Source organism: Pecten maximus, chromosome 15, assembly GCF_902652985.1.
Source record: "Pecten maximus chromosome 15, xPecMax1.1, whole genome shotgun sequence".
NCBI lineage: Eukaryota > Metazoa > Mollusca > Bivalvia > Pectinida > Pectinidae > Pecten > Pecten maximus.
Genome location: NC_047029.1, coordinates 26569423 through 26694539, shown reverse-complemented (window position 1 = coordinate 26694539; position 125117 = coordinate 26569423). Strand labels below are relative to the sequence as shown.

The 125117-nt window shown below is 35.9% G+C and overlaps 3 protein-coding genes and 1 long non-coding RNA gene across 9 annotated transcripts; 2 read left to right on the top strand and 2 right to left on the bottom strand.

Annotated features, from left to right (window-relative positions):
* The first annotated feature begins 9977 nt into the window (after window positions 1-9977).
* On the top strand, window positions 9978-31989 carry LOC117343792. Of its 3 annotated transcripts, XR_004536082.1 has the most exons (5): window positions 9978-10181; window positions 12971-13440; window positions 13977-14171; window positions 28868-31703; window positions 31808-31989. XR_004536082.1 is itself a non-coding variant. In XM_033906295.1 (4 exons), the coding sequence occupies exons 2-4, from the start codon at window positions 13009-13011 to the stop codon at window positions 29249-29251; spliced, it is 1011 nt and encodes a 336-aa protein (XP_033762186.1). In that variant the 5' UTR covers window positions 9978-10108; window positions 12971-13008; the 3' UTR covers window positions 29252-31989. The 3 variants fall into 3 exon arrangements, 2 of the variants coding, with proteins under 2 accessions (XP_033762186.1, XP_033762185.1); XM_033906295.1 differs by having other exon boundaries at window positions 9978-10108; window positions 28868-31989; XM_033906294.1 differs by having other exon boundaries at window positions 28868-31989.
* Window positions 31990-32117: 128 nt separating this feature from the next.
* LOC117343793 lies at window positions 32118-39603 on the top strand. Its single transcript, XR_004536083.1, has 2 exons — window positions 32118-33416; window positions 34896-39603. It is a non-coding gene; the product is annotated as an uncharacterized LOC117343793 (long non-coding RNA).
* Window positions 39604-51121: 11518 nt separating this feature from the next.
* LOC117343791 (uracil-DNA glycosylase-like) lies at window positions 51122-83918 on the bottom strand. Of its 4 annotated transcripts, none has more exons than XM_033906291.1 (7): window positions 83812-83918; window positions 80217-80367; window positions 73563-73756; window positions 73043-73090; window positions 71256-71306; window positions 59024-59196; window positions 51122-52705 (listed from the first exon to the last, which is right to left on the bottom strand). In XM_033906291.1, the coding sequence occupies exons 2-7, from the start codon at window positions 80224-80226 to the stop codon at window positions 52420-52422; spliced, it is 762 nt and encodes a 253-aa protein (XP_033762182.1). In that variant the 5' UTR covers window positions 80227-80367; window positions 83812-83918; the 3' UTR covers window positions 51122-52419. The 4 variants fall into 4 exon arrangements, with proteins under 4 accessions (XP_033762182.1, XP_033762183.1, XP_033762181.1 ...); XM_033906292.1 differs by lacking the exon at window positions 83812-83918 and adding an exon at window positions 80536-80748 and having other exon boundaries at window positions 73563-73753; XM_033906290.1 differs by lacking the exon at window positions 83812-83918 and adding an exon at window positions 80536-80745.
* Window positions 83919-101547: 17629 nt separating this feature from the next.
* On the bottom strand, window positions 101548-117025 carry LOC117343164. Its single transcript, XM_033905493.1, has 4 exons — window positions 116420-117025; window positions 115374-115568; window positions 114753-114851; window positions 101548-103868 (listed from the first exon to the last, which is right to left on the bottom strand). Exons 1-4 carry the CDS (start codon window positions 116834-116836, stop codon window positions 103584-103586), a joined length of 996 nt encoding a protein of 331 aa, XP_033761384.1. The 5' UTR covers window positions 116837-117025; the 3' UTR covers window positions 101548-103583.
* Window positions 117026-125117: the final 8092 nt, after the last annotated feature.

Genomic DNA, 125117 nt, shown 5'->3' with positions numbered 1-125117 from the left:
GCCAAAAGGGAAAAAAAGCCCCGTTTTTGGATTGAGCGAGGCTATCATGTCTCAAATACGGACACGATCAGCCTCCGTATTACGGAGATTGAGCTAGAGGCTATCATGTCTCAAATACGGACACGATCAGCCTCCGTATTACGGAGATTGAGCTAGAGGCTATCATGTCTCAAATACGGACACGATCAGCCTCCGTATTACAGAGATTGAGCTAGAGGCTATCATGTCTCAAAAACGGACACGATCAGCCTCCGTATTACGGAGATTGAGCTAGAGGCTATCATGTCTCATATACGGACACGATCAGCCGCGGTATTACAGAGATTGAGCTAGAGGCTATCATGTCTCATATACGGACACGATCAGCCTCCGTATTACAGAAATTGAGCTAGAGGCTATCATGTCTCAAATACGGACACGATCAGTCTCCGTATTACAGAGAATAGCCTAGAGGCTATCATGTCTCAAATACGGACACGATCAGCCTCCGTATTACAGAGATTGAGCTAGAGGCTATCATGTCTCAAATACGGACACTATCAGTCTCCGTATTACAGAGATTGAGCTAGAGGCTAGCATGTCTAAAATACGGACACGATCAGCCTCCGTATTACAGAGATTGTGCTAGAGGCTATCATGTCTCAAATACGGACACGATCAGCCTCCGTATTACAGAGATTGAGCTAGAGGCTATCATGTCTCAAATAAGGACACGATCAGCCTCCGTATTACAGAGATTGAGCTAGAGGCTATCATGTCTCAAATACGGACACGATCATGATCAGCCTCCGTATTACACAGATTGAGCTAGAGGCTATCAAATACGGACATGATCTGTAGCTGAAAAAGACGAAACTGAGAGTTTGTTTTCCTCTTTTCGGGTCGAAAAGCCGAATAGACGATATAAATGAATCCAAAAAGGCGAGAATTCAAGTCGCTAATTTGCGTGCGTTTATTTCGTCTTTTCACTAGTTACGGGGTCGCGGTGGCCGAGTGGTTAAGGTGTCCAGACACTTTAACACTAGCCCTCCACCACTGGGTTGCGAGTTCGAAACCTACGTGGGGCAATTGCCAGGTACTGGAAGCTATATATATAGGTCGACGTTACATAACAGCATTGATATGATAACGTCATATCAAAATGACAATAGAGACTATTATGAAACCATCAGTTGCTGTGACACTTTAGCATTGATGTCATCTTTTTTTTTTAGTTTCATCGGGGTATGAAACAAAATTTGTTTCCAAACTTCTGTAAGAATACCCCGATGAAACTAAAAAATAATTGACATCAACGCTTATGATTAACCTTTAAAAATGATTTTCTAATTTAAAACATGTTTTATGTACAATTTTACTAGTTTTAAATGGGATTCTTTTTCTGAAATCAATACGCAACGCCAATTGTCGTATTGTGACGTCACATTTTTCGCGCCATTCTCGGAATTTCTTTCATTTAAGCATTGATGTCATTTTTTTAGTTTCATCGGGGTATGAAACAAATTTTGTTTGCAAAATGTATGAATCCGCTACTTACGCGGATTCATACAGTTTGCAAACAAAATTTGTTTCATACCCCGATGAAACTAAAAAAAAATGACATAACGCTTATAATTAATTTTTGAAAATGATTTTCTAATTTAAAACATGAAAATTATATATATATGTTTTATATCCACAAGACGGTATTGAATAGTTGAAAACATACGCTTTTCACTCGTTTTCACAGATTTTTGAAAGTCCAATAACACATCGCAAATCTTCTGATTATAGATGGGTTGAACTGCATAGTTATCTTGGGCAGTAGTGTATATATGATACATATGAGCGTGAGTGTGTTCCCCAGAAACAAGCAATTTTAGCATGTTTTGTCAAAAACATGTCAACGGCGATGAAGTCCCGCAGTTAGATATGATATCTTTGTACAGTACATGACATGAACTGATTAAGTCCGTAAAATCCACAAGAGTACATGTTGTGAGTGGTTTTATTTGTTTTTCTGCTATCTTGTGGGGTTTTTTTTGTATCTAGACGACGTTTTACATAAGCTTACGTGCGCCGGGTATGATTATATTATATTTTATCTTTTTCATAGTCGTATACTAGTGAATCAAATACCTGTTGGGAACTGTAGTACATTTGTAATCCCGAAATGGGTCATGATCTGTACACATTTATACCCGTGGAGAACTGTAATAACCCAACAATCGGTCATTGGTAGTATATGTTGAGCCTTTATGGCCCATCCTGTTGCAAAAACGTAGTGCACGCACGCACATCTCAACTAAACATAAAAACAACCTCCGGTGATGGACGGACACAAAATACAGAACTAACATAGAAAGGTGACATTGTTTAATTCCGGATACACACTTGAGATACATATATATGTGTGTGATAAACACACATTGGCCATATATATAACACATCATAAAGTGTAGAGTATGCAATGATACCTGTAAAAACTAAAGAATGATTACCTGCAACAAAATATAGCGGGTATTTGTTACGTATGTGACCCCTAGCTGATCATATGCTATCCTCGGTAGATAAAAGGGTTCAAAATGTAAATTCGATCAGCATGATAATTCTCTCACAAAAGTCAAACGAATAGAATGGAGATTTCCTGAAACACTCCCGGTGTCTACACGTGCTTAAATGAACAATAGTTCAACCCAGGTTTCAAAATTAATTAGTTTATCACAGCAGGTTCTTCCCTATGAGACATACATCAACACAGTAGTAAGAACCGGTACACATACAGCTTTAACTTTAACAATGTTTCAAAATAAATTAACTTAAATACTGCGAAACTAATCCAAATATATATAAAAAAAAAAAGAGATTTAGGTTCCAAGTCCAAATTCAAATTCAAATTCAAATTGGTTTATTTCTCTTTTCATAACATAATGCATAGAGAAAACATATTTACAATATTATATACAATCATTATTCGTGTAGTGTTCGTTTGCAGATATACAGCACTTTCATAATATACATAACTTGTTTTAAGGAGGACAAATAATATTATTGATTATTCTTATAAATGTACACAATTTTTTAAGTGTTTTTATATTAGTAGCATTCATAAGCTCATTAAATTTAATTACATTAAGTCCAGTCCAGATGTGAATAGTGCTCGAACGAAGAGGTCAGTAGGTCGTCCAATCATGAAGCTACCGGAACACTCTATTGGCGCCAAAGTCTAACGGGTGCTTTTGACAGCGTCACGTCTCCCCATCACCTGACAAAACACGTTGACCACGTATACGCTGCGCTACTTAATATTTTTTCCAGAGAAAACAGTAATGGTTTTGCGTCAGTTCTATTAAAATCATTCAACGCCATAGTACATGTAGGTTACTTTCCGAAAGTTTGGTCGGAAGGAGTAATCTTTTGCACAAAAAGGTGATAAAAATGATGTTAATAATTATGGAAGCATTATATTATTATGTTATTAAGTCATATTATAAAGTTGTTAACTTTCATTTTGAATAACGTCTGCTTAAATAATGTAAAAGTGAAGGTGTTGTGTCTGATGCTCAGTTTTGCTTTAAGCTGGGAAGCGGTACCCGAAACGCAATTTTTGTTCTTAGTTGTTTGATAATTAAATCTTTAACAACAAACGACTTACTGTGTATTTGTCGAGTATAGAGAGCGTTTGATAGTAAATCGCATGATAAGTTATTGCTTACCCGATGACAATCTGGTGAAAGGGGGCGTTTGTTTAATATCATTTCGTCTATAAATGAAAATGTCAAGTCTTGTGTAAGGCTGCATGGTAAATTGTCCCCAAAGTTCGACTTACAGGTCGGTTTATTACAAGGGGAATCTTTGTCGCCGATTTTGTTCTCTCTATTTGTCAATGATATGGAATCAGAATTATTTGAATTTGATTACCAAAGTTAAGTCATATTCATCTACTACATCTGTACTTAATCAAGGATGCAGATGATATGTTGTTTTATGAAGATATTGTTGACCTCTAATATATATTTGACTTTATAAAGAGGTATTCGGGACGTTGGAATATGACTGTAGATGTAGATAAACGAAAATGGTGATTTTTAGGAAAAACAAGCGACTCTTTTCAAATAAACAGACAATCTAATAAAAATCTAGACGGTCATTCTCACTCTGTTACATGATCATCTAACAACATCCCATACGGGGTCACGTTCTGATGACCTTTTGGATTAGCCAATCAAATAATCTTGGAAGTAATTTATATATGTCCTAATTACACTATGTAGCATGACTGAGTACATAGCTAGCATAATCTGTCAATATGTTTCAAGTCCTTTCGTCTCACAAATAATATAGCTACATGCTTTACCGAAATGGTTTGCTTTGGATGCGCGCTTCGACGAAATTGTTTGCTTCAATGACTTCGACCAATTGACAGTGAAATACACACATTTCAAAGGTCATCAGAACGTGACCATTTATGGGATGTTGATACAACGCGGTAAGAATGACATTCTATATTCTAATTAAAATGATAAACAGAAGAAATATGATAGAGAGTTAAAGAGGTGGTAGATCAGTTTTGTAATATAGGCTTGGTTTTTAATTATAAAGGTAAATTTACAACGGCACAGAGTAACATTGCTGCGCAATGCAGAAAGGCTTATCATCTCCTTAATCGTAAGGTAAAGGCATTCATATTGAATGAAAATTATCATTTGATACTTACATATTATGCAATTTGAATTATGGTTGTGTGGTCTGGGGCTTCAACAATGATCCACAGATTGAAAAGCTACATTTGTTGTTTTTGAAATATGTAATTGGTGTGAAAAAAAAAGCTGTTTATAGTTCTATGGTTTATTTTGAACTTGGTCGTTTTCCATATTTTTTAAACCGCAGGGTTTATATTATTAAATACTGGTTAAAATATGTATAATGCGGGCTTGATTTAACTTAGTAGAACTTAGTGCAAAAAAGCCGAATTTTAAGGAAAATTGGATTTTTCATTTGAAACATGATTGAAGTTCAATGGTTTTGAAGATGTATGGTTGGCACCGCATGTGTTCAATGAAAACTATTTTTGTAGCTATATAAATAATTAAAACGTGATTTTTTTTTGTACAAGAATTGAGAGTAATTTAGAAAATTCTTCAAAGTGTATTATGTATAAACATATTGTTGACAATTTGTTATACAGGTCTATCTGAGCAAGCCACTGGCATTGAAAATAAAACAAATATTAGCTAACTATAGGCTGAATCGACATTCGGTGAATGTTGAAACTGGTAGGAACCATATTATCCCTAGGTCTGAAAGGCTATGTACTCTTTGTGAAAGTAATGAAATTGAGGATGAATCTCATTTTATATTGTCGTGTCCAACTTATTCAGAATTAAGATGGAATATATCAATCCATACTATTACCATCAACCATCGGTTTACAAAATTACGGAACTGTTCTCTGGCAATAATGTTGAAAATTTGAGGAATTTTGGAAGATACGTGTATTTATTTCATGCTATGGCTAGGAGAAATTTACTTTTAAATATTTAAGATATTGTTCATATATGTCATCTTCATAACGTTATATAGTTTTTGTCTTGTTGTTTAGAAATGCATGATGCATGTGAAAAGCTAAAGTAGCTCAAGATTTAATACGAACAGTTTCTTTGGTATCTTTGATCAAGAGAACATGTTTTCCCCTACTTTCAAAAGTGATGTTTTTGTATGTTACTCAATACTTATTCAAATACGATTGCTTTGTTTCACGATACATCATAATGACATGACGCATTGAGCCCAAGTTCAAGTTCTTTATTACTTTAAACCAAATCGATTTATCTGTAAACAAATTTCATATTCAACAAATACTCACATTCCTCTCACATTTTCACATACTCACACTGATCCTCACACACAGAAAACTGGCCGTTCCAGTTAAAATAGTGTAGAGAAATATCTCTCACTCTTTAATAATTAAATTTACACAAGAGGCCTGAAATAAATATTTGAGCCATGGAAATAACAGCAGTATATAATGTATTTACAAACACATTGTAGTTTATATATTCACGTTATGTATAGAATAATACGGAAGCCAATTGGTGCCAAATGTTATATGCAAAAAAAAAAAAAAAATTATTCGCAAAAGTATTGCGTTTATTCGCAAAAAGTATTGCGTTTATTCGCAAACGTATTGCGTTTATTCGCAAAAGTATTGCGTTTAAACGCAATAAATTAATTTTTTTACATATAACATTTGGCACCAATGGACTTCCGTACAATAATGATTATACATCGATTGAAAAAAAAACCTGAGTGATTTTGATAATAGAAAATTAATATCTAAAAGTACGTCTCACAATATAACAGGCGATCTCGTTTCTGATTACTTACGGAAATGAATTTTGCCATGTTGACCTGCTTGGTCTAGTAAAATGCTATTTCTTATGAACTTACTTCTCAACTCTATATAGCATTGCACTTTCTAATGTAATACGGTATATTATTATAACCTCCAACCTCTACTTTTAACTTATGTGATGACATTCTTATCTTACTTATTTTCTGTTTTTTTTTTTTTTTTTTTTTCTAAAACCAATATTTGATATTTCTTAATTTACGAATACTGCTCATAGATAGTCTTCCTAATTCATTATAAATCATACAGCCCGGTGGGCTCTTTTTGACTCCTAATATTTTTTTTACAAAATTTTTAATGTATTTTCCCTATATCGGGCGCTTTATGCATTTCCCATACTTTGCAACCATATTTGAAATTACTGGCAACATATGTATCGAAGAGGTGAATCTGTGTTTCAACAGTGAAATATGTTTTCTACATACATTTGCTACCTAAAAGAGTGCCTTTTTACCTTTTCGGCTATTTTTCTTGAATTTTTCTGAATTTTCTGTTGAAATTTAGCAAGACACCCAAGTAATTAAAATTTTCAACTTTTTCTAGTTCATGGTCATTACAAAACCATTCATCGCTTGTCCTTAATCTTTTGGAACTATGCAAATAACCAATGACATTTAAAATTTCTCCTTCCGTAAAATCACTGTCTAATTCTTGAAACAAAGAATCAGCAATATTACCATTCAGGTAGTAATTAAAAAAAAAAAAAAAAAAAAATCAGCTACCATTTTATTTTATTGTAATTCGTTGGACGATAATCCATGTACATAATTGAAGAACGCTTGTTTGTCTAAAGAACAATTTGATTTGCAGGTTTTATTCCTTTTCTGGAACTGTTTGTAAATCATTTTTGGATTACTCCTTCTCATGAAGTTAGTCATATTGTTTTGAGTTTTGAATTGTCTTGCATCTATTTTTTATATGTTCGTTTTTTTTTACATTAATTTTTTTTTCTATTTTCCTTGGTTTTTACCGAGTTGAAAATTCCAGTTTATATTCATTATGAAATTTTTACATATTTCGTTAAACCATTATTTATCTTCCATTTTAACATTATTTACTGATAGCAAACATGAGTTAGAAGTATGACCCTGGCTGTTAATTGGACGTTAAACAAAAACAAACCAAACAAACCAAAAGTTAGAAGTACAGGAAAATAAAGGTAACAACAAATCATCTAAAGTATTTGTAAATTTATCAATTCCTTTCTGTGTTAATTCACAATACATACAAATATTCAATAATTCTTCTCTGTAACATTCAAATATATTCAAAACATTTTGCGTAATCACTTCATTCCACTTTACAATTTGACATATTGTATTATGTTCTAAACTGTTGTTCTTTGCCTCAGAGCTGACCTTCTGAGCTTGAAAAGAAATACAACTGGTGAATGATCAGAAAAATCATTAACAACTCCACTCCCAAAACGGACAATGGTATCATACTTATCATCAAACGTCATTACATAATATATTTGACTTGATCCTATATGATTATATAAAGTAATACTTCCATTGGGATCGTTTTTATGCCTTCCGTTGACTATACGTAAACTTGTCGATTTACATAAAGATAGTAGATGTCTGTCAAATTGGCCGGGGGATATGGTTAAATACTTTATCTCAACTATTACGTTTGAAATTATTAACATCAGGAACATAACATGACACATTTATCAAAACATTCACAGAATCATGTCTTATAGTGTCGTCTTGAATAAAATCGTCCTTTCTGGCAGTCCTACTATTAAAATCAACCGGAAACAAATACTTTACCAATACCTTTATACGCAGCAACCATTTCTTCTAAAGTCATGAACAGATCATTATCACAGTTCTCAAAGAACGTGCTACTGATTGGAGGGACATAGCAAGAAAGATATACTCATCAGTGTCATCATTAGATAACGATCGTATTAGTTTAATTAACACTATATTGTCATAAATATTATCAACAATACAAATTTTTTTGGAAATACGAGATATAATGAATATAACAATCCCACCACCTTTACCATGCATTCGATGAGGAAAAGTGAAACATTCATTCCCTTCCAGTTTTATCACCTCATTTTTTAAACCGCACATACATATAAACAAATAATATCATATTTAGCAATGCTATTTACAAAGTCGTGAGACTCGCCTTTACAAGCAATACCTCTGCAAATGTTTCATGATCTTTCGAGGCTTTAATTATACTTTAATTAATTGATTAAAAATCATACTTTAATTATGTTTTGAATTATGCTGGATGTGTTCTCCGCTTTCTTGTAAAATGAAATATGTTATAGTATGTATATTATAATCCTAGAATTGTATTTGTCATCTGACTCGCGTTTGGCCCTCGGTCACTTCAACATTATAATAAATAATATGGGATATACGGTCTAATAATGTTACTCTTCAATAGCAAACAATAGATTATGTCTTCCCTGGGGCATTGTCAACATCGACATGCATTACAACGTAATATATCAGTGTTCAATTAATCTCAATTATTAACCCACGTCAGTTGAATAAATGAAATTACACAATCTACAGTTAGCGTGTCACCCCTAAAGGGTTCTCGACCCTATCATACCGGCCATGATGATTTTTGTATCGTAAGTATAACCAATAATAATAAACATGTATGTATATATATATATCTATATATATCACAATTATATAATTATAATTTAAGATAAATAACTCAATAAATGAATATGATTACGCAATAACCACGTAACCAAGCCTAATTTTTTAAGTTTCATAAAACTTTATTCAATATTTACAGATAAAAACGTCATTCAATAATTGGAAAGTAATATGGAATCAACATTGTAATTATTATCAATACATGACTCCTTTAAAAAAAAAAAACAATTTTAAATAAATAAATAAAGCACAAAACCATCGATGTAAGTAACCAAGCCTAATGTGTGACATTGTCTCACTAAAGCCGAACGAGTAGAAAAGAATGTTAAAAAATATATATATCATGTTACAATATATGTGTGTTTGAGCAATACAAAATAAACTTTATACAGTTTATAGCCGGACCCTGATATCAAGCGAGGCAAACGTGTATGTTAAAATACGACAGTCTCATCGAGCAATTAATATACTTGTACTTGAATTACTTCAGGAAGTGAACAATATAATTAACAAGGGGCCACCTAAGTATTTACCGAAACATTTATGCCATGGTTCCTGTTTTTTATATATATATTATCAGGTCTACGTTGGACCAACGTTTGAGCAAAATAAGTTGCACTGAATAGTGTCATTTTTAAAAAGACATCGTAGATATTCCCGTTAATGAAGCGGTATGCTTTTCAATAATTTCCATCTCAATTTTTATTGTAATTAAATCAATATTACCTGACAATATTACTTACAATAACATTTAATTCGAAATATTTAATTCAACACATTAAATTAAATTTGTCTAAATGTACTAATTTGTGCAAACCGCAGTGCGACATTTGTTATCAAACATTTCATTACCATCTATCAATGTATTTACTCACTGCGCTTACCGCCTCATACGTGTACATGCATATATATATATATATACATCTGGCTTATCGCGAGCCCGCGTCATACCAAGCCGGTACACTCAATAGATTGGGTCCCTCAGGCAGACATTCAGTGTTATTCAGCCTGGACACGGAAGCATAATATGGACAATTGATTACAAACCGGTTTTTCCTCACTGCATCTTTGTATATAGGTAATTTTTGAGTTCCGAAATGCAGGTTTAAATGAAACGTGAATTGGAAATAATGTCTATGGTGATCTGGCAGGTAAGTTGCAAATTTGGACAGTATCAAGTTAAAATATGGCGTGATACTGTAAGTCATATATTCATAATGAAAAATACATTAACATGCATTTGTAATGTCTTAATTTCTAAATTGGATTGAGAAAATGGCGGAGATACGGTCTTGTCATTCACGTTATCTTTACTCTTAATCGTTCATAAAATAACCCCCCCACCCTCCCTACCCCCACCCCACCCCACCCCACTTGCTACATTTTCGGCTAAATAACTGCCATTAAATCAACATCCGCTCTATATTGTTTGAATAATGGCACAACTGGTAATACACTGGTGGTACATATTAATTCGTAGGTGGACCATGGGCTGGTTATCAAGTCCGTGTGATAATGTGTATGGGTGTGGATACTCTAGCATGCTTGTTGATTCACAAAACTAGCCTACAGATGTGTTCAATGTGCGCCGAACATATATTTACATGTCCCTCGCCTCGATCGTTAGCTGAAGAGTATTATTCATCCTTTTACATATAGTATACATACCGGTACATATATTATACATGGTATAATAATACAGACATATCATTACAGCAGTAGTTTTGTTAATGTGACGGAGCCACTGGTTTGCTTCTCTCACAATGATAATCCAATAGTTTTCTATTTACAATACACACTTTCAATGGAATGACTGAACAAGATTATATCGCACCCGCTATTATATCTCACCCGCTATTATATCTCACCCGCCCGCTATTATATCTCACCCGCTATTATATCTCACCCGCTATTATATCGCACCCGCTATTATATCTCACCCGCTATTATATCTCACAATTGAGCCATGCACCAGACATTGTTCCCATTGTCACTCTTATTATCACGTAGCCATTTTCACTGACCACACCCTTTTCTGACAATTAATGTATATGTTTAGATCAGCCTATCATCAAATCATGTCACTGAATGTATAATACACAACCTACAGATCCTCGCTAGCCACTCTCGATCCTCCGCAGCTGTCTGCTGTCACACCCTTTCTTATCAGCAAATTTAACTTATCAGCAAATTTAAAAATTAGAATACTACTCTCTCTCTTTGCCCAATAACCTGTTAAATCCCATCCCCCCCCCCCCCATCACAAATACGCACTCCTTCCCACTATATATGTCTGATTCAAACTACATAGAGACGATAAGCTAGAACAAAAGTTTTACCTGGACTTACGATATGGCTGGGTTTTTTTTGTGTGAACGTCTCGGCTTTTATCTCGAGGTTGCGGCCGTGTGTACTTCCGTAGTTTAAGTATGTACAACAATTTGACTAAGCTACTTTTCACCGAATATATTGAGCCTCCAGCCTGTTACACGTTTATTAGCGACAGAAAGTCCTTGTGAATAAAAAGATTAATTATCAATTATATACACATTTGGGGGTTACAGCGTTGTTGAAAGACTTGTGAAACTAGATAAGTTCAACCTTCAAGAAAGGTTGAAAGCCTGTACACAAATTGCTTGGCAGTTGACTATCTTCTTGAAGAAATCGACACTAGATAGTAAGTGTTTAACAATAATTATATACGATTCGTTTTCATGACTCTGCATTTAAATATCTGGTTATTTCTCAGTACTTTACTATCGGTATGTCAATAGGCCTACATGAACTTTAAAACAGCACGTGCTGGTCAAGACACATTATTCAGAACATATCTTGAGCATTTTACCACAAAAGTCCTGAACATTTCACCACATAAATAAGTCATGAACATTTTACCACATAATTAAAAAACATTTCACACATACGTCACCAATATTTTACCACATAAAAGAAACAATCATTTCACCACATTAGTTATGAACAATTCATCTCATACATGCAAGTAACGGATATTTCACCTAAACAACATATTATGTGTTTATAAATGAAAGTCTTATTTTCTTTGAAAAAGACAAGTATTGAAGGTATACACTTCAATTCATCTTAAAACAAGCTGCACAGTTCAATAAAATCGAACCTTAATTAAATGTATGAAATACATGTTCATTGATATTAATAATCACACATTCATCGAATATTGTCATGAATGAAATATTAAGTAATACATGCCTGAACCTTTATAGAAAACAATAATAGAAATACGTTTTTACCACATCCTTTCCATTACAGGTAAATCAATTATAACCGTTAAGAATCATTATCATGAAATCTAGCATATGGAATCATCCTGGTCCCCGCCCTGTCCCGATGCAATATGATTAGCTAATCTCAGGCAGAACTGGTGATGCGATATTGGATCTAAGGGGCGGGGCCATAAGGGGTCAATTTGGCTGGTTTAAACAAATTATTTTCTGAAACCAAGCAATGGATATCACTCACATTTGTGTGGAAGCATCCGTATGGGGTTGCGCCAAAAGTAAATTTCATTCCATGGATTGGTGCACTGTTTTGCATAAAAACCTCACAATTTTAAAATCACAGTAAAACCAATGTACGTATACCCATAAAATGTGTATGATATATTGACATAGCAATACCAGCGACAAATGATTCTTGTTTCATATTAAACCAGGTGAGCAAAACAGGCCCTCTAGGAGTCTTGTTTGAAATATTAGCTCATTTTCAGCGTAATATGACAAGATTGAATACATTTTCTAGGATATGTTATTGTTGTGTGATAACATTGTAAATGGTCCTCATCTGTGAGCAGTCTAGATACGAACCTAACTGTTGTAAGTTAAACAGAAAATAAAATAACCAGAAGTGTAAAATAATTGTATTTGTTTCAAAATACATGTAGTGCGTTTCATTTTATTTCCAGTTTGGACCATTCAGTCAATCATCTAAGGAATAGCGATAATGAAAGTCAACTTTAAATCTGTGTTTGTCACATGTGGACTCGGTGCATTAGTCTGTTTTGTGGTGATACATTTTCTTGCGAATAATTCACAAGCAAAATCGAACTCGGCACAAACATATTTTGCACAAATTCTGAACAGAATTGATCGAGTAGACCAAGCTGGCAATCCATCTGCTGTAAAATGTGAACGGAAGAAAACATTCCAACCATTAACCTTCAAACCAAACGGCGATAAGACATTTGACTACAAGAAAAAAATGGCAGATTTGAACAGTGCCAAAGTGGACCAAGCCGACCCTCTGTTAGTGGAACTAATCAGAAACTATTATATAGAACCACCATCTTTAGAACCATACAACCTGGATAACCCCGATAGACTTGAATATTCAAACGGGCAAACTCCTTTTGTAGACAGTAGACTTAACTTCATGGTAAGTAACTAAGTCAGAAGGCTAAATAAGATTAAACTTTTCGTTGACTAGGCTAACTTACGGCCTACGCCGGATTGGACTTCATTGAAGTAGCTTTGCAACACCTGACTCATATCTGCTTTTCCCGAGCACCCTCTTACCTCTCGCAGTAAGAGCCAATTCCAGTGTGCTTCAACATGGGCAACAAGAAAGGAAAACATTTAACTGAAATAAATTGTTTTGCAAAAGTCATGTTACAACTAATTAACATGTTTATTTCAGAATTCAGAATTCAGCATTTAGAAACATACCGGTTAATTGGCCTTTCTCTCGAGAGAGAAAGGTTAGTTGTTGTTCTAATGTTATGCATTTACAAAACTTCCATACCAAAATATATAAAGCAATGTTTAACGGAACTGTCAATTTAAGAGGAAATTTGTTTGCATGTTAGTCAAAGTTGGCTCGGTTTGTTGTTACTTTGTCGTTATTGATTCATTCTAAGTTGTAAATTAAGAGGTAAGTTTATTTGTTTTAGAATCTCCTCTTGTTTCTTCTAGGAAGATGGATTTTACATCGAATGTGGAGCACTGAACGGCGAGAAAGGTTCAAACTCTTTGTTCTTTGAGAAAGTGAGAAAATGGAACGGATTGCTGATTGAAGGAGACCCGTCAAACTATGCGATGTTGAAATCGAAACACAGAAAGGCGCTGACAATGAATGCTTGCCTCTATCCTCATACATATCCGTCCGAGGTAAATCATTTACCCATTCATGTCACGTGTTATTATTCGGTTATCTCATTGAATCGTTATCTAAGATTCATGACCTTTCCATTTCGTGCAAAACACAAAATATTAATAATATTAGATACTATATGTTTATCTATTCTCCCAGTCCACATGGGCTGCGATAGTTCAGTCGATAAGAGTACCGACCACGGTATCTCAGGTGAAGATTCGTGGTCTTGGTTCGGCGCTCTCTACCAGTAATTGTGTTGTGTTGGAAAGCTGAGAAACGGAGCAGTTTGTGCTCTCGTGTTTGTGTTCTTGAGGAAGACCCTCTCCAGCCTGGTTGTGTGGACATTATTTGTGCACAAGTAAATTAAACCAAATGGCTGGTTATAAATAACGTAATTATATTGATATTTATCTAAGGAATAATTCTTGATTTTTTAATCGTTTACTGGTGTGTAAACTGCATTTTTACAGATGTTTTGCGAGTCATGTTGAAATATCTGTAATTAATTGCAGTTGTCTGGCTAACTTATGTAAATCTATTATCGCTTTGCCCTAAATCAAAAGCCAGAGCATTGTTTTGTCAATTCGATTTGATAGAGGATACGGTATTGTATTATATTTTCATCAGGCTAAAACAAACGATAAATAGTCGGGGTTTGTAGACAGATATTAATACCCTCGTCCAATACAGCAGACACAAAATAGCAGTCTATCATGGTCAGAATGAAGGTAATGTTGAATTGTGAATGAGTAATGAACAATGCCATGACCGTGGAACTTTTTTGCTCATTTATATGTAGCTATTTTTTTTAGACATTGAAGGCAATATCAATACATTATTATTAAAAAACTACAGCAAGTTATCATTTTGAAAATATCGACTATTTGAGGAAGGAAGTGTTTCTATCGTTGCTATTGGAAACCATATGTCAATATGTAAATGTCCGATTATGTTACCAGAAGTCATTGATCAAACCCTATAAAACACATGATTCAGATATACATTTCCGTGCGGCGTCAAGGCTAGGTCATTAGTCAAACCTATCATCAGTGCCGATAAATACGAGATACTCTCTTTATATACAAACATATAAGCTATCATTCTAAGGGAGCTTACAGTTACGCAATTAATGGTAAAAGGTCATTGAGATAAATTTTTATTTATATCTCAGTTGATACCATGTGTATATATTCGAATTATATTTACAGGCGTGAACAATTCAACATGGGTTCAACATTTTTGATAAAAAAAAACCTTCCGTATGCATTTAATTGAGATAATGATATGTTCGTTTTTGAAACATGCTCGATTTTACTCTGTTTCTGTTAGACATGATAGCATCCAACTCCGTATCTGTAGACACGATAGCCGCCAACTCGGTTTCTGTAGACACGATGGCCGCCATCTCCGTTTCTGTAGACACGATAGCCGCCAACTCCGTTTCTGCAGACATGATAGCCGCCAACTCCGTTTCTGTAGACACTAACACTATAGCATCCAACTCCGTTTCTGTAGACACGATAGCATCCAACTCCGTTTTTGATGACATGATAGCCGCTAACTCCGTTTCTGTAGACATGATAGCCGCCAACTCCGTTTCTGTAGACACGATAGCCCCCAACTCCGTTTCTTTAGACACGATAGCCGCCAACTCCGTTTCCGTAGACACGATAGCCGCCAACTCCGTTTCTGTAGACATGACAGCCGCTAACCCCGTTTCTGTAGACACGACAGCCGCTAACTCCTTTTCTGTAGACACGATAGCCGCCAACTCCGTTTCTGTAGACACGATAGCCGCCAACTCCGTTTCTGTAGACATGATAGCCGCCAACTCCGTTTCTGTAGACATGACAGCCGCTAACCCCGTTTCTGTAGACACGATAGCCGCCAACTCCGTTTTTGTAGACACGATAGCCGCCAACTCCGTTTCTGTAGACATGACAGCCACTAACTCCGTTTCTGCAGACATGATAGCCGCCAACTCCGTTTCTGTAGACATGATAGCCTCCAACTCCGTTTCTGTAGACACGATAGCCGCCAACTCCGTTTCTGTAGACACGATGGCCGCCATCTCCGTTTCTGTAGACACGATAGCCGCCAACTCCGTTTCTGCAGACATGATAGCCGCCAACTCCGTTTCTGTAGACACTAACACTATAGCATCCAACTCCGTTTCTGTAGACACGATAGCATCCAACTCCGTTTTTGATGACATGATAGCCGCTAACTCCGTTTCTGTAGACATGATAGCCGCCAACTCCGTTTCTGTAGACACGATAGCCGCCAACTCCGTTTCTGTAGACACGATAGCCGCCAACTCCGTTTCCGTAGACACGATAGCCGCCAACTCCGTTTCTGTAGACATGACAGCCGCTAACCCCGTTTCTGTAGACACGACAGCCGCTAACTCCGTTTCTGTAGACACGATAGCCGCCAACTCCGTTTCTGTAGACACGATAGCCGCCAACTCCGTTTCTGTAGACATGATAGCCGCCAACTCCGTTTCTGTAGACATGACAGCCGCTAACCCCGTTTCTGTAGACACGATAGCCGCCAACTCCGTTTTTGTAGACACGATAGCCGCCAACTCCGTTTCTGTAGACATGACAGCCACTAACTCCGTTTCTGCAGACATGATAGCCGCCAACTCCGTTTCTGTAGACATGATAGCCTCCAACTCCGTTTCTGTAGACACGATAGCCGCCAACTCGGTTTCTGTAGACACGATGGCCGCCATCTCCGTTTCTGTAGACACGATAGCCGCCAACTCCGTTTCTGCAGACATGATAGCCGCCAACTCCGTTTCTGTAGACACTAACACTATAGCATCCAACTCCGTTTCTGTAGACACGATAGCATCCAACTCCGTTTTTGATGACATGATAGCCGCTAACTCCGTTTCTGTAGACATGATAGCCGCCAACTCCGTTTCTGTAGACACGATGGCCGCCATCTCCGTTTCTGTAGACACGATAGCCGCCAACTCCGTTTCTGCAGACATGATAGCCGCCAACTCCGTTTCTGTAGACACTAACACTATAGCATCCAACTCCGTTTCTGTAGACACGATAGCATCCAACTCCGTTTTTGATGACATGATAGCCGCTAACTCCGTTTCTGTAGACATGATAGCCGCCAACTCCGTTTCTGTAGACACGATAGCCCCCAACTCCGTTTCTTTAGACACGATAGCCGCCAACTCCGTTTCCGTAGACACGATAGCCGCCAACTCCGTTTCTGTAGACATGACAGCCGCTAACCCCGTTTCTGTAGACACGACAGCCGCTAACTCCGTTTCTGTAGACACGATAGCCCCCAACTCCGTTTCTTTAGACACGATAGCCGCCAACTCCGTTTCCGTAGACACGATAGCCGCCAACTCCGTTTCTGTAGACATGACAGCCGCTAACCCCGTTTCTGTAGACACGACAGCCGCTAACTCCTTTTCTGTAGACACGATAGCCGCCAACTCCGTTTCTGTAGACACGATAGCCGCCAACTCCGTTTCTGTAGACACGATAGCCGCCAACTCCGTTTCTGTAGACACGATAGCCGCCAACTCCGTTTCTGTAGACATGACAGCCGCTAACCCCGTTTCTGTAGACACGATAGCCGCCAACTCCGTTTTTGTAGACACGATAGCCGCCAACTCCATTTCTGTAGACATAACAGCCACTAACTCCGTTTCTGCAGACATGATAGCCGCCAACTCCGTTTCTGTAGACATGATAGCCTCCAACTCCGTTTCTGTAGACACGATAGCCGCCAACTCGGTTTCTGTAGACACGATGGCCGCCATCTCCGTTTCTGTAGACACGATAGCATCCAACTCCGTTTTTGATGACATGATAGCCGCTAACTCCGTTTCTGTAGACATGATAGCCGCCAACTCCGTTTCTGTAGACACGATGGCCGCCATCTCCGTTTCTGTAGACACGATAGCCGCCAACTCCGTTTCTGCAGACATGATAGCCGCCAACTCCGTTTCTGTAGACACTAACACTATAGCATCCAACTCCGTTTCTGTAGACACGATAGCATCCAACTCCGTTTTTGATGACATGATAGCCGCTAACTCCGTTTCTGTAGACATGATAGCCGCCAACTCCGTTTCTGTAGACACGATAGCCCCCAACTCCGTTTCTTTAGACACGATAGCCGCCAACTCCGTTTCCGTAGACACGATAGCCGCCAACTCCGTTTCTGTAGACATGACAGCCGCTAACCCCGTTTCTGTAGACACGACAGCCGCTAACTCCTTTTCTGTAGACACGATAGCCGCCAACTCCGTTTCTGTAGACACGATAGCCGCCAACTCCGTTTCTGTAGACACGATAGCCGCCAACTCCGTTTCTGTAGACATGACAGCCGCTAACCCCGTTTCTGTAGACACGATAGCCGCCAACTCCGTTTTTGTAGACACGATAGCCGCCAACTCCGTTTCTGTAGACATGACAGCCACTAACTCCGTTTCTGCAGACATGATAGCCGCCAACTCCGTTTCTGTAGACATGATAGCCTCCAACTCCGTTTCTGTAGACACGATAGCCGCCAACTCGGTTTCTGTAGACACGATGGCCGCCATCTCCGTTTCTGTAGACACGATAGCCGCCAACTCCGTTTCTGCAGACATGATAGCCGCCAACTCCGTTTCTGTAGACACTAACACTATAGCATCCAACTCCGTTTCTGTAGACACGATAGCATCCAACTCCGTTTTTCATGACATGATAGCCGCTAACTCCGTTTCTGTAGACATGATAGCCGCCAACTCCGTTTCTGTAGACACGATAGCCCCCAACTCCGTTTCTTTAGACACGATAGCCGCCAACTCCGTTTCCGTAGACACGATAGCCGCCAACTCCGTTTCTGTAGACATGACAGCCGCTAACCCCGTTTCTGTAGACACGACAGCCGCTAACTCCTTTTCTGTAGACACGATAGCCGCCAACTCCGTTTCTGTAGACACGATAGCCGCCAACTCCGTTTCTGTAGACATGATAGCCGCCAACTCCGTTTCTGTAGACATGACAGCCGCTAACCCCGTTTCTGTAGACACGATAGCCGCCAACTCCGTTTTTGTAGACACGATAGCCGCCAACTCCGTTTCTGTAGACATGACAGCCACTAACTCCGTTTCTGCAGACATGATAGCCGCCAACTCCGTTTCTGTAGACATGATAGCCTCCAACTCCGTTTCTGTAGACACGATAGCCGCCAACTCCGTTTCTGTAGACACGATGGCCGCCATCTCCGTTTCTGTAGACACGATAGCCGCCAACTCCGTTTCTGCAGACATGATAGCCGCCAACTCCGTTTCTGTAGACACTAACACTATAGCATCCAACTCCGTTTCTGTAGACACGATAGCATCCAACTCCGTTTTTGATGACATGATAGCCGCTAACTCCGTTTCTGTAGATATGATAGCCGCCAACTCCGTTTCTGTAGACACGATGGCCGCCATCTCCGTTTCTGTAGACACGATAGCCGCCAACTCCGTTTCTGCAGACATGATAGCCGCCAACTCCGTTTCTGTAGACACTAACACTATAGCATCCAACTCCGTTTCTGTAGACACGATAGCATCCAACTCCGTTTTTGATGACATGATAGCCGCTAACTCCGTTTCTGTAGACATGATAGCCGCCAACTCCGTTTCTGTAGACACGATAGCCCCCAACTCCGTTTCTTTAGACACGATAGCCGCCAACTCCGTTTCCGTAGACACGATAGCCGCCAACTCCGTTTCTGTAGACATGACAGCCGCTAACCCCGTTTCTGTAGACACGACAGCCGCTAACTCCGTTTCTGTAGACACGATAGCCCCCAACTCCGTTTCTTTAGACACGATAGCCGCCAACTCCGTTTCCGTAGACACGATAGCCGCCAACTCCGTTTCTGTAGACATGACAGCCGCTAACCCCGTTTCTGTAGACACGACAGCCGCTAACTCCTTTTCTGTAGACACGATAGCCGCCAACTCCGTTTCTGTAGACACGATAGCCGCCAACTCCGTTTCTGTAGACACGATAGCCGCCAACTCCGTTTCTGTAGACACGATAGCCGCCAACTCCGTTTCTGTAGACATGACAGCCGCTAACCCCGTTTCTGTAGACACGATAGCCGCCAACTCCGTTTTTGTAGACACGATAGCCGCCAACTCCGTTTCTGTAGACATGACAGCCACTAACTCCGTTTCTGCAGACATGATAGCCGCCAACTCCGTTTCTGTAGACATGATAGCCTCCAACTCCGTTTCTGTAGACACGATAGCCGCCAACTCGGTTTCTGTAGACACGATGGCCGCCATCTCCGTTTCTGTAGACACGATAGCCGCCAACTCCGTTTCTGCAGACATGATAGCCGCCAACTCCGTTTCTGTAGACACTAACACTATAGCATCCAACTCCGTTTCTGTAGACACGATAGCATCCAACTCCGTTTTTGATGACATGATAGCCGCTAACTCCGTTTCTGTAGACATGATAGCCGCCAACTCCGTTTCTGTAGACACGATGGCCGCCATCTCCGTTTCTGTAGACACGATAGCCGCCAACTCCGTTTCTGCAGACATGATAGCCGCCAACTCCGTTTCTGTAGACACTAACACTATAGCATCCAACTCCGTTTCTGTAGACACGATAGCATCCAACTCCGTTTTTGATGACATGATAGCCGCTAACTCCGTTTCTGTAGACATGATAGCCGCCAACTCCGTTTCTGTAGACACGATAGCCCCCAACTCCGTTTCTTTAGACACGATAGCCGCCAACTCCGTTTCCGTAGACACGATAGCCGCCAACTCCGTTTCTGTAGACATGACAGCCGCTAACCCCGTTTCTGTAGACACGACAGCCGCTAACTCCTTTTCTGTAGACACGATAGCCGCCAACTCCGTTTCTGTAGACACGATAGCCGCCAACTCCGTTTCTGTAGACATGATAGCCGCCAACTCCGTTTCTGTAGACATGACAGCCGCTAACCCCGTTTCTGTAGACACGATAGCCCCCAACTCCGTTTTTGTAGACACGATAGCCGCCAACTCCGTTTCTGTAGACATGATAGCCGCCAACTCCGTTTCTGTAGACACGATGGCCGCCATCTCCGTTTCTGTAGACACGATAGCCGCCAACTCCGTTTCTGCAGACATGATAGCCGCCAACTCCGTTTCTGTAGACACTAACACTATAGCATCCAACTCCGTTTCTGTAGACACGATAGCATCCAACTCCGTTTTTGATGACATGATAGCCGCTAACTCCGTTTCTGTAGACATGATAGCCGCCAACTCCGTTTCTGTAGACACGATAGCCCCCAACTCCGTTTCTTTAGACACGATAGCCGCCAACTCCGTTTCCGTAGACACGATAGCCGCCAACTCCGTTTCTGTAGACATGACAGCCGCTAACCCCGTTTCTGTAGACACGACAGCCGCTAACTCCTTTTCTGTAGACACGATAGCCGCCAACTCCGTTTCTGTAGACACGATAGCCGCCAACTCCGTTTCTGTAGACATGATAGCCGCCAACTCCGTTTCTGTAGACATGACAGCCGCTAACCCCGTTTCTGTAGACACGATAGCCCCCAACTCCGTTTTTGTAGACACGATAGCCGCCAACTCCGTTTCTGTAGACATGACAGCCACTAACTCCGTTTCTGCAGACATGATAGCCGCCAACTCCGTTTCTGTAGACATGATAGCCTCCAACTCCGTTTCTGTAGACACGATAGCCGCCAACTCCGTTTCCGTAGACACGATAGCCGCCAACTCCGTTTCTGTAGACATGACAGCCGCTAACTTCGTTTCTGCAGACATGATAGCCGCTAGCTCCGTTTCTGTAGACATGATAGCCTCCAACTCCATTTCTGTAGACATGATAGCCGCCAAAACTGTCTATATCGTGCGGATGCTGATGGTGTCCGTATTTGAGTCATGATAAACTTTATCACCGTCTCTGTAATGGGGGGCTGATGGTATTCCAATTTGAGACCTGATAGCATCACACGCCGTCTCTTCTAAACAAATGTTAATTTTATAATGACACAATACGTTGCCCCACCTTGGTGTGTTGATAGGATTATCAAGAGTAACAACCAATGTTGTCTTCTCTAGCAGCACGTATGTTTCCAATGACTCGTGAGGCAGTGACATAACATTTTGTTGTGTTTATGCGAGTATTGAATACCAAACCTGGCTGATTAAGAAATCAGTGCAAATATATAGTGTTACAAACCGAAACATATTTGTTTTGCGAAAAACAAACGCTTACAGCGACACCACCTGTAAAATCACTGTTGCAAACTATCCAGGTGTCTAAATATATATCATAAAACTTAAGCCTTAAAGGGACATCACGGTAAACCAATTTTTATTTTGTATTTTTTTCCCCATATTATTGGGTATATCTTTTAAACAAATATCCTTATGAACAATAACCATTCGAATTTGATGATATATGTACATGATTTTGTGACAGATACGATTAAACGCATGCGAACAACAAAACTCAAACACCTGAAAACAAAAATGGCTTCCAATGTGAATCGACTGCAGTTGAAAACGGTAACAGCTTCCGAAATGAAGACAATAATAGGAAAATCGGTCAAACACAATCCTAGAATTAAACTGGGGAAGCAGTATAATAGATTGGAACAGTTCAAACATGAAAACAGCAGTAATACGGACGCTGCTCGTATTCTGCTTGATTGCTGGATAGTAGGTCATGACAATCTCGGTAATATTTACATAAACTCGGTAATATTTATACAGTCTGTACAGTGTTTACACTTATTTACACATAAATATGTGTGTCGGAATACATGTATATACAAAATGTGTTATTTAACATTTAAACCACTGTATAATATCGTTATTCAACTAACCCCGATAGAATATTTCGCCTTGTAAACTATCGTGTGTTTGTGTTGCCTCGATTTCAAAACATTCACTTGATGATTTACAAATAGTTCCCGCGCTAAATTAAGAGGGGGATTCCCAGCTAAATCGAGTGGTCAGGCTGGACATAGGGATCGACTGTGAACATTGGGACAGCACAGAAACATAATTGGAAAGGAACAAAACACGTACATTTAATGAAAATTACAACGTGTTTACCGTGATGTCCCTTTTATTTAGAATAGTGAATGAATTTTTCAAATATCTATGTCAGTACAAAACAATACATATGTCACCGATCGTAAGCGGAACGCTGAAAGGACTTCACTCGTACTGGACTCCATTCGACTATCTCCTCCTAGCGTTGTTTACAAACATCTACCAAGACAAACAGTCTTTTAAAACTCACACATCTTATGGTACATAAGGGTTGTGCATCGCTATCTATATCACTATAATAAAAAAATCGTCGTTTAATCAATATGAAATATGCTATTTTTGTCGCTTTTAATGATAAGTTTTTATACAGCCTGCCTTGAGCTGTTCCGTAACATATCGTGTAAACGCGGGCTACATATGCACAATTATGGCTAAATTTAGAATTTAAATAACTGATAATATCATTAAGCGTATCTGTTTGTGGTTGTCTTGCGAAGAGAACATTGATTATTATTTGTGTCTTGACTGTTCAATTGTGAAATAATTTCATGACAAGCCGACAGGTTGTATAAGTTGTTTAAAATAACAAAACACCCCGAAAGGATTGCCTTGACCTCTACCGTAAAAACACCAACATATCGTATGACAAAGGTAGGGTTTTCAGCAATGTTAATTTCACATATGGGTAGGCCTAAAGAATGTTTTACCCTTAGATACCGCTCACCGATACAATGCTTTGTATTTTGTTGGTTCCCTCTGCTATACATTACATACATTTAAGCTAAATTAATCGTTTATTCACATGCCTAATTAACTAATTACGTAACCAAATTACTAAAGTTAGATTGTAAAAAAAAAGCCAAAAATAATTATGCATTTTAAAACATGTAATTTCTAAATAGGAAAGATTAAACTATAAACTAAATCCTGAAATACTTAAACATTAAGTATACCACCGATGATATATATTTTAAGCATATTGTGGGAGAAGCAACTACCAACTAAACATGAAATGATTTCAATGTTTTCCATATTCTGTCCAGTGAAATTATTAAGCGTTAAGACAGTTTTATCACTTACCCTAACCCTGTTCGAAAATAATCATGTTACACTCCAAACCTTAATGTATACATGTGCCTTTCCTAAAACATAACGGTAATGCCGGCATGTGTAGGCCACTCCCGTATGTGTCCATCGCTGTTAATTGAATAGGACGTTAAATACGATATATTACAGGTCCGACAGTCACTAAACAAGTCGCGGCAGCAATCTACCCTTTATGCCCAAATCTCATAATTGTTTTGACATTTCTTTTCCCCTTTTCCTCAGGGAAATACTTAGCTTCTATGTCGAGGTTTGCAATATCATATTAAAGCGCTTCTACCTATTCATGAAAACATAAGACTTGTCTGGAACAACTGTTTACTTTAAAACAAACGGCAATAACTTAACTGATGATTTCAATATTGGCGTGTGTGCTAAGAATGATCATAAACGGAAGCTGTAACCTGAAGATACATGGCAACACCCCATTATTATACATAAAAAGATATATAATTATAATGGCCAGTCTTCCGACGACAAATGCACACTATCTATCAAGAGGTTTAATCAAAACTCGACCATTTTGCTCAATCGTATAAAGTATCACCATTCACCACAAACGGTGGTGTCCTTGGTCCTCGCGTATTTGGTCGCATCATCTCATAGGAAAAGATCTTAATACTGGCGTTAGGATAAGAGGCACTTCTCGGCTACATTTCATATCAAAGCAAATCATCAATGATATCACATAGGCTATTAAAGCAAGAGACTACCTGATGTCTGCGGGTTTTTTTTTTTTTTTTTTTTGATGATGCAACTTGTAAAATCTGGTCATGTTGAACAAGAAAACAGTTTCTAGAAATTCTTTCAATTTGATTGTCTTCTATTGGCACTCCAAGCATAAGAAGAGTGTAAAGTACAAAGTTTGTACAAGCATGACAGCTCCGACATCATCAATCCCATTAAGGATTTATATTGCCAGTACCATACTGAACAGAGAATCATAGGAGTGTTCCCATGTAGCCGGTATATCCTATACTATTTGGGATACAACTTGCATTTGGAAAAAAGTAGGCCTTTGCATCCAAAAGTAAAAAAAGATTTAAAACAAGTAATGTAGATTTCGCTGCCAGTCGTTATCTTACATGTATTGAAAGTATGGGTGACTTGGATAATTAGAACAATGATGTAAAGTAGACCAACACTGATATGGCCAATCAGATTGTAGGACGAGGGAGTCATATTCGATTTCAGATTAGATGGTTTAAGGCGCAAACTTTTCAAAACATTGATTGCGCAGTTGTACAAAAACATTAAATTTGTTTGGTTATCAGGGGACATTTGAAAGTGGAATTTGAACTTTTTTGGGTTATTAGTGTATGTCTGTCCCTTAACTTTACAGTATTTCAATGAAAACGGACTTCCTCTACGCCTGTTTTTTTTTCCTTTTAAAAGTAACTTAGCAATATTGTCAAGCAATTGTATTACTTTGCCAAATCTTCTAATTACTAGTTTTGGGAAATTTATGTTGCACATTGATACGAATGGAAAGCAACAGGAAGTTGTATGTTTAACCTTCCGAAAATTCTGCTAATGTCAAAAGAACATGTTTTTACTCAAAATCTATCACATTTAAATCTTCTGCTCCTAATGCATTCAAAAATTAAACTTCTTGATTTGCATTTATGATAACAATAATGTTATTATCAGCATGTTCAGTTTTCTTAAATAATGTAGAAATGGCAAGCCCCCCCCCCCCCCCCCCCCCCCCATTTTTCATTTGCGGAACAAAAAAGGCGCTATATTCTAGCGTACAAAATGTATGTACGTGTTTGGACTTAAGTGCCTATTTGTAAACGTAAAACTACGGAGGCTCCCAAAAATACTTAAAATCTATCGTATTTTACTCTTAGGCCATTTTGAAACCGGATCTTTTTAGTGTAAACCATGGATAATAATACATCATGCTGCAAGAAAAAGACTGGTTAAATGTAATCATAGTATACACCGTTAAACACAGGGGAACAGTCACGTTGTCTGCTGTCCTGTGCTTTTTTTAAAGGGCTCTCTTTTCTGTAGTGGGATACTCGAGAACTCAAGGACAAAGTCTAAACTACTTCATGTGATCATAGGCGACTAGAAATTGGACACCTGTTTCATGATATCCTCACTGGCTATACAATGCCGGCGTGACGTAGATATTGAGGTAATTGGTTTTTGACTGCTGCGTCATTCAGGAGAAATGAACCTACACGGGTTGGGAGCGTCAAAACTCGCCCCTCGGATTTACAGATATATCTGAATGGTTGGAATACAACTTGTAAAAACATAAAGTAAAGATTATGAACAAATCTAAGATTCAATATCTGGACCACAATTTGGAATCCATTGTATTAAATTAATGAGGGTCCTAAGGATAAACTTGAAGAATTTTTCGATAACAGAGGGCAACTAAATATCTGACAATCTTAGCAATGTACCAATGGTGATGCAGTGCTATTTATTATATTTAAAACTGAACAAGTATAAAGTTCGTAAACAACAATGTAACGCAGTTTGTAGCAGTTTGTATCAGTGTTCGTAACCGTAGTCTAGTCAACCATCGATAGTCCCTGCCCGTACAAGCTAGACAAGTCTATTAACATTAAACAAGGTGAACATTTAGACAAAAGTAAAACTGCCCTGTCCTCTTGAAGTAGTAGGGGATAATGTGCATTGACCTAAGAATTATTTAACGATTATACATAAACTACCTTTTTAACAACAAGTAAAAATGGCAGATTTATAACGCCACTTATTTCTCGGAAATAACGGACAACTGTTTGCACATCTTGGTCATATTTGTGAGCTTAAGGAGGCTTACTGCGATCTTGTATAACAAGTTTTGTTGGCTCATTTCCAGATTTTTTCATTGACCGAAAGTGTTTTTTATTCAAGTTGCGAATAGAACATCCGTTTACAGATAAACGACTGGCCGCGTTCATAACTTAATTTTTTTTCTTCATATTTATCTATTACCTATTGTTGATTTTATTTTTTGAGACTTGGTGATAATTTTCGCATTAATTGATTCTTTCGAAATTTTAACAACAAACATGTTGATGTTTCAAAAGTTTACCCAGTCAGTACTTATATGTTAGGAAAATAGTTTTGACGCCATACATCATTTGCGCTATTTCACACGTGTTACACATTGTTTATTACATGGCCGAATGGCATGGTTGAATAGGTCGTTTATGAGATAAATAAATGTTATACAACGCGTGGTTGTTGGATATGGAATTTATTTCACTCGAGTAAGTTATTTTTTTAAAGTTACAAAGGACAATCGCTAAAGCTGGTGTCTTTTGTAAGTTTGAAAAAATAACTTTCGAGTGTGAAATAAACTCCATATCCAAAAGAACACGACTAGTGTGAACTGTTTCAAAGGGGAACGTAGGCAAGTCTAATTTCGCGTATTCAAACAAGGTGTACAAGTGACGGGCGGGACCCGGTTATGTGACGTCGTTCGATTATTGATGACGTTAATATCAATTGCATTGGGGGTCAAAGGTCACCGTGCTAGGGTTTATTCCACGTGTGGTATAAACTGAATGTTATTCGACAATTGTAATGATAATTTCATGTCTTGAGAGTTGAATAACACACACCTATTGTGGTAGAAATGGATTAAGATGAATATGTATATTTATTACACCATACAGTGTTTCATCAATAATGTTTGAATTGTCGTGTCACATGCTATATAGCAAGTCTTATGATATGATTGGAATGTAACACTATCACTGATTGGTCCTAATGATATCGCATGACATCAACTATTTCCTTGGAAATACCTCACGACATCACCGAGGAGTCAAATTATAATGTTTGGTTAGGTCTGTGGAATCTTGTATTGACTCTTGCTAAAATAGAAATTATGTCATCTGTACTGAGACGTATTTTTAGCAGAGGTCAATATAACATTTCACGGACCTGGCCAAACGTTATATTAACCTACCGGTGAAGTGATAAGGTATTTTAAAATACCTTTCTAAAGTTTTTTTCTCTTTAATATTGATACAAATCGTAGATAGATGCAGGCTTAATTAGTTTCCGGAAATCCATGGTTTTACGGACCTTCCCTGAACTATATTCTTAGTCTGGTTCGTAAAACCATGGATTGGCCGAAACCAAAGTCTGTATTATTATAATAAATACAATGCCAGCAATGAAAAAATGTACACACTTTTAATTTGCTGCGATATTAACAGTAAAACGTATATTTTAATTTGACAGTGACAACAGCAAATTAGCATGAGAATAAGTATTCTGAGGGAGTAGGGTGCTTATTTATTTATAAAAAATGTATAACAATTTAAAATGTTGCTGCGCTGTGAAAAATCGTTCTAAATTTAACGAAATTTATTGATATATTTTGATAATTTGACAGTTAAAGTTAACAGACAAAATTAAATTACACAAAACATATTCGAATGCATGATATTTGCTTAATTTCAAAACCCTTTCTGCAAAGTGTATATGAAAATGTATTACGATCTTCTTTTAATATCTAGATTTGCGAATGGTATATACGACAACTGATGATTGGAATTTTTGTTGTTGCAGATTTCCTTCAACAAAGCTTTTAATAGGGGGCGTGCCGTACATGATGATAATGTAAAAACCTGGATGGCCGAGCAACATCTCAAACCTGACACTGTTCAGATGCAGTGCTTTCCCTTATATTCAATCCTGCTAGCATTGAACCGGACGACTGTCGACTTCTTTAGCTTGGATATAGAGGGGGATGAACTTGGTGTGCTTCAGACAATTCCGTTTGACAAGGTTAATATAAAAATGCTGACAGTTGAAGTTACCCATGGTAAAATAGGAAACAAATCACTTCAGAAATTCATGGAACAAAAAGGCTATGATACCCTTCTTAAAGTGTCTAGGGATGACTTGGGTGTTAATGATCTCATATTTAGGAAAAAGGGACTAAAGCATTGAAATATAAAGTTGTTTTATTTACTTTAGTCTCAATAGATTTGCGTATAAATAAATGAGAAATCCATTGTTATTAATGGCATATCACCTTTACTGGTCAGAAAAAGCCAAAAGTCCGAAACAGTAATGGCTTTCCCACGGTATATTAAAGCAAATATCCGCAAAATACCTGGCTGTCAAACATAACCATCTGTTTATAATAAATATCTTTCCACAAAATCTAGCTCCCCACCATGACTATCTGTATTACTATAGCTGTATGTCCACACAAACTAGCTGTCAACAATAACTCGCTGTATACAATAATTGTTTGTCCACAAAAACTAGCTGTCAACCATAACTAGCTGTATACAATAATTGCTTGTCCACAAAAACAACCTGTTAACCATAAATGTTCATGATAATAAGCTGTCAACAATAACTGGCTGTTACCATAACAAGCTGTTTATGATAATTGTCTGTCCACAAAAACTAGCTGTCAACCATGACTAGTTTAATACAATAACTGTCTGTCCACAAAAACTAGCTGTCCACCCTTACTAGCTGTTTACAATAACTGTTTGTTCACAAATCTAGCTCCCGATCATAACTATGTGTATACAATAGCTGTATGTCAATAAACACTAGCTGTCAACCATAACTAGCTGTATATAATAATTGTCTGTTCACAAAAACTAGCTGTTTAACATAACTAGTTGTATACAATAACTGTCTGTCCACAATAACTAGCTTTTAATCATAACTACCCGTATACAATAATTGTTTGTCCACAAAAACAAGCTGTCAACCATCACTAGCTGTATACAATAACTGCCTGTCCACAAAAACTAGCTGTCCACCTTAACTAGCTGTTTACAGTAACTGTTTGTCCACAAAAGCTAGCTGTCAATCATAACTAGCTGTATACAATAATTGTCTGTCCACAAAAACTTACTGTCCAACATAACAAGCTGTTGACGATAAGTGTCTGTCCACAAAAACTAGCTCTCAACCATGACTACATGTATCTGTTTTAATAACTGTCTGTCCACAAAAACTAGCTCTCAACCATGACTACATGTATCTGTTTTAATAACTGTCTGTCCACAAAAACTAGCTCTCAACCATGACTACATGTATCTGTTTTAATAACTGTCTGTCCACAAAAACTAGCTGTCAACCATGACTACATGTATCTGTTTTAATAACTGTCTGTCCACAAAAACTAGCTCTCAACCATGACTACATGTATCTGTTTTAATAACTGTCTTTCCACAAAAACTAGCTGTCAACCATGACTACATGTATCTGTTTTAATAACTGTCTGTCCACAGAAACTAGCTGTCAACCATAACTATCTGTTTTGATAAATGTCTGTACACAACAGCTAACCGTTAAACATAACTAGCTGTTTACAATAACTGGGTGTACACAAAAACTAGCTGTTAACCATGAATGTTCATGATAATAAGCTGTCCACAAAAGCTATCTGTACATCATTACGATGAGTCCACAATAACTAGCTGCAAACCTAGCTAGCTAATCACGTGTATGCAACGAAGGTATGTTGGTTATACATAATTGATTAGGACTTTTGCCTTGAATTTGATAAGTTATTAGTCCAGTTGAGGTTTGATGATTAGGAGTGAATTGAGTGATCCCGATTCAATGAAAATTCAAGGAAGTTTTATAAGAGTACAACGTATCGAAATATATAGCACTTTAATCTCCAAAGAGTAACCTAGCAGCCTTGTAACAATGGAACTAAACTATGGTGTTGATTTACCAGCAATGGCTGTAGATGTTGTTCGAGTTATAATTTTTAAAGTGTCGTTTATCTGTTGTCATTCCCTGAATAAATAATTGCGAATGATAAAGTATAGAGCGTTGTGTTGGGGCAAAGCAGTGCAATATGCAGTGACATGCTGTTTTATCACTTAATCGATACTAAACATGCCTCCGTAATCAAATTATTTCTGTGAAGGAGACAGATTTGGTTGACATAACATAAAACATGGGAAGGTTGTGATAAGAGATTGTTAAGTTCTAAATCGATCCCGATTTTGCTGAAATTACTACATGTAGTATAATGCACACTGACACGGTAGAAAAAGGTAGAATATCAACATTTATATTTTTTTTATCGTGGAATCACATAATGAAATTAATTCTTTTGTCTTTGAGAGGATTGTGATATCCATTAATTTAACCCATATTTATAGATACAATTTTGAGGAATCGAGATCAACGATCAACACATTTAAGCAGAAAATTGAAACAATCCTTCAAATTTAATTGAACAATAACGGTAGACCCTTGGTCCATGTCATTAGATACAAATACACAGAGTATTATTGTCAAATAGAAAAGTGTAGACACAGAATAAAGTGACATTCCTATCCCGGTATTTCTAGTTAGGTTGTCAGATTACACTGTGGTACCACACCCGCCTTATTGCCCGATCGTATGATGAAAGGTATGGGGGTCACCTATCTAGCCATATTTCTCTACACACTCCCGGTTTCTTCTCACAGTAGGTCCTTAGTAGGGCTAACAAGAGTAATTAATATATGTTGAAAGGTATGGGGGTCACCTATCTAGCCATATTTCTCTACACACTCCCGGTTTCTTCTCACAGTAGGTCCTTAGTAGGGCTAACAAGAGTGATCAATATGTGTTGATATTACTAGATATGTGCACTTGTTGTAAAATAAATAAAGTTCAGATAACGCTTACTATGTTATCGATGTTCAAACACTAAATTGTCTTGCCCATTACAAAATAAGTCCTATTTTGTGGATAGATTGTTTTACTTGCGGGAGCAAACAAATAAAAACAAAATGCATAATGTTTCATAGCTGTTTATTTTCTCCCATGGGGAGTTCTGCTACATATAGTTGTGTATGAGGAAGGAATAGGCGATGGCTTGTATCCGATCTGACATATGTGTCAGCTAGAATAAAAAGAGTGGCCAAGCCGTCGTTTTCTATATGCATACTAACTTTTAATCTAGATATTTCGTTTTCGGCAGTGAGGTGTTTAATATTTTTTCAGTATTCCGCGAAATTTGTTGACGATAGTCTCTGTTGTATTTGAGAATCTATTTATTGTTTATACATGGCCGTCGTGAGAGGGAGCTCAAAGGACCAAATGAATGCGAGCAAAAAATCAATCTTGTTTTTAATCAGTCCATATCTAGAATAAAAATACCTTTTAATTGGATTTGTCGCCGGTGAAATATGCTTGCATACTGATTTCCTCATTGAAGAAACCATATTCAAGCATTACTGTATAGTTCCTCATATTCCTGGCGGATTAAATTTAATTAAATATTGTCTGAGTGAAACGAAATCTAACCGGTACATGGCAACTCTAGCACCACGAAACTAAACACTATTATTATAACATAATTACAGTTATATAACACCAGTTCATTGTTTAGATGCAGGTAAGGATCTCCTCAGCTGCTTGACCCCTGTTTGATGTTTGACCCCGCAAAATTATACAGTATAATCATAACATAATTACAGTTACATTACACCAGTTCATTGTTTAGAAATTTAACAGTTGTTTTGGGGTACAAAGACTTGATGGATCAATGCAGGTAAGGATCTCCTCAGCTGCTTGACCCCGTGTTCGATGTTTTCCTGATATTATTCATATTATGATAATAATGATTGTAAAATTTCTAATGTAGAAACGATTATAGTTCAAAATAATGATTATTTGATTTTCTAGTGGATGGTTGATTTAAGGACTATTTTCGTTTATATTAGTATTAAAATTGTAGAACCAACAGTCGTACACATGTCAGGGTTATATTGTCTTTAAAATAGCTCTCATAACCAGAACAAATGAGAAAACTTATTTATATGGCTGGTGTCTTGAAGAATTTCAGTCGTATATCTTTATATATGAAATTATTTAATTGCGTGGGGCCTGAGCCCCACGCAGGTAATACATCGGCGAGTTAAGAAATTTGATCACTTTTGCCAATGGGGAAAAGCGAGTTTGCGCATGTGCTAGGACCAGTAACTTCCGTGAAAAGGTCAGTTAAATATCCGAAAGGGCATGCATGCATGCATCGGCAGCATCTTTTGCCGATGTGGGGGAAATCTCCAGTGAACAGATTTATAGCGGATCAGATTGTAAGAACTCTTCGGACTATTTATAATTAAATATCTGAAAGGTACGATGGCCGACAAGAGCCTGGCAAAATGAAATGAAAAAACTGTAACACTTTTTTCAATGGTACAGTTTTTTCATATCTTTTTGTACCATAGAAAAGTGTACCATGGTACAAAAAGATGTGAAAATTCAAATCATTTTGTACTATATGTGTTACAGAAAGATTATAAACTACTTAGGAAAAAACACAGCTTACATTCACATGTTTATGTACCAATAGTCGGTATCAGCGGGCAAAATGATGTGAAAGGTTTTGTACCGCGTTACACTTTTTTCATTTCTTTTTGTACCATTTTTGGTACAAAAAGATATGAAAAAAGTGTACCAAGAAAAAAACGTTACAGTTTTTTCATATCTTTTTGTACCATTCGTGGTACAAAAAGATGTGAAAAAACTGTACCATCAGAACATCGGGAATGTCGTTATCCAACACCATGATCAGGGCTGACCCCGAATAGCAAATGTTTGATAACACCTTCACAACAAGCCGAAAAGTGTATAAATCACTTCTGAGGACACAAATCGAGTCGAAACTATAGTGTATTAGGGTGTACCTTGGGGCTAAGAATTATTAAATTCAACTTGTATAATGTCATTTCCATTTTAGAGATAAACAATTGAACGATTGAAAAAAACATTACAGCATTTCTCTAATGGTCTTACAATATATATATATTCCTCGATGTCTTCAGTAAAACCAACTTTATTTTACGAGTGGGGCTAATATTTCGATATTTGTGCATTCGTGAAAAATATCAAAATATTAGTTACATGAGTGAAATACATTTGGTATTATTGAAGATGCTGTTAGATATGCTGTTTATTACATTTTCATAGCAAAATATACCGGATCATCTTTTAACTTTTTCCATTTTCCACTTTTATAGAATAATTAATTTTCGATATTTCACTGCTAAAAGCGTAATAACGAAACCCATCGGTGTCTATAATATCTTTTACTCCAGAAGTTTTTATTACGTAATAAAATTGATGGTCCCATTTCCCCAAAACGGACCCCATCGGTGTTTATAGTTTCTTGTACTCGAGAAGTTGAGGCAGATTGGATACATTGACAATGTAAGTACAGATAATTCCTCACTGGAAAAAAATATTAAACACGTTATTTTTAAAATGAAAAGTCATTTAAAAGTTAAAATAGACAATTGACCATTTTGCAGGCCCCATATCAATATAAATGACGATTGGATCATTTAGTAGCCAGACATTCCGGATGCTAATTGGCAGGCTATGTGATGACAGTTTTATCTGGGAGTCATTTGTCAAACTCAGTCACCCTTATGTCTGGCCGTTTCATATGTTTCTGTACCATGGCTGTTTTCGGCCGCTTTTTGGTACAAAAAGATACACTTTCTGTACCATACAATGGTACAAAAAGATGTGAAAAAAAATGTACCATGAAAAAAAGTGTTACAGTTTTTTCATTTCATTTTGCCAGGCTCTTGTCGGCCATCGTAGAAAGGACATGCTTCAGTTTAACTGATATTAAACAGACGACAAAACCTGACACTAACCGCATTCATTATTAAGCTGGAGCAGCCCATGTATTGGTTTATCAGCACGGGATTTATTACTAGGCTAAAAAGCACAAATCAGTTCTTAGCTGTACCGGCGATCTCCCTTGGTGACCCCATCCCAAAAAACAAATAGTTTGGCTGAGATAAAACAGTGACGCTGGTACTTTCTTAAAGTGACACTTCCGTGTTGAACAGAAGTAAAAAATAAATTTGGTCTGGTCTATACTATGTCTGACCTTGGTCTGGTCTATAATATGTCTGACCTTGGTCTGGTCTATACTATGTCTGACCTTGGTCTGGTCTACAATATGTCTGACCTTGGTCTAGTTTATACTATGTCTGACCTTGGTCTGGTCTATACTATGTCTGACCTTGGTCTAGTCTCTATTATGTCTTGAAAGGATAGATATTTGATAGATAAATTTACAAGACATCCTATTTTTAATCCTTGCTATGGTTTATATATATGTATTGCTTTTGAAACTTTTCCTAATTTCTCTGTGCATATTGATCAACCTTTTGATTAAGTGTTTTATAAGAAAATTTTGTCAAATATGGAAAGGATTTTTTTTTTTTTTTATTTTTTTTTTTATTTTTATTTTTTTACAAAATTGGATATATATAGATCTGATGCTATTCTAAAACAAACAAAAAATAACATTAGAAATATTTGTATTCAAACTAACTTCTTTGAACCAATGTTACACTTGGATGCAATAAACATTTAATCGTATCGATGTATTTGAAAAAAAAATATATAGAAATAAAAAATAAAACACTACTTTCATTATACATGTTTAATGGTTTAATTTCAATCCATGTGAATGGTAAATGCTTATAAGATTACCCATATTAGGTATATGATACAAGCTTTTTTCAACAGAGAAAACATGTTATGCTTCTTAGGATACGTACTTGAATTGATAATCTGTGAAAAAATATTGACACCTGCATCTGCTGTATAACTAGCCAATACATCTCTGACCGGACAAAGCAAAACTGTTAAATATAATGGAAGTGTGGTCCCTAAAATCAAGGAACAAAACTTTCAAGCTGTTCTTATATCAAATTACCGTAACTACAGTACAACAACATCGATAATATCTTATCAAGAGACACTACATGTGCCCAACGTATTGCTTTCCTTTTTGAAGGAAAGCAACTTGTTATGAATGTTTGAGGTATGAGAAATAAGAAATGCCACAGAATGTCGTTAATGAAAACAGATCTTACTGGAAATGCATAATAATAATTGCAAAAACATGTGTACAATTATGATAAGCTTGTTTTGCATGAGATAAATTTTCGCTCAGTAGCCGGGGTCATACAGAGACGAAAGAACAGCGGACAGAATGAATAGCATACAGATAAAAAAAAGGTGAATTGCCCCCATCGCAACCTTAAACTGTTTTACTTTTTCCTTTTCTCCACCTCTCTACCATTTTTTCAGTGTATATGTGTATATGTGTATATGTATATAGAAAAAATATTCAATTTCAATTCCATTGACTTAAACATTGATGGCAAAAGGATCAGACACCAAGCAGAGCCTATTCAAGTCATCTCCAAAGCATACCATTTAACATATTTAGTCATTAGATAAATGATAAATATTACAGTTCACATTGTAGTGCAAGGGAGACAAAAAAAAAAAAAAAAATAAGTGAGAGTAGTAAAAACAGTCCATGGTCAAAGGCCAGAGGGAAGCCAATCAGATTTGTTTTGGGTCATAAATGACCAATCGGATACTTAGAAAGTGGTTTCACACTGCGGTTTGTAAACAAAAACAATACCACTACTACGAATTTTACCACGTTCCATATTTGTTGTCAAACAAGCGTAATTATTGGATGAAATGTTAATTATTAACAGATTTTTGATTCTCACCTAAAACAAATGAAACGAAGACAAACATCCGCTGAATACCTGGTTGTCAACCATAACTGTCTGTTTGTAATAACTGTCAATGCATAACTAGCTGTCAACCATATAGTTAGCTGTTTACAGTAACTGTCTGTCCACAAAAAACCTAGTTATCCACCATAACTAGCTGTTTAGAAAACTGTCTGTGCACAAAATCAAGCTGTCCAGCATAACTAGGTGACCACCATAACAAAATTTTAACCATAACTATCTTTCAACCATGACTAGTTGTTTACAATAATTGTCTGTCCACAAAAACTAAGTGTCAGCCATAAGTAGCTGTTTACAATACCTGTCTGTCCACAATAACTAGCTGTCAACCTTTACTAGCTGTTAACAATACCTGTCTATCCACAATAACTAGCTGTCCAGGAAAACTAGCTGTCAACCTTCACTAGCTGTTTACAATAACTGTCTGTCCACAATAACTAGCTGTCCAGGAAAACTAGCTGTTCACCATGACTAGCTGTTTACATTAATTGTCTGTCTACAAAAAATAGTTGTCAATCATAAGTAGGTGTCCACTATAACTAAATTTCAACAATAACTGGCTGTTTACAAAAAATAACAGTCCACATTACTTGCTGTCCACCATAACTAGCTGTCAACCATAACTATATGATTACAATAAATGTCTGTCCACAAAGACTTGCGGTCCAGCATAACTAGGTGTCAACCATAAGTAGCTGTTTACAAAAAATGTCTGTCTACAAAGACTTGCGGTCCAACATAATTAACTGTGTACCAAAAGTAGCTGTTTGCAATAATTGTCTGTCCACAAAAAAAACCTGTCAACCATAATTAGCTGTTTTCAATAAATGTCTGTCCACAAAAACTTGCTGTTGATAATAATTGTCTGTCCACAAAAGCTTGCTCTCCTCTATAATTAGCTGTTCATAATAACAAGCTGTCCACAAAAATTAGCTCTACATCATAGCGATAACTAGCTGCCAACATAGCTAAATAATCACGTTCAGCCGACGAAGGTAGGCTGGTTATACATAATTTATTAGGATTTTCAACTTGATTTTAATTACTCTTTTATCCAGTTGAGGTTTGAATGATAAGGGGTGATTTGAATGAACCCAATTTAAAGAAGATGGTTGCTCTAGTTATACTTTTTAAAGTGGTGTTTACCTGTCATCATTTCCTGTATGAATAATAGCTAATAATAAAGTATAGATTGGTGTGTTGAGACCAAGCAGTGCAATATGCAGTGACATGCTTTCTTATCACTAAATCGATACTAAACATGCTTCCGTCATCAAGTATTTTCTGTGAAAGAGGCACAGAAGATTTTGTTGACATAACATAAAACATGGGAAGGATGTGATAAGAGATTGTTAAGTTCTAAATCGATATTCCCGATTTTGCTGAAATTACTAGTATAATGCACATTGACACGTTAGAAAAAAGGTAGAATATCAACATCTATATTATACATTTAATTTTATCGTGGAATCACATAATGAAATGAATCTATTTGTCTTTGAGAGGATAGTGATATCCAATAATTTAACCCATGTTTATAAAATTTTCAGGAATCGAGATCACCGACCAATAAATTTAAGCAGAAAATTGAAACAATTCTTCAAATTTATTTGAACCATCAAGGTAGACCCATGATCCATGTCATTAGAAACAAATAAACAACAGAGATTACTATTGTCAAATAGACAAGTGTAGACACAGAATATAGTAACATTCCTATCCCGGTTTCGTTAATTATGTGGTCAGGTTACACTGTGGTACCACACTCGCCCCTAACCTAAGTGCCGATGTTCCATTGCCCGATCGTATGTTGAAAGGTATGTCTAACCATAAGGGTTTTCACTAGATATTCCCGGTTTCTTCTCACAGTAGGTCCTTCGTAGGGTTAACAACAGTGATTAATATATGTTGATATAACTAGATATGTGCACTTGTAAAGTAAATAAAGTGAAGATAACGCTAATTATGTTGTTCAAGCACTAAATTGTCTTTGCCATTACAAAATAAGTCCTATTGTGTGGATAGCTTGTTTTACTTACGGGGTCAAACAAACCGCAAAAAAGAATAGCAGAATATTTCATTGCTGTTAATGTTCTCCCATGGGGAGCCCTGCTACATATGTAAGAGGAAGGAATAGGCGATGGCTTGCATCCGATGTGACATATATATCAGCTTGATGAACATGGTGGCCAAGCCGTCGTGAAATTCTAAGTACATACTAACTTTTAATCTCGATATATTTCGTTTTCGGCAGTGAGGTGTTTACTATTTTTTAGTATTCCGCGAAATTTGTTGACGATAGTTGTATTAGAGAATCTAGAGCAGCCAGGATATTATTAATTGTTAGAGATATTCTTACTCCCTCCAAATCCCTCTTTGAAAAATTAAAATGGATGCCAATTGCAGACTTTTACGATTTTAGAAAAATGGTTTTGTGTTACAAAATTTTACATTGTGAATCACCAGGTATTTTAACAAACATGTTTTCTTATGTAAAAAATGTGAATGGCAGAAACACTAGATCTTCTATATCAAACAAATTGTATGTTCCAACAGCCAGAACAAACTATTTCAAACGTTCATTTGTATATACATGTTCAATTTTATGGAACGAAGCTAATGATACTATTAGAGACTCAGTTAGTATTGGGATTTTTAAAACTAGATACCTGCAGCTTTACTTCTCAAAATCTTAGCTATATATATATATATATATATACTGCAATATTTTATAAATTACTTCAACTAGTCTAGTTTTAATTTCTAAATATTTCTTTTGTGATTATTAATAGAATATATAGTTATATCTGTGATTCATCCCTTACACTGATATTTTAGTATAGTAATATTCAATCTTCTAAATTTAATTTTAGATCACCTACTTCATTGTACCATTTTAATTCACACTATATTAGTGTATATTCTGTCAATTTTTACCTTTTGCTATATTAGCATTGTATGTATATTCGACTCCTTGTGCTTTAATAATGTCCTTCAGCAACACTTGTGTGATATACAAGCGTTCATTTATAAATCATATTTAAGCTGTGATGATAATTATATATTTATTACATTGTTATATTATATCGTTATTTTAAATTATGCCATGCTTGTGTAAATATATTTGATGCAGGGCCATGTTGTAAACTAGACATTGTCTAAATATGTTACCCTGGTTAAATAAAAGATATTATTATTATTATTATTATTATATTTATCATTTATAGATGGCCGTCGTGAGAGGGAGCTCAAAGGACCAAAATTAATGCGAGCAAAAAATCAATCTTGTTTTTAATCAGTCCTTATCTAGAATAAAAATTTCTTTTACTTGGATTTGTCGCCGGTGAAATATGCTTGCATCCGATTTCCTCATTAAAGAAACCATATTCAATCATTACTGTATAGTTCCTCATATTCCTGGCGGTTTAAATTTAATTAAATATTGTCTGAGTGAAACGAAATCTAACCGGTACATGGCAACTCTAGCACCACGAAACTAAACACTAATATTATAACATAATTACAGTTTTATTACACCAGTTCATTGTTTAGAAATTTAACAGTTGTTTTGGAGTACAAAGACTTGATTGATCCATGCAGGTAAGGATGTCCTCAGCTGCCTGACCCCGTGTTCGATGTTTTCCTGATATTATTCATATCATGATAATAATGATTGTAATATTTCTAATGTTGAAACGATTATAGTTCAAAATAATGATTATTTGATTTTTCTAGTGGATGGTTATCTTGTCTTTAAAATAGCTCTAATAACCAGAACAAATGAGAAAACTTATTTATATGGCTTGTGTCTTGAAGAATTTCAGTCGTTATCTTTATATATGAAATTATTTAATTATAAATTTTTGAGGTATGAGAAATAAGATATGCTACAGAATGTCGTTAATGAAAACAGATCTTACTGGAAATGCATATTAATAATTGCAAGAACATGTGTACAATTATGATTTGATTGTGTTGCATGAGATAAATTTTCGCTCAGTAGCCGGGGTCATACAGAGACGAAAGAACAGCGGACAGAATGAATAGCATACAGATAAAAAAAAAGGTGAATTGCCCCCATCGCAACCTTAAACTGTTTTACTTTTTCCTTTTCTCCACTTCTCTACCATTTTTTCCGTGTATATGTGTATATGTGTATATGTATATAGAAAAAATATTCAATTTCAATTCCATTGACTTAAACATTGATGGCAAAAGGATCAGACACCAAGCAGAGCCTATTCAAGTCATCTCCAAAGCATACCATTTAACATATTTAGTCATTAGATAATTGATAAATATTACAGTTCACATTGTAGTGCAAGGGAGACAACGCACATACATGGTACATACCTTAAACATACAGGAAATCATTTAGGTTAAACATACAATTTAAAAGTACTTGTTGTGTTTTGTGTTTCCTCATCCAATCAGGTACAGGCAAAAAAAGTAATAAACACATCTACATCAAAAACATGATCTTTTATTTAACAGAACGTTTTGTTTGAATATATTGTACATATGTAATATATGTACTAGAGATACCATGGCATTACAGTGGCTGATTAAAGACGTACAGCGATTTTTTATGCTAGGGCCCTAACTTAGTAACGTATGACCCTAACATAGCTAAGTTGGGACCATTTAGGCCCAAAGATAGCGAAGTTAAGATACTGGGTTACTAGGTTAGGGCCCTAGGCTACTAAGTTAGGACCCTAAGATAGCTTATGTTAGGGCCTAGATTACTAAATTAGGGCCCAAAGATAGCTAAGTTAGAACCCTTGGTTACTTTGTTAGGGCCCAAAGATAACGAAGTTAAGATACTTGGTTACTAGGTTAGGGCCCTAGGCTACTAAGTTAGGGCCCTAAGATAGCTTATGTTTGGGCCTAGATTACTAAATTAGGGCCCAAAGATAGCTAAGTTAGGACCCTTGGTTACTTTGTTAGGGCCCAAATATAGCGAAGTTAATATACTGGGTTACTAGGTTAGGGCCCTAGGCTACTAAGTTAGTGCCCTAAGATAGCTTATGTTTGGGCCTAGATTACTAAATTAGGGCCCAAAGATAGCTAAGTTAGGACCCTTGGTTACTTTGTTAGGGCCCAAAGATAGCGAAGTTAAGATACTGGGTTACTAGGTTAGGGCCCTAGGCTACTAAGTTAGGGCCCTAAGATAGCTTATGTTTGGGCCTAGATTACTAAAAAAGGGTCTAAAGATAGGTGAGCAAGGGCCCTGGGTTACTAAGTTAGGGCCCTAAGTTATTATTTGAAGGCCCTAACATAGAACAAAATCTTTGTATGTCCTTAATAAGCCACCGTAATTTCTTGAACTGATATAAAGAGCGAACAATAAGTAGATCTGATTTATTAAATATAAGATAGGTAGAAAATATTAAAGGAGCTGGCAGTTCGAGAAAGTGGGTAATAAAAATGTGGCTTAAGACTTTCTTTCAAGTACATTGGAATTTGATCATTTATAATTCTATACATCATTACTAATTTGCGTTATTTTCTTCCTTTATCCAAATCGTTCCTAGCTCTTCATATAATATGTCATGAGAATTGCCTCTTTGGCGGCTGGGAATGATATCGCATAAACGTGACATATAGATAAGTATTTCAATTTAAAAAAAAAATCGTCGTTTTAGATACTATTAAGACAAACGAGCATAGTTAGAGAAATATTATCAAAAATGTTTTTGAATAAATGTCGAATGGTACATACAGTGTATATATATTATAAATGATGTAAAAAATGTTTAACCGAAAGAGATATAGCGTATTCTGACATGTGTCAATCAAATCAATGCCTTTGTGAAAAGTTCAAACTAAAACTGTATGCTTTTAGAAAATTACCAACAACTCTGCTGTAAATAAACAGGCCCCCGAAGTCATAGTTGTATGCACATGGTGACTTTTAACATTTAGTTGATCAGGGTGAGCATAAATAAAGATACAAGCATGCGTTCAAGGTGAATGGTTTTCTGTGTTTTTACTTCAGCATGGCGTAATTTGACTGATCGCTGTCAAATGTTGGTAACTCGCTGGTTGATTAATGATAGTTTTTAGCTATTTATTACGTTCTGACATAAAACAATTTGTTGGTTAAAAAACAAACTATATATAATTTTCTTTTTCAACACAAACATCTAATCCCCAAGAACATTTATACATTGGAAGGCTGCCAAGGTTGGGGCTTTGGGGTCAGCCTTCAAAATATAAACAATGTCCCCAGACACAATTTACACTCCTCTTACCCAGTCTATCAATAAAAGATAAATATCAAACAGTTTTTCTGAAAAAAAAAAGATCCAGGCACATAAGATGAAATGAGCAAATGCAAATATATTGCCTAGAACTTAAGTAAGCACGTGTCCAGATACCCATGTATAAATATACAAATTTGTGCTACATATATACAACAGACTTTATCAGTCTTTATCCATGTACACTATTCCATTACTCTTCTTATTCGAATCCGGACTTTATGTCGTGTTTCATAATAAATGTGCCAGTCAACGGATCTGTCTAAAATAAGAATGACTTTTGATCAGGTTAATTAATTCTGCCACCTTATTAACAGTACTAATTAACAAAGGTATATGGTATATTAATATGAGCATATCATATGTGGATTACAGTTTATCGCATCTTCTTTGGAATTACCAGTATCAACATATATGATTTTGTACTTAAGACATGCTTAGTCATCAGTGATTGCCATGAAGATTCCCTAAAGAAAAATGACAAATTTCACAATAATGGCAAGATCACATAAATACCACAAATAATTGATTGGAAAAATTTCAACTCTTATTGATTTTGATAAAAACCACCCGCGGAGAACGCAGAAAGAATCATGGTCCCAAACTGCAATATGCATAACAAAAGACCGAGGGGAACCTAGATATGAAATTTCAGAAAAGTCCCTTCAGTGCTTTCTGAGAAATAGCGATAGAAAACTTCAAATGTCAAAATCCAAGATGGCTGCCTGTCGGACCATGTTTTTTTTTCTGTTTGGTCCCAAAATGCAATATGCATAACTACGGACCAAGGGGAACCATCCTCGACGTTGCTCAACTTCGGTATACAGACACGACACTCAACCGCACAGCCACAAATTGGACTATGCAGCTGAAATGCCCATATCCATGAACCATTACAATAACAAGAATTGTTTACGGAGGGACGGCCGGACGACGGTTGACGGACCACGGACGCAGGGCGATTTGAATAGCCCACCATTTGATGATGGTGGGATAAAAACCACTACACTATTCTATAGGAAATAAAATTTTGGACCTTTCATATACTGATGTACGGTACTTGTAGGAGGCGAATCAAAGATGCTTTCTCTTTGTCGTATACATGAATGATATTGAAAAGCCTTCTGTAGTGGAAGCGCCTTCATTTTAACGCTCTGAGATTATACTATAATCTTTTCTGTAATTTGGGACCAACGTGTGTCTCTGATAAAATCTTCATAACGTTACATATACAAGTGGTTAAAGGGAGACAGCTCTTACAAAAATGAAAAACACTTGCAAACTTATATGAAAATAGAAGTGTCTGGAATTTCCTTGAAGAGAGATTTGTCATAATATTTTGTTAACAAGTGTTTATTGACAAATGGTTGTTTACAAGATGCGTGTTAGAGAATTCTAGTAAAGAGATGGTTGGAGAATGTACTTGAAGGAAAGACCAATTGTTATCAAGAAGTGGTTTACAATAGTCAAGTAGAGCTATATGAATTCAGTTGGATTATTAAATTCCTGATACCGATAACTGATTTACCACTGTTAAGGAGAGCTTTGTGAGTTATGTTGGATTATAAATTCCCGGAACTGTGAACTGCTGGATTTATAAACATTTTAATTCTGGAGAAACGAAAAGGAAAGGATTACTCAAGGACAGCTGTTATTAAATAAGTAATTAACAGTGATGATCTAATACACCACCTTGTACACCACTTTAATTCAATTGTGAATTATCTCTATAATTTGATTAGTTTTGTATATATCAGTCTCCAACAGTCTGAAGTGTATCCCATAGTGACATTTCCGTACTCGTTAATTTTGGTCTGTACAGTCCTGGTCATTTTTTCATATACGTTTGCTGTCAGGGACGCTGGCCAATTTTACTCTTTACAGAATATTTTGAGAGTCCTCCATACTTTATAATAATATATTTATTATATTCATTATCATTACATGGACGATAATGCATCAAGTTTTTATGCAATATCGTCCACCTGTTCCTATACGCTGTAACAATATTCGGCTTTTGAACGCGCAGGATATATTAAAATGTCTTGGCCGTTGGTCACATAGCGTTCCATCCTGGAGCAGTGCTTTGTACATGTAACCATCGCCTCTCCCAAAACAGTAACATACACAATGGTACAAACATGGACATACTATAACACATTACATATTACAATCCCAATGCTTAACAAAGAGACAACTCCATTAGATTAGTATTAATTTTGTTTTATGAAGAGAATACTCTAACCTTTTAAAATAGGTAAAACGTTATTTAAAGCAAATAGACAGAATAGGCATTTATCTCCTAATTGAATAAAATTTAACATACAAACTGTATGGAATAAACATCTGATGATACTGAATTTCCTTATCCCAACAGATACAGGCCACATAGTCCATTTCATCATCACACTGGCCATCCACTGATGAAATTTAGAAATTCCATATCACCAGATAGTTTATATTGTTTGGGTTAAAGGTTAAATATAAAGTTTGAAATGATTATTTGACTGAGAATAGTATTTAACAGGAGCTGCCTCACAATATTTACATGTAGGTAGAAATATGTATACTTTGACCACCAAGCCACACTCTCCATAGTATAAACAACCATATGACTTATATATAGAAAAAAGTAGGCAGAAGCAGGAAGTAGCATTAAATTATATTGTACAAGTTTACATGGTATCAATATATATACCATCTTTGTAAAAATTCATTCATTACTACTTGTATATCACAATATACAAAATGTACATCATTTTTATTTATATCTCACTACACATGCATATTTTGTTAAAGGAAATAATAATAAATAGTAAATAATAATAAATATAAGTATGTCTTTCATATCATAACATGCTTACATACATGTACATTTTGTATATGTTCTATACTAATATGGTTATACAAAATGTAAGTTATCAAGCATGAAATTTAAATCTTTTTGAATCAGAAATGTATTTAGATACTGCAGAGAGAATAGCTAAATTTTCAGTTTCATTACAATTTCCACAGCCGTTGAGAAAAACATCTTGTAGTAAGTGGTCATGATGAATGACTTGAGGAGTTTCAATACTAGCATAACAATAACACATAGGTGAATCGGATAGATGATCTTGGAAGGGGTCGAAGTTAAGATTGCTAGCATTATTTCTTAGTTGACAGAGAAGAATGTTCATCTCTCGATTTCCTAATAGTTTGAAAACATCAATAGTATTTGAATTTGGGATATGGTGCTGAGAGATTAATTTTTTAAACTGATATATATAGTGAACATTTTCTAGACTAGAAGCAATGTTATTGAATTCATTAAACATGGAAGGAAAGAAACTATTAAAATAATTAATTGTTCTGCATAAAGGTGGATCAAATAGTCTAACTGATCTAAGTGGATATCCAGATAGGGTTGGATCATGGAGATTGGGTTCAACAATATCATTCAAATAATCTGGTGATTCATTATGGAGAATTTTGTACATCAACAGTAGTTTGTGTTGTTTTCTTCTACTTTCTAATGTTACCCATCCTAATTCTTTTTACAAAATATGATGTGAGATACCTCTACGCAATCCTGTTATTATCCTAGCAGCATCAAGTTGGACAGATTCTAAGAGATCTTTTAAGTTTTGTGGGCAATTGTCCCATACCACATCAGCATATTCCAGTATTGGTCTTATATAAGAAATGTAAATAGTATTTAATGATTTTCTATCCAGCTGATGTTTCATGATCCTTAAAATATTTAACCTTTTACTTGCTTTTTGAAAAATGTCATTAATGTGATCATTCCATCTAGCATCTTCACTGAATGTAAGGCATAAATGTTTATGAGTACGGGTCACACTTACTGGCTCATTATAAAAATATATGTCTGGATGAGTAGAATTTTGTTTTTTAGAAAACAAATAACAGATTCAGTTTTATTTGGGTTGAACTTGATATCCCATTTGGTGGCCCAGTTCTTAATATTAGTTAAATCATCTGTTAATTGCCCAGCTAATTGATTAGGATCATCATCTGTTATAGCGTACAGTGATGTGTCATCTACAAACAGCTCAATAACATTGGTAACACAGTCAACTAAATCATTTATATAAAGTAAAAACAACATTGGACCGAGGACCGAGCCCTGGGGTACCCCCGCATTTACAGACCTGAATGTAGAGATAAATCCCTCAGTTAGTTTGTACCCTTTGCTTTTGATCATATAAAAAATCTTTAAACCAAAATAGCAGTTTCCCCTTAATACCATAAAGTTGTAATTTATGTAAAAGTCCGTCATGCCAAACACGATCAAACGCCTTGCTTATGTCACAGAAAACAGTTCTTTATATTTATCAAGGCTTTGCACATGGTATGATAAATAGATAACAGTTGGTTAACAGTTGAATCATTTGGCATAAACCCAGATTGATATTTGATGATAATATTGTGTTCTTTCAAATAATTATACAAGTATTTAAAGATTATTTTTTCTATTATTTTACTTAAACAAGATGTAATAGAAACAGGCCTATGATTAGACACATCATTAACCGACCCCTTTCCTTTATACATAGCATTTATGTTTGCAGTTTTCCAGCGAAGGGGGATAACTCCTGTTTGAATAGTTTTATTGAAGAGTAAAGTAAGAGGAAGGGTGATAGAAGGTTCAAGTTTCTTGATGATTTTAGGAATCCTACCATCAGGACCAGGTGGCTTATCGCTATTAAGAAGAAGAAGTTGATCACTAGTGTCTTGTTGGGTAATTGTTATATTTTCTAAAGAATGTGGAAGGTTTATTTCAATGTCAGGAACAGGCTCAAGATTTTCTGAAGAAGTAGATATGGATGTGAAGTATTTATTCAGACATTCCGCTTTATCAAAGGGATGTTGAATAAAAGAATCTTCAATTTTAAGAGGAGGGATAGGGCTTGACTTATTGTTTATATTAAGTACATTCTTAGCTATTTTTCACCAGGTGCTAGTTGTGTTTTTGTTTGCAAAAGATTTTTGTAAATTACCAATAATTTTTTTCTTTGATTCTCGTATAAGAGTAATGGTGTCATTCCTGACTTTCCTATAGTTTTCCCAATGGGCTGGCAGATTACTTATTTTTGCTTTCATATGTACACTATTCATTTGTCTTATTTTTAATCTAATTTCATTTGTAACCCATTTTTTATCACTAGGTCTAACTGTTATTAGTTTACTAGGGATACATTCTGATATTTGTTCATTGATAGCATCACACAAAACATCATTTAATTAATTACTATTATGTGATTCTGATGATAATTTCCAATGTATTAAACTCAAATTCCTATTCATTTTTTCAAAGTCAGCTTCATGATAGATCAACATTTGTTTCTGATAAGAATTTAGTTAAAAAAACATTATATGAGACATTAAATTTAATAACACAATGGTCACTACAAATAGGAGGAGTTACAACTACATTTTAAACCAAATTATGATTATTAGAAAAGACAACATCTATAGAGGTTGATGTAGTTGCAGTTATCCTAGTAGGATCATTTACAAAGCTATTGAAGTTAAATTTTGTTATTAATCTGCCGAGATGACTATGAGGTTGTAAGTTTAGGATATTAACATTCAGGTCAGCTGTCAATACTATATTCAAATTTGTGTCTACTGCTCTTTTCAGAATAGAATATAGGGTATCCCAATAGCTGACAGGCATTTCAGGCCTATAAATACAACCTAATAGAATTTTATGAGACTCAACATGGACTTCTATCCAAATTATTTCAATATCTTTATGTTCAAGGTCAACTCGCCTTTTTGTAACAATAGTGTTTTTGTGATAAATTAAAACCCCCCGCCAGGGCCTGATCTTCGGTCCAGTCGATCATGAGAGTACGAGTCAATAGAAATATCAGAATCAGATACAGCAGGAGAAAGATGAGTTTCAGTAACTCATATGATGTCATTATTATTCAACTCGGCTTCAATAATGTCTGTTTTATTCCTAAGTGATCTTATATTTAAGTGTGAAATATCAAGATTGCATAGAGGTCCTGGATTTAATTCAATATCATTAGACTTAAACAAAAGGATATGACTTAATAAGAGAAAAACACATTTTTGAGACTAAAAATATATTATGAAATAATGTTACTAGGAATACAGGAATATAAAAAGGATTTTAGAATTCTGCTTCCTTTAGTCAATCGGGTCTCAGGTATGTAATATAATTTAAAATACCTATCCATTATCAAATAAGGGCAGTGTTAACTCGAGTCATTTTTCAATGAACTATATCAAGTCCGGCGCAGGAATACATTTGTCGAGCTTGGACTATATTTGTTTAATTCCTTTTCAAAAGTGATCATATTTATATGAAATTAATTCCTTTAAAACTAATATATGTTTTAATTCGCTATTAAGTTTGTTCACGAAAGAAATCCTGAAAGTATTAACCATATGTAGATGCAGAGTGATCACGTACATTTCGGCAAGTTCTGTGGTAGACTTGCACAAGTCCCTATTTGTCAAAGACAAAATATTGTACAAAATATCAAAAAAAATATAAATATAAGGATTGAATAAAGTTATATTAAGGTGTATGGGGGTATAAACCTCAATAGGTCTTGAGACAAATTTAGTATGAACTTCTTCGCAGTTCATAAAACTTGTCTCAAGACCTATTGAGGTTTATACCCCCATAAACCTCAACATAACATTATTCATGGTTTTTATTTCAACTACTACCAAAAAACTAGTCTTACTGTATCTTATTGTAATTTTGAGTGCGGTTTATATATTATGTGATTATATTTATATTCTCCGTGTCTTGATAAAGGTGCGGATTGCCTCGAAAATTTAGACTGTTTGAATTATTTATTTGCCCCTTATTAAAATTTCAAGTAAATCGTATCCAGAAGACAAACCTTTGCTAGGATCCAATGTTACCCGGATTAGTACCGTTAATAATCTTAACCCATATATATCGAGAGATAATACATGATAAGTGACTTAAAAAATAAGCTGTATTTGGCGAGGGTTAAGAAGACAAAATGGCGAGACTCGGTGAGCAACTTTTGTCTTTCTGTCCCGAGTCAAAAATACATCATATATTTGAAGACACTGACCATGTATTCTGTTTATTCTGCGACAGTCATCAAAAATAATCATTTTGAAGTGAAACCGTATCAACAATAATACAAATATGTTCGCCTTTTAATCGTTGTTTCACTTGGAAGTAGGCTAGTCGAACTGACGCACGTGCTAAGTTTATAGCTGTTTTCTGTCACTGCCGTATACAGGAAAACTATAAATGGTGGGTGTATACCGACAATGCGGTAGCAGTTGCAGGAAAAATATATGTATATGTAAAATATTCCATGGCCGTTTATATATTAAAGATCATGTTTCATTTTCATACTTGTATTAATTATGATACAATTTCATATAAAGGTATCTCTTAATGGCATCGGACGAAAACATGTTCTTCCCTTCGGTTCTCTGATTAAGAATTGTATAACAAAACTAATAAGTATTTTCTCAATTTTAGAGACGGGTTGATCCTTCTTTATTGTCTGTTATTATTGATCATAACCTAGAAATGAATGTGACAGACAAAGACCGTTCTTGGAATAGTTTCCATGAAATATAACCATTTTATCAGCAGCTTTTTCATTTCAGAATCATTTTTGAAACGATGCATACTGCTGCATGTGTTAATACAATCTAGTACCTATACAAATTAATAGCATGCATTTCGATATCTGAGGTGCCCTGCACAACGTTTTAGTTTTAAATGTTATTTCAGTAGGTACCCACTTCGGGCGATTAAATATTCCAAAATGAAAATAACGAGAACTCCCGTTCACCTGTCATCATGACATCGATTTCCATTACGATAAAAGCAATCTGGTAAATCCAATACTGTTCTTCTTTTCTTCAGAAATTGAGTTCAGGCATCTTGACTTAAGACTGTTGTTATTTAAGATGTTTTGAACACACTTACAAGAAATAACTCAACAGCTGTATTGAATAACTAAGGTCACCCTAACAGAGGGTGACAAATCATTTATTAGTTACTAAAAAGTGATATTAGAATATTATGAGATACAATATACCAAAAACACATAAAATATCACTTTGATCACTCATAAAATAATAAGCTAATGTGGGGTTAACCAAATAAAAACCGCAAAAACATATCTACGAGTTTTAACTCGTTCACCTTACCACAGGCGTCTGCCTCTGGTTAGCATTGATAGAAAATAAAATAGATATAAAGCTCCTACTCCTACTATATCAACAACGTGTAACGCTCTAAAAAATGGAAGTGTGGGATGAGCTTCGATTGTCTTTGAATTTGAGTTCACTACGACTAAAATATCAATTGCACACAAACTTGAGTGACTCAACTTGATTGAGAGTCCTTAAATATCAATGCATGCCATTCTTCTGTCGTGTGACAATGATTTAAAGATGATAAACTAAATCAAAAGCGGTCGTGATAGCCGACGATGCATCGACTGTGGAACGGAAATAATTTGTATATTTTAGGGTTGGTATGCAAGGGGCAATCTGATTGGTCGACTGCTCTATTAACAATGCAATGTATAATTGTCGACCAAACAAGTCTTCTTTTACTCCACAGTCGATGTATCGTAGATCTTCAAGCATTACATATTGTTGATGTAATAGGAGTAGGGACTTATATATTTTTTCTATTGATACTAACCAAAAGCGGACGCCTGTGACTTTACGAAGCTGTAGATGAATTTAAACTATCTTTACTATTTAAAGCGTTAGCATAAGTTATTTAATTTTAAACATGAACGACCTTCCATATGACAAGTTTCCTATAGTCCGACTCCGTAGAAAACAAGACATGTTGGTAAAGGAAAAGACAGAGTTTGTTCTCTAGGATAAATCAATAGTCTGTTTGAAACTCTATACATCAAACTCCACAAAGATATTGTCAACGAAGCATTTAAGCGTGTATGCAATCCACCCTCCGTCTATCTCCTTTAATCAAAAATCGGGTTTTCTTTCAAAAAAAAGTCCCAGCGAACAACACGATTATAAACTTGTATCGCAGAATTATAGGAACAAAAACGCCAGCATTGAAAATGAAAACATTTTACTTACATACAATTAAGAATACTCTAAAGAACGTTTTAAGTTCAATTTTCTGCTATTTGATATATTTGATATATTCTTTGAATTATGTAATCTTAGATGTGATTTTAATTGTTTTTCTTTCATTTATATACAGCCCTACATGAAAACAACCTTCAGTTGTAAACGTTTGATTTTTTAAAAACATTTTTTTTCAAAAACTCAATTCGTCTGTTAGTGACCAGTCCATTTCGTCGATGCCTAAATCACATAGGACTCGGTTAACCTCTGCGAAACACTGACAATCCTTGAAAGTGTAATATACCGGATGTGGAGCTCTGACTGCACGGTGTTTTGGGTCGATTTTTGTTTCCATTTTGTGTGCGTCTTCTCCCAAAAGCAGGAACACAACCTTATCACATTTGTCGTTGATAATTTGGATGACACGATCAGTGAATATCTTCCAGCCATACTTCGAATGTGAATTAGCGTCATTGGGTCTGAAAAAAAGCAATAACGTTAAACTTCATCAAACATAAATTTACGACAGTTGTAACTGATTTAAAGGCAAGAAAACGCCGATGCGCTGACAGATACAGAGCGGGAACGTATGATGTCTCCCGGTTGTACCTAACATAGAGTCACAAGATGAATTTTACATAAACCAACACACGAATCTCACTCAGGATTAAACATTAGTAATGACATTGTGTAAACACTAGCGAGTCACACTGACTTCTATATACTTTTATATATCTTTTTTTGGAATTCTAATACCAGATATAACAAAGTATCACAGGCTAATAAATGATTAAACTTTATTTAAAACTATGTCTGGAAAAAGGTGTTACGGCTTAGAACCGACTTGAAAGTTTCGGTTAAGTCTATCAGTTCATATGTCGCTATTGCCAAGCGAACGATAGACTCGCTGTTTATGAAAGGTTCGTCATCAAAGAAAACAGCAAAATAACGTGATGATGATGAGACCAAAGTTAAAGGTGCTGTGCAGAGTGAAAGTCCAGCGGTGAAACCAAAAAAGAAAAAGAGAAATTTTAATGAAAATTGGATCAAGGAATTTCCTTGGGTCCATTATGATGAACAAAAAATAAATAAAAAGGTTTTTACATACTGTCTGAAATACCCAATGATGGCAGATAAAGGCAGCCAACCTTTCAAAACGCCGGGGGTGAGGTGAATTCAGGAAAGAATCTGTCTTTTCATTGTAAATCTAAATTACGTGTGAAGTGTCAGGAAGAGTATGAATATTAGAACAGACCAAATTAATTGGCTGCCTTTTCAACACCTCATATTATGTAGCCAAAGCAGGGTCAGTCTTTCAAAACATTTCAGGGTCTTTGTGAGCTGCAAGAAAAAAATTGGAATAGATCTACGTTCTAAGTACAAGAATGATAAGGCATGTGCTGTTTTCATTAACAACATTGCCAAAAATGAAGTGAAAAATATTTGTTCAAGAACTAAAAAAAGATCAGGTTTTTATCCGTTCTGCCAGATGGTAGTACTGATGCTTGAATAGTTGAGCACGAGGCCGTTCAGGCAGGGAAAAGACTGTTCTTTGTGTCTTTTTTTTTACTTGAAAATGCAACAGCTAAGACGTATTAACAGCAATCGATAAAGCAGTAAAACAGTTGGAGTCACTCAGGACATTCTAGTTTCAAAGCTGGTTGGCTGTATGTTTGACAGCGCAGCTGTCTTAATGGGAAAAAAGGCTGGTGTATCTACTAGGTTGTCCCAAAGGGTCTCTCCTCAATTGTCCATTCACTGTGTGGCACACAATCTAGAACTTTAGGTGTTGGATGCTGTGAAAACTGTTCCATATCTACGTCTGTTTTATGACACTGTTAAGGGAGTGTTTAAATACTACTATTACTCTCCAAAGAAGAGGAGGGAGCTAAAAGGCTATTTCTGAAATAATTGAGGAAAACTATGCCTATTCCAGTGTGGTTCAGCAAATCCGTTGGTTGGCAAGTAGGCACAGATCATCCGGAGCTTTACCATTATCACTTGGATTATTTTGGTCAGGGAACTGGAGAAGATTCTGCCCGGTCAAAGGATTGCTAAGGGAGCTCAAAACTGAAAAGTTTTTCATTTCATGATTGAGGTAACTTTTGTTCTCAAGAAGCTTAGTAAATGCTATCGGAAAGATGAGCTTTTTATCACTGATACTGTGAAAAAGTTGGAATGAGCCTCAGTGGAGTTGTCTAAGCTGAAAGAGAATGGACCTGATACAGGAGAATTTTACAGCTAATTTGTACAGAATTAATCTGATGCGGTTTTCAAGTGTGGTGAGGAATCATCTCAATCAGTTTCCCTTACAAAGTTGCAAACTTGATTAAAACCTTCAAAATATTTACTTAGGAAGTTCTGCAGTATATCAGTAGCAAATTTGGAAATTTACAGGACCCCCCTACTCTGATTTCCATGTGTTTGACCACACATTATGGCCTGTTGATCTTAATGAACTGATAAGTTTTGGTATTAACCAAGTAGCCAATCTTACTGACCACTTCAAAGACTGCCTCTCTGAAGATGACATAGATAAGGCCTCTGCAGAGTGGCTAGATTTGAAGTTAAGGTTGAACAGGCAGCGGAGCTCATTCCCTCAGACAGTATATGCAAACTTACTGACGCTAAATCCAGATAATCTCAAACACATATTAGCACTAGTAAACATAATGATTACACTTTCACCATGAACAGCTGTTTGTGAACGAGCTTTTAGCTCTATGAACAAACTGAAGACAACATACAGGTCACAGTTTAAACAAACTACACTTCAAAATCTAATAAGAATAAGACAGATGACACAAAATGTTTCAACATTTGATGCAAATGAAGCAATCAATACATGGCTCTGTTCAGCCAAAACTCACAGGCATGTGGGAGGAAAAGTGGATGATGTGTGCTTCTTCCTTTTAATTGAAAATAAAAAGTCAGAGGGACGAGTGATTCTAGTTCAGGGACAAGTTGTTCTTATGTGACACTCGTCCCCTTTGACGAGTGCTTTCAAAAATATGTTTCTCACCCTGATTACTATAACAAGAAAACTAATTGACGCAAGCGTCAAAGTTGGGTCGCAAAAAATATCCTGCATGATAACACTGAGAAACTTTGTACTCGAGGTGTTGTGACCTGATGAGCTGTGAAGCAGGTAATGAAATGGAAGTCAAGAAATGGAAATTAATTGAATTCATATGATATGACAGTATAATGACCGTTGCACAGGTAAGAGTATTCACTCAGTCCCTGACCGGCATACCGGTAAGACGGGTGTCGTTTATGAAGGCTAACAGTCAGACATAGAATCGCCAAGACCACCAAATGACGTGACGTCTGTTTTTCACTTTTGGACATGGACCTGAAGTGGATGGATTTGTTGGGAAGACAGCTGACGATATATGTTGGTTCCACATAGAGAAGCACTCGCCGGGCCCAATATACAATAGGTACGGAAGCAGTAGCACATAGGGGTCGGATTGGCTGGCTGCATACAGGCTGTGGCTCCAGCAGCAAAGTGCATGTCATGATACAGGGTTTAAGAAAACCCTTTTGGTTTAGCAAAACTATTGACTGGGGACGACCACGTTCCATCATTGTGTCATCGTGAAGATATCATGGTGAACTTTCTTGAGACATTTATATATATATACAGCGTAAATACCATCCGAGTGAGTGAGAGTTGTGTCTATGATGGGTAAAGTGTATATTGTGTATACTTTTAGTAAATAAATTGTTTATACGGTAATTTATCATATCCCTTGTTTATACACTACACACAGTATAAAGGTTAAATTTACTTTATGATCATTAGCACTGGTATGGCACAGAAAATCATGTTGATCATATATTACTGTATATTACTAGAAGTATTCATTGAAGTAGAAATGGAAATTTAATACCTTTTGTGAGCAGCAGATGCGATACTGTTTTTCAGTTTATGTGTATACATAAATAGATAATATATCAGTAAAAAACTACTAGTATTAGTACATTTGTCGTAAATAAGCAGAACATCGGTATGTAGTAAACCAACGAAAGTGCCTTGTTGCAGTACAATACAAAATCGGAAAAGACCATATGCATATGTATTGTGTATACATAGATTTACAACCATACTATCAACATACATAAATTTCAAACAATAAATTAAGAATAAAAGGTAACTTTGAGTATTATAAAATACATCTGTAATTGCATTCGTCTGTTCATATAGAGTACACTGTTTAGCTAAAAGATAGGTTCATATAGCTTATACATGAACTAAGGTTACAAAAATACACATTACAATTTTTTTTTAATATGGACCAGGATAAATATGGACTAGGATGAAAATATTTAACCAATGGTAATAGTGTGACATGTTTAACTTACACATAAATAGATTATATCTTTAAAAAAAACTTTCGTTAATGCAGAGGATATTGGAATGTAATTAAACCAACACAAGTCGTTATTTGTGGTCATTTATGCACGTTTACCCAATAACAATTTATATAGCTGTGTCTGCCTGCATCGTTTGTCAAGTCTATCGCTATAGCGAAAGAAATGAAAATAACTCTAGAGAGGAATTTAGGTGGTTATTGAATATGGGACGCCGTTTTATATTTTATTCCTATTAAGTGATATCACTTAGAAGTTTTACATAAACAACTAAGTGATATCACTTACAATGGCAACAATGTAATGATAATATGACTGCCTTGTATTGACTTCAAAAACAGCTTGACCTATGCTTTTAAACCCATCAATAAGAACATAAGCTAGGTGATATCTTTTTGACCTGTTTCAATATTTATAATTTTTGAATTTAGAAAATACGGAAACGTACACATTTAAGAATTGATGTATTTTTTTTAGTTTCATCGGGATATGAAACAAATTTTGTTTGCAAACTTCTGTAAGAAACCGCTCGCTACGCGGATACTTACAGAAGTTTGCAAACAAAATTTGTTTCATACCCCGATGAAACAAAAAAAAAAAAAAAAAAAAATTGACATCAACACTTAAAATTTATTTTTGAAAATGATTTTCTAATTTAAAACATATTTTATGTACAATTTTACTGGTTTTAAATGGGGTTCTTTTTCTCAAATCAATACGCAACTTCAATTGTCGTATTGTGACGTCACATTTTTTGGGCCATTCTCGAAATTTCTTTCATAGAAGAATGAAAAGAATTTTTCGACCAATCACATTTGAGTATTTATCATGAAAACTAAGAAAAATTAATGATTTGTGTTTGATCGTACCAATTCTATATTATTTTTTGTTATTAATTAGCTTATGAATTCAGCATGGAGCATACAATATTTAACAAGAGTGAGAACAGCTACAAGTACACGTATTAAAATGTCAATTAGGCAATTTTCCTTGGTTGCCGGCGGGGGCAACCCTGTCCAACTGACTCATCTATGTCCGACATCATTTGAAAAAGGGAGGGGTAAAGAAAAAAATAAATAAACAAAATATAGAGTCGCTGTCTGATTTAGTTTGTCAACAGTATTTGGACAACGGTATATACATTTGAAAACACTGTCTCATAAACATGTCTTGAAAAATAAAGATAATAGACATGCTTATGAAATGAAAAGGAGAAAATCTCCAACAAACTTCTACATACATGTATGTCATCTGTGTATAATGGGTTGGCAGTCGAGATGATACCGAATACATTGACATGTTTAAGTATCATTGAAAAGAGACTAGTTGCTCTGATTCAGTTTTTTTATGACAAACATTGTTCTACCAGGGGGTCAGTTTATCTTAAAAGGATGGGGTGGTACTGCATTTGCCATCAGATGTTCAAACACTAATAGATCAGATACCACAGTTTGTAACTGATTACCAATTATTCCTGTAAGTCTTGAAGGTAATGAGTATGAATTTTTCAAAAATTTCATTATTTTTTCTGAATTAGCTTAATTACACAACACCACTTTCTACTAGCGGAAAGAACATAATATGCCTTATAAGAATAAAGAGATGAGTTTAAGTTTTAATAACACAAATTAACAGCTGAAATCTGTTTAAATTTTTAAAGAAATGGGAAGTTATACTATTACTCCAATCGACTTCAATATACCCAGTTTAGGTATACTTCAGTTTGTCAGCAATGATGTCTAAAATGTGCAAAGAATAACAGAAAAACCTGTTTATATATACTGTATAGTATAAAAACCGGTGCACAGATACCTTATCAAAGGCTGTTTTCAAAGTCAAAGAGTTTCCAGATCTATGTATTTCAAACAAAGGCTTTTCAATAAACATGGTAATATAATATATACCTACAGCTGTTTTATTTGATATTGCGCTATTGAAATCTGAAATAAGCATTCAAATGAATTTTTTTTTAAAGAAAGTGAAAATGATAATGAATCGGTTACTGCTGGTGAAAATGAAGAATGTTCACTGGAACAGACTATTGAACGTCATTGTTCTGTCGAAATCTATGAAATCTATGAAATTCCGAGAGACTGTGAACAGCACCAGTGTTTGTAGTATATTAACCAATAACTTGATTACACTTTATATCAAGTGTCGCTTCAAATTAAGGCATTCGCGAGCTTTGGGATGTGCAGCTGAAAACTGTCCCGCAGCAACGCATGATCTAAACTTGAAAAATATATAAGTAGAGCGGTGGCGCGACCAACAACAACACAGAGAGACTCAAGATACAATTTTTTCATAATAACACACAGAATCTCAAGAAGAAAGAAACATTACTATAACAGCACACAGAAACTCAAGACACTTAAGGTATGAAAATTAAATAAGGTGCAGTAGTACCGTTTGTTACTTACGCAACTGTTAGTGTAGCATTGAGGAGAAGCACTCCCCTGTCTGCCCACTCTTCCAAATTTCCGTGGCTAGGAATAATATAGTTCGGAATTTCTTTTTCTAAATTCCGAAAGATGTTCGACAACGATGGCGGAATTTCGAACATCTTTGGCACAGAAAAGGACAACCCCATGGCCTGAAAGTGAGAGAAACAAATATTGATAAAATGCTTAATATAAGATATGAACAGTTTTATTACGTTGATGATCACTGATTTAATCTGGACTAATCCTTGAATGAATGTTGACAATTATGCTGTCATTAGCTGTGTAGTAATACACAATGAAAATGATTGGCAGTAGGTTAGGCATTCATCCAAGTCATTTCTTTTTTTACCTTTCAATTAGAAAGGAGATCCCTAAGGGAAAATACCAAAAGTCGGCGGTAAGGAAGACTTCGATATATATTTATATCTATATATATATATTGCTTGCTCACAATAAGTGGCAAACAAATCAAATCATTAGTTATTGTTTTGTTTTGTGAAAACTTATTATCTTGTGTTTTTTGAAAACATAATGTCTTCTAGATTGTTTTCTTTTGTATTTTCTCGGCACATATATATTGCAGCAAGGAATGCTGGGTTAAGAAGCCCTGGGATCCTTTCTTAGATTTGCAATATTAATGAATCATTTTAAAGGGTTTTGGACACACAGGGTATTTTTCCATTTTCTGTTAGCCCGACCCCATAAATGTTGTCTGACACAGGTTTCACTTCGCCTTACAAAGCTGTTTATCTATTTTAGGATATTGCTGCTGACTGAAAAATTTTAAAGAGCTAGGTGGTCACGTGGTCCGACGCGTCATCTGGTTCACCTCACCAGTATCACTAGGCTAGAATCTGCCATGGTATATGCATTTATAGAGGGAAACTTCAAAGAGCCCCATATTATTTTGTAAACATTTAAAGCAATGACAGTGAATGTCCTGATTTTATCATCTTATATATACATGTTTAGATTTTCTTTCCACACCTCATGTCTGTAATTGTATAATCAAAATAGTAGACCAGCGGACAATATCATAACCTTGGTAATATCAAATGTCATCTTTTTATTTATTTTTATCTTAAAAACTCAAATAATTGCATATACACTATAGGTCTACTCAGAGATGTAAATATCACATGTGATATATACATCTCTGGTCTACTATACAGTGAGGTGACACTTGTGCAATCTTTTTACGGTGATAAATTTTCCTAGCCTTGTTAACCATTTTATTTTTGGCATAATTTGATAAGATTTTGTACACTTTTAAGAACATGTTTTACCCTTTTCTGACGTAATATTAACATAAAAATATCCATTTCTTAATTTTGCAAGATAAAGATTTGATAAAAATGCAGTAGTTTGATTTTTATCTGAGACGATACATGTTTTTTTTGTACATTGAACTTTGAGAATTTCCTTTGTACACATTAGATGAAGAATTTTTAAATATTGGTTGAAATTAAAGCGTCCAAATAATTTTTTACTCAAAGCATGATATGATGACATGTTGGAAACTAAAGATCATTGGATTCTTTATTTAAATCAGTAACTTTGAACTGTCAGTCTTGGGTAAATGCTTGAAGAAATCAGTTACTGTTCTGTTCAATTTTACAGTAATGTACTCAAAAAACGTCCTTTTTTGACAATTTCCTTAAAGAATGTTTTATGAAGGTTATGAAGGAAATGTATTTGATGTGGTGAAAATGTTACGCAGACATTCGTATTGATTTGATTAAAACATATCATTTTAAATACTATAGTATCTTTAAACGTATTCAGTTACTCAAAGTAGAAAATATAAAAGAACTTAACAATTTAGGAAAATATTCATCACTAGCAAATAAACTAAGGAAAGATTTTTTATAAGACTTTAATTAGAATATATTCATTTTTAAAGATTATTTCTCTGTTTCCCTGTAACAAATCTGACTAATTAGCTTATTGAATTATAAATCATGTAAGAGTGGATGCCTTTGTCCATTAATGTTATATACTATTTTATCCAATAAGTTGTAAAACTTATGGAATAAAGTTGAATTTAATACAGTTGTTTAATGAATAACGGGATCATCACTGGAGTACATGTAACCAATTCACTGTTGTAACCCAATATATTAATGTAAAGTACTCCCACATCACAAAACCTTTGGTAGATAGTGTGTAAATAGTGATTTAATGCGACACACATTTTGGTGTTTATAACGTTAGTTATACTATCATCTCGGCAGCAGTGAACCTGTGACGTAGGAGGCTGACCGACCTCGTTATCAGAATGAAATTTTGCATATAGGTCAGTTGTCCAGATGGGCCCATGCTGTGTCCTGTATCTCAGCGTGTATATACACAAACCCAGGAGTGTGAGGGTAATTTGACCGGTTTTCATAAAACCAACCTATAGACAACTTTAACCTTTTTGTGTCTAAAACCCTTTAATATTTTTACTTTTCTTTTATACAATGTATTCAGCACATACATCACATGTCCTACTTAGTCAATAAGTGTCGAAAACGTTTTTTCAGGGAATCCCGTACGTAGAAAAACTGTAAGGATTAAAGGATTAAATTGTTTATTTTAAGGATTTAAGATATCATCGTTAACTTCATATTCAAAATGTATGTTCTGTTTTGATTTCCAAATACGCCATTTTATAGAAAATAAAAAATTGATTAACCCCAAAGCATTATTAAGAACACAACATACATTTTGTGTATGTTACAAAAAGTTTTTGAATGTCATGTTGTTTGGATATACTAGTTATTACTTTATCCATAAGTGGTACTATACATTTTCTTCAATAGAATACATCTATAAGATAAGTGTGGTTTCGTCTCAACGTTAACCTTGCAGAAATAAACTTTCCCATCTGACAGCCCAATTTGTATTAGGTTATGGTTGGTAGGCACTATGTTATGAAGACATTTCCAATAGAATTACTTACTTTTTCTGTCAAGTTTATCTATTATTTTAAATTCATTGTCACTAGGCGAAAAATTGTCTGCCTTCAATGTTGTTTCCCAGTTATAAGGTATGAAGGTATCAATTTAAGAGAACTCTAATATACAGTTTTCTTTTCGTCTTAGCTTTTTTGTGCTATAGCTGATGATATCAATATATTGTATGATATTCCTTATAAATCCTTAACCGTTGTGATATCTTATTAAGTGTTCTTCTTAAAAAAGTATTTATTTTGAAAACTATTTATCATTTCCAAAACATCATATATTTTTTTTTGTAATACCATCTTTCACCAATGTCTTGAATAGACCTTTTTGAATATAAATTGCCACTCTAGTAAGTATATTTTATAAAATTCTGGTATAAAATTTATATCCAGAGATTTTTAATTATATCACAAATCTAACCTCAATGTCTTCCCAAGACATTCCATGTTTGTAGCTCTGTAGTTATACTTCTATTATATTTTTGTACTTTTTTGTCTAGAGATCTTTCTAACATATGTCCACCCTTCGTTTTATCTCTACGGCACGTTTCTTTGGATACTTTATTTACTTTGCTTTTCCGAAGAAAGACACATATTATTTTGTTTATTGTTACTTTGTATTACATGTAGGTAATTTTTGATACTATCAATGATTATTGTTTTCTCACGCACAAAACTATCACGTTATCCCCATTCACCTTTCATTGTTTTGATTTCTTTTGTAATTTTGCTTCCTGAATTGATTCTCTGTCAATGTTACATCAAATTGTTATTCCTAAGGCTTGAACATTTTAAGCCAATCTTATTTGATGACATTTTGATTGTCTTTGTTTCCAGATACTTATGAACATTACTTTTGTTTTGTTTTAATCAATGTATGCACCTGGAGCTTTTTTTCATGTTGCTTAATTGATTTATACGCTTCTGTTAAACTCTCCTCTATGCCTATAGATAATTAGGAGTCAGATTCAAACATACTTCAAACATACTGATATATTGTTCAAACATGGAATATTATATCGGGTATATGTTTTTCTATTTCTAAGAATGGAACAAGCTGAAAGTAAGAAGTGCGGGAGGGTATTTTTGTTTAATGAACGACTGAGATAAAACATTTTAAAAAGAAATCAATTTGTCAATCAAATTTAAATCCCAGTGGACACAAAACGTTCGGAGAACGTTCGGAAAACGTCCTATTCAGGTCACAACGTCCGGGACTTTCCTACAACGTTGTGAGAACGTTTTATGTCAAACGTTAGTGCAACGTTAGCTTTTGACGTTGTAACAACGTTGTAACAAGGTTTTAATGCAAACTTTGTGTATTTGTTGTTAATTTTAAACGGCTTGCAAGTTTACACAAATGCCAAAGACATACGGAACGAAAACATCAAATTTCATGATAAAGATAAATTTAATTATCTAATTTGCTCGAAATTTTATTTGTCAATAATGAATATGTTTAAATTGGTTTAAAAGCAACCTACGTCGCCTATAATGTGCCCTAATGATATAATATCGATCATTGATCCTTTCCTGATCCAATTTTGCTGTAAGACCTCCAAATAAATGTGATCAAACGAACTTACAAGGTTACGATAACAAATCGGTGTTACCTCCCTTTATGTTGCAATATATATCCGCCAGGGGGCAATACAAACATTCACATTCATTTCAAAAACATTTTTTTTAAACGACTTTAATTTCAGTTTTAACTGCATGAAAATATCATGTTTTGGTTGAAATCGTTGCATTTTTTTTCGGGAAAAGAAATAGATAGAGAGAAGAAAAAAGAGTATTGATATTTGCGCGGTAATTTTAACTTCCGGTTCTTTGTTCTGCAAACACACGTGGGCCGTACACACGCACATTTCAATCGGACTGTTGACTTGCTATACTGGATTATGTATTTGCTTTCAAAATAACATAAGGAATCAGCTTTCTTCCCGAATACAGATCAGTAATTCAAGGTAAGTTCTATATGATTCGTATTTTGTTTATTACACTGCGTTTGATTTTGACTTGTGTTTATTTACAAACAGATCGGGCATGTTATGATTTATCTTCATGTACGTACGTACAACGGATGTACATTTTTGGTATCACCGGGCATAAGTTTAGTTTCACGCATATTTGTTAACCGAGCACGTTATGATATATTGCCGAAAAGTTTACGGTATATCAATAATAATTGTTTTGATTGTTTTTCTATTTACAGATTTAATGGTGATAACTGGATGCACCGAGGTAATCAGAGACATCAGATAGGAGTGATGGGAGGAGTGCAAGCACATGGGCACATGGAAATAAAGACATTAAAATAATGTTTAAAAAAACTTGAGTTTTTGTTGTACATAATAGGTAACAATAGTAGAAAATAAAATAATACAACGTTGTGACAACGTCTATACAACGTAAATAAAACGTTGCCACATCGTAACTCAGTAACGTTGTGGGAACGTTGTATGAAAACGTTCCCCAAACTTTCATTTGCAACCTTACTACAACCTAAATGCAACGTTGCATCCTGACGTAACTGCAACGTTCTCTAGACGTTGTGTGCCCACTGGGATAAATATTAAATATATCTTCTAAATTCTGTTTTAATATCAACGACCGTTCGAGACATCCAGGTCAAATCGAGGATTTTTCAAATCATGTGTATGAAGCATAGTTTGCATAAATGTGATCAGTAAATAGAATTGACATATCAATTTCTAAGTCATCATGTATTTAATTAATCCCCTTTTACAAATTTTATACATTGTCCAACTGGTCTGATAACGGGATATGGGTTGTTGCAGTGTGACCAGTCATTTTGAAATAGGGTTTCATTATAGTAGGTGGTGTTGGCTTCTTCACTGAAAAACACATGGTGGCACGTTGCATGCTATCCATGGCAACTGGAATCTAGTTTAGGGTCACAAAGAATATAAACATGACCGGTCATGAACTCTGCTTCCAACGAAAATTCAAATGCGGTGAGTAGGGATAAGACCAGAACCCACACCTCTGATCCTTACCTTAAAGTGTACCCGAAACGAAAAACGATATTCAAATATGTTATTCTTTGTAACCAACAAAGAAGAATGTCACAAACCGCATCAAAATCGGTTGGCCGAGTGCCGAGATATCGCACTCGAAGTACGCGATTCGTTCGACTGCTAATCAGCGGATCGGTCAGTCACACTGATTTGGAACTCTTCAGTCTATGACGTCACAGGTTTAACGGAGTAACTGATATTGTGGCGAGTAGCATAGAGGACAGTGTGAACAGTATAGCAACGCTAACATGTCTGAAAACGAGCTGGACATGAGATTTGAGGTTGATGACTTTGGCGAATATTGCCGACAAGAAGTCGGAATCCAACAATATAAGTTTGAGCTTTAAAAAAAATATAGTGAAATTGACTCTGAAAATGACTGCTTGGTTAGAACAGACTAGATTTTCTAGTGTAATAATCGGTCAATCACTAATAAATGTATATTAGTTATGTGTTTACCATTTCTTACTCATTACTAAAGAAATGAACACGGCATCAACATTTTCAAATAAAATAATGTACCATTTTATTCGCAAATTAATATTCAAATAAACATACCAACAATACAACAGTTCTGGATACTCTGGTTTGTGAGAAAAGACGACACACACGTACAGTGAATTGATGCGTTATATTCTATACAAAATCCGCTTCTAGTCATGAAGGACACTTAATTCAGAAAATAATATATTATGATCATCATGATCTACAATGGACTAAATCTCTCCTGTATGAATACCAGTGTTGAAGCCTACAACAAACTTCTACATACATGTATACAGATTGTATCCCTTATTTTACATGTCATGGTCTCAAGGATTACGGACGAATAAATGCTTGAGAAAGATAAATTTGATATACGATCGTTGTCAGTGAAATTATATAAGAGTGATTCGCAACAATTATAATATAATTGATAATTTATGTACAGGTACATAGCATAGGAACTTATTAAAACCATCATTTAAGCTCCGTATTTTATGATAAAAAACATACAATTTAGTTCATCGTGACAAATCATAATTAATACTAATGCAATGATTTTTATGTATGATTTTTCCAAATTTTATTTATTTATTTTTTTGTTATTATTATTATTATTACAAGCTAACTGGTAATAAGTATTTATATATTTAAAAAGAAAAACTACCGTATCTATCACCTGTGTTCATTGAAGAATAACACAATCTGTGTAAGATATAGAGGATATCTAACAGTGTCTTCAATAATACCAAATATATTTCACGAGTGTGGCTAATATTTTGATATTTTTCACGAGTGCGAAGACACTGTTAGATATTCTGTTTATTACATTTTTTATCATCGAAACACCTACCCCGTATGCTAACTAGGCCTACAGCGAAAGTTTGAAAACAAAAAAAGTAATTTCCCCTGTCCAGGTGCTGACATATATGTCGGGCTTTCTGATTGGTCAATTATTTTGGTATTTTCTAATCATTAATTTGATTGGTCAAATCAGCAAAAGTGATATTTTTCACTAGTGAAAGATATGATCACTTTTATAGAATGAATAATTTTTGATATTTCACTGGTAAAAATGTAAAAAAGTTTTTTATTCGGGGAAATAAAGTCTTTCTGCGATAAAGCACTGGACAAAGTCTGAGTGCATAGAATCCAAAAAAAAAGTGATGTGCATGATTTTTTTTTTTTTTTTTTTTATAGTAACATTATCTTTGACCTCTGACTTTCAAGCCTGAAGCTACATGTAGTATTTTAAGCAAATACTTTCTTTAGTAGCAGTGATCTTGACCATCGGGCCCTTATAAGTTATCCTTGAAAGCAGGCACAAGGTATATAGAACTTGATAACTTCTAATAAGCATAATCAGCTCAGCTGAATTCATCATATATTGTACTTCAACTGATTTTCAATTTATAGAAATAGTGACATTGACCATTGACCTGCAGGCCTGAAAGAGTAATTAAGGTATTGTGCAGCAACCAAACAAGATGCCCTATGGACCTGTATCAATGACCTGCTTCTCTGGACCTCTTGGCTATTGAGAAAAAAGTGTTTCAATATTTTAGCATGTTTGACTCCTGTGACTGTGAATGTATGTCAAGGTAATTCATTTAAAAAAAAACTTTGTATCACTTTTCCACAGTATACTACAGGCCCAATATCAGGTGATTCATTCAAAAAAACTTGGTAGAATTTCCGGCATGTGATTGAGTTGAAAATAGACGGACAGACAGAGACCATTTCATTTTAGGGCACCACATCTCATGATTTGGGACCATAACTACAAAGTGTTCATTTGAATGGAGGAATGCCCTTTTGGTCCTATTTCTCCCCCTTGGGAGCATGCAGAGTGCTGCGAGAGAAACTCTAGGAGAAAACTGTTGTGTAGCCTTAAGAATGAAAAAAGCAAAAGGACATATTTATTGATGTGATAAAAATAATGCAATTTGAATTAAGTACATGTATGTGCTGATCTGACAAATTTTGTTGATCTGACAAATCAGCAAATTCAAGATGTCAAACACCATCAGTATGGGAAGTTTTAAGCAAACTCAAACATTCAACATAAAAGGAAATGGCAGAGCATGTCTATATTTATTATACCCATGCAAAATATTGATGCATTGCAAAACAAAAAGGAATTCTGCAAAACAACCAATTCTCAAACTTCACCTAAATATGACCATATTTTACCCAAAGGAAACTGGGAACAAATAGAAATGAGAAGAAAAATATTTAACAGAAAGAAATATAAAGAGTCTTTTGAGGGACTTTAACTAAAGAGATATTATGAAAAATAAATAATCAGAAATATACAAATAAGAAAGTGGGAACCTTACTATATAAAAGTTATATATGATTGATATGAATAAATCCCCTATCCCCACAATGGAAAGTAAAACAACCATAATTAAAACATGGAAACAGAAATGACTTTGTAAAGTTTCGAATCTTCTGTAACTTAAAAAAAAAGAGTTTTTAAACTTGATAAATTTGAGAAATGAAGTCAATGAGACTAAACAAAATAACGAACTTCACTTTTCGAACTCCTTCAGATACATATGTATCATCAAATGTATATTAATTATGAAATGCAGAACAATTGGGAAAAAATGAACGATTAACTGCAAAAATAGCTAGAACTGTATAAGATATATATATATAGGAAAGAAAATAAAGGGACACAACTCTTCAAGTTAGTGGAAATCCAGCCCTGAATTTAATATGTGATGATTGTCTTTTGAGAATGTGTTCCTAAACCAAAGTCAAGAGAGCTTGTATGTGTATAACTTCCGGTGTTTGGGCCAGAGGAAACTCTGGTTACTCATTCTCATCAAGGGTCTTTGACCTGTTTGAAGGTGAGATTGCCACATCTAATAATTTATATATTAATTTCGGACTGCATCGGGTGTTAACGCCATTACTAGCTGTGTTGTCGTCACTTCCGTAAAGGGAGACTGAATGGTTGTTGTCATCGTAGCTTAATTTGATTTCGGATATAAATATTCCGAGCAATGCGTGCACAACAGTTAATAAATGATGGCCGGCTAAGAAGAAAAATGATTTCTGAATCGATGGCACATAGGCTTGTAGCAGTAAAACAATGCATATGATAGTGAGAGCAGGGATTTCCTCGAGAGGGTAGGCGGTGACCTAGATTTTCGATCTTTTACTTGCTTACCTTTTAGTATTCATAAGGCCAAGGCACGATATTTTTTTTACAAATTAAGCATGTGATTGTAAAACAATAATTTACTCGTCCATAATGTAACATTTAATTAAAAACATCATAATCATGTCCACAAGTATATAAATTTTCCAAAGCAGACCAGTCAATTAAACAAAAGTAATTACACTGTACTGTACAGAACTACAAATATTCCTACATAGAACAATGTCGCGGACAAGCATTTATATAGACAATGGTTGTGAAGATGAAGTATTTAAATGACCATGTGCGTAAACTGTAAAACGAAAGTAGGTCTAGCTCAGCAAGTGGACACTGTTATTTCGCAATGACTGTTCGTTTTATTCGATACGATAGCTATGAATTAAATAACTGTTACCTTTCGTTGTTTTCTAGCACATTGGTGTCTCAACAAATGCGGAAAAAAATCCAGTCATATTCGACAATCTTCTGTTTTTATTATCGTCAAGTTTCTGTCGTTTACAGGTGAACATATCTTCCGGGTCATGTTCTGAAAGCATGCGCTTCCGGTTACGTCATCAAATTCATTTCCCGCGAATATATTGGGGAATGTAATTTTCCTTTTAAAATGAAATGAAATGAAAGAAATAAAGATTATCTAAATAAAAGATAAGTTATCAGTTTTGAGTAGAAAATCAAATTCCATTTGTAAATAATTATTTCAATACGCTTACCTATATCTTGACCAATAAAAATTATAATGATTTAGAATTTACTTTTCGTTTCTTTGATAATCCTAAAATTTATGATCACAATATCATTTACGAGCTTTGTAGTACTTGATTTGAACAAAGATGGCGACCTGAAGCTGTGATGTGGTTTGGATTGGAATTAAATTGCGTATATTTCGTAAGCATCGTACAATGTTCCTATGTGGTCAGATCATCTAGTTTTTTCAATACGTATTCAGAACAGTTGTTGTTTAGTCGCTACGGTTCTTAACATAAAATTCGGATTATTACATAAATACTTATCTAATTATTTTTTAATTCTGTCATTATCGCGTGGTGATCGAGATCCTTGTGGTTTTACTTTCCATTCGAGCGTCGTAAGTCATATCTTCACTTAAAACAGGACTTTAAAAGATGTATAAACATGTTCGGAGAATTACGAATTCTCAAGTTGGAGTGGGTTAGTATACCGCTAAACAATTACCAGGTGTGAAATTACGGTCCACAAGCTCGCCACACCTGTCACTGCACCACAGGTGTCAGTGATTCCTGGTGTTCTAATCGGCACACGCCGATAATTGCTTGTGAGTTCACGCGTTTAGTTTCAATGCACTTCAAAAAAGTTTCGAAGATATGCATTTACAGGTTGTGCGTAAATTGAGCTTGAATTTTATTAAGCATTGCGTTTATACTAAACAGTAGGGAATACATTTTCAAGTTGGGTTAATCAAACACATTATTTTTAGATTCATGCAGTGAGCTTCGTTTATTTGACAAGCGAAAAATGTTTTTATCTGAAAGGTTTGTCGTCTATAGAATAATTAACCTAAGTTGCCTCATTCATATACCCACGATGTTGACAATTTACTCAATGAGTCTTGTCTGGGAGTTACTAATCTTTCATGGACAAGTTTTATCAATTTCGGACAATTATCCGAAAATCACAAATAACGGTATCTTCAAGTGTATTTGCAACGTATCCATTGCTGTTTTGGCTAATAAAAATTCTAAATTTTCAGCATTTACTTCACATCGTGTACGAATTGTATTTTGGACTTCTATTACCAGAAGTATTATAACTGAAATCAATACTGGTATGTAACAAACCGGTCAAACGGCCCGTTATTCAAATGTCATACATGTTACAACGACCCGATTAAAATAGAAACTTATTCAAAATTTACATGTTAGATATATACCACCTGTTATAATAGAAAATAAGTAAGATGATACATGTTGTATTTGGATCGTTATAAAAGAAAATTAGTAAGATGTTACATGTTGTATATGGCTCGTTATGAGAGAAAATTAGTGAGATGCTACATGTTATATATGGCCCGTTATAATAGAAAATTATAAGTCCCTGGTTTCGGTAGCACTTGTTATTTACTAATTCACAAATATAACTCAAAACGTTTATTCAGCACTTTCATTATACTTGTCTAATTCGCATTAATTACAGGCACGCGTTCACGTTTGTTTCTATTTATTTCCTATATGGCGGCTCTGATCCCGTTAAACATCTGACGTCACAGGTCAGAGGTCACCGAAACGAGGTCAACGACTTTGGGCTTCAGGTTTGTTTTCGAGAAAAATCGCAGTTACTCTAAAACTAAAGTCGCTATGAAAGTCGGACTTTCAGCATTTTTAGTTTCATCCTAAATTCCATTTTTTAAACTTAACATTGCAAATCGTTCCGGGTACACATTAAGTTTGCCACTCTTATGTCTAAAACAATTGTAGTCCAGCTATTGCAGGATAATAGGTCGTGAACACAAAAGGCACAATGTAACATTATATAACACAGTATAAACTAATGAGGCTACAAGTAACGTGGTTAAAATAGACGTAATCTCACCATGGGGAATGTAGGGCACGGATTCTTTGCTGCAAGAAAGGATTTTTTCACCTGCAAGGAGATAAGTATCGTATAATTTATAGACGACCAATAACAAGCAGACAAAGACAAACTGAAAATTTGAGATTTTAATGACTTCATCTTATTATTTACAAAGTCATTTCAAACTTTATCTTATGTTTCAATTCATAAAGATGCCATTTTGTACTAAGACTTATTTGGTAAACAACTAGCAACCTAATTTAATTGGAGGTTATACAACACAACAATCGTAGAGATAAGCGGCGTTGCGTTTCATAAATAAACTGCAGAAGTTATATTTCCCACCATACAAATTAATCTAATTTAAATATAGATGGTCATTCTCACTACGTTACATCAACTTCTAACAACATCCCATAAGGTGTCACGTTGGGGTGACCTTTTGGATTAACCAATCAAATTACTTCTAACAGAATCTTGGAATTGAATTTCGCATGTGCGAAATAGCATGCCTCGAGTACATAGCTGGCATAATCTGTTTCAAGTCATTTCAGTCAACGAAGCATGAAGCTGTACAAGTACACATGTTGTCCGGAAAGGATTCGGGTGCATGATGTGACAAACGGTGAGATCGATGAAATCAAAATATGGACAATTTGACCTTGAATTGAAATACGGAGATAACAAAGGTCATCATGACGTGACCCCTTATGCGATGGCGTTAGATGTCCACGTTACGTAGTGAGAATGGATATTTATATTGTAATTAGGTTCCTGGTTGGTATACACAATGCTATGAAGACTTTTCACTGACGTTTTTTACTTTTTCTATCTTCAATTTTTTTTTTTCATATTTCATCCAAAATTTTACAGTTTGTTGAAAAGTTTTCATGTAATGTTTCCCATTTTTTATGTAAGTTATGTTGATGTTCTTGGTCTACTACAGTGTATATTATCTATCATTCTCTTACTTTGTTTTATATTTGTTGGTTCTATGATTGAGCTTAGATTCTAAAGAGGAAAGTTTTCTGTTATTATAAATTGTCACGAGGCGAAGGATCGATTGTCGTCAACGTTGTTATCCAATTATTAGGTATAGACTGTAGAATTGTAGAGAACTCTGATATATAGTTTTTCTCTCATCTTCGTTCTTAGTGGTAAAGCTGATAATATATATGTATTGCCTGGTTTATCCTATATATCATTATCCTTTGTTATATCTAATTTAGTCCAGTTCTTAAAATAACAAGGGATATGTTTTAAATACCATTATTCCATTCTCCAATGTATTTGATAAACATTTCAGAATAAATCGTCACTCTAGAAATTCGGAACAACGCCATAGTTCTGAAGCCAAAACCAATATGTTTGAACCAAGTTCATCAATATGATAAGAAAATATCAGGCATAAAAATAATCCCTTTACACAAATTTTATGCGTTGTACTTTTTGGCGGATAATTGTCTGGTTTTTCTTGGTGGTTGCTCTGTGACCAGCTAGGGTGTTTTTAAATAGGGTTTGATAGGGTTGCATGGTATCCATGGCAACTGGATTCTTGTTCAAGCTAACAAAAATATTAACAAAATAGTTTATGATCTCAGCTTGAATGGAAACTCCAACTTCGGTTGGAAGAGGTCAAATCCTACACCTCTGATCCTTCCCTTAAGTTTGACACTCTAAAGCATTTGTAATCAAGCTAATGCAGAATAAAAGGTCGTTACCACAAAATGCACAATGCAGCATTATATAACACAGTATAAACAAAACAAGCTGCAATAACATGGATGAAATATCCGTAATCTCACCTTGCCGAATGTAGGGTACGGATCCTGTCCGATGATGACAACTTTCACCTGCAATGAGATAAGTATCGTAAGTTATAGAGGAAGTTGTTGTTAAACTACTGCATCGATACTCATCAGCAGCGAATCACATTTAAAATCAACGATGGAAAGTTGTTTTAAGATGTTAACACAGGAAGAAATATTGTAATCAATTTAAATCGAAAATCGAATAATATTTGCATGTGTTTCGATACTTTTGACTGTTTGAGATGTATAGGGTGCAACATTTTACATGAGTAAAGTTGATCATAAGTCCAGTATCAGACTAGCGTATGACCTTGACACCCTGACCTTATTTCAAAGAAGGCTTCAATTTCAAAGAAGATGTGCTATATGAACTAAGAACATATAATGTCGTAAATTACTAAACGGATTTATATTGAAATATGTAAATAGTAAATTTAGGCCATTATAATGATATTCCTCAACAAGTTTTTTTCCCCAAAATCTTTAAATTGGTAACTACAAAAAATCTACAGACCTTTTCTAATGGCGTTAGATTGAATGCATTGAAGACGAGGTGTTTAGGAGGGTAAACTGTCCTTTTTGCATATTCATCATTTAGTCTTGCTTCCATATCTTTATAAAGTATCGTTTTGTTAAATTCACCGTTCAGTTCATCTCTCCATCTCCCTTTTGTTAGGAATGTTGACGGGCTACAGCTCCCTGGTCCTGCTAGAAAAATAACACCAAACATAATCAAAGTCAGTGAAGAGAATGATCTTGAATTGACCGTCTCATATATTAATCAGGGATATTGCCCTTTACCAATAGGGAGGCTTCTTGTCTACGTGTTGTATTAAGATGGCTGAAATGGACAAGTGTTTCAAAAAAATTGCCCACCTTAAGTATACATTATCACATGGAATAACACATATGACATGTTGGTGATATTAATAGATCGGATTTCGAAATGAACCAATAAGCAAAGACGATAGCCTCCATAGTCCTACGTTTACAAACATACGCAAGAATACAGTGCCCTGTTTGTGTTTTTTCTTTTTTTTTCTTCTTTCTTGGGAAAATGGTACAATATAATGTATTATTTTTTTTTAAGATATCTTATTATGAATATGCTAATAATAACATGTTAGATATATGAAAAGCAAAAAGTTACATCTTTGAAAACATTAGATACAGGAGATAAAAATGGGATAGATTATCTTTTAACATTATGCGAAATTTTTGGAAGGTCAAATATACAAATATGTACTGCAATCCATTCGTATTTATATGTTAAAAACACCTTCAGCCATTAAAAAGAAACTGCCCACACTAGTAATTAGGAGTTTTGTTAAAATTGATTAACAATATTGCTATGTAGTTTAAAAAAAGGAAAAAACGACCATAAGGAAAATCAATTGAAATGTTTTTAATTGAATTTACTTGGTTTTTCTTACTAAACACCCACCTTCACTAATAACTAAGTAAAAAATTCCATTTTCAAAATGGTCGTCATTTCCACTGATAACCACAAAGATTGAAGATTCTAATAACTGCTGAATCTATTTTCTGACAAGAACGCTACATGTTAGATTTATGTTGCTTCATACATTAAACCATCTAATCTGGAATCCAATATGACTTCTTCATCCTAGAATCTGATTGACCATGTCAGTGTTGGTATATAGCGTAGCTCCAATTGTCCAGTTCGACCATACCTAATACCTTGGAGATGTCGGCTGGTAGCGAAATCTACATTACATACGCCTTGACTTTTCGATGCAAAGGCTTACTGGTTTCCAAATAAATGCAGTATCCTAATCAGTATAGGATACTAGCTAGGGCACATACCTCCTTGGTTTTCTGACCAGTAGGACGCTGGCAATAATAATCCTTTTTGAGTTAATCGCTTTTTATTTGGACAATGAATGCTAGATTGATTCCAATGTGAAAGGATAGGAAATCTGATATCTCCAACACAAGGACATATTGTTCTGATTCTGTAGATAGTCTTTGCCAAGGCATGAAAACAAATTCATGGACAGAAGTATAAAAACCGAAGACATATACCTCTTATTTGATCACAATAGAACCTTGGACTTGTTTTCCAGAGAAGCAATTAGTCCCGATATGGTCAAGACACATCTGGATAAAAATTATGACATTAATGATCAGTATCTGTAACTCCAGAAGTCATGGTTAAAACTGTATTTGAACTTAACAATTATGTTTGAAGGCAACGGAGTCTGACAGAATCCCACTGTTTTCCATGTCGATCCTGTCAGCAGTTAGGAAAACCACAAGAGCACAAACAACAAGAATTGTCGCATTTCCTACACCCACGAGACAATTTGATGTTTTGGATCAGTATTGACTAGTGCTTCTTGATCGTGCGAAACATTTGTGTGTCTTCACAGCTGTAAACCAAATTGTATATACATGTATATACACTTGTATTGATAAATTGATATACATTGATGTCAGATCAGAGCAACGCGTTTCTCAAAAAAATGCACCAAAGAGGTTGATCGTCTCGTCGATATCTAACAGCAATTTACACCACGTTTCACTCATCATTGCCTTGTATCAGTAAAGAGGACGCATATAACTCTTACAGAGGGTTTACATCTGTCATTCAAAATGACTCTTGAGTGATGGTCTTCACAATTTCTACTTTCGACTGATAATCTGCAGATATTGAAAATATTCCTAGGGCATAAATCAAGACGATTGCACAATAGCCAGTAATGCCTTTCATCATAGTTTAATTCATAGGTTACATATGTTTTAATGGAAATTGATATGTTTACCTGCTTGTTGCACTCCGTAGCCTCCCGTCTCAACCATAGTAAAATTTCATATGCAATTCAAATTAACGGAGGTGTTGTGTATTATATAGAATTGGTAATGAAACGGAGACAACTCTTATAGATTTGTATTTTATTGATGAAAATCTTTATATAAAGTTCTCCCACAGATGAAGAGGAAAATTTGAAATAAACGAAGGAAGAACGAAATTAATTACTGGCTATATAGTTTTGTGATGTTCACGGTTCGATGATGCAAGTCCGCTGTTATTGGTACTGCAGGTGCAGATGCATTGGGGAATGCTGAATATGGCCTGTCAAACCTACGTTCTTCCTCGAAACTATTGTAAGAAACAACAATTTAGAAATGCGAGATTGAATTGGTTAACATATAAGCCATTCCCAAAACTTTAATACTAAAATTTTACATTACTAAGGGAGCTTATTTAAGGATAAACATGGTAGTGTATTAAAACAATTTGTGACTAATACAGTTTGTACATATGCACTTACAGGGCCAATTTTATCAATATTTCTTAAATAAGCATTACAGAATTTAAGAAAGGTTCTTACCTAAGATTGATTAATTAAATCTAAGAATGTTTTGATATGGAGTTGAGGAGTTTCTTTAAGTTAAAGAATGTGAGGAAACATGGGCCAGAAATGTCATGTTGGACAGAGTCATGTCAAAGATAAACATTCAGTGTTTTCTAACATCTGAGGTTCTACACTACAAACAGGGGATGATCTACAACATGCCAAAAACATTAAGCTTTTGTATTGCTTTCAACAACAGATTAAGCTTCCTAGCATAACAACCAAATCTGTCAACGGGAAGATGGCAATGTTCATCTGATCTTGATAACAATGGTAATAGTGGTAATAATGGTGAGTTTTCCTTAGATATAACTACTTTTCTATCAAATATAAACAGAAAACACTACCAAGGCTTGTTGTCGCTTGAAACAGATTCAGTGGCCTATTGTGAAGAATTATATCTTTATTTCAAGAAGTCAAACTTCTCCATTGATTCTCCTTGACTTTTTAATCAAGACTTGTAGCAAGGAACGTCTTGTCAGTGGAAATGATAAGTCCGACTGGCTTCACTGCAGCAAAGCAATTTTGTTTTTGTTTCCTACACACATTCTTTGACAATCATCTGCTTAGATAGAATCCCTTTTCTTGTATAGCCTTGAATGCGCTATAAAGCAATGTTTTCACTTGCAATGGTTTTTTATAATGATTTTTAGACTCTGTCTCACTCATGTATCCAGTATGCCCAAATATCAAAATAAGATCGAACAAAATCCTGAAAAACTGTTATAGTTTTGTTATAATTACACCATGCATTAAAGCCCGAACTCCCATAGAAATATACATAAATGTTTACATTTCGACCTCTTCAAAGTTTTCAGACTTAATAGATACCTAACAAATTATCGCAAATCAAAACCTGGAGAAAAATGTGTATTTATAAAAGTATATGGGAAATTCCCACAAATAATAACGCAGACAGACGGACCAAGTTTCTTTGCGAATTAGTCCGACAATGCAACGGGTGGGTTATTATTGAACAAAATATGGCAGAACGACGAAAGCATGGGCGTGCCACAGAGCAGACAGATTCTGCCAAAAAGGGACTGAAATCGTCAAAACCCCAGAATTTTCTTAGGGAAAGAATTGATTCGTTAAAACTTAAAACAAGAGAAGAAGTTCCGATTTTGCCTGATGTCTATTGGATTGCTACTTAACTCCTTCCGTATTCTGCGAACATTACTAACTTATCGATGTTTTGTTGTGTGCATATTGTTCTATTTTCAAATTAAGTATTCAGTTGCATTTTTGTTTATATTGATCAGTTATTACGAGATTACTATGCTGTTATGTTCAATTGAAAGCATTATTAGGCTAGTTCACGTATACTCGGTATGTAAACAATGGCCATGTAGTAGTTTGTATGTAGTGTACGTTGTAGCAGTTCTCGGCTACATGACAAATCTCGCGAAATAAAAAATAAAAACATTGAAAAAATAGATAAATAGACAATTTTAGACTTTGCAAACGCCTTAGTGTCCCATTCCCATCGGTGTTCAACAACACACAGGAATACATTTATCGCAATAGGAAGAAAGAAGCATTGCGAATGTTTTCCCCCTATGTGTGAGGATATTCTTGTTTCTGTACCTCTTCGATAAATTCATTCTTTCCTGCGTTTTGTTTTAACACCGATGAAAATGGGACACTAAGGCATATGAAAAGTCTAAAATTGTCTATCTATCTATTTTTTCAATGTTTTCATTTTTTGTTTCGTTTGATTTCGTTTCGTTTCGTTTCGCTTTCGCTTCGCACTTTACAGGTACCCGTATGCATATTCATGTATTGTCAATTTAATAAGTTTTGTTTAAAAAGACCAGTAGGTGTCTACTCTGCTTTTGCACTATTAGATCAGAGGGATATGTGTGTTTACAATTACATTCTGTAATATTACAAACCGCATTGGTCCAGTGGTCCTCAATTAGCAATTGTTCTATCTTGTCGTGCTTGGTCAGTTATCTACATGTAGATTTGATTTGTCTTTTGTCAACCAGTATGGGTTGACTCCAAATGTTATTTTGGGGTGTATTCAAATTACATGTTACAGTGATTTATATTGTCCAAATAGACAAAATTGCATCATAGCCTGACATATATACGGCATTTGGTTTCGTTTCAACAGGTAAATACGTCTGGTGCTTTCAACATGTGTATTGTTAACATAAAACTTTGCATAGTTTCTACTGTAAAAAGATTACTTAGAATTGAAAATGCCATTCATTCAGCGAGGAAGTGTGTAGAATGTGTATATATCTGTAGATTTTTATTTGCACCTTATGTATTTCTCAGAAATTAAACCAAGCCTGGCCTGTCATTGTGTACATGTCATCTGAGTGAAAGAGTGGAATGTTCGAGAATTCTTGTTTGCGCATGCACAGTACGCTGTGCATGCGCAAACAAGAATTCTCGAACATTCTCCTGACACACACACGCACTGTCACAAGGAACTGAACAGTCAATGATACCCGTAACCAGGTAGGGCAGTCTAACCAATACAATGTTTTCATTTTTTGTTTCGTTTGATTTCGTTTCGTTTCGTTTCGTTTGATTTCGTTTCGTTTCGTGTTTCGCTTTCGCTTCGCACTTTACAGGTACCATATGCATACACGGTAAAAATAATGATACATATTCTATAAAAAAAACCTTGTAATGTAATTGCAACAAAATACCTCGATGCAATTGCCAATGAGTCCTGTTACCTCTCGACTATCTAGAGAAGCGGTTATATATAGTATCCCTTTACAGTGGCTCATCTTATTCCGAATTCCAATCAGTCTCTGGAGAAATCGGAATTCACTTTTGCATATTTCCACCCTGGCGTGAATACCGGTTTTCCAGAGCTTTTAAACTCAGCTACGTCTCGATCATCCTTCTGCTCTTTCTGCCAATTAATTGTTTTTCCGAGAAAACTCCACACCCACTGGTCACACGACGCACAGCTTCACCCGATATTCACATTCAATCAATCAATGGAGCTACAGTGACAGCAGATTGGCATACAAACTCGACATTATCTGGATTCATTTCAGACATTCGTGAGAGAGTTAAAGCAGGGTTATTTTTCCAAGATCTAAAATGTAACTTAAAGTTGTAATTGACCAATGCAACTACCCAACAGCGACTGGTCGATTTTTTTATACACTGATGTGTCAAGGACTCCCCCGGTCAAGCGTCCAGATCAGTGGTGATTTTCATGTTGAATAAGCATCTTGGATTGCCATTAATACACGTGTGCAACTAGAATTTTAGATTTTGCGGGAGTATGTGGCTTCAATGCATGATTAAATCACCGATGAATTGTAACAAAAGGCCAACGGTCATGAGACTCACGACCGGAAATGTTTTTGTTTCCCACTGACTTTTTTTCGTATGCTTTCTTATTGCTATTTTGATTTTCTATATACACTTGTAGGTAACTATTTCTAAATTTAACGTCTGTACCTTCTATGAAGTGACAATTGAGCATATAATGATAACAAGAAGAATTAACGATAAGTCTTTGAACATCTTAATTAAGCGGAGCATGCACACAATACTAAAATGACAAGAGCTATATCGAGGAAATGTTGCTTCCACCTCATTAAATCAGCTACAAAATCAGGTCACTGTGCTTGACGAGAGGTTATCGATACTAGTCTCTTTCAGATATAATTCGGTGTGTCAATGTTAGAATAAAAAAATGTCTGGTGTATTTTTTGGAGTTTATGAATTCAGCGGTCACAATATATGGGCAAACAAAGCAAACAAATTGCTTTTACATCCGGCCGTTTATATGGTAAGAAGATACATACCGTAGGCCATTATCACAGGAAGGTCTTTTTTCTTGCTTTGTTTTTCCTTTCACTATGTCACTCAAATCTTCAAACAACGCTGGTGTATCACAAACTCCACAACGCAAGGGTACGTTAAGTTCTGGGTGTGTTGAATATTGTTATCAGGAGCCTACAATTACAAAAAAATAATGATAAGTCCATGGGACAGGAAAAATGCAGGATATTGACAGGTGAAGCTTCTGCTATATCAAAATTATGATATGAAGTTTACAAATTATTAAAACATTATATAATAGTCATACATATATAAAATAGTATATTGGTTAGACTGCCCTACCTGGTTACGGGTATCATTGACTGTTCAGTTCCTTGTGACAGTGTGGTTGGTGTGGGCGTCAGGAAAATATTCGAGAATTCTTGTTTGCGCATGCGGAAACAAGAATTCTCGAACATTCCACTCTTTCACTCAGATGACATGTACACAATGACAGGCCAGGCCTGTTTAATTTCTGAGGTGCAAATACAAATCTACAGATATATACACATTCTACACACTTCCTCGCTGAATGAATGGCATTTTCAATTCTAAGTAATCTTTTTAAAGTAGAAACTATGCAAAGTTGTATGTTAACAATACATATGTTGAAAGCACCAGACGTATTTACCTGTTGGAACGAAACCAAATGCCGTATATATTTCAGGATATGATGCAATTTTGTCTATTTGAACAATATATATCACGCCAAGCTGCACTTTAACAAGTAACTTGAATACACCCCAAAATAACATTTGGAGTCCACCCATACTGTGTGACATAATGGTTTTTTTCAGGAACATTAATTTATATGATTAATGTAATGTAAGTTTATTTGAAGGCAATAAACAATTATACCAATTTGTTTGCAATAAGAAATGACGAATTACGGATGTCGGGACGACATTTTAAACTGAAAGTATGCTGTAGGGTCATGTGTAACTTCGTTGTATTGTCATCCGCATTTATGCGTGTTTGAAAGATTTTTTCTCTGTTTACCTGTAAAGACTGATTAAAGGTAGTCATGCAATGTTGCATCTATATTTATCTGTAGCCTGTTTGTCCACTTATGCCTGTGAGTTTGAACGTGTTTAGCGGCGTGTTTGTTGGACACTACGTACATTGTATTACATCGGACTGCTGCCACGACGTTAGCCAAAGGTGTGTAATAAATATTTATTTGTGAATGGTTTGGTTCATTAGGACGCAGACAAATTTATAGTTCAGACTGGCAATCATACAATGCGGCGTTTGTGTCCACAGAGCGTGGAAGCAATGGATTGTTGTACTTTCACACTAACAGTCTGTTTCTTTTTAATTTACTTGCTTTGGTTCAAATTATGCAAATTGTGTATATTTGTTACACTTTATTTTTTAATGATAACTGAAGTTATCATAAAAATGATCTGTTGTATTTAGATAAACACATAATACTTAAATGATATGAGCTATAACGAGAGAGGCTGTCGGGACATGTTATTTATTCCTTACTAGATTAGCTGCTGGTAACGCATTGATATAGCAGATTTAAATCAGTTAATTTGGGTTGGAAATGCAAAATGCATTCTCCAAAAATTGATGTTCACTATGTCACACGCATCGTTTTAACTTGTTAAATGCACACAATTCTGTGTTTTAAAGTTTTGCAGGGTAGTTGCGCTAGCGAGATATCACCGCTTTACAGTAAAACATCTGACCAAATATTTTTGAGTTTTATACTGAGTTAATAAATTAAAATACAAGTTCTGATGGGGCTTCTTCAATGAGAGAAACCAAGTTGCCAGAGACATTCCAGTTCATTAGTCTCTTTTTTTAAAAGCAAACAAATTGCACTGACATCCGGCAATTTATATGATACGGAGATACATAACGTGACTCATTATCGTTAGAAGATCCCCTTTTCTTGCTCTGTTTTCCCTTTCACTACGTCACTCACGCATGTGTATTAGTGTTGCATTTATAATCAATCAGAACAAAAATCGTTATGTTTTTAAATAAATTCATTAAGTAATGATTTCCCCTTCAGTTTTGTTTGTTTTCTCAACCGAATTTTAATGTTAGGTGTCCAAAGTCCTTATCATGATGTATTCGTCGGTGCTAGTGTTCTCGCGCAGTCACTTGACCGGCACGAAGGACTACATTAACACTTGGTAGGTAAATATGGCCAGATCTCCCGACTAACGTATTTTGCCGTACAAACAAACGTGATACACTTGTTCATCGTACTTAGAAACCGAGGAAAAGTGCTGTACATTCTTCTATTTATTCACATACAGTTACACAACGTCGTTATAAACTGGTATATACTGGTATGCCGATTAATTGACTACTTTTTAAATAATTTTGACGATTTTTGTCATTTTTTTAATAAAAATCACTACAAGCTGCACTTTAACAAGTACTTTGAATACACCTCAATATAAATATCTAAAACGTATTCATATCATCTTATAGACGACTTCCACAATGATCATGTCAGGGTATCGGGCCGACCATCACTGCGCCATTGAAACGTTCTTATTAAGAACGCCGTTGTGGCTCAGCGGTATAAGCTGCGTGTATTTCTGGCTAGGCGATTGGGTGCCGTAGATCGTGAGTTCGAGGCCCGGTCATATAAAACCTATTTTTTGGAATTACTCTTATCAGAATATCTAATTTTGTATTTAACACATGCTAAGACATCAGTGATTGTACTTATACCAAGAACGTCTATAGATTAATTGCAGAATTTTAAATAATGACAAGAGTACATGAATACCACAACTATTTTTAAAGGTATGGAACTCCAATTCCGATTTATTTTGACACAACCAGAACGCATAAAGAATCCCGTAATTCGCCATGGTTTCAAATATATTCAAGAGTGAATCTCCATTCTCACTAAATCATATGCTTAGTAATAAAAGATGTTATTTTCATTCGAGTACACATGAAATCATGGACACTTCTCACATGTAGTGGAAATGATATTTTAAAACAGAAATGGATGCCTTGTTCCATTGCTCTCAACATGTATGCCATATTTGAAACCACTACTTAAGTATTTTAAAGGAAAAATATACCATTCAAAGCGCATAGAAACCCATTCATAGAAGCCATCTATTGGACATAAACCCCATTCATAGGACATATAACCCTTTTGTAGGACATAGAAACCATTCATAGCGCATAGAACCCATTTATAGGACATAGGACCCATTCATTGGACATAGAACCCATGCATAGGACATACAACCCATTTATAGGACAACAAACCCATTCATAAGACATAAAACCCATGCATAGTACATAGAGCCCATTCATAGCACAGGGAACACATTCATTGGACATAGAACTCATTCATAGGACAAAGAACCCATTCATTGGACATACATGTAGAACCCATTTATGTTGAATATTATTATCAGGAGCCTACAATTACAAAAAAATGATGATAAATCTACGGGACAGGAAAATTGCAGGATATTGACAGGTGAAGCTTCTGCTATATCAAAATTATGATATGAAGTTTACAAATTATTAAAACATTATATAATAGTCATACATATATAAAACAGTATATTGGTTAGACTGCCCTACCTGGTTACGGGTATCATTGACTGTTCAGTTCCTTGTGACAGTGCGGTTGGTGGTGTGTCAGGAGAATGTTCGAGAATTCTTGTTTGCGCATGCACAGCGTACTGTGCATGCGCAAACAAGAATTCTTGAACATTCCACTCTTTCACTCAGATGACATGTACACAATGACAGGCCAGGCCTGGTTTAATTTCTGAGAAATACATAAGGTGCAAAGATATATACACATTCTAAAACTTCCTCGCTGAATGAATGGCATTTTCAGTTCTAAGTAATCTTTTTACAGTAGAAACTATGCAAAGTTTTATGTTAACAATACACATGTTGAAAGCTCCAGACGTATTTACCTGTTGAAACGAAACCAAATGCCGTATATATGTCAGGATATGATGCAATTTTGTCTATTTGAACAATATATATCACGCCAAGCTGCACTTTAACAAGTAACTTGAATACACCCCAAAATAACATTTGGAGTCCACCCATACTGTGTGACATAATGGTTTTTTTCGGGAACATTAATTTATATGATTAATGTAATGTAAGTTTATTTGAAGGCAATAAACAATTATACCAATTTGTTTGCAATAAGAAATGACGAATTACGGATGTCGGGACGACATTTTAAACTGAAAGTATGCTGTAGGGTCATGTGTAACTTCGTTGTATTGTCATCCGCATTTATGCGTGTTTGAAAGATTTTTTCTCTGTTTACCTGTAAAGACTGATTAAAGGTAGTCATGCAATGTTGCATCTATATTTATCTGTAGCCTGTTTGTCCACTTATGCCTGTGAGTTTGAACGTGTTTAGCGGCGTGTTTGTTGGACACTACGTACATTGTATTACATCGGACTGCTGCCACGACGTTAGCCAAAGGTGTGTAATAAATATTTATTTGTGAATGGTTTGGTTCATTAGGACGCAGACAAATTTATAGTTCAGACTGGCAATCATACAATGCGGCGTTTGTGTCCACAGAGCGTGGAAGCAATGGATTGTTGTACTTTCACACTAACAGTCTGTTTCTTTTTAATTTACTTGCTTTGGTTCAAATTATGCAAATTGTGTATATTTGTTACACTTTATTTTTTAATGATAACTGAAGTTATCATAAAAATGATCTGTTGTATTTAGATAAACACATAATACTTAAATGATATGAGCTATAACGAGAGAGGCTGTCGGGACATGTTATTTATTCCTTACTAGATTAGCTGCTGGTAACGCATTGATATAGCAGATTTAAATCAGTTAATTTGGGTTGGAAATGCAAAATGCATTCTCCAAAATTTGATGTTCACTATGTCACACGCATCGTTTTAACTTGTTAAATGCACACAATTCTGTGTTTTAAAGTTTTGCAGGGTAGTTGCGCTAGCGAGATATCACCGCTTTACAGTAAAACATCTGACCAAATATTTTTGAGTTTTATACTGAGTTAATAAATTAAAATACAAGTTCTGATGGATCTTCTTCAATGAGAGAAACCAAGTTGCCAGAGACATTCCAGTTCATTAGTCTCTTTTTTTTAAAAGCAAACAAATTGCACTGACATCCGGCAATTTATATGATACGGAGATACATAACGTGGCTCATTATCGTTAGAAGATCCCCTTTTCTTGCTTTGTTTTCCCTTTCACTACGTCACTCACGCATGTGTATTAGTGTTGCATTTATAATCAATCAGAACAAAAATCGTTATGTTTTTAAGTAAATTCATTAAGTAATGATTTCCCCTTCAGTTTTGTTTGTTTTCTCAACCGAATTTTAATGTTAGGTGTCCAAAGTCCTTATCATGATGTATTCGTCGGTGCTAGTGTTCTCGCGCAGTCACTTGACCGGCACGAAGGACTACATTAACACTTGGTAGGTAAATATGGCCAGATCTCCCGACTAACGTATTTTGCCGTACAAACAAACGTGATACACTTGTTCATCGTACTTAGAAACCGAGGAAAAGTGCTGTACATTCTTCTATTTATTCACATACAGTTACACAACGTCGTTATAAACTGGTATATACTGGTATGCCGATTAATTGACTACTTTTGAAATAATTTTGACGATTTTTGTCATTTTTTTAATAAAAATCACTACAAGCTGCACTTTAACAAGTACTTTGAATACACCTCAATATAAATATCTAAAACGTATTCATATCATCTTATAGACGACTTCCACAATGATCATGTCAGGGTATCGGGCCGACCATCACTGCGCCATTGAAACGTTCTTATTAAGAACGCCGTTGTGGCTCAGCGGTATAAGCTGCGTGTATTTCTGGCTAGGCGATTGGGTGCCGTAGATCGTGAGTTCGAGGCCCGGTCATATAAAACCTATTTTTTGGAATTACTCTTATCAGAATATCTAATTTTGTATTTAACACATGCTAAGACATCAGCGATTGTACTTATACCAAGAACGTCTATAGATTAATTGCAGAATTTTAAATAATGACAAGAGTACATGAATACCACAACTATTTTTAAAGGTATGGAACTCCAATTCAGATTTATTTTGACAAAACCAGAACGCATAAAGAATCCCGTAATTCGCCATGGTTTCAAATATATTCAAGAGTGAATCTCCATTCTCACTAAATCATCTGCTTAGTAATAAAAGATGTTATTTTCATTCGAGTACACATGAAATCATGGACACTTCTCACATGTAGTGGAAATGATATTTTAAAACAGAAATGGATGCCTTGTTCCATTGCTCTCAACATGTATGCCATATTTGAAACCACTACTTAAGTATTTTAAAGGAAAAATATACCATTCAAAGCGCATAGAAACCCATTCATAGAAGCCATCTATTGGACATAAACCCCATTCATAGGACATTTAACCCATTTATAGGACATAGGACCCATTCATTGGACATAGAACCCATGCATATAGGACATACAACCCATTTATAGGACATAAAACCCATGCATAGTACATAGAGCCCATTCATAGTACAGGGAACACATTCATTGGACATAGAACTCATTCATAGGACAAAGAACCCATTCATTGGACATACATGTAGAACCCATTTATGTTGAATATTATTATCAGGAGCCTACAATTACAAAAAAAATAATGATAAATCTACGTGACAGGAAATTGCAGGATATTGACAGGTGAAGCTACTGCTATATCAAAATTATGATATGAAGTTTACAAATTATTAAAACATTATATAATAGTCATACATATATAAAACAGTATATTGGTTAGACTGCCCTACCTGGTTACGGGTATCATTGACTGTTCAGTTCCTTGTGACAGTGTGGTTGGTGTGGGCGTCAGGAAAATGTTCGAGAATTCTTGTTTGCGCATGCGGAAACAAGAATTATCGAACATTCCACTCTTTCACTCAGATGACATGTACACAATGACAGGCCAGGCCTGTTTAATTTCTGAGGTGCAAATACAAATCTACAGATATATACACATTCTACACACTTCCTCGCTGAATGAATGGCATTTTCAATTCTAAGTAATCTTTTTAAAGTAGAAACTATGCAAAGTTGTATGTTAACAATACATATGTTGAAAGCACCAGACGTATTTACCTGTTGGAACGAAACCAAATGCCGTATATATTTCAGGATATGATGCAATTTTGTCTATTTGAACAATATATTATCACGCCAAGCTGCACTTTAACAAGTAACTTGAATACACCCCAAAATAACATTTGGAGTCCACCCATACTGTGTGACATAATGGTTTTTTTCAGGAACATTAATTTATATGATTAATGTAATGTAAGTTTATTTGAAGGCAATAAACAATTATACCAATTTGTTTGCAATAAGAAATGACGAATTACGGATGTCGGGACGACATTTTAAACTGAAAGTATGCTGTAGGGTCATGTGTAACTTCGTTGTATTGTCATCCGCATTTATGCGTGTTTGAAAGATTTTTTCTCTGTTTACCTGTAAAGACTGATTAAAGGTAGTCATGCAATGTTGCATCTATATTTATCTGTAGCCTGTTTGTCCACTTATGCCTGTGAGTTTGAACGTGTTTAGCGGCGTGTTTGTTGGACACTACGTACATTGTATTACATCGGACTGCTGCCACGACGTTAGCCAAAGGTGTGTAATAAATATTTATTTGTGAATGGTTTGGTTCATTAGGACGCAGACAAATTTATAGTTCAGACTGGCAATCATACAATGCGGCGTTTGTGTCCACAGAGCGTGGAAGCAATGGATTGTTGTACTTTCACACTAACAGTCTGTTTCTTTTTAATTTACTTGCTTTGGTTCAAATTATGCAAATTGTGTATATTTGTTACACTTTATTTTTTAATGATAACTAAAGTTATCATAAAAATGATCTGTTGTATTTAGATAAACACATAATACTTAAATGATATGAGCTATAACGAGAGAGGCTGTCGGGACATGTTATTTATTCCTTACTAGATTAGCTGCTGGTAACGCATTGATATAGCAGATTTAAATCAGTTAATTTGGGTTGGAAATGCAAAATGCATTCTCCAAAATTTGATGTTCACTATGTCACACGCATCGTTTTAACTTGTTAAATGCACACAATTCTGTGTTTTAAAGTTTTGCAGGGTAGTTGCGCTAGCGAGATATCACCGCTTTACAGTAAAACATCTGACCAAATATTTTTGAGTTTTATACTGAGTTAATAAATTAAAATACAAGTTCTGATGGGGCTTCTTCAATGAGAGAAACCAAGTTGCCAGAGACATTCCAGTTCATTAGTCTCTTCTTTTTAAAAGCAAACAAATTGCACTGACATCCGGCAATTTATATGATACGGAGATACATAACGTGGCTCATTATCGTTAGAAGATCCCTTTTTCTTGCTCTGTTTTCCCTTTCACTACGTCACTCACGCATGTGTATTAGTGTTGCATTTATAACTAGAGGGTGACACCTGAAGGATGTCACAGATGGAATGAAGTGCAGTAAGGGGCGCTAACTCTGTTCCAGCAGTTTTCATCAAAACCGCTCACTATCAAAATTTCGACCAATAAGAAGACCTTGTGTTGTGGGCCGCCGTAGCCGATTGGTTAAGGGGCCCAGACACTTTATCACTAGCCCTTCATCTCTGGGTGTAGTTCGAAACACATATAGGGCAGATGCCTTTTTATGACTGTAGGTCGGTGATTTTTCTCTGGGTACTCCAGCTTTCCACCACCAACAAAACCAGGCACGTCCTTAAATGACCCATTCGGAACCCCTTAGGTTTTTTTTTTCAAAATACACCTCGGACGTGAATGGTTATTTGAAGAAACGTTTTATTACGTGACAAATCATTTGGTAATGAAAATGGCGCCCACGCCACAAAAGGTTGTGTTTCAGCAAGACACGCTGAATTCTTGAATTCCATTTAATACATGTTGAAGTGTTCTTTTTTTTGTTTCGTCATTAAACTAATTGCATTATCAAATTTAGATAAAGCGATGTTAACACACGTTGAAAAGTCTATGGGCGCTGCCATGTTTGCTTATAATGTACTCAGTACAACAACTTAAAATAATGAAAGATATTTCAATAAACAAATTTTAAACATGTGGAATGTCCAATTTGAACCTTAGAACCAGTAACTTTATTTAAAATGATTAAAAGAAATGTTTTACCTAAATCATGCGCGAACTCAATTGCCAGTTATTTTGCTCCGTCATTATTACGCGAAACCGCATTTCTCCAGGATCTGGATAGATTACTGGACTACTAACGTTAGCGTCCGAGGGTAGGTATAGCCAATTCGAGGATGATCCGAATGTAAATGACCCTTCCTTTTTATATGACGTTAAAAACTTTATTTACATATTTCATTGAAATCAAACAATATGTAAATTCGAACCAATCAGAGGCTAGGAAATGACGACCTTTTCGGTAAAATGTTAATAAAATAATAAATTGAGGTTACAAGAGTAACCAGTGTCCCATGATGTACCTACATACCAAATTTAAATTTCATTGCAATCGGACAATAACTTAAATCTTCGAACATTAATACGTTCCGTTACTACACTTCATCCTTTATAATATTCTATCGTCAATTTATCGATCGGAATCCTGAGATATCATTACCACGATAATATTAAATAATTAACGAATTACGTTGCTAATGCTGCCATTCATTATAATATTAGAATTCATTAAAGTATTTATATTACTAAGTATAAAATACCGCTTGAGTATTAATACTAAAAATAAATTCCACAAGTGTACACAAAATCCTTAACATCACTTCTGGTTATAACATCATATATTGGGACCGAGTTCACAATTAGCTTCGCTATATGTTACATTGTAATATTAAAATTCATAATAAATTCCCAAAATTGCATTTACAACTTTCTATTTCACCTGGTCAAGACCAACATCTGAGAAACAAAATATAAAAGTTTCAACACAGCATGTTGGACATTATCAGGAGATATCTGTCAACAGCTGTCACCAAATACCGATTATATACATCCGGGTCTGGGGTAGAGGTCAAATCTACACCCAAAAGTGTGTTAAGGTAGACCGACCCTTCTGTGACGTCACAGACATGAGTCCGGCGATCCGGCGTCCGGCGATCCGGGCCCTTGATTATATTCACGAATAGTTACATCTGGTTTAATTTTCAAGTCAGCTGGGAGATAAATGTTTAGGCCTACAGCACGATGCGGTCAAGAGGTAAAGGGGTCAGTTTTGTAAAACTAAAAGACTAGGTAAGGCTTATGCTTTCAATGAAGTGAGAACATAAATTAAAGATGGTCCATTGAAAACAAGGACAGCGCCGACATAATGTGCCAATGTGTGACGACCATATAACTTTAGTTACAATCTCGGCGGAGACAATTTATATCAAGTCAGGAAGAGGTTAGCACATCTCCAATTTATGGCAATGTAGAACAAGAGGACACTTCATGGCGCACGGGCCGACGCATAGTGGAGTTGGGGACTTTGGCCGATGCTCTAAAAGTACATGCACTTTGCGGCAACCAACAATTACTTCAGTATGTACTCCATCTGTCAGATTGTATATTGTTTGGGGAACGTTAGTTCGGCCTTGCGCACTTTACATGTGATATATTGTTATTCAGAATACGAGGTAGTCAACCATATTCCAACCGCGGCTAGACACAGATCAGAAAAAGGAGGAAACGCATGGGACGTAAACACAAAACTTGCAACATGCATTGATGGTATAAAAGATCTATATAAACTCTCACGAAATTTACGTTGACATTCGACAATTTTTCAAAAACCTAAAACCCGTGAAATTGATGTAGATGTTAAGTGCCTTTTTACTCATATTCTGGATATATTATAAATATTGTATTTAATTAACTGTAGGCCTATAAAACACGTTTCTTGTGATCCGTCTAGGCTGGAGATTTCACTCCATGGGGAGCTCTCTACCAGGTTCGAGCAGTTTTATAAATAGATCACAACAAAAACGGATGACGGATTGACAAGCACAAATTCGGACCCTTTAAAGAGGCATGTCCGTTAATGAATTGTAACGAGTTGCATAAATTGCAAAAAATACATAAACAAAAACCATCAAAACGCCAACTCTGTTAATTTCTACATCACTACCATGTCAGCAAATTGCGGCGCCCAGGTGTAAAGCTCAAGAGCGTCTTCGTTGCCACAGGTGTAAAATACGGAAATGTTTAATTTTCCTATTTAACTATAACCAATCAATCCAATAAGACTTGATGATGTCAAAATATATGATTCCGATAAACTGTGAGATTTACAGTCATTTCGATCGCGGATTTTGCTGTATATGTTGCATAATTCGTGGATTGCGGCATAATTTGGTCATACCCGCCTACAATGAGGGCGAATTAGCAAAAAATGAGAGGTGTTTTTCCTGTCAGTTATCCTTGCAAGTTATAGCCAATTTATCATTTTGTTCCGTGGTCGGGTTATTTTCCTTGAAGGACATCATTATCACATCAAAAAAGAGAAAAAATATCCCAACCGTTCTTCCGATCCCGTCTTCGGCGTTCATTTTCTATCGAAATTATCGTTGTCCGGGTGTAAAATTCATCGATGCCCAGGTGTAAGCACCGGCGTCCGGTCAGTACGATTGAACCCGGTGAGTAAAGCCTGGGGTCGCGGTTCGATGACGGTGGAGGCACACTACTTGCTTTTCTGTTACATCGGTTGACCACTCCAAGTGCAAGCTATATGAAAATGAGAGGCTTCGTTGGGGATAAAACCTGGGTCAATGTGTGTTCGGGGCGAACACGTTTGAAAAGTGAGGAATAGTGACGCAGGTTTTAATTGTAAATAGGGTACATAGTGATTTCAGGTGGGGGAATTTCCATTAAGTCAGTCGGTAGAGCGACGGAGCAGTAAGCAGAGGGTCGCGGGTTTAACCCCTTGTGGCGGCACTAAATTCGCTTTCCTGTTATATATATGAAAATATTGTTGTATCGTCTGCCCTTTTACGTTGTTAGTAGCAAAGAAATATGGCAGTAGAATACTGATGCCATTATTAAGTGCACGATCATTTGGAATCCAACAATGCAAAGTAAAGACAATGAAATTCACATCAGGACAAACAATAAACAAGTCTGTCACTCAACTTGCCGTGTTCGAAAGTAAAGGTGGTCCGATGGCCAGAGGCTATAGAAAACCTGGTCGGTCTATGTAAAATTTCTCAGTGTTGGCCCCAATGGCTATGAAAAGTTTGAGTCCTGACATACATTACAATTCATGTAAACAACATTCCAATATTTTCTGACAAATGATGATATGAAATCCGAGCTTAAAATAGAGGTTTTTTTTAACCCATAATAGCGTGTTATTACTGGATGATGCAAGCGTTTGCGTGACAGTAATGCTACTTTTCAACAATATGTTTACAAAATGGGTCTGTGGGAAAATGACTTGGGCTATGGGATTTCAATTTTCTGTAGACATACTGTCTAAGGAATTTTCATATATACTTTCATGTATAGATGTTTAGATGTAATACATAGTTATGTTACAATGTGTTGTAGCATTTTTTTGTGTCATTCTTTTAAATTAACCCCCCCCCCCCCCCCCCCCCCCCCCTAAAAAAAAAGTCTAAAATCTGAAAATGTGGTAGTATATATGTAACAGGAGCGTACGTTAAACTGCACCCGACTCGCCCTTGTGGACCAACAACCCAGGTTCGATGGGTAACTTGTGTCTGTCGTATAGAGAGAAAACAAACGCCTTGAACTACAATTAACACTTTATTAACGATGACATAAACATTTACAACATGAAATTACATATAAACGGACAGCAGCATAGGCCTAGCTATATAATAAACATCCTAACCTAAAACCACCCCCATACCTGTACGACCTAACTAAACCCAACATCCCGACTAATACTTTCGTGTAAATTTGGCAGAGGACTCTATTTGTGTAAACTGAGGTAACATTTGTGAAAATGCGCATCATTTCTTTTTTGAATGTCCAATATATGCTACTGCTCGTGCTGAAATGTTCCAATATTTTAATGATTTAAATATACATGTAAATTTAAATTTGTTATTATATGGTAATGAAAACTTGGCTTTGGAAGTGAATAGTTATGTATTTGGATATGTGCAGTCTTTCATAAAGTCCAGCAGAAGATTTTGAATATATATACTTGTATCTCTTTATTATGTAATGTACATTGTATGTTAAATTATCAATTTTTCCTCCTAAATGTTACATGATTTACTATATATTATACCTATGTCATTACTTGTAAATATTAACATGTTGAGTGGAGAAGGCTTCATAAGTTGTAATAACTTGTGCCTAATCCTATTGTTCTTGTTTAGACAATAAAATATGTTTAAAGTCAAGACTAGTACTACCCACCCAAGACCCTACATACCCTAACGTTACATTAGTACTAGCGAGAAAGACGTGACAGCACACAGGAAATTAATCCATCAGACTGCCCAGTATACGATACACCACCCTAAATTTATCCCACTTTTTAACAATACAAAACTATAAGGACCAATCACGACAGAGGATACACAGGCACGACAGACACTGACGAAAAAGCAAGCGACTACGAACAATGCACGACAAAAACATCGACCAGAGACAGCACACGTGAACAGAGGACTAGCAAAGGTCAAGGTGACACAGGTACACATAGTACAGACACGACATATAGGCATGACATATAGTTATCGTTAAGCTCAACCCTGTCAGCTTAACCTGTCAGTACATACACGATAACATCCCCCGCTACATATACATGTTACGGTGAGTGATTACTGTCATAGGCTGCGCTCTTCTAAGGCTTTGCCTTAATTCAAATTACATTATCGCATAGGTTGGAACGCTCGACACTCGAGCAACCTTGTTTAGCGCTGCAAATGAAGCTCATATTGTGCATATTCTGGCATTCTGTATCACCGATACGCTTCGTTTGACATGGCGTATTAGAAGAAAGCGTCTGAAGGACCGTTAGTGTAATGTTCTAATTTTCATCCGGAAAAGAGGAAAATATCCGGAAAATGTTAATTGCGTTTGGGAAATCAAACAAATAAAATTCTTTTAGAAAAAAAGAAAGCACCAGTAACATAGATTACAATATAATTTATGAAAGAAAATGGTAAAGATTTAACAAAAAATTCATCAATCTCAGATTCCAAAATAACTGCTCTAATTTGGTAATTTGAGCCATACTTGAAGCAAAAGTTTTGGGGTACCAGCAAAGTAAACGGCCATAGTGTCAAAAGTAATATGGTGAGGTGTTATTTTTATTTTTTTCTCTTAAAGCATACATATGAAATTTTTAATTAAGCAAAAAAAAGGGGGTAATTTTTCTGTTCATTTTTTCAGGAAAAAAATAAACGTGTATTTTTTTAAATCAATTTTTCACTAAAAATAACAGGTTTTTCGTATAAAAATAGCCATATTTTGTTAACCACCCAAAGAATCTTCTCTTTTTTTGATAATTATGAATGATATAAATAGGATATAAACTCCTTTTTATGCTTGAGGTGAATATTATCGGGGAAAGATATAATCTACCAAAATCCTTAAAAATATGGTTCAGCTATTAATTAATACGTATCTTTATGTGGCCCTGGTAGTAAAACGAACGTGGTGACATATGTTTTTTATGTGCTTTCTGTGATAAGAGCATAATTAACATTGAAATAAAAATAAAATTAAGGAGATCTATCAGAGGAAACCCGAAGGGTCGGTCTACCTTAACAACTTGCGCAACACGACCGGCCAATCAGCTTGTGTTTCACCCTATCCAAGTCCCTTTGGAGAATGCGTTTCTCTGGTATATACCTGTTTTCCCGAGTAAATACATGTAACACATGAAACGGGTACTTTATATATGATACGAGGATAAAGAGTAGTATGTTGAGATTTAGAAGATCACAAATACACACTGTTACTGAAAATAGAATGACGTAGGTTTCTGGTGTAAAAAGGCGGGAATTCCCCAGGCGGGGGTTTCCCAGTGCAGTGTAAAATGTCTGGCTTACTGTCTTTCGATTATACGTACCCGTGTGACCTCAGCGGAAACTGTTGCATCACGGATACGACAGGAAAAGGAACTTAATGTACCATATATGAAGAAACAAGATTAATTATGTCTTTTGGATAGAGATGTTTGTGATAAATATGTCAAAAAAAAAAAAAAAATTGTGGAGAAATGTGTCTTTCGTATTTTCTCTGATATTGCAACATTTTAAGAAATACTGGCAGTGGCAGTGAAAATACAAGCAGCTCACCGAGCGCTACAAGTTCAATCAGACAAGCGGAACGGACTTGATAACGTCACTCGTGACGTACGTCCGTGATAGACTCTCTGGAATGTGAGGTCGCGGTACATAGTACCCATGTTCAAAACCCTATTGTGGCCGTTCTGTGACAGATATAGAAAAACTAATGATACCAATTTCTCCGGAATGGTATGTACTTGTGATGTGTGAAGTTTCAGTATGTTGGCATTATGAGTTAATTCTCAAGACCGAGTTGTGCAGAAACCAGCAGTCAAAGTGTCGATTTTGGCGTGTTTGTACCCAAAATATCTCTATAACTAAAAATTTCCCAGATATACGGGACATGCCAGGACATAGATCACACCGCGTTTTGCAAGTGTGGAAAATTTTATCAAAATGTAATGAGCCGTTTTTCAGTAAGCTCCGGCAAAGTAGTCAGAATTAGCCGCATGTACATTACGTTCCGTCCCTCAATACACTACATTCCACACATACTTTTGACGTCACCCGTGACGTAACATCCGGAAAAGACCAACATTCCATGAGACCTGGCGAAAATACGACCCTTTGTCAAAACCCTATTGTGGCCGTTCTATGACAGATATCGAAAAACCAAAGATACTATTTTTTTCAGAATTACTTCAACTTGCTATATTTGGAGGGTCATTTCGTCAGTGTTAAGATTGAACTCTCCAGACCGAGTTAAACAGAAACCAACAGTCAAAGTGTCGATTTTGGCCACTTTGACCCAAAATATGTCCATAACTAGATTTTCCCCAGATATACGGGACATGCCAGGACATAGATCACGTCGAGTTTTACAAGTGAAGAAAGTTTTATCAAAATGTATCGAGCCGTTTTCAGTGCACCCAAAGCGCAGTAATGTGCGGCAAAGTAGGCAAAAGTAGCCGTGTCTACATTCCGTTCCGTAAGGAACGATAACTCTGTTATCGCCTCCTTACTGCACTTCATTCCATATCAATCAGAACAAATATCGTTATGTTTTTAAATAAATTCATTAAGTAATGATTTCCCCTTCAGTTTTGTTTGTTTTCTCAACCGAATTTTAATGTTAGGTGTCCAAAGTCCTTATCATGATGTATTCGTCGGTGCTAGTGTTCTCGCGCAGTCACTTGACCGGCACGAAGGACTACATTAACACTTGGTAGGTGAATATGGCCAGAGCTCCCGACTAACGTATTTTGCCGTACAAACAAACGTGATACACTTGTTCATCGTACTTAGAAACCGAGGAAAAGTGCTGTACATTCTTCTATTTATTCACGTACAGTTACACAACGTCGTTATAAACTGGTATAAACTGTTATGCCGATTAATTGACTACTTTTTAAATAATTTTGACGATTTTTGTCATTTTTTTAATAAAAATCACTACAAGCTGCACTTTAACAAGTACTTTGAATACACCTCAATATAAATATCTAAAACGTATTCATATCATCTTATAGACGACTTCCACAATGATCATGTCAGGGTATCGGGCCGACCATCACTGCGCCATTGAAACGTTCTTTTTTTTAAGAACGCCGTTGTGGCTCAGCGGTATAAGCTGCGTGTATTTCTGGCTAGGCGATTGGGTGCCGTAGATCGTGAGTTCGAGGCCCGGTCATATAAAACCTATTTTTTGGAATTACTCTTATCAGAATATCTAATTTTGTATTTAACACATGCTAAGACATCAGTGATTGTACTTATACCAAGAACGTCTATAGATTAATTGCAGAATTTTAAATAATGACAAGAGTACATGAATACCACAACTATTTTTAAAGGTATGGAACTCCAATTCCGATTTATTTTGACACAACCAGAACGCATAAAGAATCCCGTAATTCGCCATGGTTTCAAATATATTCAAGAGTGAATCTCCATTCTCACTAAATCATATGCTTAGTAATAAAAGATGTTATTTTCATTCGAGTACACATGAAATCATGGACACTTCTCACATGTAGTGGAAATGATATTTTAAAACAGAAATGGATGCCTTGTTCCATTGCTCTCAACATGTATGCCATATTTGAAACCACTACTTAAGTATTTTAAAGGAAAAATATACCATTCAAAGCGCATAGAAACCCATTCATAGAAGCCATCTATTGGACATAAACCCCATTCATAGGACATATAACCCTTTTGTAGGACATAGAAACCATTCATAGCGCATAGAACCCATTTATAGGACATAGGACCCATTCATTGGACATAGAACCCATGCATAGGACATACAACCCATTTATAGGACAACAAACCCATTCATAAGACATAAAACCCATGCATAGTACATAGAGCCCATTCATAGCACAGGGAACACATTCATTGGACATAGAACTCATTCATAGGACAAAGAACCCATTCATTGGACATACATGTAGAACCCATTTATGTTGAATATTATTATCAGGAGCCTACAATTACAAAAAAATAATGATAAATCTACGGGACAGGAAAATTGCAGGATATTGACAGGTGAAGCTTCTGCTATATCAAAATTATGATATGAAGTTTACAAATTATTAAAACATTATATAATAGTCATACATATATAAAACAGTATATTGGTTAGACTGCCCTACCTGGTTACGGGTATCATTGACTGTTCAGTTCCTTGTGACAGTGTGGTTGGTGTGGGCGTCAGGAGAATGTTCGAGAATTCTTGTTTGCGCATGCACAGCGTACTGTGCATGCGCAAACAAGAATTCTTGAACATTCCACTCTTTCACTCAGATGACATGTACACAATGACAGGCCAGGCCTGGTTTAATTTCTGAGAAATACATAAGGTGCAAAGATATATACACATTCTACACACTTCCTCGCTGAATGAATGGCATTTTCAGTTCTAAGTAATCTTTTTACAGTAGAAACTATGCAAAGTTTTATGTTAACAATACACATGTTGAAAGCTCCAGACGTATTTACCTGTTGAAACGAAACCAAATGCCGTATATATGTCAGGATATGATACAATTTTGTCTATTTGGACAATATAAATCACTCCAAGCTACGCTTTAACATGTAATTTGAATACACCCCAAAATAACATTTGGAGTCAAACCATACTGGTTGACAAAAGACAAATCAAATATACATGTAGATAACTGACCAAGCACGACAAGATATGACAATTGCTAATTGAGGACCACTGGCACCAATGCGGTTTGTAATATTACAGAATGTAATTGTAAACACACATATCCCTCTGATCTAATAGTGCAAAAGCAGAGTAGACACCTACTGGTCTCTTTAAACAAAACTTATTAAATTGACAATACATGAATATGCATACAGGTACCTGTAAAGTACGAAACGAAAGCAAAACGAAACGAAACGAAATTAAACGAAATTCTAACGATAGAGAAATAAACAAGAGGATTTCAAAACTGAAATAGATGCACAGTAAGGGAATTCTCACTAATTATGCAGGCCAGTGCACGGACATTTTACAATATTTACATTTTCACTTCGCTCCGCCTCAATGAACATAGTAAACTCAGATCACTTCATTTCCCGTTGAAGATTATGAGTCGCGTGCTTCTGTTCTGAGAGACGAATCTTCACTGAGTTTACAATGGCGATCGAGTTCTGTACCGCCTCAGACTTGAATGCACTTTCATTTTGTGAATTGTGTAACATTGTTATAAACGTATATGAACACAAGAGGAGTAGCCGCTTTATGTGATAATAACAAATGTCCGTATAATGCAGACAGTTTAGAAAACAGGATCTGACAGAACACTGACACTCCCGATAGCACCGAACTCATGACCTACGTAGCGCAGTAGGACGTTAGCTGTATCTCGAATGCCATGCTTGATACCATTTCAGTGATGACAAAAAATAAACCTCAATTTTAACACTATTTAACAACACAAAACGGACTGGTAGCAGCAGTAAGATATATCGGGAACAGGAACACATTATTTTGACTCAATCTAAACATCTGGAGGACACAAGTTTCCGGCCGTCGAATACCGCCAATTTTCAAATCAATTTTTCTTTACTTACTATTATCAGAATTTACATCCCAAAACGCCAGTGCGACAATGAAATCCAATATTTCAAGAACACCATGTACATCATCAGCTAACCTGCGACTAAAATCCACATTGTTTCACTTTTTCTCGAGCTCTGAATATCCCGGCTATTAGACTGCATCACATACGGTCACAGGGGTTCGGCGTTAAATTTCGAGTAACATATGACAGCTATAAATAACCGAAAGACTAAAATCCAACATTCATTCAAATTATAAAACCTTACAAAATCGATTTTTTCAAGGTTTTAGAGAGTATATAAACACTGTATAAAAAATGTGATATTTCACTGAACTGTCGTCACGTTAACCCTTTTTAATCAAGCCCCTGTGTCTCGAGTGACCAAATCACACGCATACTATACTGTTAACACTGCACTTTAAATTCGTATTCATATGGGTATTGCTAAGTTTTTATTACACAATATCATAAATATTTGTTATAAATGAATATTTTACTTTGAAAATATCGTATTTATGTGTATCAACATCGTAATAATCAAAACGTGTATGGGACTATATTTTGTGTTGCCTTGGCGACGAGAATAGCTGACTGTCTGCTGTTCCACTACTGTGCAAACATGTACGATAAGTATAACAATGTTACAAAGTGATGCATTTACGTCACACCGTTGCGACCGAATTTTGCAATCTGGTGACGAATTTTTTTTATTTGGTTAACGTAAATATAAGGATTGATTGTCAATTGTGTTGCTTGCATGGACTGATGAATGGAAGTGAACCTCGTGCAAATGGTACATGAACTGCTCCGCAGTTCGATCACTTCATTTGCACGAGGTTCACTTCCCTTCATCAGTCCATGCAAGCAACAAAATTGACAATCAATCCTTAAATGATTAACTGTAAATTGTGTCAGTATATGAAATATAGCGTATCGAATCAACAATGGTATTTTAAGAATTCTCTAGGACGTGTTTTTTGAATGATAACTCTTGTATAGCACCCCAGCGTCGAAATCATGGATTTTACTGATACGATGATGAAATTATTGCAATAACATTTTCTTTTCTATGAACCAACTGAATTTCTCAATCCATCTGATTTTCTGAAAGCTGTTTTGGAAAATACGTAATGCAAATACTTGACACTCATTAATTCTGATACAAGATTGGACTAGTGACACTGCTCTCGATTAGAAAACTATGTAATATTTAAACACGCTAAAATACCTTTGTAAGGAAACTTGGCTATGGTAATTACTTTAATTTAACTAGGTTAACATGAATTGATATCCGTATTTAGTCCAGATAGATTTAATGTATATTATGTACAGTATGTGCAAAATCTGATGACAAAGGTAGACTGAAGAATTTCATATTAAACCCAGCCACTCTAACGTTTCAGTAAGTGTTAAAATATGCTTTATCTCTGCATTTATTACGAAACCTGTTTGATGAAAAGAATCTTTAGAATAAGATTCCACCCCGCAATTAGCTAATGAATCCGCGAAGCCCCGCCCATCATCTGAATTCATCACTATATCTATCAAGATTCCTCCATAATTTCAAAAACGGTCGAAAGCATTTCGCTAAATAAGCAAAACCACCCATATGTGTTGATCTGCCGAGTCGGATCGCCCGAGTTTCTTGTGCGGAGGAAAATATCACGAGTGTGCGAAGTGATATTTTCCTGCGCACAAGAAACTCGGGCGATCCGACTCGACAGATCAACACATATGGGTGGTTTTGCTTTTATCACATACCTTAACCATTCTTAATGTTTCTTTACTTTTAAATAAAATGCAAGTATTACTCGCTACCTCATCGCTTTGTGCCTACTTTCGTTTTCAAGTCACCAGGTCCCGTTTCTCGGAATCAGCTGATCACTGCCACCGGTTACTTAAAATTGACTGCTCCAGTTATAAACAACATTAGGCCTATCTGTGTTCATTCAATTCCTTATTTTCAAATTGATAAAATGAGAGATAACAATACTAATATCGGAGGAAATCATTTATTAACAATGTCATTTTGAGACGTGAAATTATAATAAAATGTTCAATATCTTCAGTACCGAGTTCAAATTCTCCTCACTAAATTCTCCTGACTGTCCGTTCCGTCTTTCGGCATTAAATAACTATTTTAATCAAATGTTGACGATTTTAAGGAGTAATTTGTATAGAGACTGGTTTATTTAATTATTTGTACATAGCTTAAAATTAAAATTAAAAGAAGATATTCATAACACCGAAAAAAAAATCTCCTAACTTCTAGTCGCAACGTCACAGCACGTGCAGATTTCATTCACACTCAGTTCACATGTCACACAGAGTTGTCATCATCTGAATCAGTTATTGGAAGGATTCGTCGGTATTTCTTCGGTGGCGAAGTTATATGATAGGATGTAGATTGCGACGATATTTGAAAGGAAATGTTAAATGTGCCGCCAGTAATATTCGCTCCAGAAAACATCCCAGTAGCAAGATTTTGACAGTCTCCGGATGACCGTGGGACCGTAGAATTTTGAACAGGTGCGATCTCTTTGGAACCTACTACGTCACGGCGAGACAGTGTTGATGATGTACACTTTGATGACAAAGATGTTTTGGGGACATTTCGTAAAAGTTCACACATTTCACGCTGCTGATCCATAGACGCAACTGCGTTATTGTTCACACTGTTTACATTTTTATGGCCACTCAACTGCATGATCGTCGTCGGTGCAACGCCAGAATGAGTTTTTCGGAGAGATTGGTTGGTCTTTTTTCCAACAAGACCAGCATTATTAGCCATTGTTTTCATCTATCATTACGGAAAGTTTATTTTCCCCAACTGGCTGATTTTTGAACCACTTTTTACCGTTCTCGTTGTGGTTAACAGCAAGATAGAAAGGGGATTCGCCAGTGTTCATTTCAACTGGTCTGTGTTTTGCGTAAAGTTTATAAGATTCGATTGGACACCTGGATAAATTCTGTGGATTTGCAAAAAGTTTTGGATTAAGCGATCTTTGGTGAGTAGAATTTCCTCCACGGGTTTTAGTCGATCTTTCATTGAATTCCAAATATTCTTGGTCGTTTTCATCTGTTTTCAGTTCAAGATCTCTTCATTTTAATTGGCTAGGATGATGCTAGTCATTCCACTTACTTACCAATTTTAAAAGTGGGACATACTTATTATTTGAAGACATTGCCAATCAAAAGTATTATGGATTATTGAAGTAAGGAAGTCCCGGAGCTGATTTCAGCTTAACAGACTGTATCGTTCGTATTCATTTGGCTACAAACGCCTAAGTTTATACTTCGATCTACTTTCTTGTGAATCTAATGCTACCTTTTGAATTGTAAATAACTCTTCAAACAATGAGCACAGTGCACTGGCTTTCCTTTTAAAACGACTGTTTTAGAAGGAATTAGCAAGCATTCTCGAAGGGTCCATGCTACTGTCCAAGGATACATTACAGCACCAGATAATTCTTGTTCTTTTTTTTCAACTGAAATAAACCCCAATGCAACTATAATCGAATGTTGGCTTGTTATGTCCAACGTCCCTACACCATATTATCGGACCTAATCCTGAACCTTATTTGTTTGTGTAACTAGTAAAGTCAAAATGAATTAAGATTTGTTTCTAAATTAGTACATTTGTAGTTTATATACACAAGTAAAATTTAAGGCCAAATGCCGTCATTCTTCCTTTTAATATGACAAGTTTGACGGTATAGAGTAACTTTTGAGAGAAAACATGTTTTTTCAACAATTTAATTAATTGATAATCACCTCGAAATGAAATAAATCTTCTGACCATTCACTTTCCAGCCTTTAAAAATGTCGCATGTTTTCGTATGATTTGAAAGTCCTTACATAATAACGGATTTCATCGGCATATATTTCGTTGAAGGCAGTGAAAGCAAGTACGGAACATGTACGGAGGACCTACTTTTTACGAAAACAATTTGTCAGCACTCTCTTGGTGATTGCCCAGTTTGTCAAGAACAAAAAATAGCAGCGACTCCCTGAATAGGCCTTGTGTATTCATTAGTGGGCGAGTCCTTTTTTCCTGAAGATAAGGTCATTGACACCTCCATCGTCACGTGATACTTTGAGTATTGTTTCGTATCCGTTCTTTTCCATAAAGCGTTGCAAACCAAAAGGTCCGCCTCGTTCATGGATATATTCTACTGCTAACATTTTTATATCAACTTTATCAAATGGTATCGTCTTCAGAACTCCTAGTTCGTCTCCCTCGATGTCAAGGCTGAAAAAGTCGACCGTCGTCCGGTTGATGGCCAGAAGTATGGAATAGATTGGGAAGCACTGCACCTGCGGCAAAAACAGTCTTCGTATGAATAAGCACATACATAAATAGATTCATTCATTCATTCATTCATTCATTCATTCATTCATGCATTCATTCATTCATAAACCAAAATAGGTGACACGAGTTCAAGGTACATACATAAGAATAAAAGGGATATTTGGAAAGTATGTAGAAGAGAATGGAAAACAAAATCTATTATGTACAAGAATCGGTATGGAATGAAGTGCAGTAAGGAGGCGATAACAGAGTTATCGTTCCTTACGGAACGGAATGTAGACACGGCTACTTTTGCCTACTTTGCCGCACATAGCCGCACTTTGAGGGCAAAGAAAACGGCTCGCTAGATTTTGATAAAACGTTCCACGCTTGTAAAACTCGATGTGATCTAGCTCCTGACATATTCAGTATATCTGGGAAAAATCTAGTTATGGAGATATTTGGGGTCAAACACGCCAAAATCGACACTTTGACTGCTGGTTTCTGTATAACTCTACCTGGAGAATTCAATCTTGAAGCTGACGAACTGAAACTCCAAATGTAGCAACTAGAAGTAATTCCGAAGAAAACAGTATGTTTGGTTTTTCGATACCTGTCACAATACGGCCACACTAGGGTTTTGAAAAAGGGTCGTATTTTCGCCAGGTCTCATGTAATGTTGGTCTTTTCCGGATGTTACGTCACGAGTGACGTCACAAGTATGTGTGGAATGTAGTGTATTGAGGGACGGAACGTAATGTACATGCGGCTAATTCTGACTTCTTTGCCGGAGCTTACTGAAAAACGGCTCATTACATGTTGATACAATTTTCCACACTTGCAAAACTCGGTGTGATCTATGTCCTGGCATGTCCCGTATATCTGGGAAATTTTTAGTTATAGAGATATTTTGGGTACAAACACGCCAAAATGGACACTTTGACTGCTGGTTTCTGCACAACTCGGTCTTGAGAATTAACTCATAATGCCAACATACTGAAACTTCACACATCACAAGTACATACCATTCCGGAGAAATTGGTATCATTAGTTTTTCTATATCTGTCACAGAACGGCCACAATAGGGTTTTGAACATGGGTACTATGTACCGCGACCTCACATTCCAGAGAGTCTATCACGGACGTACGTCACGAGTGACGTTATCAAGTCCGTTCCGCTTGTCTGATTGAACTTGTAGCGCTCGGTGAGCTGCTTGTATTTTCACTGCCACTGCCAGTATTTCTTAAAATGTTGCAATATCAGAGAAAATACGAAAGACACATTTCTCCACAATTTTTTTTTTTTTTTTTTGACATATTTATCACAAACATCTCTATCCAAAAGACATAATTAATCTTGTTTCTTCATATATGGTACATTAAGTTCCTTTTCCTGTCGTATCCGTGATGCAACAGTTTCCGCTGAGGTCACACGGGCACGTATAATCGAAAGACAGTAAGCCAGACATTTTACACTGCACTGGGAAACCCCCGCCTGGGGAATTCCCGCCTTTTTACACCAGAAACCTACGTCATTCTATTTTCAGTAACAGTGTGTATTTGTGATCTTCTAAATCTCAACATACTACTCTTTATCCTCGTATCATATATAAAGTACCCGTTTCATGTGTTACATGTATTTACTCGGGAAAACAGGTATATACCAGAGAAACGCATTCTCCAAAGGGACTTGGATAGGGTGAAACACAAGCTGATTGGCCGGTCGTGTTGCGCAAGTTGTTAAGGTAGACCGACCCTTCGGGTTTCCTCTGATAGATCTCCTTAATTTTATTTTTATTTCAATGTTAATTATGCTCTTATCACAGAAAGCACATAAAAAACATATGTCACCACGTTCGTTTTACTACCAGGGCCACATAAAGATACGTATTAATTAATAGCTGAACCATATTTTTAAGGATTTTGGTAGATTTTATCTTTCCCCGATAATATTCACCTCAAGCATAAAAAGGAGTTTATATCCTATTTATATCATCAGTATGAGCAATATCATTCATAATTATCAAAAAAAGAGAAGATTCTTTGGGTGGTTAACAAAATATGGCTATTTTTATACGAAAAACCTGTTATTTTTAGTGAAAAATTGATTTAAAAAAATACACGTTTATTTTTTTCCTGAAAAAATGAACAGAAAAATTACCCCCCTTTTTTTTGCTTAATTAAAAATTTCATATGTATGCTTTAAGAGAAAAAAATAAAAATAACACCTCACCATATTACTTTTGACACTATGGCCGTTTACTTTGCTGGTACCCCAAAACTTTTGCTTCAAGTATGGCTCAAATTACCAAATTAGAGCAGTTATTTTGGAATCTGAGATTGATGAATTTTTTTGTTAAATCTTTACCATTTTCTTTCATAAATTATATTGTAATCTATGTTACTGGTGCTTTCTTTTTTTCTAAAAGAATTTTATTTGTTTGATTTCCCAAACGCAATTAACATTTTCCGGATATTTTCCTCTTTTCCGGATGAAAATTAGAACATTACACTAACGGTCCTTCAGACGCTTTCTTCTAATACGCCATGTCAAACGAAGCGTATCGGTGATACAGAATGCCAGAATATGCACAATATGAGCTTCATTTGCAGCGCTAAACAAGGTTGCTCGAGTGTCGAGCGTTCCAACCTATGCGATAATGTAATTTGAATTAAGGCAAAGCCTTAGAAGAGCGCAGCCTATGACAGTAATCACTCACCGTAACATGTATATGTAGCGGGGGATGTTATCGTGTATGTACTGACAGGTTAAGCTGACAGGGTTGAGCTTAACGATAACTATATGTCATGCCTATATGTCGTGTCTGTACTATGTGTACCTGTGTCACCTTGACCTTTGCTAGTCCTCTGTTCACGTGTGCTGTCTCTGGTCGATGTTTTTGTCGTGCATTGTTCGTAGTCGCTTGCTTTTTCGTCAGTGTCTGTCGTGCCTGTGTATCCTCTGTCGTGATTGGTCCTTATAGTTTTGTATTGTTAAAAAGTGGGATAAATTTAGGGTGGTGTATCGTATACTGGGCAGTCTGATGGATTAATTTCCTGTGTGCTGTCACGTCTTTCTCGCTAGTACTAATGTAACGTTAGGGTATGTAGGGTCTTGGGTGGGTAGTACTAGTCTTGACTTTAAACATATTTTATTGTCTAAACAAGAACAATAGGATTAGGCACAAGTTATTACAACTTATGAAGCCTTCTCCACTCAACATGTTAATATTTACAAGTAATGACATAGGTATAATATATAGTAAATCATGTAACATTTAGGAGGAAAAATTGATAATTTAACATACAATGTACATTTACATAATAAAGAGATACAAGTATATATATTCAAAATCTTCTGCTGGACTTTATGAAAGACTGCACATATCCAAATACATAACTATTCACTTCCAAAGCCAAGTTTTCATTACCATATAATAACAAATTTAAATTTACATGTATATTTAAATCATTAAAATATTGGAACATTTCAGCACGAGCAGTAGCATATATTGGACATTCAAAAAAGAAATGATGCGCATTTTCACAAATGTTACCTCAGTTTACACAAATAGAGTCCTCTGCCAAATTTACACGAAAGTATTAGTCTGGATGTTTGGTTTAGTTAGGTCGTACAGGTATGGGGGTGGTTTTAGGTTAGCATGTTTATTATATAGCTAGGCCTATGCTGCTGTCCGTTTATATGTAATTTCATGTTGTAAATGTTTATGTCATCGTTAATAAAGTGTTAATTGTAGTTCAAGGCGTTTGTTTTCTCTCTATACGACAGACACAAGTTACCCATCGAACCTGGGTTGTTGGTCCACAAGGGCGAGTCGGGTGCAGTTTAACGTACGCTCCTGTTACATATATACTACCACATTTTCAGATTTTAGACTTTTTTTTTAGGGGGGGGGGGGGGGGGGGGGTTAATTTAAAAGAATGACGCAAAAAAATGCTACAACACATTGTAACATAACTATGTATTACATCTAAACATCTATACATGAAAGTATATATGAAAATTCCTTAGACAGTATGTCTACAGAAAATTGAAATCCCATAGCCCAAGTCATTTTCCCACAGACCCATTTTGTAAACATATTGTTGAAAAGTAGCATTACTGTCACGCAAACGCTTGCATCATCCAGTAATAACACGCTATTATGGGTTAAAAAAAACCTCTATTTTAAGCTCGGATTTCATATCATCATTTGTCAGAAAATATTGGAATGTTGTTTACATGAATTGTAATGTATGTCAGGACTCAAACTTTTCATAGCCATTGGGGCCAACACTGAGAAATTTTACATAGACCGACCAGGTTTTCTATAGCCTCTGGCCATCGGACCACCTTTACTTTCGAACACGGCAAGTTGAGTGACAGACTTGTTTATTGTTTGTCCTGATGTGAATTTCATTGTCTTTACTTTGCATTGTTGGATTCCAAATGATCGTGCACTTAATAATGGCATCAGTATTCTACTGCCATATTTCTTTGCTACTAACAACGTAAAAGGGCAGACGATACAACAATATTTTCATATATATAACAGGAAAGCGAATTTAGTGCCGCCACAAGGGGTTAAACCCGCGACCCTCTGCTTACTGCTCCGTCGCTCTACCGACTGACTTAATGGAAATTCCCCCACCTGAAATCACTATGTACCCTATTTACAATTAAAACCTGCGTCACTATTCCTCACTTTTCAAACGTGTTCGCCCCGAACACACATTGACCCAGGTTTTATCCCCAACGAAGCCTCTCATTTTCATATAGCTTGCACTTGGAGTGGTCAACCGATGTAACAGAAAAGCAAGTAGTGTGCCTCCACCGTCATCGAACCGCGACCCCAGGCTTTACTCACCGGGTTCAATCGTACTGACCGGACGCCGGTGCTTACACCTGGGCATCGATGAATTTTACACCCGGACAACGATAATTTCGATAGAAAATGAACGCCGAAGACGGGATCGGAAGAACGGTTGGGATATTTTTTCTCTTTTTTGATGTGATAATGATGTCCTTCAAGGAAAATAACCCGACCACGGAACAAAATGATAAATTGGCTATAACTTGCAAGGATAACTGACAGGAAAAACACCTCTCATTTTTTGCTAATTCGCCCTCATTGTAGGCGGGTATGACCAAATTATGCCGCAATCCACGAATTATGCAACATATACAGCAAAATCCGCGATCGAAATGACTGTAAATCTCACAGTTTATCGGAATTATATATTTTGACATCATCAAGTCTTATTGGATTGATTGGTTATAGTTAAATAGGAAAATTAAACATTTCCGTATTTTACACCTGTGGCAACGAAGACGCTCTTGAGCTTTACACCTGGGCGCCGCAATTTGCTGACATGGTAGTGATGTAGAAATTAACAGAGTTGGCGTTTTGATGGTTTTTGTTTATGTATTTTTTGCAATTTATGCAACTCGTTACAATTCATTAACGGACATGCCTCTTTAAAGGGTCCGAATTTGTGCTTGTCAATCCGTCATCCGTTTTTGTTGTGATCTATTTATAAAACTGCTCGAACCTGGTAGAGAGCTCCCCATGGAGTGAAATCTCCAGCCTAGACGGATCACAAGAAACGTGTTTTATAGGCCTACAGTTAATTAAATACAATATTTATAATATATCCAGAATATGAGTAAAAAGGCACTTAACATCTACATCAATTTCACGGGTTTTAGGTTTTTGAAAAATTGTCGAATGTCAACGTAAATTTCGTGAGAGTTTATATAGATCTTTTATACCATCAATGCATGTTGCAAGTTTTGTGTTTACGTCCCATGCGTTTCCTCCTTTTTCTGATCTGTGTCTAGCCGCGGTTGGAATATGGTTGACTACCTCGTATTCTGAATAACAATATATCACATGTAAAGTGCGCAAGGCCGAACTAACGTTCCCCAAACAATATACAATCTGACAGATGGAGTACATACTGAAGTAATTGTTGGTTGCCGCAAAGTGCATGTACTTTTAGAGCATCGGCCAAAGTCCCCAACTCCACTATGCGTCGGCCCGTGCGCCATGAAGTGTCCTCTTGTTCTACATTGCCATAAATTGGAGATGTGCTAACCTCTTCCTGACTTGATATAAATTGTCTCCGCCGAGATTGTAACTAAAGTTATATGGTCGTCACACATTGGCACATTATGTGATACATCGGCGCTGTCCTTGTTTTCAATGGACCATCTTTAATTTATGTTCTCACTTCATTGAAAGCATAAGCCTTACCTAGTCTTTTAGTTTTACAAAACTGACCCCTTTACCTCTTGACCGCATCGTGCTGTAGGCCTAAACATTTATCTCCCAGCTGACTTGAAAATTAAACCAGATGTAACTATTCGTGAATATAATCAAGGGCCCGGATCGCCGGACGCCGGATCGCCGGACTCATGTCTGTGACGTCACAGAAGGGTCGGTCTACCTTAACACACTTTTGGGTGTAGATTTGACCTCTACCCCAGACCCGGATGTATATAATCGGTATTTGGTGACAGCTGTTGACAGATATCTCCTGATAATGTCCAACATGCTGTGTTGAAACTTTTATATTTTGTTTCTCAGATGTTGGTCTTGACCAGGTGAAATAGAAAGTTGTAAATGCAATTTTGGGAATTTATTATGAATTTTAATATTACAATGTAACATATAGCGAAGCTAATTGTGAACTCGGTCCCAATATATGATGTTATAACCAGAAGTGATGTTAAGGATTTTGTGTACACTTGTGGAATTTATTTTTAGTATTAATACTCAAGCGGTATTTTATACTTAGTAATATAAATACTTTAATGAATTCTAATATTATAATGAATGGCAGCATTAGCAACGTAATTCGTTAATTATTTAATATTATCGTGGTAATGATATCTCAGGATTCCGATCGATAAATTGACGATAGAATATTATAAAGGATGAAGTGTAGTAACGGAACGTATTAATGTTCGAAGATTTAAGTTATTGTCCGATTGCAATGAAATTTAAATTTGGTATGTAGGTACATCATGGGACACTGGTTACTCTTGTAACCTCAATTTATTATTTTATTAACATTTTACCGAAAAGGTCGTCATTTCCTAGCCTCTGATTGGTTCGAATTTACATATTGTTTGATTTCAATGAAATATGTAAATAAAGTTTTTAACGTCATATAAAAAGGAAGGGTCATTTACATTCGGATCATCATCGAATTGGCTATACCTACCCTCGGACGCTAACGTTAGTAGTCCAGTAATCTATCCAGATCCTGGAGAAATGCGGTTTCGCGTAATAATGACGGAGCAAAATAACTGGCAATTGAGTTCGCGCATGATTTAGGTAAAACATTTCTTTTAATCATTTTAAATAAAGTTACTGGTTCTAAGGTTCAAATTGGACATTCCACATGTTTAAAATTTGTTTATTGAAATATCTTTCATTATTTTAAGTTGTTGTACTGAGTACATTATAAGCAAACATGGCAGCGCCCATAGACTTTTCAACGTGTGTTAACATCGCTTTATCTAAATTTGATAATGCAATTAGTTTAATGACGAAACAAAAAAAAGAACACTTCAACATGTATTAAATGGAATTCAAGAATTCAGCGTGTCTTGCTGAAACACAACCTTTTGTGGCGTGGGCGCCATTTTCATTACCAAATGATTTGTCACGTAATAAAACGTTTCTTCAAATAACCATTCACGTCCGAGGTGTATTTTGAAAAAAAAAAAACCTAAGGGGTTCCGAATGGGTCATTTAAGGACGTGCCTGGTTTTGTTGGTGGTGGAAAGCTGGAGTACCCAGAGAAAAATCACCGACCTACAGTCATAAAAAGGCATCTGCCCTATATGTGTTTCGAACTCGCAACCCAGAGATGAAGGGCTAGTGATAAAGTGTCTGGGCCCCTTAACCAATCGGCTACGGCGGCCCACAACACAAGGTCTTCTTATTGGTCGAAATTTTGATAGTGAGCGGTTTTGATGAAAACTGCTGGAACAGAGTTAGCGCCCCTTACTGCACTTCATTCCATCTGTGACATCCTTCAGGTGTCACCCTCTAGTATATTTGAAAAGTATACACAAGAAATATAACACATTTGCAAGCTACATATACAAAAACCAATGACACATTTCCCAGGCATGTACACAGGAATGGAAGACATATCTAAAACAAATGAACACATGCACAAGAATGAGGTACATCCCAATAAATATACAAGAATTAAAAACGAAACATTTGAAAATACCCGGCCCTTACACAAGAATTGTTGGCGAAAATGAATCACACATTTGAAGGGTATTAATTAACGAATTGATTTTAAATTGTAAAAATACTGAAACAATACATGTATGAATCTGAATATTCCTAAGTCAGTCAATAATAAGCACAATTACTGGAAATCTTTCCTTTCAAAAGCATAGTAAATAAGCAAAGACGAATTGAATGTTGCTGATTAAGATTGGAATAAATATCGGATTTAAAGGAGAACTATATAGTTATAAAAACGTTATATAACGTATTCTGGTCACTAATGCGACACCTCATTGCCTGTAGGGAAAAGTTCGTGTCTTTTTAAAGTATGTATATATATAAATACATATATTTACATTTGGATGGCAAAGCCATGATATAAACAAACTAAACAAATTTGCAGTCTATGAGAGTATAACTGACACCCAAAGCGTGACACCATTCTATGCATAACTGACACCCAAATCGTGCATTCGGGTGTTATTCATACGCGACCGGATCCCCCGGAACTACTTGCAACCAATGTAAACAAATGGCATCTTATCATTGCTCATCATGCTATCGGATAGAGTACGAGACCAGAAAACAAATCTTAAAATGTAAAACGAAAATAAAGGTAAGAATGGTTAACAATCACGAAAATAGGAATAAAACAAGATTTAATAAACACATATGCTGACAGATATTTGTTCCGGGGCCAGAGTGGAAAATCATTACACACCACATTGTTTGCGCGCCACCGCCATCCAGTGTTTGAATGACAAACATTTTGAAACCCGACACATCATGTTTATGTCAAATCATAAGAACGAGGCTTCTCTCCGGTCGTACAATAGAACAGTTTCTTCTTCACAAAAGAAAGCATCAAGTGGTGCATTATCGTGTCTAACGCATCCTAAACGTGAAACAGCCATGGTACCCGTCACAAGCAACGTTGTCGCTGAAGCTCGTCTAACTCCCTCGGCCAATGTCACTTCTCTCATTGGTCGTATCCCTGACACCGGTGCTGTTGTAGCTACTATAAACTGTAATCAGGTTTCCATGCAATCAAAGAACATGTTTACATCTGGTTTTTTGGCGAATTCCACTTTCTCCCACTGCACATTCAACTTTCATAGCTAAACTCTGTCAATGCTGTCAGCCGTTGCGTGCGCGTGGTGACGGGTGAAATTTCCATCCGCATAATTGTTCCGGATGGTAAATTAAAAAAAAAAAATTCCGAAATCGTTAACAAACTGAATAATTCATCCGTATATTCTGAAATACTGACTACCAATATTATTGATATTGTTATTAAAATATCTGATGATGTTTTCAGTATTTTTTTAATTATTTCCATGCACTATTTTTTTTATTTTTTTTTTGCCAATCAGCACGTGAATCACAATAGGCTGTTCAATTTGTTGACCTCTGACAATGGAAACGTCGGTAAAAGTCAGATTTCAAATTATAATGAAAATTAAAGTTGAAATCGAAAAGAAACTAATATAGAAAACGTAAATATAAGCATTAAACTGTCTTTTTATGGATTATATGGTCTATATAGATGCCAGAGCTTTGCAGACAATCATTTCATAATGCGCTAGCGCGCATTATGAAGATTGTCTGCAAAGCTCTGGCATCTATATAGACCATATAATCCATAAAAAGACAGTTTAATGCTTAAATAGAGGACATTGAATGGTTTCCCGTTTAATATAACATATATTTCACTCGTATGACAGAATATCGATATTTTCACGAGTGCGAAGCACGAGTGAAAAATATCGAAATATTCTGTCATACGAGTGAAATATAAGTTTTTCTTTTTATTGCATTTCATATACTAAAAAACCAAATTGAAAACATCGAAAAATGAATAGTGTCAAAAAGTGCGGGAATCAGTAATGACGTCATCTCTTTGTGACATTACTCTACGTCAACTTGACGGCGCCATTTTGAAAGGACTGATCAACGCAATGTATGCGTTTTCTGTTGTTATCGGAGAATCTGTGCATGAATAGCTAACGTCAAGTGAGTATTTATTCAAAAACTAGTCAAAATATTTCAGAAATACAGCAAAATAACCAATTTATCTATCTCCGCTTCGACTGGAAAAATCAGCAAGTTTCAACGAGGTGAATACAAAGGTTAGCTCTGATTGGTCAAAAACGGAAAACTTATATTTTCACTGCAAAATCTTATATTTTCACTGCTCATAGCTGCAGTGAAAATATAAGTTTTATTAGTTTGATTAATTTATATTTCACTGGCGAAAATGCAATAAATATAATTACCTAACACCTCAACAGCCAAGCATATCACTGAATAATGATTGCAACAAGCGTTCTAAGGTCTGATGACATGTTATTATACTGTCGCTAGTGTTAAATGAATATTTATCTAAATACTCGCAACATACTGTTTACACGTACCTGTATCTATGTTGGCGCACTCCAGGTTTGTTATAATTGAATTTCATCAAACAAGCACAATGATGAATTGACACACCCCTATTACATGTTCTTGCCGTAGAAAACAACAAAAGGAACTGTAGTTTGCGAAATTGTAACTTAGCAAGATATATTTTAAACGCGAAAAATGAGAAAAAAAATATCACCGCCAATATAAATACGCCTCAGAACCCAAACTAGGTAAAATATTAAACGGTACCTCTGCCGGGTCAGCCGTGGCGCGGTTACGTTTGTTCCAAGCGCTAACTGACGCAGCGTGCATGATCCGGCCCAAGTTGAAAGCCTTATGAAAATTCACCTAAGATAAACATAGAAATCGCAACAATGTGTTGTAGAATTTAATGTAATGCAAGGAAAATTTCTTCAACAACTGATTTCAGTTATACTGGTTAATACACTAACAGGTACACAGGTTCCATTCTGAATGTAGAACTTACACGAATTCTCGGATGATAAATGGATTGTATAAGACACTTACAAGCTATTAGCATATTTTAATTTGGTGATAGATACAGTTTATGTAAAATAATGAATAAAAGCGTTTAGCACTATCAAGTAGCTATTTCGTCTGTAATGCTAAGTACAACTGCATATAATCAGCAACCGGAAAATATGAAAGTGAGGTAATTGAATCGAAGAAGCAATGTCGTCAAATGAATAAAACCAATGTGAACAAAAAAGGAATTTAAAACTTAATGATACATGTATATAGTTATAGAATAACTGCAATTTAGGCTACCAATTAATGCAATTAAGAAACTGTGAAATAAAACTGTTCCACGGAGCCATAGAACCCTGCATAATGAATTTGAACACCTACCAGAGCGGGAAAAGTGTAAGGATATAGGCATGCGTTCAAAGTGAATGCCTTTCTGTGTTTAGACTTCAACATGGCGTAATTTGACGGATCGCCCTCGATCAAAAGTCCGTTCCATTTCCTTACTTTCTCAAAGAAAAGAGTATTTGATCCTTTTTCGCCATCAAGTCCTCCACATTCGACATAAAATCCACCTTCCTGTCCGAAAATACGCCATAAAGAATTAATCTGGTGATCAAAAGGATTATATAACTAAATATATAAGCTCTTATATATTTTGTAATTACACACAAAGTGGAGTCACTTAATATGAATATTGATAAGTGCGTGCAAAGCATTTCATATTCTAAAACATGTTATTGAAAAACCAGAATTCATTGTCAATGTTTTCATTTTCTTGCATAATAACAAGTAAGTGTATTTTGAGAAATAAACCATAAGAAGATGTATTGTGTTTTTGCATGGTAAATATAAATGTTAAGAAACAATATCCCGTATTATATAAACATCTGGATGACAACGACATGATATTAGCTAACTAGATGGATTAGTTGTCTATTAGAGCATACATTTAGTAATTTAGGCTGTAAAAAAAATGTCCTCCGAAGAAAAAGGGGGGGGGGGGGGGGGGGGGGGGGGGGGGGGGGGGGTGTGTGTGTGTGTGTGTCCTGTGGGTCCCCCCCCCCCCCCCCCTTTTTTTCTTCGGAGGACATTTGAGGATATATTCATATTTGCTCTGGGTCCCCCCCCCCCCCCTTTTTTTCTTCGGAGGACATTTGAGGATATATTCATATTTGCTCTGGGTCGCCCCCCCCCCCCCCCCCCCCCCCCCCGCCCCTTTTTTTCTTCGGAGGACATTTGAGGATATATTCATATTTGCTCTGCATTTTCAATTTATAATGCTACTAAGGCCATATCGGTATTATGAGAGGACACCCCCCCCCCCCCCCCCCCCCCGATCAGTTAGTGTTAGGTATCTGTACTCACAATGCAGTCCAAAAAATACGGATGTATTATCGACTAGTGAGTCTGCGTCTGAAGGCACTCACCATGTAGTTGAGTCTACTATCGACGAAGGGAGTTTGCCCGTTGGAATATTCAAGTTTGTTAGGATTGTCCAGCTTGTATGGCTCCAAAGATGGTGGCTCTATATAATAATTTCTTATTAGTTCCACCAAACGAGGGTCTGTATGGTCCACTTGAGCACTGTTTAAAGCTGCCATGGATTTTTTGTAGTCAAATGATTTATTGGGGTTCTGTCGCAAAACAGAAACATTGAATGCTTGTGCATGAACTGCAAGTTTCTTGTCTTCCGAGAAAGGGAAAAACCTGTCCCAGTTTTTCCCAATTTCAGCTGGAATGTTGTTTATGTCATCACCGTTGATAAGATAGAATTTGACTATCATCATAGAAAATACACAGGTTATTGTAATCACAATGAACGATGAGGGTATTGAAATTTTCATTGCTGCCAGGTGTCTGTAAAGTGTCGTTTGATTAATCAATTGATTTGAGTGACCCTTGCATAACGTCCTGTCATGGAAAATTGAGTCGGTTGACAATTAACTGATTTGTCTTTCTTTCGGTCAACCCCGGCACTTTCCTAGATGCAATTACACGACTGCAAAAATCAGTATACTATTCATTACTCTCCTCATTGCAATCCTCGCTTTATTTGCCAGTCAATGAATCTGTCTGAAATAAAAATGGTTTTGGTTCAGGTTAAATGGATACTGTCTCCTAATTATATTATTAAATGTATGTGTTATATCGATATATTCATATTTGCTCTGCATTTTCAATTTATAATGCTACTATGGCCATATCGGTATTATGAGACCATGGCACAGGAGTAGTAATATGCAAAATACATATTGGTTATAAGTCTAGCTTTCTGACGACGTATTTTTATCGAAAAAATCCCACCCAACCCGACCATTCCTCAACTTTAGATAATCCTTGTGTCATGTTTCAATATAAGTAGATGATTTTGTCACACAATGGCATTACTCTGCTTTTACTCAGAGGTCAACAGAGACGAACAGAATGTCCCCTCGACATTACAGTCGACCATTCCTTGTATTCTGGGTAGCACGCCGTTGACTGATGAGAACCTTAACACAGTTTTGTACCCAATCAGTACTCAATCCAGGAACAAACAACTTATGTAGGCACTACAACACAAATAAATCAATCCCAAAAACAAGATTACACATGGATTCTGTAAATTCCATATTCCAAGACTGTAGTTATTCCTTCTCTCACGTTGAGCTGTAGCCGGTTTCAAATGGTTACTTTTTAACGACTAAGTGTTGAATATGTAGTCCTCCAAAAGAGAAGTAAGCTCGGTCAAATGTTTCTTATCATATGACAGAAAATAACATAAAATGTTACTTGAAAATATTGATTACATTTTAGAAATGTTATCATGCAACAGTGTCTTTGTGAATTTTTTCATGCATTTCATTTTTCTCCAAGGGAAGTCACGGTACAAAATTTTGTGGGCAGCTCCGTCTGCTGTCTACTTGAGCAGACAGAATTTTTTTTTTAGAAAGGTATTGTATATTCAATTGATCATAGAATACAGTTAATGGCATCAAGATTTTATAAAACTTATCCTTGGAATTACTCTTATCAGAATATGTAATTTGGTTTTTAACATATGCTTAGACATAGTGACTGTATGTATACCAAGATCATCTAAAGATTAATTGCAGATTTTCAAATAATTACACGAGTATATGAATACCGCAACTGTTTTTAAATGTGTGGAACTCAAATTCCGATTTATTTTGACAAAAACCATACTTGAAGAACGCAGAAAGAATCCCGTAATTCGCCATGTTTACAAATATATTCACGAAAGTGAATCTCTATTCTCAACCAATCATCTGCTTTATAATAATAAATTATATCTTCCTTCGATTACACATGAAGTCAAGGACACATCTCACATGTGTTGGAAATGGTATTTTAAAATAGAAATGGATTCATAGGACATACAGATGTAGAACCCATTCATAAAACATAGAACCCACTCATAGAACATAGAACCCATCCATAGTACATAGAACCCATTTATAGGATATAGAACCCATTCATAGGACATAGAACCCATCCATAGGATATAGAACCCATCCATAGGACATAGAACACATCCATAGGACATAGAACCCATTCATAGGACATAGAACCCATTCATAGAACATAAAACCCATTCATAGGACATAGAACCCATTCATAGGACATATATCCCATCCATAGGATATAGAACCCATCCATAGGACATAGAACCCATCCATAGGACATAGAACCCATCCATAGGACGTAGAACCCATTCATAGGACATAAAGCCCGTCCATAGGACAAATAACCCATCCATAGAACATAAAACCCATTCATAGGACATAGAACCCTTCCATAGGATATAGAACCCACTCATAGGACATAGAACTCATCCATAGGACATAGAACCCATCCATAGGACATAGAACCCATTCATAGGACATAGAATCCACTCATAGGATATAGAACCCATTCATAGGATATAAAACCCATCCATAGGATATAGAACCCATTCATAGGACATAAAACCCATCCATAGAATATAGAACCCACTCATAGGATATAAAACCCATCCATAGGATATAGAACCCATTCATAGGACATAGAACCCATCCATAGGACATAGAACCCATCCATAGGATATAGAACCCATCAATAGGACATAAAACCCACTCATAGGATATAGAACCCATCCATAGGACATAGAACCCATCAATAGGATATAGAACCCATCCATAGGATATAGAACCCATTCATAGGACATAGAACCCATTCATAGGATATAGAACCCATTCACAGGACATAGAACCCTTCCATAGGATATAGAACCCTATCATAGGAAATAGAACCCATTCATAGGACATAGAACCCACTCATAGGACATAGAACCCATTTATAGGACATAGAACCCATTTATAGGACATAGAACCCATCCATAGGACATAGAACCCATCCATAGGATATAGAACCCTATCATAGGAAATAGAACCCATTCATAGGACATAGAACCCACTCATAGGACATAGAACCCACTCATAGTACATAGAACCCATTAATAGGATATAGAACCCATTCATAGGACATAGAACCCATCCATAGGATATAGAACCCTATCATAGGAAATAGAACCCATTCATAGGACATAGAACCCACTCATAGGACATAGAACCCATTTATAGGACATAGAACCCATTTATAGGACATAGAACCCATCCATAGGATATAGAACCCTATCATAGGAAATAGAACCCATCCATAGGATATAGAACCCATCCATAGGATATAGAACCCACTCATACGAAATAGAACCCATCCATAGGACATATAACCCATCCATAGGACATATAACCCATCCATAGGACCTAGAACCCATTCATAGGATATAGAACCCATCCATAGGATATAGAACCCATCCATAGGATATAGAACCCACTCATACAAAATAGAACCCATCCATAGGACATATAACCCATCCATAGGACATATAACCCATCCATAGGACCTAGAACCCATTCATAGGATATAGAACCCATCCATAGGATATAGAACCCACTCATGGGAAATAGAACCCCTCCATAGGACATAGAACCCCTCCATAGGACATAGAACCCATTCATAGGACATAGAACCCATCCATAGGATATAGAACCCATTCACAGGACATAGAACCCATTCATAGGACATAGAATCCATTCATAGGACATAGAACCCATCCATAGGACATAGAACCCATTCATAGGACATAGGACCCATTCATAGGACATAGAACCCATCCATAGGACATAGAACCCATTCATAGGACATAAAACCCATCCATAGGACATAGAACCCATTCATAGGACATAGAACCCATTCATAGGACATAGAACCCATCCATAGGATATAGAACCCATTCATAGGACATAGAACCCATTCATAGGACATAGAACCCATTCATAGGACATAAAACCCATCCATAGGACATAGAACCCATTAATAGGACATAGAACCCATCCATAGGACATAGAACCCATTCATAGGACATGTAACCCATCCACAGGACAAAGAACCCATTTATAGGACATAGAACCCATCCATAGGACATAGAACCCATCCATAGGACATAGAACCCATCCATAGGACATAGAACCCATTCATAGGACATATAATCCATTCATAGGACATAGAACCCATCCATAGGACCTAGAACCCATTCATAGGACATATAACCCATTCATAGAGAACCCATTTATAGGACATATAACCCATCCACAGGACAAAGAACCCATTTATAGGACATAGAACCCATCCATAGGACATAGAACCCATCCATAGGACATAGAACCCATCCATAGGAAATAGACCCCATTCATAGGACATAGACCCCATTCATAGGACATAGACCCCATTTATAGGACATAGAACCCATCCATAGGACATAGAACCCATTCGTAGGACATTTAACTCATTCATGGGACATAGACCCCATACATAAGACATATTGGTATGGTGCTGCTCTTTGTAGTATACTTGGGTGATATAAAAAAAAAAGACTCCAAAAAGCTTGCTGTAACGGCAGCGCCTCCATTTGCAACGCTGGAAGATTATATATATTCAATGTACTTTCTTTTCTATGCTTTAGGATTTGATATGTCTCATTGGCACCTGTCTCCATTTGACACCATCATCAGATCATGAGGACCCACAAACTGTACCATATCTTCAATATCATAAAAATGTATTAAGATGTGTTCAAAAATGGTTGACCGCCGAAGGCACTCCCATTCACATATAGGTGTTGAGTTCATGTGATAAATGATTTATGTTGGGTTGAACGTAGAATCATAATTATGATTACATGGATTTTTAACAGGCCTCTATGGCAAGCCAAGTTGTCATTTTTCACGGAGCAACGTTGATCCAGGATTTTATCAATTATATAAGATATCTTATATATTTTATAATATGTCGTATATACTTTTTAAGATATCTTACATAATATTATGAATGAGATATATTATATTTTTTTCTTTACAAGATATCTTATATAATATATAAGATATATCATAAACATATAAGATATCTTAAATAATTTGGTAAAATACTGGATCAACACTGCTTCGCGAATAAATGACAACTTGGCTTGTCATAGGCCTCTGTTAACGGTCTACTTAAAGGTTCCTATGGTATTCTAACATTATACTGACTCTCTGGTATATTCCCCGCTAAACTTAATTACTGTTATCAAATGTTTTAATCGATATAGTACCTTAAATTGATCCAGTGTGCCTGTCTGACCGGTTCAAAAACATAATAAAACACACAAATTAAACAAGAATAGAGTGCAACAGAAACCTATATATAATATCTTGGTGTACCAAAAAGGAAATGGCAATGTTACATTACCTTAGGGGCTTTCTTGTTTGTCAGGAAATGCTTGATTAATGAATACTAACTAGTCAAAAGCGTTCATGCTACGTGATCGTAAAATGTTAACACACAAAACGCATTATAATACAATACAATGTCACGGCTAGCTTGAGAATAGTACCATACCTAGACCTTTGTTACATACTGGTATGTCTCTCAATATAATTAACCTGTGTGTATTTAATTCGATACACAGTAAAACGCATGTATGTGTGTCCGAGTCACAATGTGTATTGTACATGTAGTATTGTTCGAAGTATATGTGGACTAAAACATTGTGAACATGGAGAAAATCAAATGATAACCACATGTATGATCATGTGTAGACTTGGTTATTACATACGGAAGCTATTACGGAAAGAGTCCAATATCAAACAGTCTAACTTAAGGGTTATTGCACATATTAGGAGTTCATGTTAATATACATACTTTCTTCATTTCTGAATGAGCTAGAATTGGATATAAGGGAAAAATAAATGATAAATTACATATCTTCCACCCGAAAAATGCACAGTAAAAACACTTGTCTGTGATCATTGATCTATCTATTTATGCCTAAATTCTGAATACAGCGATGCAATAGTAAAAATGATATGCGGGATGTTTTTTTTTATTCTGTACAAACACTGACCGCGGCCTTCACCTTTTATACAAAATTAGCAAGTGTACGGTCGATCAAATTTTCCTGAACTGTTTATTGTTTCATATTGTTTAATTGTAGAATAATATAAACGGATTTTAAGAGAAATAATGTGGGTACAATATATACATTTATATCCTTATAATGTATGTATTGTTTTCATAGATATCATGCTGTAATGTGTACGACTCCGTGTGATATGTAACCGTATAATCGTTTATCATAGTAACGAATAATTGCTATCATGTACAATCGATTTCTTTGTTATTATTTATTTTTTATTTTCGACCATGTTGATTGCCAAGCACTTGTTTGGGATACAGCCGATATCGATGATACTTGGGTATTTTTTCTCCGCATACTGTACCTACGGGCACGGATAAGTCGAACCATAGGATAAGTCGAATATATTGCTTGATCCCGTAGACTTCGACTTATCCGAGTTTTACTGCATTTCTATTTCGCTAAATCCCAATCGGAAGTACGCATTTATATATGTTTCGGTCAATCTCATCTATCGACAGAATGCGTCGTTATATAGGCTTGGAATACGTAATAACTTATTTTTCGCTTTATTACGTGTTTCGATTTATGTATTTACGTGTTTCAATTTGCGTTATTACGTGGGTTTTCGCGTCCTTATGCCTTTTTCTGCAACAGCACATGTAACTGACACTGCACAGGTGTGCAATCTGTCCTTCTCTGCAGTAGCGGTACATGTACATGTTCAAACACTTTAGCGGATCAAGAGGGGGGGGGGGGGGGGGGGGGGGGGGGGGGGCAAAAAGTGCATTAATCCATGAAATGAAATTGACTTTTGGCGCGACCCTATAGGGATGCTACCACAAATGTGAGTGATATCCATTGCTTGGTTTCAGAGAAGAACTTGTTTAGACCCCTTTTGACCCTGCCCTCTGCCCCCTGGGGGGTCAGCTCCTTCCTTTATGCAATTTTGAATCCTTAACCCAATATGATGCTACCAGTGAAATCATTGCTAAGGTTCAGAGAATAAGTTGTTTAAATCAAGTTAGCCAAATTGACCCCTTTTGGCCACACCTCCAGCCCCCTGGCGCCAGGGTCAACCCCAACATTTTTACAATTTTGAATCCCCACCCCATAACCATGCTACCATACAAATGTGAGTAATATCAATTGCTTAGTTTCAGAGAAGAAGTTGTTTAAACAAATTGTCCAATTTTGGCCCCCGGCCCTCAGGCCCCTGGGGGGTCAGCCGCACCATTTGTAAAATTTTGAATCCCCACCCCATAGGGATGCTACCAGTAAAATATGAGCGATATCTATTGCTTAGTTTCAGAGGAGAAGTCTTTTATATCAATTCTGCAAACTGACCCCTTTTGGCCCCGCCCCTCAGGCCCCTGGGGGGTCAACCCCATCATTTCTACAATATTGAATCCCCACCCCATAGTGATGCTACCAGGCAAATATGAGCGATAGCCATTTCTTGGTTTCAGAGAAGAAGTCGTTTATATGAATATAGCCGGATTTACCACATTCGGCCCCGCCCCTCAGGCCCCCGGGGGGTCAGCCCCATCATTTGTACAATTTTGAATCCCCACCCAATAGTGATGCTACCAGGCAAATATGAGCGATAGCCATTGCTTGGTTTCAGAGAAGAAGTTGTTTATATCAATAATGCCAAATTGACCCCTTTTGGCCCCGCCCCAGAGGCCCACAGGGGGTCAGCCCCGTCATTTGTACAATTTTGAGTCCCCTACCCATAGGGATGCTTCTGACCAAATTTGTGCAAATTCCGATCAGCAGTTATGAAGAAGAAGTCAAATAAGTCAATTGTTGACGGACAGACGGACGACGGACGGACGGACGGACGGACGCCACGGTATGGCATAAGCTCACCTTGGTCCTTTGGACCAGGTGAGCTAAAAATGAAGTCAACAAGCTAAAGATAAAATTTCCCGATTACTGTCTAAGCACTACACCAACATACCTACTTTCTGTCGTTAGAGGAGATGGAAAACACGAAAACATCCGAGCAAAATTTTCTGCATTCATCACAATATATATTTAAAATTAAGTGCTGATAGCCTGATATGATGTAGCTGTCGGATAAACACAGCATATGAAACAAGACAAGTTGGTAAAATAAGAGGCATAGTTTGTTCCCAAGGATACATCAACAGTCTATTTAAAACTCTCCTCATCAAACTCCAGAAATATATTGTCAACGAGCCATTCAAGCAACTCAAGCAAATTTGCATCAGTGTCAATTTACCAAACAACATGAACAAACGCATTGGTATTGAAAAGAAGGATTTTACTGGTGTAAACTTATCTAAATTAAACATATATTTGATAAAAATATTAAAAACATTGACATTTAATATACCATCATAAAAATATAAGATATTTGGTGCATTATGAAAACAGTAGTTAGTGTGTGTTTAGTATGAATTTGTATAATAGAAAGTGTAATTACAGCTTTTTTAACAAAATTATCAGTAAAAAATTTACCTTCTTGAAATTTTCTTTTATTTGTTAAGTAGATAAAATGTAATAATCGTTGGAGTACTATCAAATTTTGCTTTTAAAAAACATGTTTGCATATTAATCTTAATACACAACCAAAAAAAATCATCAAAAATTACTGGATAACA

Coding starts and splice junctions, on each gene's coding strand:
- LOC117343792 (XM_033906295.1), top strand. CDS start 13,009: ATGAAAGTCAACTTTAAATCTGTGTTTGTCACATGTGGACTCGGTGCA. Junction 13,441..13,976: donor ACAGTAGACTTAACTTCATG/GTAAGTAACTAA, acceptor TGTTTCTTCTAG/GAAGATGGATTTTACATCGA. Junction 14,172..28,867: donor CTCATACATATCCGTCCGAG/GTAAATCATTTA, acceptor TTGTTGTTGCAG/ATTTCCTTCAACAAAGCTTT.
- LOC117343791 (XM_033906291.1), bottom strand. Junction 73,091..73,562: donor ATCTAACGCCATTAGAAAAG/GTCTGTAGATTT, acceptor ATCTCATTGCAG/GTGAAAGTTGTCATCATCGG. Junction 52,706..59,023: donor AATGCTACACTAACAGTTGC/GTAAGTAACAAA, acceptor GCTTTTTTTCAG/ACCCAATGACGCTAATTCAC.
- LOC117343164 (XM_033905493.1), bottom strand. CDS start 116,836: ATGAAAATTTCAATACCCTCATCGTTCATTGTGATTACAATAACCTGT. Junction 115,569..116,419: donor ATAGTAGACTCAACTACATG/GTGAGTGCCTTC, acceptor ATTTTCGGACAG/GAAGGTGGATTTTATGTCGA. Junction 114,852..115,373: donor CTTACACTTTTCCCGCTCTG/GTAGGTGTTCAA, acceptor TGTTTATCTTAG/GTGAATTTTCATAAGGCTTT.